Raw genomic sequence first — 125,454 nt, forward strand, 5'->3', positions numbered from 1 at the left:
GGACAGACTCCAGCTGTGTAGCCTTTGAAAAGGTGTGGTTAAAAAAGTTAATCATACTTTTTCTTATCAGATTAATTTAAACCAATTGCAGAAACTTTTCAGTTACCACAGCTGCTCAAAGCATTTCTAATATTAGCAGGTAAATACAAGAAAATAACTGAAATACTTGTGATACTTGAAAAAGGCCAGGAAATACAGATTCTCAGAAATGAAAGCAAATGCATGCTGATAAAGCCAGCTCTCATTGTGGAGACTTTGTATGGAATGTGACAATAGCAGAGAAAATAACTGCTCATCCGTCTACTGCAACACTGCTCTAACCAGCCACCCTCAGAGGTAACAGTTTCTATATGAGTTTTCTTTATTAAATGTCTGTGCCAGTTGATTTTTCCAACCATGAGATAACAAGTGTGCTTCCAGCTAGGCTAAGTGAAAGTGGACTTTTCAAAAGCTGAAACAGCTCAAAAGCACTTGGACTAATTACCTGAAACTTGGCACTGGTCAACATAATAACCTGGTTGGTGATCACAGCAGCTCCTCAGCAATGCCATGGCCTCTTTGTTGTGCACAGGACACAAGGAAGAAGCCTCAGTATTCACTCAAGGATCAGTGGCTGCAAACTGGCACTTATTAAAGTCTGGCCAAGCCCAGAATTGCAAATTAATCCCTGAAAGTCACTGTGACACTGAGCAGACGCTTTGAATTTGGCCATGTTGTTCAGTGGAGCTATCAAAAACTCTGTCAGGATTACACCAGCTGCGATCTTGAATCCCAAGCCATGACCTGTACCCACCAGGTAGGCATGGGGAATGATAATGTTCCACTTATAGCTAAAAGCCAGATTTTTCTGCACCCTGATTGTCACTAAAAAAATTACCACACTAACTTCTGCTGCTGACTTATGCCATTTCACTTCTAGCAATAATAGGGAGACCATAAATAACCATCACCCAACCATTGTGGAAAAACAGAGCCTCAAAAGAAGCTCCTTGCTGAAGATGACATTCTAGGAATGGACTTGAAGCAAAGATCCCAAACAAGAAGCTTCTCAAAAATAGGCAAATTCAGCTCTAGGTACACCTGCATCTGGGACTGTGCCACAGAGGTGCTCACCATTAATAACACAATTTGTGTTCCTGCAATCTCAGCTGCCTGAGAAAAAGTGTAGGCATTTCTGGTATTTTTTTTTGTAGGCCAGCTCATGGGACACCAGGTCACTGGACAAGGATTAACAGAATAGTTTGGGTTGTAAGGGACCTTTAAAGCTTGTCTAGCCCAAGGCAACCTAGTCCATCTATTAAGCCTCAATAATAGATACAGCGGGAATATTTGTTCCCAACCTTACAGTGCACTTTTCCTAGGCAAAGAGCTAAAGAAGTGCTGAAGCTACTTGACCAGATTAGCCTGGGGTGCACAGGCTGGTGCAGTGTAGATGACTCACCCGGGCTTTGCACACAGGAAGGTGTTTGGCTGTGCTCGCAGCACCTGCCATTTCTCACCGTGCCAGTGGGTGCTGGGTGTGCTGCCACTGCGAGGTGCTGTGACAGAGCCCATCACTGTGCCTCTGGCTGTGCTTATCCAGGGTTAGTAAGGACGCAGGAGGAGCACACAAAAAACACATTCCTGCGGCCTGGCATGTGGGGCCAGGTTACGCAACGTGGGAGAGCACAGTTAAAGCAAGTAACAGACAAGCCAGGGATATTTCCCTCTCCTGTTCCCCCCACGTTTGGGAGCTGCTGTTTTCCTTTTAGCTACAGGATCGGTATTGGAGGCAGCACCAAACAGTTCCTGAATTTTCCCTGCTCAGTGGGATCAGTTGCCCACCATGGTGAGCATGGCTGCTCCAGCTGCCTCCAGCCCACTCACCTCGAGCTGCAAGAGCAGAGGTGGAGGAGCCCAGCAGGTCCCACCAGGACTGAGACCAGCACCAACATTCAGCAGCAGAGGGGCTGAAAGTGCATTTTCTTCCAAGCTAGTTTGGCAAGTAACTAGGACACATCCCATTTTGTCAGCTAACACTGCTGCCACCAAACCCAGAACCCTTCTGGACCTGCCTCTTAATGACACAGGCCAGAGAGGATTATTGTCACCTGTCACTTCACCACAGAGCAGGGAATGGAGTAAAGGCAACATAAACTGGCCAAGTGACAAGCAATGCCAACCTCCTTTTACTGGGCAGACCAAAAAAGCAGAATCCAAGCCTGCAGCACAGCCTTGGGTTGATCACATAGATTACAGCCTCCTATGGAGGTGGGAAGGAAATTAAAGCCAAGAGGGAGCTCCGGTGATTTGGCAGCTTCATTTCCAAGATCTGCTGTACCCATTACTTACATTGCAAGCACCAGCTGTTACCTGCTGAGCCACCAAAGGCTCACACCTCAGTATGTTTTCTTTAGAGGTTGTTATTACTGCTTCAGCATTTTTGTCCAGCACTGGTTTGCTTTGAAGTTTCCCTCCTCACAAAGGTGCAGGAGGCAGATGCCTTCAGCCAGGCAATGCTTCTCTGAGGTACTGCAGGAGCAAAGACTCCTGAGCCAAGGCCCCACAAAGCAGGACAAACAGTGAGACTGAACAGCTGGAGTCTGGTGCAAACAGTATCCAGGATTTCTGGCAACAAAGATTTACTACCTGGATTTTAGATAAATGCGACGTCCATAATCAGTAAAATAAAGTGTGCAAGTCCTGAGCACAAACACAAATACAGAGGAGTGCGAGGCAGCAAACTGGGTGCTCCAGCTCTCCAGCAATTGCACACTGAGGGGAAGTGTGTTGAGAGCAGCACAAAATCCCAGCAAAATGTTTCCATCTGTGGATTCTCTACCAGCTGGAGTTTGACTAAACCCAGTCTAAGTGTGTGAGAGTTGAAGTATTCAGTATTTAAGCTCCCCTCAATGATCTTTCCAGTACAGCTGCATGGCGTGTGTATTTTTTATTCCAAGTTCCAATTTTCATGGATTTTTTTTTCCATTATGTGACTGCAACACAGCCCACATCTGACTCTAGCTGCTCACCGTTTTACAGATGTCTCTTTAGAATGTCAAAGCAGAACAATAATTAGGGGAATGAAACAGGAAGGAAAACATTTCCAAAAATAACCAGAACAAGAGACTGAATGAACAGTGTTCTCCACTAATTCATTTTGATGGTAGGAAACATTTGGGAATTGTGGTATGTTGAATAGCAACACAGAAACAACAACATTTTCACCCATTTTCATCCAAGGTGAAGTATGCCAAGGAAATATCCATAAAAAGGGGCGGCTGGTGAAGGATATTGACATATTTCACCTCACTGAAAAAGCCATAAATGGCTCTTGCAGCAGCACCACACAGCAGAAAACCACCACCTGCAGCCACAATGCACTGAACTCCCTAACTCTGGCCAGTGAATAGACTGGACAACTGAATATCTAAACCCAAGTCACAAACCCTCTCCCAGCCTGCAGGCATTTCAGTTTGACATTTTTATTTATGCTATTGCTCACCAGTGTGTGTGTCATTAATTGGACAAGGACAATGCAAAGGATCTCAAGCTGATAGTTACTGACTTCTGTACTTGTGATTCTACATTACTCCATTCTGTGTGGCCACATTAAAAAAAACAAACAAACAAACCACAGCATAGAACAAATCTGGAATAAGGTAACACTGGGAAAAAAGTGAGCAGTTGCTTCTCTCCAGTGTATTTTTTCTTTTAAAGTCTATAGCAACTATGCTACAAATGGACACTTAAAACAGATGAAGAGCTGGTCTTCATTCAGGGTTTTTTGGTTGGGCGATTGGGTTTTTTTACTATTCTTTTTTCTCCTGCACATTCTCCTGCATTAATTGTTCTATTACTCTTGGACACCTCCACCGAAACCTCTCAGCATTCCCAGCAGCTGACGACAGAGAGCCCTTCCCCCAGTCTTGGCTGGGCTCACAAAACCTGAGGAGGGCACAATGAGCCCGTGAGCAGAATGGGTGCCACAGAAATACAGCAACAGCTCCCTCTGAGCAGTGTCACTCTGTGGACATTTATCCTGGACATCTTTTTTGATGTACATATTTACAACCGCCAAGGTGATTTCGTGTGGCACCTATTGAGTGCAGACTACACATTCCAGTCGTCCAAAACACATTATTCCCACCTCTCTGATGATTTTGGCAGAGACTTTCCAGGGCTCCTCACCAGCTGCTGGAACCTCACCCCAGCCCAGGAGTGATGCTGAAGCAACGCAGGTGTGTGGGCCAAAGCTTCAGGCTTCATCCCTTTTTCCATATGCAAATGTTCCATAAGCTTCTGGGTGCTTTGCATATACACTTGGATCTTCATTACTGTACCACAGTGTAGCTTTACTTTTGAACTCCCATAGTGTATTACACCAGTAAGTCTTGCAGGTCTCTCCAATTCCAAAGTCTTCTTGTGTGCTGTAAATTTATAGTAAACCATGAATTCCTAACTACTGCTGTGGCAAAACTGCCTTCCCTAAAGGAGGCTTGATGTAATCCATTATCCAGCTCAGGTTTAAAACAAAACAAAGCAACCAGGTAATTACTCACCTGTTGTTCCTGTGGATAAGATGTGTGTGGGAGCTCTGCAGAGGTGGGGCAGCAACAGAAATGCCCAGCTGCAGAGCTGGAAGAGAAGCCACACAAATGCAATTTGGGATAAAAGGCAGTTCATGGAGTTCCCATTTAAGCACAAAGCAATCATAAATCCAAATCACACAAGAAAAAAGTTTATTGAAAAATAAATTCTCCCTAGTTTTTTTCTACAACAGTGAAAACAAAGCATTTTTTCTATGCCATTAAAGTACAGACATTTACTGTTCTAAAAAAAAAAAAAAAGAAAAAAAAATCCCATCCTATTGAACCCCAGTGACTTGGCAGTATCTGAACCACTGCGTTCTGTTCTGTTTGAATCCAGCTGCTTGAACGTAATATAGTGGAACACAACCATTGAAATAAAACAAAGGATCAACCTGTTAGGGGAGAATTCAAACCAAACACTCCATAGTACGAGCCTGACCCTGAAGTTCTCATGTACATTTAAAAACCCTAATTGACTCCAAATTATTGTCTGCAAAAAGCAGTATTTTACTTTCAATGATTTCAGTAGGGATTTTTGTTAATTTACAGTGCTACAAGGCTTATTCAGACACCGACCCCCTTCACCAGTGGAGAGGGAGACTCCTCCAGGAAATGATGCAGATCAGAACCCAAAGAGCTGCCCAAAATTGCCCTCTGGAGGATCTTCCCTCAGCAGTCAGCCCAGCAAGCTCAGGGGGATCAAATTCCCCAAGCCCAAATTAGCTTTGTAAAGATTCCCTTATACTTTTCTTTTAGCTCTCTTAGAATTTTCAGGGTACCTTTCCTCATAAAACTTACTCATTTTTCCTTTGGTAAAAACTGCCATTTCCTCCTCCTCTGCTGCATTCCTTGCAAAAAAACCAAATAAACCCATGACTCCTTAAAAATGGTTTTCACTGTCACTGTACTGCAACAGATCTGTTAATGAACATAACAAATAAGTTCTGGGTATAACCCTCTTAAAATTAACTTCCCTCAGACAGCAATTTAACTTATCAGGTACCTATTTGATACTTCAGACTACTCTGCAGCTGCTGGAATCAGAGCCAGGCTGCATTGCATGCGCTTTGCCGAGTGCCTGCATGGCTCCAGGAAAACGCCAGGGCCTTATTTACATGCTCTCCTTAAAGCCAAGGACTTTGGGGGGCTCCTGCAGGACGCAGGCACTGACCCAGGGCTGGTATTTGCAGTGACAGCTCAGCTCAGACCGACGCGTTCTCCTGCGCAAGAAGCAGCCGCGCGTTTTGGTGGCTGTGAAATGTGGGGACAGCAGGTCCTCAGCGCTCCAGTCCTGCGAGCCCTTACGTGAGGTGACAAATTCTGGTCCCATGCACAGCCCACCTAAGTAAATGGCACCTGCACTGATCTTGCCAGCAGAGAGAAGGGTTTCACTCACTTGAATACAGCTAATGCTTTTTAATGCAGTTTCTGTGTGTTGATGGTGGAGTTATTACTGATTCTATCAAAACTTTGAGGATCTGGTTTTATTTCCCATTTAATAAACAGGTGGTTTAATGCTGTTGAGAGAGGTCTGCTGAAATAAGACATACCACTGTATGTTCACACTTAACGGATATGAAAAGGATTACACCTACAAAAATGGGTGAGTCCCAATGTGCAAGGCACATCAGCAATGGTTGCACTTTGTTGCTTTTCCCTGGAAGAAAGAACACAAATGATGCTGCACATCTGAGGCACTCTGGGGTTCAGCCTCTGGTATTTTCAACACATTCCTACAGTAAACATTTTACACTTGATACATGGAGTTGCTGTTTACACATTCAATTTAAATATAATATTTGGAAATTACAAACTAATTTAAAAAAAAAACCTATAGAGCTGCTTAAAAATATGAAGATAAGATTTAAAGTCACTGCCCATAAAACAGTATGTTTTGATGTTACCTTTACAGCAATATTATTAAAGCAAATCTCAATGAAATTTTATCTGTCCCTGGGCTTTTCAGCCTGAATGAAAACATACATCTGTCAGTGCATTATTCTCCTGGACTTTACAGTGATCCCTAAAATGATGAGACCAAAGGAGAACTACAAATGGAAAGAGATCACAAGTCAGAAGCTGAAGGCATAGCAGCTGTAGGGCAAACACCACAAAGAAACAGCCATGCCAAATGTTAGCACCCCTGGAAAAAAGACTGAAACTGGAAACTGATAACTCCTGATCTCTTTAAAAATAAACAAACAACAAACAGGCCATTCCTCTGACTCCTAACTGCAGCCTGAACAGTGATTTAACCAAATTTTCAAATGACGCTTTACTGATAAACTAAATTGATACTTTAATAATCAGTAACATCAACTTAGCCAGAGCTGATATGCTGTGACAGTGAGCAAAACTGGCTGCTGATATGTGTGTAATATACCCTGCAAGTGTTTGGTCTTTATCATGTAAGATACAGTGCTGTATCTTTATTAAAAAGAGAGGGCTGCTTTTTTAATTTTAAGAAATGTTAATGGAGGAGTTGTGCTATCACTGAAGCAGTGGGAGTCACAAAGTTAATTAGACTTGGATGAGATTGTATGCAGCCTGATTCATCCCATTTAATTTAATTTACTAGCAAAATCTGGTCCTGAAATGCACTGTGAGCAAAAGACATACCTGAGAAAGCAATTTGGATTTTGTTTACGTGAAAAGTGCTACAAACTCATAAATCACCTTTGCAATTTAGATGGGCCACTTGTTCCTGAGAGGGGAGGGCATGTCTTCATATCAAGGACAAACTGGAGATGATGACTAGGATTTTAGAGGACAGGAGAACAACGTGACTAAGTGAGAAGACATCAGCTCACAACCTGATTGGGGCTGATGCTATCAAGAGGAAACCTTCAACAAGTCTGAACCTTGGCAATCAGCAAGTTGCAAAAGCTGGCACAAGTAGCTGGGAGCAGAGTGCAGCTGGGAATACACAGAGTCCTGTCTCTGGCTACAACTCCATTCCAACTGAAACCTGATCAGCAGCTATTTTGCAAACTACTGTTGCAGAAAAGTAGTAGCATTAAAAAGAAAAGACATCTGCAATAAGCTGAATAGCCAGAGTTTCCTCCCCGCTGAGAGCTGTAAATTCAGGTATGATAAAAGGACTGTATTCTCTGGTAGCATCAGGAATCACTCCTTGCACGTGCATGCTGAGCCATCTTTATCTGAAAAACCAACACCTCACAGACTTCAATGTGGATTTTCAATTTTCCTGCTCATCAAATCAGCTGTGGCTGTTTCTGGAGGTTTTCTGTTAGCATTGTCTCCTTGGGGAATGTTAAGGGCTTTCTTTTGCTCCCTGGTCATTGAACAGACATCCCGTCCCAGCAGGAGCTCTCATGCCAAATCACAGATACTCAGTAAATTGCATTCTGCTTGTAGAAACAATGTTTTGCAAGAATTATTATAATATCTTTTATCTTGTTAACCCTTAACAGTTTTAGAATAGATTTCTCCACTACTTAAAAATACTCAAAATTCACACCTCTAACTTGTAGATTCATTAGCACTATTTACCTGGAATTAGTGTTCCATTATACTTGTTCAGACAGTGTCCATATTCCAAACACACATCCAAACCCCAAAGAAAGTAAAAAAAAGGCACATAAACATTAAATATTTGTAGAAACATAATCTGATATAAACAAGCAAACACACTGCTGCAACTATAACTTACAAAAAGAAACATAGAAACTAAGCAAAAAATGCAAAAAGCAACTCTATACATGTGCAAATCAACTTGCATATATGAAATAAATGAGGTTTTTATTGGCATTTTTAAACAGTGTGTATTTACCAACTTTACCTTTCAAAGGCAAGCCTTTTATGTTAATTTTAATAAATATGTAAATGCTTCTCTCAAGTTTTCTAATCCCGTAGGAACAAGATTTTTGAAAAAAAACTAGGTCACATACAAAAATACAAAATTTTAAAACAAAGAATGTCTTGATATGAGAGATATGTTTAAAAGCTTGTAAAATGGTTTTGTATTCAACTTTTGACATTTTTTTCCCCATCAATCACAGATCAATATATTCAAATGCAGTCATGCAAAAACCTGGCTTCTGAGCAAAGGAAGCTGCAAGCTTTACTCTCAGTCTGACAACAGCAGCACAGTCCCATCTCTAACTTCCTTGGTTAAGTGCAAGAATTGGACTACACCTTTATTCTTTAATTAGGAAAGAAAATACTTATGGAACCTGGACAGAAGGCTGCCCGCTATCCTGAAATGTGGATATATATTATAGGTTTTTGTAAATTACTCAGACTTTTAAATAGTCCCACATGGATTTGCCTGAGTGCTTATCTGCAGAAGGATTCACTTATCTACCACTGCATGAAGGAACACGCTGTGCGATGGGAGTGCTGAACAGAGTTGAGTGAGCAATGCTTGCAAAGTTTATGCACTTACAGTTCTCACATGATAGGCTCCTTTTACAGAAATTTAGACTGAAGCTGTAGGTCTTGATTCTTTTTTCTTTAAGATTAATGAATCTTCTCTATAGGTTTCAGTGGAAATCAGATCAGAGACAAGTGACTCTGAAGCCAATTCGGATGTTGTGTCCCTGGCTGAAATGCAAGCGGCATCGGTGCTGCTGTTTCATTTTTGCCAGAATGCAGTAATTCAGTTCAGCAGACTAGAAACAGTGCTACAGCATGGAAAAACAGAGCTTAGAATAAACTCTCCCTTCTGTGGTAAAGGCAAACTTAGCATTGAGCAAAGCACTAGACCAGAAAATCTTATAATAACAAATACCAAACCCCTCCCATCTTTGAAGGTTTAGAGGCAAAATCAAATGCAGTGTGTCATGGGGGGCCATACAGCAAGGGGGAAACAAGCAAATATGTATTTACAGCAAAGAATTACACTACAGCAAAACCCACATGTTTTGCATTCTTCAGGTGCACACGCACAAATCTTTGTTTCCGACATAGTTCTGTGATATCTCAGTCCAAACTAAATTCCTGCCTGAAGAACCTCAGGCTGAACTGGCAAAGACAAGTCCTACTATTGCCTTTACTTTTGGCACCAGCTGGAAGTACATACACTTGGATACTCAGGCTTTTCTAGTTGCACAGATATGCACAGGTAGGCAGGGGATATTTCGTATAAATACAGAATTCATTGTTGCGCCTGCTCAGACCCATTTCCAATCATCCTCCCCCAGCTTTGCCACGGTAGTAAAACTATTGCAAACTTTTGCAATATACATTTGTGCTGACTGAAGCAAATGCTGAGCTATGGCAGCAGGAAGGATTTTCACACTGGTTTGCATTTGTTTTCTTTTCATATAAAAACTTTGCCTCCCATTAAAGAACCCAGTTGTTCTGTTTCTGAAAAATTGATCTAAAATACAGCAGATTTTCCCACCATCAAACCCAGATCCTGGTGGCCCTGCTGTTCAACAGCTCCCACAGACCCTTTTTGGATATTCAACAATCCCCCAGGATTAGGCTCCTGTGTAGTCCAGAGAGATGTTATGGAGTGTTACAGGGTAACACTGTCAGGAGTGCTGAGGCAGGAAACCAGAGGCTTGAAAAGGCTCATTCATTGCTTTCAAATTGAAACTTTAAATGTATATTGGTCTGGAGAATTTGTCCAAGGTGAAATAGCATCTGCCTTGCTTGGTCTTTGGTAGGTCACTAGACCCATCAATATTCCCACACTGATAATGAATGCCACTTACAAAAACAATCTGAACCAATCAGATATATCCAAGAAAGGAAAATGTGAAGTATCTATGCTTTTCATGATTACCTGGTGACGCTGGTTAATCTTTATGAAAAAAATGTTTGTCTTGATTTGAGGTTTTTTTCCAGCATAGTGAGAGCATGTCCCAGTTGCAAACCTGCAGACACTGCAGATTCGTTTCTCACTAATCTTAGCACATAATTTCCTGACTACAAATGGTGCTGTCAAGTACGTCACCTTCTGCTGAAAATAACAAAAATTACCTCTATAAAAAGAAGGCAGTTAAGAAGAGATAACTTGCTGCTCTAAAAAACTGAAGTTTGATTTGAATTCTGAACTCTTGAATTGTTTTTTTTCCCTAAATTTGTAATTGGTGTGCTTGCTAAAAAAACAAAAAAGAAAAAGGAAACAAACAAGCCCCTAAAACTAGAAAACCAATCAAGGAACCCACGAGACTGATCAATGCTTTTCTTCGTAGTACTTTGTTTCCTCTTACTTATTCTTCAGAAAAAATTTCTCTTTAAAAACCGAGCTAGTTATGAAGACATTTTACATTTCTACCATACAATAATTATAGTTAGCTTAGTTTTACCTTTCTATGTCATTCAGCAACACTTTAACTACTGGAAGCCGTAGCAAAATGAGGTTCTAACGATAATATTGCTCCAATATGCTGAATACTTTTTGCTTCACACAGTATTTCTAGTAGACAGACTACAACAGAAGCATGGGCAAATTCCGAGGATTACTCTCTAAATGGGACCAGTAAACTGTGATGAGTCCATTCCAAAAATGGCAGTATGTTTTTGTAGCTTTTCCACACTGAAGCCACAGCCCTTGCAGTTATCCAGTCACCAAGATGTGTCACATGCTGTCAACTGCCTGTTTGCTCATTTGTGACACTCTGTTTAGACTGCTCTGATGCAGCAGCTGTGATGCAGACAATACCTTGTTGTATACAAAGATTCAATAAAAAAAAACAGAAGGAAAAAAAACAGAACTGGGCCCAAATAACCCAATAATAGGGTACAGACCTCTCTTGTGATTCCAAGTTTTTGTGAAGTAAACCACTTTGTAGCCATTCAAGCCAAAGTTGTACCCAAACCAGTGCACCTAGAATAAAATGTTAGTCCTTCCTCCCTGGCACCCCCCTCCCTCAAGCACACTTTTTTCAATTTTCTACTGGAATGAAGTTTAAATACTTCAGCTAATCATGATGAGGGATGTCCTAACTCATTAAAAAATAGAAAACACTTCACCCAAACAACAAAACCAGAAATTTGATGGGTCTGGAAATTTTCTACAAACTATTCTGCGCCGTCATCTTCAAATCACTGTCGAACATGAAACTTGTTTCTCTTTGCAAACAGGTGAAGGAGTCTGAAGAGTTACACTGCAAACGTCCTTACAGGAAAAACAGATCAGTGAGCTGTCTATTATGAATCCCTCCTCTCTTAGAAGACAATTCTGCCCAGCAATGATAGCTCTGCCTGCAGCGAAAAAACCTGGACAAAAGTGCAGGAAGTAATAAGTAGCTCCTCTCCAAACTACTTACATTTTGTCCCATACTCAAAGCAGCCCTGCTGCTGCTATAGGCAGTCTTTGCAAAGAGCAACCTGCCCCTTGATATAGTCTCTGCAGGGGCAGATCCTTCTGTGGGTGGGGTGGGATCCAGCACAGCTGAACAGTAGCAGGTCACCTTGGAAAACACAGTGCTTCCTTCTTGCATCAAAAGAGGGGACCAGAATATCATTTGCAGACTCCGTGGTGAGACATTCGATGTTATGCCTGAAAAGCAAAGCACATGATCTAAATCACATTGGAGTTTATAGGAGTTTGGTACAGTTTTCATCCTTTCCTTCCTTGCTAAAAATAAAAGAAAATGCTATATTATATCCTAGATCAAGTACATTTACAGCTGCAGCTTTCCAGAACGTGACTTTCTTTTCTCCTGTGCAGATTCTCTCTGCAGAGGGCAGTGCTGCCTTTTCAGCTTCACTGAACTTCATCAAAGAAGTTAAAAAGGAAAAAAATGCTTTTGACTATTCCCCAAAACCTAATATTTAAATACACCATGGATTTTTAGTAAGACAAACCCAGAGAATGCTAAAATCGGGAGATAATTCTCTCTAATTTCAGCAGGGCTTTCTCCCAGGGAAGCCACACAGTGCCATGCAGCCCTGGGCAGCTCCAGGTGGGTGAGCTGGACTGTGAGGATGAGGGATGCTGCTGGACTACAGTGGGAGCTGGGCAGAACAAGGTCTGTCACTCCCAGGAACCTGCCAGAAACAGCAAGCTGGAAAATGAAATGAAATGCCATTTTCTGACCACAAAGCTTAAGCAGGAGGGTAGCAATTCCAGCAGAGCCTTGTTTTTCACTTATTCTGGAAACATTGGTAGCTCTCAGCATTTAACAGATTTTTTTTTTCCCACAGAACTATGATTTTGTCTAGACAGCTAGAAAAGAAGCCTGACCAGGTTTTTATATGAGCTGCTTCTGAACTCCACTGGAAATTATAACTTTTCAAACAAAATACAAATTGAATTTAGCAAAAAGTGGGGATAGAAAACCTGGAAAGCAGATTCCCTAGCAGCCATTTGTGGGAGCTTAGCTTTGAGAGCTTTGTTTTCATTCTGAAAGGAACACAGACATATTCCCAAAGAGATAGCACCTGAAAGCAACATTCATTTCTTTATTGCATAGCTGGTGAGCTTTATAGATCAGCACCATACCTCTAATGTACAAGGGTTTACAATTCTTTACCCTGGACAATAGTGACAAAAGGTTTGCAGGAAGAGCATTGCTAATTGCCAATGAATACAGTGTTTCAATGGGGATGTTAAGTGTGACCAAAGAGGCAGATCAAAAAACAAAAGCAAGACTTTATAGAAGCTATTTTTAAAATAATGGTGCACACACAGAGGAGACAGAGGGGGAAAGGCAGAGATGTGAATTTTTGCTTTGGTGCTGTACTCCTCCCTGTAAACACTCTCAGCACAGCAGTCACCACTGCCATGCACTGCCAAAAAGCACTGCCAGCACCCTCACAGCTGCTGCAGCCAAACAGTGCTTTTCTCCTCACCTTCCCTTCTCACACAACTCGTGCACCAAATTTTATGTGTGGCAAAGACCAGTGCAATAAAAAGAGACCAAACAACATGCCTGTGCTTTTAAGCACTTACCTAAGCAGAGCTTTGTCCTTGTTAAGATGCTGGAAGAAGGAAGGCTCACAGATGAGCTGGCTTTCCTGACAAACCTGTTTACAGGATTTTCCGGGTTCAGCAATTTTTACTTGAAGGGCACTTAAAGGGGGCCACATCACCTGCCCATGACAGAAATCCTGCAGTGACAGAGGAGATTTTATTATGATGTGTTCGGTCCCTTGACAGCAATTTTCCCCATAAGTAAAATAAGTGGTTATCACTCAAGTAATCATTTTGCAGCTCACTTTAGTTGTATTAAAATCAATAATTTAAGCACATTTAAAAAGAATATTTAATCTTTAGCAGGAGGAAATGACCACCTTTGATTTTTACTTGAAATGTAGTATCATTCTTCCCAAAGAAGCTTTTTTCCTTCCCTTACCTTTTAAAATTTATCATAAGCAACTCTACCAGTCCCTTTCCTTCCACACACCCAACCATTTTGGATTTATCTCAGGGATTCCTGTTTCACTAACTTACTGCAGGCAGAACTATTTTCATAACAGCACAAATATCAGGAGGACGTTCTCGTGGGAGAAGAATTCCAGAGGCCAGTTAGGAGAGAAATGTCTCAAGTTGCCCATGGGAAGAGACATGTGGGAATGATCTGGGGACTCAGTGCTATGGAGAGAGCTGAACTCATAAAAAACTGAAGATTTCTGTAAAGCAACCAGGAGTTTGTTTGTTCTTTATGGTTGAACTGCTGCTAATTCAAAGTGCTTTCCCAACACTGAGAAAAACCTGGCTATAAATAATATCTGCAGTCAGGTGTCACCACAGCGGGAAGAGGGAGGGAAGAAATGACACCCGAACACACCCGCTTGAAAAACTATTCAAAGACAAGTTCTTACGGTCTTGACATTTAAAATGAGAAAAAGCAAAGAAAATTTTAATCACTGGTTTTATATAACATTCCATAGTACCCAGACTGTATTTTAACATTTGGCAACTCTCATCAAAAGGTGATAAAACAATTTGGGCCTGGTCCATCAAGGTTTGCTTTCTCTGGATAACGACAAAACTTGTATGAACAGGTCCCTCACTGTGACCCAAAGCCTCAAGTGATCTCGCAGTTCTCAATATCAGTTTGCAGTTCTTTTACTCCATTTAGATTTCTTCTGTTGAAAGAGGAAGTTTTCATACCTCCAGGTCTAACCATAAATTTAGTATTATACAACCATGAAACAAAGAATATCCTGAGTTGGAAGGGACCCATGAATTTCAAGGTGAGACAGGCCTAGCCCTGCTGTCACAGGAGGTGTCCTCCTTCCTCTGTCATTTCTTGCTCTTGGATGAATGGCCTCACTGCCTTTGCCAAGCTCTGGTGCTCAGCTGACCCTTTGCTGAGCCAAGTCAGTTTTCTAACCTAGTAGAGCCCTGCCAAAAACATTTTCTGCTGGGTTACCAAGTACTCTTCTTGACCACATCTTTCAAAGTCAGCCTGTGTGTTCCACCAGCCCAGTCTGCCCCATCCAACAGCTCCCAGATTTTCAGCAGGGAATCCCTGCTGCTTCGGCTGCAGTTGTCTGGCTGCTCCTTTGATGGCAGTGCCAAAATTTAAACAGTCCCACCCTTTGGTTCCCACCCTGTGCTGCTGCTTTGCAGAGCAGACACAACTGTCTGTGCAACCACAGAGCAAAAAGGATGGATTTAGCAGATGGCCTGGATGCACCTCACAGCCACGCTGGGCTGCTGGTAGGGGCAGTGGAGTAGCTTGGAGTGAAAGTTGGTTTAATTCAACTGATGTTGGCACTGCTAAATGTGAAACCACAACTCACAATAGTTCTCTTACCTCACACCATAAAGACCTTTAGCCCAGCTGTTGGATCTGAAGGTTCAGGGCATTCACCAAACCTTTCTTGTGAACACTGTCCTCCCTCCTGGCCCTGAGCTAAGGCCCCAGAAGGGGAACTCCAAACACCTCCTTTAATCCTACAGTTTCACTGTTCCACAGAGTGACTCATGGGTGAGCGTATCTGGCCCCATCCTCTTCACACTCAAACATCCCTTGAAGACCACAGGGGGTCAATGTACCCCACAGCCTCTGAACCTGACCAGCTCTAGGCATCTTTATTCCTGTTTCTAGCTCGTGCTGTTTTCTCTGTTCTGCCTGCCTCCCACCACAAACTCCTCAAAATAAGGTCTCAGCTTTTATTTTTGCTTCATCTGACACATTAATCAGGTGCAGTGCTAAGCACATGCAGCTAATAATGATGCTTGAGCATCTTGGGGGCTCTGAAACACTGACTTTTGACAACTAGTCAAAGCAATGGTCAAAATTGCAATGATCTACTGATTTCTGAGAAGCACAAAGCAGGGCTTAGCCCTTGGAGGAGGGCCAGAGGGGAGAAACAGGTTTCCCCCACAGGTGCTATCTCTAGACTGCCTCTTTTTCTCCCTTGCACTGAGTTCTGTTTCCTCTTGTATTGACAAAAACTCTCAATTATAGCTCACTTGGGTAGAAGAACCAAAAGCAGAAGAGATACTTTTACAGGTTATGTCATCAATACAGCAGAAAAAAGTTTTAAGTGTTTATTGGTAGGAAACTGGAAATAGCTGTGCCATGTTAACTACACTTCTGACCTGGAACTGTGTTATTCTTTATGACTGCTTTTAGTACCACACTTACAGAAATACAGGTACAGAGAAGCGTGTCCAGTGCTTTTGAAAGGAAAACTGGCAATTAAATGACATATCAGAGATAAAAGTTATTCCTATCTCTCTTCTGCAGCAGCCAGAACAAGGCAGAGCTGGCTCCTGCAACAGATCTGGCTTGGGCAGAAGTCCAAGCAAACATACAGTCTCTAGAAACCAGGATCCCATGTAAATCTCTGCAGTTTATTACTCCAACTCAACATCTTCAGCTGCTCTCAGCTGGCAGTATGCACAGGGAGCAAAAGTCCTTTAAGTAACTGGTTTCCAAACCATTTAAAGCTTTATCGATTGAAACTAAATACTTGAAAAATCTGCCCAGAGGCTGTAGCCCAACTGCAATTCTACCAAAGAGTATCAGTATTTACCTGATCCTTTGTGATACAAAGCTTTTTTTTGTGTACACAGTTAAAGAAGTCACATACACACTGAAAAATTACTTTGCCTTTCTGCTTTCACGTAACACCAAGGTCTGCACAACTATTATTTCTACTTGGACAGCAACAACACTGAGAAGCTTTAAAATGGAGAGGGTCCTTCCTTTCCAACATAAACCAAGATTGTAATCCCACAATAAAAGCTCATACCTGTTTTTCAATAAATGCATTCATCCTCTGAAGCATTCCCTCACATGTAAATTCATAGGGCAAATAAGGGTCAATCTGTGGAAACAGAGTGTGTTAAGATTAGAGGGTTTTTTGTTTCAATCAACTTTGTGTGTTTCAAATACTCCATTACAGCTCAAGTAGCAACAATAAATACAAATAAACTCATTAACAAATCACAATTTTACTAAACCATCAGCAGTTTAAGCTGAGTTTTGCTCATTTTTAAAGGTTGTAAAAGTTGCTCCATGAGTAACTTTAAGGAAACCCAAGGTGTATTGCAAAGTGGCAGATGTAAAGCCTGCCTGAGATCCTATGGGATTCCAGAGCTCCTGTTTTAACTAAGTTTCAGTTCTGAAGCTGAAGTGACAAAAAAGAATGTGATACCTTTGAAAATTACTTCAAACTTTTTTTTTTCCCCCCACCTTGAAGTGCCCTCATTACCATTCCACACCAAAAGTGCACAAGCACCTCTGTGGTAGTTATGTCAAGGCTACAAAATCAGTCAACAGAGTTGAGTAGCATTTGAAGAATTTGCAATGCTCTAAGGATCAACAACGAAACTTCCTCACTGAATGCACAGAAAATATAAACTGCTGTACAATTCACATATGAAATTCACATTTCTATACGAATTCACCCACGCTTATATTTTTTCAAGAAAAAACCTGACATATCCAGTACAAAAACATGATAATTTAGAAACCACAGATACGTAATAATAATTTTTTCCTCCAATATCCTACCAAAGTGCAGTCATCAGACTAACATTAGGAAGCACTCTACATGCAGCACACACTACACCCTCAAGCGTTGATGGCAAATTGAGGACACATTTCTCACCTTTTGATTCAAAATTAATTTCACAGCCTTCTCAACTTCAGAAAGATCATTGATGTCCACAGTCCAGACATGGGGCTTCCCAATGTAAACTTCAGCATAGGGATGCTGAGATGTCAACTGAAATAAAGAAATGATAATGATAAAAACTAATGTATCGAGATATTCTTACCTCTCACTCTTAATCACACTTTTTGGATGAAATGCAGTAGGATAATGAGAGCATTCAGTTAGAATCTAACAGTCAGCATCACACCTTCTGAGTTATCTTTCAGATTTTCTCTTATTTAGAGAGTGAATTTAGTTGGAAAACTGAAAATCAGATAGTGCAGATCACAAGATACATATGTGCAACCTCCAGTTTGAGGCTTTGATCCTCACAATGACCCATGTCACAGAAGACTTGAAATTACACCATGACCCTGCTTCCCCACAGCTCATCCACAGAGCCACCCTCCTTTTTCACAGCCCATCTCTGCCACCAGTCCTGGTCAGACCTGCATGACTGGCTCCCAGAGATGTCACCCTCACCCTGTCTCTCTCTCCTTCAGATAATGTCCTCATCCTGTTTTTCCTTCAGATTTCAAGCATTTCCAAAGTTCTGTGAGCAACAGTATATAGAGAATAATTTCTATCACACAGGATGAATTCACTGCTGGTAGTACAAGAGTTATTTGACCTCAGGAAGGGTGTTCACTGAATTTGTTTTCTGACAAAGTGGTGAGGAACATATCACTTAAGGTAACTAAGAAGAGCTGTATTAGAGTTGCTTTCAGAACTTGCAGGACAGCACTAAAAGTAATTTTTGTAACAGGCTGCCCAGGAGTGAAAAGGAACATGCAAATGAACACACTGAAAGGGAGCAAAAGCTACAGAAGAGGGGAGTGGTTCACACCAGCCTCAGAAGACAATTGTTTTTTAAATAAATACCAAAAAAACCCCACAGGATAGATTATTTATAGACATTGTTTATACAGCTGCCTCTTTATGCTATCTTTATTCAAATTGCAGAAAATCTGAAGCAGGAAACCATGTCTGTTGGGCAGAACCTTCTCCTGCACTAGGCATTCACTGTACTTGAGCTCTTCCTCAAGTGAATGCAGGAAACTATTGCATTCACTACTAAAATTATTAAAAAAACTATTTTTTTTTCTTAAATTTGCCTATTGCATTTTGCTTGTGGATGAGGCAAGCCAGTCTTACAGTTACACAGCAGAAATCTGTGCTGTGAGAGCAGTGCTCCAGGGGACTCTCCACGGGCTCCCACCTCATGGCTCAGGCAGCCGGATGGAGAAGAAGACTGACATATTCTAACCTTTTTTTTTTCAGCAGTATTTCTACTGCAACTAGAACTGTATGTACTTAAAAATTTGGGTTTCCAAGACTGATTTTCCAGGGTGTTTTATGTCTGCACTTCATAGGCAGAAGCTACATTCCTACTGCTTTCTGTAACAACAAAGAACTTTCTATTGCTCCTTTAAAAATATGAATATAACCCAGTGTTTTAAATTCCACAAAGCTTTAGGAATATTCTTTAGACTCTTTCTCTACCATCTCAGACAGACAGATGGCAACATTAAAGCCAGATCTGATCTGGAAGATGAACCACTAAACTTCTCAGACTAGTACCTGGTTTAAGTATTAAGAGTAACCAGCAACACACTTTTATTGTACGAGTTTTTCTGTATCTATACTATTAAAAACATTAAGACTATTTATTTCCTAGTACTGAGATACTTTGGCTAGCTGAGGCTTATTGTTTTTTAGACATGTTCCCTCTGTATATAACTAAAATATATAAGAATTCCTATAAATAAATTCGGAATTAATTTCTAATTTCAGGTTTGGGTTTTTTTCCTTCATAAAGGGAACAAATGAAAGAAACCACATCCATCAATTACACATTTCAAACAGATTAAGCATACAATGTTTTCTTTCTTTGGTAGGAGGTGGGCTGGAATGGAGAAGAAATATTGATACAAATACTGGTATAAAACAAGATGCTTGAGGACGATTTTTCTTTTTTCTTTTTTTTTCCCTGTCTCTCTCCTTCAGCAAAATCCTGTCCCAAGATAAAACAGCTGCTGATCTAAAAAAAAAAATTATAATTTCCAGGTTTTTTACAGTTTACAGTACCCCATCATGGGGGCAGAGGGGACACCTCCTCCCCAAAATTCTACCTAGAAAAATAGAGAAACAGTAAATTGCAAAAGTTACTTTACAAAAGCACTAAACACAGACTTTATCTTCATATTCGTGTATGGATAACCATGTCACAGAATTGTACAATCTCTTTTTGTTCTCCTTTAACACTTGAAAAAACTGAGAGAAGCATTTAAGGACTTTCTTAATCCCAAAGAACCAGTACATGGATTACTGGCAATCAGATCAAAATGCAGTTGTGAAAACCAGTTAGAGAAAAGGTTACTGTCAAGACAGGTCAGCAGGGCATGTAAACACAGCAATATTCCTGATGGATATACATTATGTTACTTTGGACTAGGGCAGTCAATAGGGATTATTTTTCTGTACAAATCAGGTGCATGGCATTTCTGTTAGTGCTGACACATGCCATCGGGATTTACCATGGTATTCCAAGCACTGAAATTCCTACTAAGGAGTTAGGTGGGTTTGGATTATTTACTGAGCACGACCAATTGTAGTGTCTGGGCACAGAACAACTGGAAACGCGACAAACAGTCAAGGAACCCACCACAAGAAAAGGTTTGAGAGGTGCCAAGACCAAGGAGAAGGTTAAACAGGCTTTTGTTTCCTTATTTCTGTCTCCTTTATTAGCAACACGAACTGTGAGAAGGGGCAAGTTTCAGCTTGTACAGGACATGAATTCAATGTATAACAAGCTAAAAGGCGATTACAGTCCTGGATCATAAAAACCATAATTTATGTTACTGGTTTAAAATGGGAAACTGTCTTTTGTTCAACCAGCTGATGCTGATCAGAATGCAAGTTATATGGCCCAAGAGTAACCTGAATTGGGAAATAAGGCTGTACAAAGTTCTCATCATCTACATATTACCTGAGAGCTTTCCCTTCAGGTAAATATGTAAAGGAAATATGTATATACACCCATGAACAAGCCATGGTCACAGACAAAAGTGCTAATGTCAGAAACGTTTATGTGACTGTTAAATGCTTGCAAGTGGTGTAGGCTGAATTTTACCTACACTGAAGACAAAAAATATTCCGAAGTCAGTGCCAGGATGAGAGGTTAGTTTACTTAGCCTCATTTTTTTCTTACAAGAGTCTAAACACACTGCCTGTTTTGAAAGTCTGAAGTTTGGTTTTCCCGTTCTCTTCAAGAGTCAGTTCTCCAAAAGTCTCCAGTGTTTAACCACAAACACGATGGGCTGTGAACATTAATACCTCAGCTCAACAGTGCCTTGAACAGGTCTTTTCTGGAGAAAAAAATAAATCCCAAAACACACACAACCACCCACAAATGCCATTTTCATAATTTACTTCAGTGCCTATTTACTTCCTGCACAGCACACTGCAATGTCTGTTTCTTTCACAAAATAAAACCACTTTCAAATGACACATCATGTGTCAGATGATGATCTGTTCCCGGGCAGAACATCAGATTTTCAAATGAAACTTCAGTTCTATCAATAAGAAGTAACAAAATGTACATATAGGCAAATCTAGAGGTAAAGCTTAACAATATATTATAACAGTATATTAACAAAAACATTTTGATTATCCTATAAAATAAGGACTCATAATCCCATCAATGGCTAAAGAAAAAAGCAGTTGCACACCTTTGGCAATAAACCATGAACACTTATGCAATTTTCCCTACACTGTGTTGCTAAAAAGAAATCCACAATCACTTTCAAAAAAAGAAGTTACCAAGACTGATAAAGCTTACCTCTCGGAGTGTAGGTTTGCCTTTGAAAAAATCTGTGTTTTTGCTACTTTTTGGTGGGTTAAATCTTAAATTTAGAAAAGCACATCCATTAGCAATAGCCTCTAAGGGAGCTGGCCCTTCATATGGAAATCCAAGACCAACAAACAGCTGAAAAACAGAAAAAAAGGGCTGTCTTAATTTTTGTTATTTACAAGAACACAAAGCTGAGTGCTAGTTTAAAATAAACAATAAACCATTCTAAATGTACCAGCCTAAAAAAAAAAAGTAATGTTAAGAATAAAATGGGATAAATTCAACAGCTCACCCCCTCCCACCCAAGCGGTAATGGAATGTCCTGTAAAACACATTTGACAATAATCTTCTGTAATATGCTGAGGTGGTTTTTCATGGAGCTGAGGCAACAACAGACCCTTTCACTTATTTTTTTGAAGAAAAACCAAAGTTAGTGGTTTGACTGGGGTTGAAATGAAACTGCTCGTGCTTTCCTACAGGTACAGGCTCTACTGCAGCAGACTCAGGGAACAGCTACACTAGTGTTTTTCCCCTCTTCCAAACCTGCTGGGTTTGCCAACATGAACTTGCTCCTGGCACACTAATTAAGGCTCCTAATTAAAACGGTAGGTGGCAGCAAACATCAGCTCACGGCGCTGTACCGAGGCAGCAAGAGCCTGCACAGGCTTCAGAGGGTTCAGTGCCTCAAGGGGAAACTAGAGGAAAAAAGCATCCTAAAGCTTTTCCTACATCACCTGAGATTACAGGTGCTCTGGAAAATGAAAAGACATTAAATGTTTTTTTCAGAGTTGCCTGAAAAAATCTTGACCCCTTTCCTGGCCAAACATAATTAACTCCCCTGAATTAAATATAGGATTCTTCATCTTCATTTGACTGTCCAGATATAATGGGAGAAATACAACCTCTGATTTGTAAGAGCAATTTCTTGGCACTGTTGCATAACTTAATGTATGTATAGAGAGAGCTACTGCCTTTTACAAGAAAATAAAGCACAACCTTCATAACTATTAGGATCATGTATTCAGGATGTATGTATTCAAAGAGGTCAAAATATACTACTCTGCATTAAATCTTCTGCAACATGGAAATGAATCCTGCTAAAAGAACATTCACAGCTGGAGGCTCTTCCCAGGAGCTGGTGCATAAACCTGTAGTCAGTCTTGTCGTGCACAGGCATTGCAGCATCAATCCTCTCCAACCCATGGCAACAACAGTATAAATTCAGAATTGGCTCATTTAAAAAAATGCATGTTAACACTTCTCAGCATAGTTGAGGACATACAATTTGCACTGCATGGAGCTGAATATTGTTATTTCAGTTTTCAATATTCAGGTTTAAAAAGTTGCCTGCTTGCAAAAAGTTTCCCAGCTATCTTGCTGATTTAAATCTTATAGCAACTCTCCCGTGGCTGATAAGAAAAAGATCCGGAAGACTATCTCCATTAAAGACAGATTATCTAAATTCAGGTTTCATATATGGCATAAGACATCTGACCTGTAAGTCAGATGAGATGCATATTAAATTTCATCTAAAAAGAGGCTGAATTTACAGAAAGGTATGTCTTGAAAATAATGACTTATGGATATGGAACCATTTCATGCAATCTGCACATAAAATATTATTTATTTAAACTACTCCTTAGTTCAAGCAGAAAACCAGCTGAGAACCAGCAATTAAACCCATCTGAAGTATCAATTCTCCTATGATCCTGTGTTTGTCTGTTAGGTAGGGAATGCTGAGTTGTTTGCTTAGTTTTGCACTTTTTTTAATAAACTGCTGCTGTGCACTGCTGAGTTCTGTGTCTGACTGGTCCATTTATTTAGGAGGAAGCTCCACGGGGAAAGAAACATGGGTTTATGTTTTGACAGCACAGAGCACACTGTCATCACTTAATCTATAATAAATAGCTTACCACCTGTTTCTCATCCATTTTCCAACCTCACCTCTAAGCAGCACTGCACCTTTGAAAGAAGAAAGAAGGATGTGTCTGATCACTAGAACAGTGTGTGTGGGCTGCCTGTTGGCCCAAGGTTGCAACAGCTGCCTGCAGCTCCCCTAAGTCCTTTTTTCAGCCCTCCAAGATCTATCAGTCTCCATTCTCATCGTCATCAAGTCAGCTGAAATTCCCAAACTCAATCTAGACCCTGCCCCTGAAAATTGTCCTTTATGAAGTGGAAGGTGTCCTTGCCTGTGGCAGGGGGGTTGGAACTAGATGATCTTTAAGATTCCTTCCAACCCAGCCATTCTGTGAGTCTCTATGATTAATGTTCCTTGGTCAGCCAGTATTTTTGTACAGTATATAGAGCAAAGCTGAGAAATATCTTAAATGCCTTTGAGAGAGTTTTGCTCATTCTGATTAAAAGAGCAGGTATTAGAGAACACAGGCCATTTTTGTAACTCGCAATGCTCTCATTTGCTAATCATTTGAATTACATGGACCTTGTTATTTCCAGAAAGGCTAAACCAATCTGTCAAGGTACTTCCTAAGAGAATGCAACAAATCCTGCAAGTCACTAATTGAAAAACAAGTAAAAAAAGAAAAAAGCAGAAATAACAGTCAGCAGTTTTCAGGTACCATCCATCCTCAGTACAGCTGACGTTGTGAGGAAGACAAGGCTCTGTCCCACAAAGAGTAAAGATTTAGAACAGACTGTTTTTCCACTATTTTTTGATATAGATGTACACTGTTGCCTCCACCACACTATGGTTTTTAGGATACTTTCTTACCAGTCACTATATCTGGTAACCCATTCCACCAGGGAGAGGCACCTCAGCTGAAGATCTACATTGCAAAACTCCAGATGTGAGTGACCATGTTGGTAACATCACAGTGGGTATATGTGGCTAAAAATATTAGCCCTGATCTGACTTTGTTAGCTGCAGCAGAATTGCTACGCAGGATAGAATTCCTTTATGCTCTGCTAGTTGATTAGTGCTTGAAACCATTTCATGTTCTGTATGTGAGCATTTTGCTCACCTTTCAAATATTTCTTAAAAGCAAGAACCATTATTTTTCCTACAGTGCTTTAAGTGGGCACATGGCACAACCCACTCTGTAGGCTGATGCTTCATGCAATGTGATGATTGCCAGGAGGAGATTACAGTATAAAAGTATATCTAAAAGAGATAACAGCAAATAAATGCAGATGTAAAATCATCATGGTAACAGCAGTGTGGGTTTTTTAGGAAAACATTCCTTTTTAGTAAGGTCTGCTACCCAGATGTGTCTGTGCCTGTAGGTCTGCGTGAATCAAAAAAGGGGATTTGTATCTGCAATCTCACTTGCCCACTTGAGTAAAGCAGGTATTGGAACCTTCAAGCAGGAATACTTAGGTTTTCATAAAAAAAGGTTCTTCGGGAACCTTTCTGCCTTTGCAATGAACTGAGTCCCTCGTTTGGAATTTCAGAATTTTGAGTTGGCCACCCAGCATCACAGCAGTCGACACCACTCTTTTCTGATTATAATGTAGGCAGTCCTCTCACAGTGCAGTATTTAAGTGGAGATTTTCTGGCACAAAAAGTGACTCACAACCACTCCTGTGAAAAAACAGTGTGCTTCTATTTTTTTCGGAAACCACTGACTTTCAGTTGATGCTAAGCAATTTGCGGAGTTTACAGGACCATATCAAACTATTATTAAAATGAGTAGGCAAACAAACAGGCTTTCTAAATTATAGTCAAAAGTATAAAATAAGGAGTGAATGCTTTACTTCACTGACTGTAATTACGAGTAGCTGAATATTTAAGAAAAAATTTCATATTCCAGAGGCTAAATGCTATAGTTCCATGAACAGGAGTGTTTATCTTCTCCTCTCCCCCTTCTGACATCACCGCACTTTATCTAATTTATTCTGTCAGGTTGGTAGGTTTATCACCACTTTTATATGTCTCCTTACTGAACTTATATATTATCTTCTGAACTACAGAAAGAGGAATATAGCAAAGGTTAACTATCTTGCTATATTTTCCTCATGAATATAAAATACTTTCTGGAAAAGTCAATTCTTTTGTGATTGAAACAACTTGAGAATAGAATCACTAGTTAAATGTCCTTTCAGCTGATTCTGTGAAGCGTGTGGAAGTAAAAATAGATAGTCCTTCATAAAAGGCAATATGAAAAACAGCTTGTTTTCCTGCTTCTGTCTAAGCAGGGTGTTGCTCCTGCTTTTATTAATCACCATTCAGAAATCATAAATCCCACTTAGTAAAAGAATTTGAGCTCCCTCAAAAATGTACAGTGACATGAAGTAAAAAGTTGCATCTGAAACTTTCTTGAAAGGAGAAATATTTCTCAAGATTTCAATACTGGTTCTTCCAAGAGAGTCTAGTCCAACTCCTCCAGCTGCCCACTTGGCAAGGAGCCATGGAAGTTGGCAGGAAGGCTGCCAGCTCGCCTACCCTATTTTCCTCAGACGTGATGAATGGCTTTACATCTTCTCATTAGAAACTGTAGACATGTCTCGTTTTTGTCATGCACTACACAGCTGAACTAGCCATGATGAGGCTCAAACAGCCCCCTCCTGACTGGAAAACTCACTTATTCTGAAATGTGCTGCTTTATAACACACACCAGAATGAAATGGCAGCTGCATGCTTGAGAGAATAACTGTGTCCTACAGAGACCAAACACATTTTGGGAATGCAAAGTTCTGACTAAGAATCATAGGACTGAGCCACTACCTATTGGTATTTTGCTGTCTAAAGGCAAAATGAAGCAGTTCAAAAAAACTGATGCTTCTGAGTACACTGAACCATCTAATTTGTTGAAGTATTATTTAGCTCTCACTCTGTGAAAACCAGAACATTTGTCAGCTGACCTAACAAAAACTTGCTAACACAGTGTTGACATCACAAGCAATGACAGAGAATTCTTGCCCTTGGTCTCAAAACATCTGAAAGCTTCTGGAAGCCTAAAGACAAAGGTTGCTGCTGGGAGACAGCAACAGCAGCCCTTGATGGTCCTGGCCAGCATTGTACCCACAGATGTTCCCAGCCCAGAGTTATGGCTCTGATTATTCACACACTTGCAGCACACGGATAGTCCAGTGACAAAACCTCCTTAACTAAATTCATTAGGGAACTCTGGCCATGTTGCCTAGTGAATAAAGTGATTATGGTAAAAAAGCGTCCTTGTACATCACTGTATGCATGTGCACACAAACACTGGGCTCCTCAGGGCACAAAGCTCCCATTTAAGTCAGCCTGATTTTTGTGGAAAACCTGCACTTGTTTTAGAAATTCAAGCCATGATCCATTTGATATAAACACAACTGACCCACATAGACAGCAGATGGCCACTAGTGACAGGTGAGTGGTGTTTTATAACCAGCTACATTCAAGTATTGTCTCTTAAAGGGTATCAGAATCTGAAACTGAACATACAAGCAACAAGAAGACTTAGAACAAGTACATGTGTTGATCAACACTGACAGGTAACCATATGCTAGGGCAGAACAGCCAGAATACCTATGGGGTACGAAGCATCAGCCAGCAAAAAAACATAAACCCCACAACTCCCTGCACACCCTCCCCAATCCACCTTCAGCTAAAAATGTCCAAACAAATTCGATGGTAATCTCAGTTTCCACTTTCAAACCCCGGATGCTGCTGTTTCACTTCTTCTGTTCAATTAGATATATTGAAACAGTATCAGACAGGAATAATAAGCAAAATTCCTGATGCAGTAAGCCATATTTAATTTCATTTCAGTGCAACATTAGAAATACATCACACACCCATTTCCCTGACAATAATAACTATGAGGAGAAGCAGATGGACTATTAATGGCTTATTATCAAGGCAAAGTTTTGTTAGCCTGGTTGCATCATAAATAAATAATTTCCTTAAAAGGAAAACAGCTTTTGTCATTTGCAAACCTGCTAACAAACGTTCAGAAAAGCCACATGAAAATACTATTTGCAGATGTAATTTTTAAAAAAAGCTTATTAAGAAAGATTGTATAAAAAAGATAACTGAGGATAACTGGTAAAAATATGAATTCCTTATACAGGGTTCTGAAACACACTGATGTGTTTCTCAGTGTCATCTACAAAGAAATGCAGCAAATTCTCAGACGATTTTCCCCAACATTATGAAGGAAAAACCCGACCATAACCAATGCTCAACAATAGTATAGAAAATCGTGAAAACCTAAAGTGCTTGTAGGACTCTGATAACAGTACATTGCAGATCCACGCTTTTCACCAAATACTTCTTGTGGAAAATAAGCAACTTGCTGTCTCGGGAGCACTTCAAAATCACAAGACAGTCTCTTCCATCTGATATTCCAATTACTAGTCAAAATTGAGTGAAGCTACTCTGCTACTTCCTGTGTCACAGAATCCATGCAACTAAGCTGCATAATATGTAGGTATCAACTTGAATTTGTCCTAAATTGAATGTGTCTTTACATTGCATCTTAGAACACAACAAATATAACCAATAACAACTAGATGAGCTTTCTAGTTAATATTGAAAAGCAAGTCTTTTATTGTGATACATGTAAGATGGCTGATAAAGAACTAGAGGAAGACACAGGCAAACATAACTATTATTATGAACCGCTACTTGTAAATTATAAGGACTGAATAATTCTACAGGAATTCCATTAGCTTCTTTTACTATTTCAGTGAATAGAAGACATGTTTTTTTTCAGGAGGCACTGTTCGTGCTTGGTGTTATTACAAGGTCAATATTCTTCCCACATTATGATTAACACAGGGATTTCCTACTCCACACAGGCAAAAGCTGTGTAATCTCAGATTATCTATGACGAAAGTAAATGTTGACTTTTTAATATGCAACATTATGTGTATCTGTATGCATCAAGTACATACACACAGTGGTTGCCTTTAAAAACTCATAATTTACCAACAGCTGTCACACAGAGATGTCAAATTACCAACATTTTCCAGAGTACTTAAAGACGGAGATCTCTACATTTGTGTGGGAAGCCTGGGAGTTGCTTGCTTTTTAGTTTCCTTTTTTTTTTTTTTAATAGATTTTTCTGTAGAAGTGCACAGCAAGAAACTATCAACAGGGACGCAGTTCCACAGATTTTGCTAATTTTAAACATACAACCCTCTTCTTTCACCAACTTGAAGTTAAACATCCTATTTAAATGTAAACTACTGAAGTGTTTTAATGTTGTAAAGTGCCATAAAGATTATGGGAATGGCACAGAATCCCAACAAAGCATTTTAACTACGGGGACAGAAGTCATTTATTTTGATGTATATATTGTCCCTTATCTTGAGTTCCCTTGACTCTGGAGCCACAGGCAAAGCACACCACAAAAAGCATGCTCTTTTGCTCACTCTCTCTGCACAGCTGAAGCAGAGGAAGGACATGAATGGCAAATGAAGTGCTTGCTTTTCTTTTCTCCTTGAGAGAGCAGGGTCGCTCTGGGTTAAAGTCATTGCTAGGGCAGAGCAAGCATGCCACTGCACAGCTCTCGGCTGTTACCTAACTTTGACCTCAGGGATGGGAAACAAAGCACACTCTCAGCTGATAATCTCCTTGAGCTGAATATCACACTGAAGAAAATGAAAAATGCATTTATCCCTGTTTCCCAAGCTGGTTGTTAAATGTGCCTATAGGTTGTCACGCCAATTTTCTAATAAGAGCTGTCAGTCCAAAAAACACGGACATGATGAGAAACGTATTCTTAGCACACAGAAGACGACTTAAGATCTTTTATATTTGATAATTTTTTCCCAATGCTTTTAAATTAGGAGCTTATTCATAGGAGGTGAAATGCATGCACTCCAGACACTGCCTATCTGGAGCTATTTTTGCCACCACTCCCACTTGACAAACTTACTTTGGTTTCTCTCAGTAGAAACTGCAAATCCCTCCCGCTGAGTATCCCATGGTTTTTTACATAGCCAGGAATATACATGGTGCTTGTCCCATGAACAGTTCCATGGACCTCCATATAGGTGTGGATGACATCCAGATAAGCCTTCTTATCCTGTAATGGCAATGATAAAATATTTTCAGTCTTTACAAATTTGAAGCAGCAATATTCAAAAGCCAGCAAGAGAAGTTCACTCATTCTTATCTGATCTCTATATTTGATCTTTCATTACATTATTAGTTTTGTTTTCTTCTAGACTGGAAGTAAACTGCAGCTTTTTCATTCATAGTCTAGGTATAAATAAATCGATACCAAGGTCCTCTTAATTTCTAACTGGACAAAAACCAGGTCACCACCAGACAGCTGCAATCTCAGCATGCCTAAACAATACTTGGCCTAAAAATACTAAAACCTCATTTTGAAATAGCAACTTTTCACCGTTTTTGTCAGAGACGCACAAGAATTAGTTTACCTTCTTTGTGAAGAAAACTGTGAATGTCACCTTAGTAAGATGCAGTCTTGCCAACTGAAGAACTGAACACACACCTTTATCTAAATACCCATTATCTGAGTCCCATAAGATGCCTACAAATATTCCACTTACCTTAAGTTTCAAAGGTATTTTGGAAAAAATGCAGAGAAGAGTAAAGGCTTTAGTGTTGCATTTAAAAAAAATTATGAAAAAACTGTACACCATCCTAATTTGCAAACAAGATTTACTTTAATTTTCAATGCCATATGTTTTTTGAGTTTTAAAGACTACTGGCATTCCAAAGGCAATTAGCTAAAGACAGTATTTACACGCAGTACACAGCATAGATCAGAAGACTCTCCCTCAATATTTGCACATAGTCTTAGTAATAGCTCTAAAATCAGGCAACAAGTTTCTACACTTCTTGGCAGAGAGTTTTTAAGAATTCTACTTTCACTCACTATTTTTGTCATGTAAATTCTGTTCCTCCACAGCTCTGGAGGAGCTGGCCAAAAATTTTACTGAAGTTCATTCAAAGGGCAAGTAGACTGGTGAAAATCCTGTCTTTTCAGATCCTGGAGGAGCAGTAAAGTATCAGGCCAAGGTGAATGAATGCTATCACTTTTTACAGCTTCCTTGCTAAATGAATTGTTGGGATGCATTTGAATGTACAGGGTATTTAATGTACATAATGATGGCCTCCTTGCTTTAGCCCGATCTGTTCGGGAACCTGGTTGTGCTGAAGTGGAGGACCTGCCTCATCAGTAAATCTCCTTACTCTGGCAGCTATGCCAAGGCTGCACTGGCCAGAAAATGTCCTGGGCTAAGTATTACATAAAATGGACAAAAGATGAAGACAAAGATGCTTTTTTGTTCAATGTGGTTGTTGGTATTATTAATTAACACAAATTATTCAAAAAACTAAAAGCTTGCTCCATTTTTTATTTTTCCCTTTACTTCAGATTTGAATTGAACATTAACTGTCCATAACATTAACTGGGAACATTACTTAAACATATGACTAACTTCTTTCATGATTCAGAGTCTAAAACCACAGATAAAACATTTAGAATCCCAAAGAGAATCAAAGTCCAAGCAAAGCCTCACTCCTTTATTTCCTTACTTACTTCAAGTCAAAAGCAACTGCTTTTATAACCATCTACCAAGCACCATAAAAATATTATCAGCACCTTATACCTTGCCTAAATCTCACATTTCTCTCCTTTTGCAATTAAGTAGTCCTGAATTTCCACATTCCTTGCAGAGTGTTATTTTTGATCATAAAGGTATATATTGTAAGAAGCCAAAATAATTCACAAAAATAATCAGGATACTGATTCTGAACACTAAAAACACTGACGTGGAAAATGAGAGAGCGTAAATATGACATTTATAAATAGAAAGGCTACATGTAAATAAATCAAGAAATTTGACTTGCAAATGAAATATCAACATTCCTTCTACTATTTATGCACTTCTTGAGTTTGCCTGCTAGGGAGCAGGTATAATTATTCTTTTATCTTAAATCACTTGACAGTAAACTCCAGATTTTTACTTTCTCCAAAATTAATGCAAAGAAGAATTACTGTTGGCTAGTAATGCAAACCCAGCATTCTCTGCAGTGTGCACCTAACTGCGCTTATCATCCTGCTGTCCACACTGCAAACCAAGACTTGGAGCATGGGAGATAATCACATTAAAAAAAAGCAAATTATTTCTCCTCAGAATCAAAATGGAAGCGTAACAGTGAGTGAGTGAAGTGAGTAACAGCTATACAGACCTTTTCTGAAACAATTTTTCAGCAGCTAAAATAAACATGCCATTCAGGAAAGTACTTTTTGTTGATCACTGACTGCAGAACTGTTATTACTGTTCATCAGTCATTTCCACCTACTTTTAAAAGCACCATGATAAGGCCTTTCTCATCAAGTGACAACTATTTGATAAGTCTTTACCTAGAACAATATTGACAAGAAGGCACAGTATAAAGAGGTGAAATTTTAAGTTTGGTGGGTGAAAAATTTAAATATAAAAGCTAAAAAAACTCATCAAGAACTAAACTCTGCGCTTAGTTTTCTTGAGGTAGTAGATGGTGGTAATTAACAACTCTGCTTTACTAACAGTTTGTCAGTCCAAGGTAATGACAGTGTTTTGCAATTTTGGACCATTTGGGTGCCTTCACAGAACACCAAAAATTCAGCACTGAATGAAACTAAGAAGCACATATGCAGAACTACAGGCCAACTGGATTACAGAAGGGCTTGATTCAGAGTTCTAAACTGCTTTATGGGTTGAAAGTTCAGACTGTAAAATGTATGTAAAAGAGCCCATATATCCAGCCTCACTTTCTTATATTGAAAAATTCAGGGGGCAATGGTTTCATAAAGCATGACAAATGTAATTCAGAAAAGTTAGTACTGGGATACATCTTTGTATATATCCTAAATGCATACTGTTGAGTCTTGAAGTCCTAACATCTTGCAGCTTATCTGTCGAAGTGTCAAGTCAAAAATAAGCCAAAATGCAGTGTACCTGCAATGTTTGACAATTGAGATTGTGATGCAAACATAATCTCTGTTCAAGAACTGTCATCAAAAGCTTTTCAAGACATCCTCGAATAATGAAAATCCTGTCTGTGAGGGAGCTAGAAGAGAGTACAAGGGCTGGGGAGTATTAAGAGAGTTAAATACATAGTGTTTAACTGTAAGAGTTTTACAGTGCTAAATCACAAAGAGTAGCTGATGTCCCTGGGAGCTCAAATATGAAATTTTCAAACTGCTAACCACTGAATTTAACAATAGATGTGGAGAAGATTTAGTGATTCATGACTAACAAGTGTGAATTCTACACTGAACAAATTGTCTGAAATTTCAATAAAGTGTTAACGACGTGACCATGTAAACCCATCAAAATTACAATAGTCAATTCTTCCTCTCCAAGGAAATCCTCTCTCTCTGGTAGTGTTCTCTAAAGAAGCCAAGCAGCATGTTGGAAATCTTTAAGAATCTTAAAGGGACTAAATCTCTTTGGGAGAGATTGGGAATCGCTCTTGTGAATGAATAGTCATCATGAGAAAGAGAACAGAGAAGTGACAAAAGTGTGCTGTCAATACACACTATTCAGAGGTGCAAAACTGAAACTAACTTCAAAATGTTGCAGGAAAACATCGTAATATTGAACACTTGAAGTTTTGAAGCTTTTTGAAAAAGCCCCCTCAGTAATCTCAGTAAGGGACACAGTGACAAGAAAACAGACTATCCAATAAATTCAACATAACTAAAGAGACACACATGTTGAAAACCAGTCCTCACTTCATGCATGAAAAAAAACCTGAGCTACCCAGAGTCACTCAAGAATGAAGGCTTTGCATTACAATAATATATGATCATGGTCCATGAAAAAAAACAGTCCATTGCTCAGTAGCAGTCAGTCCATCCACCAACCAAGTAAAATGATAGGAATTATTTGGAAAGGAATTGAAAAATAAAGGGAATATTATTGAACTGTTCTATAAAAAGTTCTTTTCTCCCTCCTCAGATATCACTGCACTTCTGGTCCCTTTTCTCAAAAAGAAGCTGAAAACACAGAACACAGGATCCAAGATACAGGATGGTTTCCACTGTTACATACAGAAATCTGTAACAAAGTCATTAACAATTCTCCAGTTTGAAAGGGACAACCTGACAGAACATGATAGAGGTTTACAAACCCATAATTGGCATAAAAAACTGATGGGGGCAGGTTTAGAAAAATCCCAAAGTTAACAACTCCTTCTGCAACAGGTCAGAGATTTGAGGGACTCCACGACAGAGAAAGTTGCAAAGGCAAAAATGTTTGCATAGGTTCATGATCAAACAAGTACTTTGAAGTCACCTCTTACTGAGACCTCAAAAATGTGCCAACAGACAGTTTATCAACAGAGAAACAGATTTAGAAAATACACTGAATTAGAAAAGCTGGAAAGAGAGAGAATATGCAAAAGAAAGTATTATGCAAGTTTGTCATGCTCTTGCTCTTCCCTGAATGTCCATTTATGGTTTCTTTTTTAGGCATCTCTTCATAAAACACACATTGGCACATACATAATTTTTGCACAAAGAATGAATAAAACATCTCAGCAAAGACTTCGGTTCTTCAATCTTTGCCAGAAATCCTTATTCAGCTCCTTATCCTCATCTTTATTTATTTCATCTATGAAGGTTTGAGTTTTTTTAAACACTAAAATTTTTATAAGAGTTGACAATTTCATTGTCATGCAATGCACACTAACACCTAGGCAGGAATTTCCTGCCCTTTGAATGGAAATTTCCACAACTAACAATGAGACATCGTTGTGCATTCTAAGTGGTGAAGCAGAAAAGTTCAGGGGTACAGAAGAAAATAGAGTGGGGTCACAGGAAGAAAAGGTTGTGTTGGTTTTTTGCTAACCAAATACTCGTAGATGACTGTGTTGATCAGTACTGTAAGGTTTCACTAATTCATTTTGCAGCTCAAGAGTTCTGTAAAATGAGAAGCTGATCACTGATCTGTTTGAAAGTTAAATATTCATAAAAAACAGTTTTCTTTCTTTCTTCATACTAAATTAAATTCTGATTTTCATAATAAATATTCAAGAATAAGCCTTTAAAAGTGTACATGCATGCATGCTTATTTACTGCACCTATAACTGCTAGTATGCTTTGATTTACTTGGCTTTTTGATCCATACTTCTTTCAGAAGGAAATGGTGAATTTCAGAAATGTTGCTGAAGTAAAGTGTCTGGCTCATTTCAATTTGTTATGTGACATAAAGCAGGACAGTGCTCCTGGTGTCTGATGACAGTAACTAAAGAGTTTAGATCAACTGATAGGCACAAAGTGCTGATGTACATTTGGAGGAACACAGAATACAAAGATGACAAGACAACTTTTTGAATGCACTGACCACATAGGAGAGAAAAGATGCAAAGGAACTTTTGTCCCTTTCCTTATGTTTCTTTTAGTTAAAAAGTAGAAACGAAATGTTCATTCAAAGTACATTGCTAAATATGAGGTACAAAAACCAATCAGAAGGAAGGGAAGGCAATACTGCAAGCAGTAAGACACTGATTTCTGCCTGTAACAGAACTATTCCTACAAGTATAATTTTTCCTCTCTAACTTTCCTCCTACTTCATGCATATGATGGGAATATTATATGTCACCTGGAGTTCTAAAGGGGAGACATTAGTAAGAACAGCCTCGTTGATGTACTTTGCCATTGAGAACAAGCTAAAGATAACCATTTCCAATCTCCAATGCTTCTAAACTTGTTATGCAGACAGTATATATATTTAAGAAGAATGCCCATCTTGTCGAGTGGCATTAGTAACAAATTCACATGTTATTTTGCCTCTAAATATACAAATATTTTCAAGACAGCTCCAATACTCTATAATAAATACTAAAGCAATCATCATACACTTATGTTATGTGTTAATGACTATTTTCTGATACAAGCAACACTCTGACTTCTCTCACAGCACCCCACAAAAGAGAAATAGCAAATAGCTCAAAATGAACCTCGACTCTTTCTTCTTTCTAGGATTAAAGGTAAAATTAGTGGAATATAATGACAGGAAGTTGCAGGAAGAAGACCAAAGAAAAGACAGACCAAAACAGGAGTTAAGGCAACATAAAAGGCTTCAAACATTCCTTTTTAATTGAAATGTTCTGTAATTAAAGCCAGTTTTGATAATGGAGAGCATTATGGGTTTCACTCACATTTTACTCATTCCTTTTTTTTTTTTCCCATTTTGGCAGGAATAGGACTCTCTTTACTCCTTAGTACTGCCAGAAATGCCAGACAAAACCCCAAACCTTTATAGCAAACACATCCAAAACTTGGCAAATGTTGCCCTTGACAGCTTACCTCTAAATATAACCCTTAGGAATGTGGCAAAATTCTTTAGAGTCTCCTATTTGTAATCCTCAACCCACTTAAGACTGATTTAGTTATTAGAGGAAAATAAACAAGATTTCTCTTATGCTCTCTGCAGCACAAATCCTTCCTGACCTCTAGCAAGGCGTACCCAGACTTGCTCACTATAATATGGGATGAATGTTACTGAGTCAGGCATAGCCACACAAGAAAAGAACCCATGTCCATGGCTATATAAAACCATGACAGCAGTTGGCTATACCAGCCCTGCCCCCAGGGAGAAATGGTCCTATGCATACTTCAGTTCCACTTCAACCTGCTTGGTTAAAAATTAAACAATTTAGTCACAACTGCTGTTCCCCAAAAACACCACAGTCTGTGGAAGTGGGACGCTTTCCCCTCCACACTGTGCTTCTCTAATGACTGATCAGACCCAGCAGTGACACGTGTATTCTGTGGAGATTACACTTCTTGTTAATTGGCCATGTTCAATATAAAGAACAGGAGCAGGATAAATAGATTAGTCTGGCTCCTTACAAGACATGGTGGCAGATGAAAAGAGCACTGAACAGGGAAAATGAAGGAAACGTGAAATAAGCAAATTACACAGACACAAGATTAGTTCAGGCTTTCTCTTGATCACAAGAATTGGATTTTATCACTCCAGATAAGACAAGCCACACTGTAACTGATTCAAAGTCTGTCTGCAGTGATTTGCACTTTATATACGAGTGCATATGTGCATGACTGCAGTTACAATCTGCAAGTTACAGTTTTAATGTGCTTGATGTTACAAGCATACAGTACCCATTTTAATATGGTCAGATATCCAATCACCTATCTCAGAAAAAACAAGACAGGCAATACCAAGAGGAACAGAGCACTGACTTGAAAAGCAGCGCTTCTAAAACATCATACAAGGGGCTTGGCAGAGAAGTCGTCTCAACATGAGTTCCCAGTGGTGAAAAGGGGATCTGCCTAACAATGCACATAGTATTTCCTTCTGGATTTGGTGCTGGTATGGCCCACGTGCCCTTTGTTAACATTCACATTTCAAGAGGAATGTGAATAATCCCGAGAAGGTTCAGAGAAAACAGACATGTGAGATCACTTAAGGATTAGGAAGTACAAAGCTCTCAGGGGTTCAGCATATACAGGCTTTTCAGGAGATGACTCCAGGTTACTTTGACCTCAACCTATATATTCCTACAGGGAAACAGAACAGAAACATCAGAAGGCCAGTAGAGAAAGTCTAACTCCTACTAGGACTGGAAATTACTATATGTAAACTTGTACCAGAAACAATGCAAAGTCTTAAGGGAGAAGGCAATTATTTGACAACTTTACCAGAGGAAACAGTGGGGTTTAAACTGTGTGCTATTTAAAAGTCAAAATTGGATGTTCTTTTCCAAAAAGCCATGTTTTTGTCTTAATGAGTCCATGAATAAGTGTGCCATACAGAATCTGAGACTAGGTTGTCACAAATCTCCCCTCTGGGCATATCAACTATTAATACATATTTCTGAATTCATGCAGACTAAATAAACTGAGAAAGATATATATGTCAGTGAAAAAAAAAACCCTGGTGACTAAGCAACTATCTTATTCCTTAAATCCAACTAGGATTCAACAGGTTGTTCTGCTGATGTGCACTACAAATCAGGTCAGCAAGTTTAGATGCTTATGGCAAGCAACTGTTCCTGAGAGACTGATAATGAGATCAGGAACTAAAAGTACAAGAGCCTAAGCTAGAAAAAGACTTGAAGAGAGGATCCCAGCTCTGCTCCAGCACTCTGCAGACAGAAGAGACTGCAGATGGGCATTATAACTTGTTCTATACCATGAGCCAAATAGAATAACAGTCACAGTATTAATTACATATTTTTCTCAGCACAGAAGCCAAGCATTCAGCTCTACCTTTTCTGCTACCACTGGCAACATTTTACTGCTTGTCTTCAATTTTAGGTTTGTTTTACCTCACAGATTGATCATTTACTTGTAGGTATCACTTTTCAAGAATTTACTCTGTATAATCTCAGTCAGACTAGATGTGGTTCAGAAAACCGTGCAAGACCAATATTCTCATGCCAAGGAAGAGAAAAGAAAAGAAAATATAAGACATGGGTGCTCTCACACTCTCATATTGTTTGGTCTTATGTATGGCACATGTCCTGATCAGTTCCTTTTTCAGTTGACAAGAGGCTTAAAATAAGGTCTTTTTAGGCAAGAGGGAAGGCACACAGAGGACACAGGCATGCAGAGCATGTGGACACACAGAAATAGAGGTAACTTGGAAGAAATTCAGTTATTAGTAAGCAATCTCTTTGGAAACTGCATGAGAGAGACACTCCCAGGGGTGTCAGCCTGGAAGAAGGAGCCACACAAAAGGACTGTGGACAAAAGAAAAGGACCACTGTGACTTAATAACACAATATACTTTAACTTGGTGAAAATATGACCCAATCTCAGTGTTGTTTTTCTGCTGCTCTGGTCTGCAGGTGGGAGACAATACAGTAACTGCAATATTAAAGAAACAAAACTCTGGTATTATTACAGGAGAGAAAATGAGATTGCTCACTTCTAAGACTTTTAGTGAAATGTAATTTCCAGTTCAAAATGCAGCATATTTTTGGTTGCAGATATAAGAAAAGAAATAATTGAAATACACATTTTCTTATGACTGATTAAAGGTCACAAAGACTCCAACACCTTTAATTTCCCATTATGTTTACCAGCTTCTGCATTTTCCAAAATTATTGTCATATCAAGACTAGATTTTTCATTCTGTCAGGAAGGTATACATAAATAGCGAAGGATCCACATCATTCTAGTCAGAAGTTTCCTATCAAAAAGACTTCAAAATGTTCAACTGAATTATTTAAATATATTAATTTTCAGGAAAATGGGTTTAGACAGAAGAGATACTTTTAAATTAAAAGTCATGCTTTATTCTACTGATCAAAATAAATTTGCTCAGGCATATGAGTATAGAAAACTCACCTTCCAGAAATTATCTACTTTGCCATAGACGAGAGATTGATTCTGCCTTTTGATGTCATTAATATGCTTAATGTCACTGGAATTCAGGTGCTGCTCAACCACAAATCCAAGGAAGCTGTTATCTGGAGTGTGAGCTGTAAGAAACAGAGCATATTCAACACCTTTGAAAGTACCAGCTAATGTTACAATAGAGTGAATGTTGTCAGAAAGGAAGTTATAAGGAACATATTATTCAACAGATCATCTCCTTCATATTAATACTGAAAGATAAATTTGCTTGCTTTATTATCAAAACCAGTTCTTATATTTCTGCCCATGTGCCTACTGAAGTAAGCAGCTATTTTCTGCCTTGTTTCTGATAATAAAAATTCTGCAGCTGGGCCGATTCCAGCGATAATGATTTTTTCTGTGTGTGCTAAGCTTTATTTTATTATTAGAGATAAAAGAAACAGAAGAAATCTAGCCTGACAACCTCAGAAATGCAATACCAACAATTTGAAAACCCCCTGGATTTATGCTTGTTATCAAAGCTGTTTGTTGCTCAATGGCATAAATAATTTTTACTGAATTTCTTACACCAGAATTGCTAACACCAACCACCCAACTCATTGTGTATTATGTATCCATGCTAATTACTGGCTGACAAAGTCACACTATGTAAATCAGAATATGAATTTTATTGCCTAATTCACCCAGATATAGCAATCATAAAATATTGAAAGGTAGCAAGTGAAGTTGGCAAAACTGTTCTTAATCCAACGCCCAGACAACAAAAGTGCACACAAATGATAAGTAATTTACTCATAGTTTTTTCTATATTATTTCTAGCTTCTGTTGGTCTTTTTCCAGCAGTGACTTCCAGCAACACTGGCCACTGTTCTCCTTCTACAGAGACATGGGCATTTAGGCTCATTAAAACTGTTGTTTTGTTTTGGGGTTTTTTTGTGGACAGGGTGTTTAATTCCAGGGATGGACTCCAACATTCAAGGCTTCAGGCAAACATCCATGCCTACTATATAAGTTACTCCAATATGTGGGTTTTTTTGGCCTCTCTGAAAAGTATCATAACCTCACACAAAAAGGCTGCAATAAACACAGGATCTCCCCTATAAGTCTCCCTTGTAATTCTGGCACACAAGCTGACAATTATTAAGTACATTTTGCAAAGTTAAAGAATCCAAACCAAAAACAAACAAACAACCCCAAAGACAAAACCCTAGGCACTCACGCTACATGCCACGTTAAATTTATAGTCAGAGTTATTAAAAAAACCAATTTTATTGCAATTATGAGGTTTAGCTTTTTGATTCCTGAAAATTAGCCAACTGGATAACGCAGTAGAAGACAGAACCCATACACTGTGTACACATCCCTCTGCATTACATTTAGTCTTTCAAATGACACTGTTTTTCACAAAAAATGCCTCAGCAACTGTTCTGCACTCACTCAGACCCAAGGACTTTTTAGAATTTTGCATAGGAAATGGCACACAGCAAATATGCCTGAAAAGGGGCATTTTTCCATCCTTTCATATTTTTGGATAAGAGACTGCATTCAAAGGAGAGGCAAGGCAGTACACTCTCAAAAGAAAAATAAACCTTTGTTAAAGTTAGATTTAGAACTGGTGGAATTCAGTGCCTCAAACATCACTGACAGGAAGCACTCAGATGGTTTTTTAAGCAAGGTCATGCAGTTTTAAAAGTACCACTGCCAGTATTTTGCGTAAAAGTATTTGAACTTAAAAAAAAAAAAAAAGAAACCAAAAACATAAAAAAACCCTCAGAGAACAGTCAAGCACTTGGTAATATGCCACAGGTTTGAATATGACATTCTTGTTGCTCAGTAATAATTTTCTGCCCTTATAATCAGAGTTCTCAAAACATAATAGAGTCTGGGGTTCTTGGGAAGCTGTCCAGGGTTCCAATCCGCCATAAAATCTTTACTGAAGCATAATATGCACTTTTAATCACAACCTCATAAAGATGGTGTTATCTCTGCAGCAGAGAACAAACAACAAATATAAACTTTAAATATTAAAAAACACGCCAACTCTTCTGCACCTAGTAAAAAAAAAAGTAAGATCCTTGAACAATCTACAGCACTGGAACCACTCAGGTTTCAGAATGAGTTTGCCTGCAATCTGTTTACCACTTTTCCTGCAAAGGAAAACCCACAGTCATTTCCAGTAGCAAAAACTGGAAATGGTTATTTATTAAGATTCCAATATAGTCATATGCTTTGGAAAATTCATTATGAAGTGATTTTCTCTGAACAAGAGGCTGTAACAGCAGTCTGTACTGCCACAAAAGAGATCTCTAGAGAGATTTACTTTCTTCTGCATTTCATGGAGTGGGACCGAGTGGTGCACGCACACAGCTGTACCACAAGTATTCATCCAACTGTTTTCCTCAAGTGCATCACCACCCTTGGTGTTATCTTGAACAGGACCTCACATACAAATTTCCCAACAGCTGGACTACTTAAATAAAGCACGACTGAGCTCCTTTTCTGTTTAGGACATACACCAATAAATATTAGCAAATGTGGATATGGAACAAGCTCTGCTTACTAATGTCCAGAGACAAACTCTGCAACCACTTCCAAGTCACATTTCACCACCACATGTTCTGTTACTTGTTTCCAAACAACTGTGAATGCAGTCTTTTATCTTTCGAACAACCTTCACTTATATTTCTCCTGAAAAACTTGCGGAGCGAATGTTGACAGACAAAATATGCCTCTCTCAAGAATTTTACAGGGCAACTGAAATCAAAAGCGTGTCAAGCAGACAGCAGCATGTATAATTCTGCTGTGAAAAGCAGAAAAGTTTGAAAGAAGTCTGATGAGAGGGAACAGTGCGTGCCCTGGCCTGAGTTTCAGACGAGGACCAGCACCAAACTGTGGAGGTTGGCTGGTCATTACCAAGTGTTTCCTTACAGATTTGGGCTGAGCAGCTGCTGCACACAACATACACTGCCCTAAGCCTCACTTACCCTCCAGCCAGCTGGCAGTAGTGACTTTCTGCACCTTTCAGAGATAACACACTTAAACTACTACTACCATGTGCAAGAGAAAGACCCTTTGATTCTAGAACCTAGTGCCTTAAGGACTAGGTCTAGAGCAGGTCACAGTAATCATTTAATCTGACCCAATTTATAGAGAATTTATATTATTTTTTGTTTGTTTTGTTTCTTTTTTAGGTTTGGTTGTGGGATTTTTTAGAAGATATTTATTGATGCTTGGAAGATCTACAGCAATGCTGAAATCTACCACTTATTTTTCAACAGCTTTGTACATTGCTAGCAATTAAATGTTAATCAGCTCCCCTCAGGATAAATATTCACAACATGAAGACCCATTAGGTGAAAATTTTGAGAAAGCCACAAAAAAGTAGAGGCAAAAATTTTTTTTTGCTGAGCATTTATCAATCCTGAATGCAAAGAAATTGCAAAGGAATGGCGATTCTCACTTGCTGAGGGACAGAAGCAGAAATAGAAGACTATAGCTAACATAGTTACAAACTTCTGTTCAACATGATGAAATGCAGGAGGGCAGTTTATAAAAATGTAATCAAGCAAGTCTGTCAAAAATCTATTGCTCCATTGTGAGATTAGAGAAGTCAAAACTAACAAAAGCTCACTGACACTTGAGAGAAAAGCCAAGCACTGCTTTCCACAGGTATCCAGAGAATAAAGTTCCTTACCACTCTTTATATTAGGTTGATATTCTTATTTTCTGATTGCTGGATAAAAGCATGACTGAGCTTTAGCACAGCCCACAGACACTTACCTACATGATTCTGCCCATTTAGCAGTTGCATTTTATTAAACTGTGAATTCGTCTTTCATGATAAACAGATTCTTCTTAAGGCCAGCACTCCTTTTTTTAAAGTTCTAAATTACTTATGGAGAGGTACTTACGGAACATTGTATAAAACTGCTGCGGATTAAGGTTCCACTTTCCCCATGGTGTCTTGTGGCCTTTAGACTGGGCATAGTGGGCATGGTTAAACTCTGGTTCAGTTCCAAAGGAATCCAGAACTCTTAGCATACACCTAAAAGAGAAAAACAAATTTACTGTAGGTACACACACATATGTATATTTAAGAAAATATATATATATAGCTATGATAATTAACATGTGTTTTGTCTTTGCGACTGCGGATGGTGTAAAAACTGAAGGTACATTTTAATTTCAAACGTTTCTGTTCATATTACATTCACAAAGACATCATGAACAGAAAATTCAAGGATATATCAGACATTCAAATAACAACCCTGGAGCTTATTTTGGGTTTCTTTGTTCTTACAGAATGAAGTTATGCTTTGGCATCCAAGTAGAGCTTATTGGAATGCTACAGTGGTCACCTGCATTTCCTAAGGCTCTGAAGTAGAATTTAGGCAGAAGAAGAGAGGATTCTTCATCTATTTTCTGAAGTTCTCAACCATTACCACAAAATCAAGTGCAGCAGCTGAGGGCCACATGCCAAGAAGATCAGAGCAGAACACTACATTGTCTTTGGACAACTGTATTTAGGCTCCAGGTTCTGCTCTTAGACCTACTGAAGAAGCATTGAAAACAGTTTAATTTGCTGAGCTCTTGCAGTCAGACAGACCATTTATTTGTTTATGAAACATTTTATCACAGGCTTTTGAAGAAACAATATAGTAGTCAAATGCCTGCAAAAATCAGCATACAACAGAGAGAAACTCTGGCACTGGATCACAAAGAGCCTGGGATGAGAGAATCACACTCACTCTTTATTTAAACTCCTATTAATGACTTGAAAAAGAAATCACTTCGTTTACAAGCGTCTCCTTTCAAAAAAAAGGCCCATAGTAGAGAACAGGCAGAAAAAGTCTCAGTGTGAAGAAGACAGCACGTTATAGCATGTACATCCTAGAAGTTACATTTCCAAAATGCAGCCTGACAGACCTTTTACATGGCCTGGGCAGGAACTTTATGGCCATCACACTGGCCACTGGCTCCACTGCAAATGAACTGGATTATATGGCTCCAAAGCTGCTGACCCTGACATTCTTCTACCCCCCAGAAACAATATTTCAGAAAAGATTTATACAGGATGTGCTTCCACACCATGTGCAATTGTGTTATAAACACATGAACTCTTATCACTGCATATTGTATCACCAGGCTTGTACATGCTGAGGAAAAAACACAACCCCATGGGTGGCAGAGAAGGGAGTTGGCTGCAAAAGTTAATGTTAATAATGGCTTTATTTTCCCCAGTTTTCAACATTTCCCACGTGAAAGAATTTAGCCCTCAAAAGGCTAAAGAACTTAGCTCCAATCACTTTTTGGTTTTAAAAGATGAAAGAATTTAGTCCCCAAAATACATTTACATATTTCTTATATATTGCTCATTTCTCTGAAGTATTCATTAATTTGGGAACTAGAAAAAAGACCCAGCAACATTTAAACTCTCATATGAAATGCTACCTTTGTATTTCCAAGTACAAATTGATCAAAATTACATTTTTTTAAACCTTCACAGAGATCTTTCAAGCAAAAAGAAAGTCAAAATATACAACACATTATGATTCACCAAACAACAAAGCTGACAGATCAGTTTCTGTACAGTGTTTTATGTCAACTGTTCTCAATGAAAATATTTTACAACAGTGGCAATTATCTCTGCATCATACAAAATACTCCAGTAGGACCAAAACGACTTCTGCACTGATGAATCATTCAGTAATAAAAACCCTCTTATTTCTTGGCAGGCCTTAAAACAAAATTCCTCTCAAATATACAGCTTTTGGCCAGGTACTTGAGTAGAGGGAAATGAAAAATGGGATAAAGCTACTGAAAAACTTCAACATTACTGGAGTTTGTCAAATCATATAAGTAAGGAGCACTACGTTGCTCAAAGTGCTTTGTTTCCTCTTTTTTCCTGTATCCAGATTTAAGATATGTAGCACTAATGGTTCACAGGGATACATGGAACTATGTCCAGTACACACAGGGTCTCTGAATCAGGGCAGGAAATGTGATGCATCAGAAAGCTAAACCAGAAAGCAGGGAAAACAAAAAATATTTATGTGATTCAGGAATAAAATAAGTCAGAAAAAAGATGGTAGCAAAGGCTGCAAATGTGTGCAGAAATGGTATGAGAGATCAAAGCTTCGAGTGGTGAAATTAATCCCTGAAATGCAGCAGAAAAGAATTGCTAAAGATTTAAAACCTAGAAATGAATGCAATTAATACCAGTTATGCTGAACTGACATTTTAATATATGTAGGAATACCTCAGTTGTTTACCCTACCATATTCTCCATTTGTTTCACTTCATGGTTTAAATGTCTTTCAATATTTTTTTTATTTATTTTTGCATACAATGCCTTAGTATTTCTAAAGTGAAATAATTACTTTTGAAAATGACAAAACTTTTTTTTAAAATTAAACCAGGGATATATTTTAAATAAAAATCTTAATTTGGTGTACTTTTAAATTCAGTTTTTCACTCTGTTACCCCCTTCCTTCCTAAAATGTCACCTAGCTTTAGCAGTGAAGCTGCAGAGAATTACAGCATGCCCTGAAATTGGTGTCAGACTGATAAGTCTATTCTCTGCCTAATTAAAAAGATGACTGGTGGGTAGCAAACTGCTTTAGAAACATCCATATTAAACTCTCTTTTTTGTGTAACGCATTAGAAGTTACCATTTTGGCGCTTATAAAAAAAATCAGACAAAAGTAACCCAGGATTATTTAAAGGGAGTTTTTTTCCATAAATATTGGGTAGAAGCACAATCTTAACTGGGGTGTCCTAGTGGAAGTATTTTACACATTTATTCATACACTTCTCCCATCTGATGTTATAATTTTTCTCTAGTTCCATCTACTTCAGCTCTGTTTAAACAAGTAACCCAGTGCAGCACAAACTGGTAAATACAGAGTACATAAAAGCAGTGGCTGCAGACACCTTCCTGGGAGCAGGGTGGTTGAAATCCAACCAGTGCTGCTTTGGAAGCTCTGTAGGTGCCCTGAGCTCTGGCACTGCAATGTGCCAGCACAGACACACGGATTCCAGTCTGTTCTGACATATGTCCAGCCAGCTCAGACCAGGAGCAGCTCCTATCTGCCCATGGAAATCCTCAGAGACAGACACACATGAACTTTCAGGCCACAGAGTACTTGCATTTAAAATGCAAAAACTTAAGTTAGAAAATAACACTCCTAAAACAGATGTATTCTAGAGAACATACATGAAGCAAGAACTCTGCTCATTTTTCAGGATAGCTGTCATGTTAATTTATTTCGAGAAAAAAGTCAGTTGGATTTTTGGCATATGGGAATGAGTCATTGCTAGAGAGACTGTATAAAAAAAATGAAAAAATACCAGATTCTTACATGCTGTATGGAGGATGTGGGTGCTAAGAAAGGCAATGGGCTGCACTTCTCTAACTATATTAAGCTACTAATTTTATGTTGTTTCATTGCACATAAACTGCATTAAAATATCCCAACTTCAGAGCTGAAAAACCCAGCATGTCCAGGCATTCTTCTGTTTGAAAATAAGGTGCACTCGAAAATGAGATCTGTTTTGCTATATTCATGCTATTTACAGCACCAATTATACCAGAGATAAAGCAACTACTACCAAAAGTCACTGGTGCTACAGAGCTCAGCTGTACAAAGCAGTATTTCAGAAATACTCCCTGCCCAAAGCAGCAGGGTCATCCTTTCTGGATAACAGTTCTAGAAACCTGATTTGCAATTACCAAAAATTACCTCAGGGTTCAAGTTCACCCAGAAAGATTATATAAAGCACTCTTACCAAGAGACTGTTCTGAAGGCAGAGGGTTATTCTACTACTCTATTCCGAACTGAAGTGAATAAAAACATTTTAAATCATTTGTATTTGAGTGTGGTCTGCATAAACCAGACTGAGCTGACCTGCACATGTCTAATAAGAAACACTTCTTTAAAGACAAACAAATATTTCTACTGACATTAAATACAACTGAGAGAGAAAACAAAGTTTGTAAAGAACACGGGCTATACAGCAGCTTTATTTTTGATAGAGTTTTTTTACTGGAATTAATTAAACAGAAACACACATTTATACTGTTATACTACACTTAGTGTTTTCTAGTTAAAAATATTTTAATGACAAAACTTATGAGGTAACTCAGGATGCTGAGAGAAAAAAAAAATGATTGCAAGAGGATCCTGAAATAGGAGACAGCATGCATGAAGCTATGAATTAATTCTCCTGCTTTAATCAATTTTGTAGTCTCTGCTAGACTCTGGACCCTGTTTTGGACACTGAACTTTAAACAAAGGATCAAGTAATTAGAGAGATTCACAGCAAATGCAAGAAGTTTGATGAAAGGTGTACAAAACCTGAATTTTGTATGTAATGATTCAAACTCCTAAATTTATTTTTTAAAAAACAAATTGAAGTAAAAGCAGTATATAAGACATCCTAGAGTCTGGTAGAGAGGAGAAGAAAGTAATTTGTTCCCCAGAACCATACTAGATAAGCAATAATGGGCACTTTGCAAGAAACTAGGCCAAGAAAAACACTTTAAAGAAAATCTTAGCTACATAAAACAATATGCTGGGGCATCTTCTGCAGTCTTCAGTTAAAGACTGGGCAAAAGTCTCTCATGAAGGACAAATGCACCCTATATATTTTTCAGCAAGGCCATGGACTTGATGAGGTTCCTTTCCATTCCATCAAATCCAGTATTGTAGAAGAAAGGCAATAAAATATTCTTAATTCAAAAGCCTGACAAAAACTACTACTCTACCTAAGGTATTTAGAATTAAATCCAGTTCTGCTCTCCTAATCCAGAAAACATCAGCTGTTACCACAAAACAGGAATCAATGAAAAGTGGATTGATAATTCGAGATTTAATGATTCTATGAAATAGAAAAGAAAAATTGAACAGCTAATCTAATAATCTCAGTATCATGGTATATTTCCTTATCTTTGTTATAGAATATACCAAGTAGGAAATTGAAAGCAAACAGGAAGAAACATTTAAAATTTATAAGAAAGTTTCATATGCTGACCACAGTACTGGATGTGATTGCCTAGTGACAATTACCTCTGGCAGACAGACAACCAACTGTAGCTCAGTGGAAAATGGGATTATCTTTATTAGCAGGCTGCTAAAAACTAGAATATCCATTTACTCCCCTGCTTCAAAAAAGAGATTAAGAGTAATCTAATCTGCAATGTTGATCACAGTACTCCCACTTAAAATCACACTGGAAAGATCCAATGCTCTAGAAAATCCTGGGGTTGTAAGAACACACTTTTTCTGCCTGCAGTGAACACCTTTCAACATCTTCCTTCAAGTAGGATTTACTGGATTTATGGATCATAAAACACAGCTAATTCGACAAGGCATAGAAGAATCAAAGTCAGTAATTTAGATTTCGTTTTCTTTTGTGCTGATAGGTATTTGTACAACACAGGGGAGGCTTGCTGATCTAAAGTTATTGACAAAAAAAACGAGGTTCTAAAACTGCAGACACTAAGAAGACTGTACAAAGTAATTTCTTGTGACCCTCATCTTCTGTTTTTAATGGAAGGATGTTTATAGACTAAAGAAGCAACAATAACTGCTGTTATTCTTCGGGCCTGCCCCTAAAGACAACTCTCAGTATCTTAAGGAATGGAACAGAGAAAATTGCATTGGGCAATACAATCAGAATAGATAAATCTCCAGGATCATCGATCCAGTACAGTTACAAACACCAACAAGCAAAACATGCCTTTGGTATTCCAACTAAACAACAAAATCCAATAATCTCTCAGCTCATCTACTGATTTACAGAACATAGCAGTGGTGGAGGCTCGGTAAAGAAGGGAGGGAAAGAGGGGCAAAGATGATGGCTGAAGAAGATAATATAATTCATTAAGATTAAAAATGCTTGAATTCAAGAATCTCAAGCTTGCTGGAGGAGATAATGATGGTGTGCAAGAAACACGTAATAAATAGCTCCTTTATTCCTCAGAGCTAAAGACAACAGAGAACCACATTTTCACTTTAAAATCAATTCAAATTCAGATGAGTGGACTCACTTCAGTATTTTTACACGTGTTATTCAACAAAAGCTCTTTTAAAAAGCAGTTTAGAGGTCAAATAAGTGTTATACTTACTGGTAATGAACCCATGATGGACCAAGGGTTTTCTTAAACTGAGTGAGTCCCACGATATCAATGTAAATGAGTTCTACAATTTTATCTCCCTGGGTAGGGCAGCCAGATCTGTTACCTACAACCTTCTTCATAATCCTAAACAAAAAAAGAAGGAATATGAAAAACATTACTTTCAAATACCTTGAGTTGATGCTGTAATACTACTTATTCCAATAATTCCAGTTTCCAAAAAAGGGTTACTCTTTTATTGTTTCCAAATCTCAAACCATATAAGAACACTCAAATGCAAGAGATGCTCAGAACTTATCAAAGAATGTTTATATCTCACTAAAGTGATAATTTTCATGAAAAACCTCACCTAGTTTAAACAAGAGAGTAATATGGTTGGAACGTTTAAAAACAGTGTGCTTTAAATTACTGAAGTTATATTTAAATTATAAAAGTTATTTAAAACAATTTCTGACTTCCATTGACAGCTTTATAGTACAAGAGTTCTCTATGAAACAGTGCTCTCATGTTTGTTAATAAAAAATGAAAGCTACAGAAAAAGTGTATCTGCTCATGTTTAAAACAGATGTTTTATGTCTAATGCTGAACTAGTAGGAAAAGCAGGACAACCAAGAGTGAGGTAGCAATTTGAGCTGACATAAGCAATTAACTACATCAAAAGTAATATGTTTAAAGGATTTAAACCTTTATTTTAAAGTGAGATACTGAGTGAAGAAGAGAAACTGAAGAAGAGGACACAGAATTAGGCTAGTCTGTAACATTTCCTAGTGCAGCTGGTTAAAGCACCTGGAATGTTAAAGTCTAAGCTGCTTAGTTTGAATTTTACAACATTCATTTATGAAGTCCCAGGAGCCTGGAGCTACAATGAAAACACATTATCCTTTCCATGGCACATATACTTAGCTCCTGAAAATAATCTTATCGTCTGTTTAGTGAATTATCACTTTCATTTTACGCTTCAAGAAATTATATACTGCTAATAGAAGCTTCAAGAGTTTACAATTCTTTTCTTTTAATGCCAGTTTCAAAAGTGAAAGTAATCTCCTTACTCCTTGAGCTCTGCCAGTGAAGCTGAAATCCTGATGTCATGGCCCAGTAAGTAGAGAGATGTAATTAAATCACTCCACTGGACTAATTCACCAAGTGGGCCACCACTAAACGCATTTTCTGCAATCTTGAATCCAGATTCTTTTGTCAAAAGCCCCAAATGAACAAGGATCTGAAAAGGAAAGTCACATGTTAGAGTTATCGACATTAAACATGCAACTGTTATACCTTAGGGCATTTTTTCTTTCTATTAAATTCCAACCATGGCCAAAAATAACCCCCAAAAAACCAAGGAAAATGACCCAATACTTCCACCCCAATAATTTAATTTTGTAATGAAGGCAAAGACTAAGAATCTCAAGCAAGGAGCTCAGCTGCAGCCAGCCAGGCTTAAGAGAGGGTAGAAACATTCCTGTGCCTGGCCTGCTGCCATAAAGAACTGGCTCCAGTAAGAACAAGGAAGGAAGGGAAACCTGTTGTTGTGTTTACAACTTTTGGCTTTATCTTAATTAGTTGAGATAATTAAAAAAAAATTAAATCAAATGAAATAGACCTTTTTCAAGAATCTCATGGTTTTAAAATGGAACTCATTACAGGAGGTCTAAACTGATCCAATCCAAAGCTGTAGACCACTTTCAGTCTACTCAAATCCAAACCTGATGTACATCATTTAAAGTCTGAATTTTGGACAACAAAGATGTACAGTTCCTATGACTACATAAAAACTCCAGCGTCATCAGCTTGCAGTAAATTTGCAGCTTCTCCCATTAGAAACTTCTACATAGTCTCTGTTTTATCCAAAACTAAAGAGGTCAGAAAATTTACTCCCAGACTGACTTATGGAAAGCATGTAAAACTTCTGTAAAGCAAACACCCATTGTAACATAATATCAAGCAGCAAAATATTTCTTGAAAAGAGGCACAAGCACAAACAGGAGCCTTTAAGACGTGTTTGGTATTTCCACTCTGAAATAAGAAGCTTGAAAGAGCCTATATAACTGCAAGTGACAGGAATAAAAATGTCCTCATTTACCTTTTTTCGTTTTCTTTTCTCCAGATTTTGTTTTTCTGCAAGTGATTTGATTGCTTCAATCCAGGTATCAGCCATTCGTCTGATGCGCAACATCATCCACCTGAACTCCTCATGTCTCGACATCATTTTGTAGAGATTATCAAAGTTGATGCGAATTTCAGCCTTCAATTAAAGCATTAATGAAAAACCTCAAACATCAGTTATCCTTCAGTGAACTTTCCAGAAGTGGCAAAAATGCTCAGATGTGAACTTTGTGCTTTATATTCCTCTTTTATAAAAGGAAATAGAAAAAAAGGATGCACTCCTAGCACAAGTTGAGATTTTAGTCCAAATATTAAAGACATATTTAAACAGACATTTCTAAGCTACATAAATTACTGCTATTTTTACTAGTGGCATTTGGCAACTCAGAATATGTTTACAATGTTTCACAATGTGTTTCTTTCTGTTTATTTTTGCTCATGTGCTTCAAAAGGAGATTAAAGTACGTCTAAAACACAATACAGAACAGTATGCTGAAGAGTCATGTGTACCATGAATCTTCCAAATACAAGGATGTCTCCAAGCATCCCATAAAGGAAGAAACATTACTAGGGTATAATTTTTAAAGGAAATACTCATTTTAAAGCTGATCTAAGAACAATTGGTTTTGCAAAATGAGACCGCCTATATCTATGTTATGTAAGCAATGTTCATACACAGCCCAGCAATTATCTTAAATTATCCTAAAATACCTAAGTGCTACATAATTAGGCTGTAACAATTTAGAAACAACTCTATGTGCTGTGGAGTTTTTAAAGGGAAAAAAATTAGGAGTAATCAAAATGTTACTACAAATCTGAAATGGATATAAGCCTTTTCCAGTAAGACACTTTTATAAAAAAGGTCCAGATTTATGGGACAATAAAAATGGACAGTTTCACATATAGTTAATACTGATGAGCAGTCTATGGATTTGTAATTTTTCTCACTATTTGTGCACACTATTTCATAAATTTAAACACAAAAATGTTTTTAATGGAAATCTACCACAATACAATGACTGGAGAAGATACATGAGCTTCATATATACAGTCCAAGAGGAATAAAAATTATAAATTCTAGTCTTATTAGCATTTATGTGGCACAGGATTCCAGGATATTTTGCATGAATCACAATTACTGAACTACTTCTCATGTTTGTTCTTATTAAGAACATGGTTGTTCTTACCACTGTTTTTTGATCAGTCTCTTCATTAGGATTTTTAGCTCTCCAAGGTAAACGAGGACACCAATTTTCAACCTGTAAAATAATCATACAAAATAAATCATCCTATTCTACTTTCAGCTGATCTACCAAAGCTTCTCACTGCCTTTACGTTACACCTTTCTGTGGTTTAAACAGGACATCAGCTGATAATACAGTAATCACTTCAAGGTAGAACTGCTTTTTGCAAGAAAAAGACTTTTTGCAATTCAATACTGTTTTAACCTTGCAGATTTGCAACCAAAAGTTGCATTTAGATATTCATTCATGATAATGAAAACAGAAGATCAAATCCTTTCAAGACAGAAGTCAATTGTTAAATGCTCAAAATACAGTTTCTCTGAGCAGTTCTTACATGTTTTCAAGAAGTTTTTGATGCTTCTAGACCTTACAACAATATGCATTTTGGAACATTTCCTATCTTTATAAAAAGACAAAGACTGATAAACCCAGGGATCAAAGTTCTACCTTGTAACAATCTAGACAAAAAAAAGAAGAATCATAGAATCAAAGCCACCAAGTTTGAGGGGTATGAACAATGTAATTATAACATAAGTAACAATATTCGAAAGTATGAACAGCTGTAATGCCTAAAGAAACATGATCAATGCAAATGCAATACTTCTACTACTGGCCACTAGAAAAGTACAACAGTGAGTTAGGGAAGAAACAGCAAATGGATGCAAGTCACTGAAAGCTCCTGTGCTCTCCTCAGGGATCTTGCTTGTCCCGTAGAATCCTTATTATTCATGTGCCTTAGGAAATGAGACCATTTGCTTTGGGAAGCAGGAATCTCACGGCTGGAGGCAAATCCATGAAAGCTGAAACATGACTGTACTGTGAAAAAGGAGAAATGCAAAAAGCTATTGGCCAGCTAAGATACCCCATCACTACTCATTAAGTTCACAGCTCCCAGAGAATTAGAAGTCAGACTTGCTCTTACGGTTCTCCCAAATGCAGACCTGTCAAAACACAATTTTAGCTTAATCATGCTGCAGTAAGCCTGAAGCATTACAGATTAAAGACTTAAGATCATACCATATGATTGCCTAGAAGACCAATCACATGAAAATAAATGAATAGCCATCATAACCTCATTAAAGAGAAGAAATGTATCAAACTTAGGTTCCTCAGAGAAATTATAAAAAGCTAAATTTGAATGTTCTTATTTAATCTACTCAGTGTGTTTAATACAGCGTTTGAAAGTAGTGACTTATCAACCTCCTCTGAAAACATCTGATTCTTCAGTGGTCTCCAACTCTGGAACCATACTAGAAATTGTAGCTATCAACAGTCCTAACTTCTACAACCATAAACTTGTAGAATCATTGGCAGAAAAGAGTTGCAAGCTCCATGTCACAAATCATGCACAGTCACAAACTCTCTCTTTTTGTTTTAATAGTACAAATTTTGCATTATTCTTAGCATTAACACTGATCTAAATTAAGATATGACACTTCAAGGACTACCGTACGTGCCCCTTTTCTGGCTTCATGTATTTCACATTGCACCACCAGGCATCCTAAAGGAATTGTAGATTTTTCAGAGCTGCCAAGGACAGTTAGCTGCATGCCTCACTGACTGAAAAACAAATACAGTTATTTTGTGCTTTTAGAAACAGTCCCTCTAGTCTAAATTACATTATGGTAATTCTCATCATAGATAAACACTTGAGGAGTAGATTCAAAGTACTATCAGGGTCTGCAGTTGGTCTGCCTCTCATTTTTCCCTACTGACATTCAGTCAATTCCTCTCTCATTGGAAGGACCAACTTAACTCATCAGAAGATTTTTTTGCAACTCTTCAAAGTATGTCAGTTGTTTTGTTGCTTTCAGGACTGATAAACGCACTGGGAAGCAGCATAGGTATTTTCTTATAGAAATAGGAAAATTCTCTTCATTATTATCAGCCAGTGGTTCACACAGAGCTGTTAGATGGGGGATAATAATTCGCAAGTGCACCAAGAAAGCAAAGATGAAGCCAACCAGTCTGACATACTATGAGAAGGGGAAAGAAGAAACAACATTATTAATTCATTCAGTGTACTGACACAAGGGAAAGTGGACATGGAGAGGTAAAATACTGACTGACAAACCAGCCAAACCAGGATTACCTTAGTGGTGAACTTCAGGTATTCTTGGTCAAAAAAGATGAGAGATACACATGCCCCCGTGGAAGCAATGTTAAGGCACATGCAAGAAAAGGAGGTGATCCAAGACAGCTAGCATGGTTTCCATAAAGGAAAATTATGCCTGACCAATCTGGTGGCCTTCTGTAGTAGGCCAGGGCAATTCCAGCCAGGAGCTGAACCTGGGAGATGAAGTCATTGAGAGCAGCCCTATGGAGAAGGACTTGGGGGTTCCTGTGGATGAAAAGCTGGACATGAGCCAAGAGTGTGTGCTTGCAGCCCAAAAGGCCAAACACATCCTAGAGAAGCTGTGGATTCCTCAGCCCTGGAAATATTCAATATCAGGCTGGACAGGGCCCTGAGCAATCTGATCTAGTGGGTGACATCCCTGTCCATGAAAGGGAGGTTGGAACTAGATGAGCTTTAAGGTCACTTCCAGCTCAAGCCTTTCTATGATTGTGTGCCCATCTGATGTAAACATCAGGATGCAAACCCATATGATAGTAAAACCAGCCAAAATGCTAATACAAATTCTGTTGTTCAGAACAAGAGTTAATTTTGCAGATAATTAAAGAATCAACTGGAAGTGATAAGTGACAAATAGGTATCAGCAGCGATGCAAGCTCTGTGAAAACACCTGGTGCCCCGAACTTGCTTTTCTCCCCTTGCTTCCAAATTACCTAAAGAAAGCCTATTGGCTTTCACTGAAACTACCAGGGACAAGAGAGACATAGAGTATAGAATATTATATGAAGAATTAGGGACTTTGATTTGCAACACATCTTGTGGAAGCTCCTAATACAGAACAGGGCAGGGACAGGGGGACGGACTCACAACACCTGCTTTGGCTGAAAACTCAAAACAAAAGTTTTGCAGAAAATGCAACAGCATGCAAGTGCGACTTGTCCTGGGCCAGAAATAACTATGATTAAAAACTATGTACAGTGGGGAGAAAAAAGTGTGTGTGAGTGTGTGTATAGATGTGTATATATATGATTATAAACAGGAAGATAATGTAGTATGTATTAATGCTGCAGGATGCAGTTACAAATTTGGCATCATTCCATTCATATACACCTTTTCCCTGTCATTGGCAATGATGACAGAAAGGACTGCGATATCACTAAAGTGGGTCCAGATGAAAACTCCATTACAAATACAGAAATACTTCATTTTTGTATTTGTTTAGGTACAGAATATCTTTGTGCAACAAATATGAGCAAGGTGAAGGTGGGCAGTGGTGTTCATTTAGATCCTGCTCTTCGAATTGTTAGTTTAATCATTTAAGACCAAACACTGAAGTTGTCTCCAAAGAAGGAACCAGGACTTCTCTTCTACCTTTCCAGGACAACCTTCCTCTTACTGGGTTACCATCAGTTCTTTCTCTATGGTTGGTCTCCACAGCCACCAACTGTTGTACTGTCATTTAATAGGAAGGATGTGACACCAGATGGATTAGCAGTCAAAGATGACTGTTGGGAAGCAGCAATTGCAGATCTGAAGACAGATAATTTTTTGGATGAGTGATATAAATGCTAAGCCATTATTCAGAACACACTATATTTATCTTTGTGCTGTCGTATTTTCGAATCAGACCAGCTGTGCCTCCTGTAGCTGGTACTGAATTCTATGCCAATCGAATGCATTAGGTAGCCTTTGATCATGCTCAGGAAGTCATGTGCACCTGAGAAGTCAAGTGTTCCCTACTTGGTTTTGAATCACATTAGTCACAGCCCTGCCTGGAGTATATACAGCCAGCTCCTTAAGGTTAAGCTGCATGGCACTTTAGAAGTTCAAAATTTAAGTGCTACATGATTGCAGGTATTAGCGAAAAGCTGGTGTTCTGAATTGCTTTGAGGTGTAAATGGCTACATTTATGACAAAAAAACCCAAACAAGAAAACCCAAGAAATTTGCCGAGTATGTTTTATAGAAGCTTTGCAGGTATTCCAGTAACTCTTCTTCAAAAACTCACTGAAACTGAGGCAGAGATTGCAGCACTTGACTCTATTACAGAGCAAGTACTTCAAGTACAGTTATAAGAACCTGGCAAACATCTGTAGCACTGGAGTAGTCTGAGCATCTTCCACATTAAATCAAAGTATACTCTGCCAGCAGCTCTCCAAATCCAAAATTTCAGAAAGTCCTTTATGCTTTTAAAGAGTCACAGTGGGAGTTGAATAAAGCAGAGGCTGAAGGGTACACTCTCTGAGCACCTCGGATAATCTTAATTTTGGATTCTTCTAAAGGGCAGGTGCAGCCCATCTATGGGGAAGGTAAAGCAACTTTCTTTGCAGACCAGGTGAACACACTACTGCTCAGTGTACTCCTATCCATGGTACAGTGCTGATCTTAAGTATCTTACGTCAGTCCCAGAGTGAAAAATACACACACACACCCCCCAGCAGTGCAATATCTGGTGAAAGAAGGTTCATCTTTAAAGTTATTAGGCAGCATGAAGGCAGGCAGAGAAGAGAGCATGTAACATTCACTTACAAATCCCTTTGAGAATTTAATGTGAAAGAACTGCTTCCATTAGGAAGGTGACTTTCTCAACTCCTATATTTTGTTTAGCATTTCCTCAATGACAAGTAGTCATTTCGAAGGTGTTACAGAATCTGCAGCGTGCAAGATGACTGACAGCCTGTTTAGTGAAATGGAGGAGTGTACAGGTAACTTAAGATTTGGTTGTTTCCAAAGGCAGTCTCAAACATTGGGTGTTGGGTACCCACAGCCCCAGTGACATTGCAACACAACATTTTATACTTAATCAAGTTGCATTGATTGATTTCATCAATCAACAAATGGTCTCTCATCTAACTTCAGTAATGTCCACTAAATTTGATAAGTCTTTTACACTTGCATTTATGCCTTTTCCAACAAGACATAAAAAGACTAGTCCTAGTTTAAGGTGACAGAAGCAGAAAAGGTAACTGAGAACAAATCACTCAAATTCAGGCCAATACACTAACAGACAATTCGGGGACAAAGTGCTGACTATCATCAGTATTTTACTTTCTTAGGGACATTTGTAAGATGACTAAATAAGTCTGAACTTTTCCTGCTTTACATTTCAGAAGACAACATAGTTTTTGTCAAATTTCTGAGTATTTGCACAGAATTCAAAGAAGGTGGTTTGATGTTACATTACACTGAAGAAATGCAAACCATTAACTCCATGTCACGGATTAGCTTACACATGGAGCCAAAGTTGTGGACAGGGGACTTCCACATAATGTGAGCAAACTGTAGTAAAACAGAAAACCCACAAGGATTTAAAGAACCTCTATAATTATGATTCTCAGGAGTTTTCACTAAAGTGTGCCTCAGCCTAAAACTTTCATTCTGGAAACAAACTGATGTTCAAAATCACCTTTGGTTTGTATTTTTCTGTTTTATCCCTCAAAGCAGAAATAACAGTGTAAAGAAAAATACTCCCACAACCAAACCATATGTTCTGTTTCCACCAAGTCCGAAGGACTGAAAACAAGAATTCTCTGCAGCAGTGTATTAGCAAATGTCCAAAAGCTACAGGAGTCTCAAAGACTAGAATTCAAAACAGTTTTAAGTCTTTTGAAGCACTGGATTCCAAGATGGATACCAAAAATTACACTTGCACCTGAAAGGGGAGTTGGAGACCCAAAGTCTAGGATTTTAGAGAGACCTGCCTGGTTCCAGCAAGTAAACACCAGTGTCATGATCCCTGGGAGGTAGTAACTTGCATCACAGCTCCCTGCTGACCACCAGGCACAGCACAAGCCCCACTCCTGTGTGCAAGGCAGTCCTCTCAGAGAAAGCAAATATGCAGATAAAGAAAAAAAAAAAAGAACTATAAGCCCCCTTCATTTTTTTTTAAAAGCTGGAAAACAGTGTGAAAAATTCATTTTCTAGAAGATATTTTTAAAAACTTCCTTCTTCAGTTGCAAACTGACATTTTGCAGTGAAATATATTTTGGTACTGCCTAGAAATTAATTTTTTCACGTTTTTCCCCAGAGGCAATGACATCCGTGAAAATTATAACTGTGCCAATATCATTACAGTGTAAAAAAACTGCCTGTTTCATAACTAAATTAAAAGAAAGTAACTTCTCTATGGGCAAGTTTGCATCGTGGTTAAAAGGAAGCAAGTTCAACCATCCAGATAGTTTAGCAATAATTTAACTTCCTTTTTAATTTGTGCTGTTTCTAATCCCTGTTTTGCTCTGTTCAAGACTCTGTTCGAATCTGGTTTTGCTATTCAGACCATTTGTGTGCCTCCAGTCTTCAAAGGCTCCAGCACAATTAGTGTTTTGAAGACCAGAGGGTGGTGAAGCCCTGGTACAGGTTGCCCAGACAGGTCGTAGATGCCCCATCCCTGGAAGTGTCCAAGGTCAGGCTGGATGGAGCTTGGAGCAACATGGACTAATGGAAGGTGTCCTTGCCCATGGCAGTGCGTTGGTAAGTTTTAAGGTCCCTTCCAACCCAAGCCATTCTGTGATTCTATGACCACACAGTTAGTTGCCTGTCAGGCATCAGGAATGATCCAGTGCCTGCAGCAAAACAGCAAGACAGAAGTGCAAAATTTCTTGCAGCTTCATCTGCCAGTTTGTATAGGGGACAGCTTTAAATCAGAAACATAAGCCTGAACGTGCTGGATTGCTTCTTCCTTTCCTTGGTTCACCACACTTGCCACATTCTGCTACAGCAGGCAGGACACAAGAGCACTGGAGAAGAGCTGTTCCTGTTTCTGCAGGAGTGCCATCCAAAACAAGGCAGAGGAGGCAGAGCTGCTAATACCTGCACTTGTGCAGGCTCTTCAGAAGAGAACACTTGGGACAGCCTGAACTTTCACAATGCTATTTCTATTTTGCAAACACACATGGTAGAAACTTAACAAGGGCACATGACTGATACCCGAAGGCTGGGTTTTATTCCCACCATTTGTTTCTAAAGCTTAACATAAACTGTGGGCAAGTTACTTTGTGCCTCTGTGGTTCTGACCCATATTACACACCAAAATACCATATTTTGGGCTCCATTGTTTACAAGTTTAAAATTGCATAACAAAGAGTACTAGATGAGCATAATGTAATACCCTAACTGAACTGCTTCAGAAGGAAAAGGTAGATCCAAAAGAGTATGACAGAGCACAGACACTTGTCACACTAGATGGTAGAGCAAAAGTAGACATATGCACGATTTGATGTACGTTTTGTCTTTTCAAACTGAGGTTGTGCAGAATTTGATGCATAGATTGCCTTTTCAAACTCAGCATGCACACACACAACCATCTCACTCCTGTACTGTAACCCTGAAGTAAAAAAAGAAAAATCTTAAGAGTAATATCCTTTCCAGTACCCTAATGCATTTTAATATTTTAAATCAGCAGTTTTGACTTGAGAGCTCTGTAGACACATTTATCATTCAGCTCTGCAACCATACTATAAACTGTCAACTCTTCATCACTGTCCACTTTGACAAATTACTCTAGCAACAGCATTTCCAAGTTATCCCTAGCAGCCAACACACCTCATAAATCCATATCATTGTGGTGTTATTAGAATTTCATTTCACGCTTGCATTCGCAAACATTTAAGCTTTCAACCTCTGCTGCTGGGCATTAATCATTAAATTAATCATAGGATTAAGAATGCCAAATTTAAACTCAAGGTTAATAACATGCTCACCCAATATTAGTTTTACATTCTGTCATAAGAAAACACTTTACAAAAAAAAAGGACAGGACCTTTGTCTGGAGTTGCCAAATATGCACAGACTAATTGCACTGTTGTTCCTTCACGAAATGAAAAGTTGCCCAAATTTAATATTGCTGCTAACGAAAAAATTCAAATCCCGAGACCCTGGAAAAAACAACCATTTGGCCTCTGTAAGTCTGCTCACATTTGGCCATGAAAGATCAATTATGAAAAAGCTAACAGCATTGACTGAGTTTTCAAAACTGATGATCAGAGAAGATTGTTGTGTAAAAAACTGTGGTTTAACAGAAATACAAATAATAAATGTCATTGAAGAATGTTAGATTCTCTCATTCAGTTGAAATATATCTTCATTTTTAAGATATATCTGCATTAAAAACATGAAGCACCTGCTGGTTGACAGAATACTAATGACCAAACATAACTCTGCTAATGCAAAAACAAGACCTTCTAGCAGAAGACTTAGATGAACCTCAGATGATTATGAAACCATATCTCTAACTTCTATGATAAATAACAAGATAAATAATATAGTCATCCTGTATCTTTTCCTTCTCTAGCTTCACAGCCCATGAATAAATCAACACTTGGTACTGGAAATGCAATGAGTCAAAACTGTGATTCAACCCAGCCTTTTTCATGTCTTCAGATACATGTTTTGGAAATGCATTTAACTATTGCAGCTGCAAGCAATGCCATCAAAAGTTCAATGACAGTCAACTGAGTAAATTAACAGCAACTGCTTTCATTACAACTGAGTTACTTATTATAATAGACTTACTGTTTTAATCTCAGATATATAATTTAAAAAACCAGCCTCACACTGCCAATCCTGCAGAAACTAGGAAATTAATATTAGTTTTCAATTCTGCAGCCACATTGGCTCTTGCAGTTCTTTACAAGCAGTAATCCACTAGATATCAATACTAGCCATAAGATCAGTTGCTGTAAGTTATTGAAATTTTACTAATAAGAAAGAGGAGGCCAAGCGATCAAATACACTTCACTGCTTCCGGCACACACACTCCAAGACAGTAATAGAGCAAGTAACAATTAACAAAATTCATTCTTGGAAAACAAGTGTTGCTCAGGAAATAGAGAGAAACCCAGCAGGATAAGCACCCTACTCCACTGTGGACACGACAGCTTTGGTTCTGATAGATACTTCAGCCAATATACTGCAACTTCACTCAAAAACTCGATGTTCAGGGGTTTTTGTTTTCTCCTAACAGATCCTGCAATTCACAGTCTCCAAGCAGGAAGAGGCCATGCTGCTTAGGACAATTTACCAACTAGTTCCACTTTCCAAATTTTACATTCCAAATGCCTTCCCTAAAATGCCTCCCTATTAGTACCTCAGAAGCTACATTGAAATCAACAGAAAAAGTGTTCAAAGGCAAAGATCTAAGACTGAGCTTCATATTTGGGTTTAACAGAACACCTAGTGGGGACTCCCTGGAGAGTTGCTGCTTACATCACTTCAGTTACAAACATTAGAATTCTCCAGGCTAGAAACCCCTGGAGAGCTTATGAATAATAGCAATGCATGTCATAATAATTCTGTTTTAATAAGTTTTTCCTCTTCATAGAGTTTTTCTGAAGAAAATTAAGATTTCGTTTGAGAAAAGTACAGTTACCAAAACTTTGAAGGCAATATGATGTTCCCCTTCTGCAGATTAAAAGACTACTGACCTCACTGAGGTAAATAAAAAAGGAGCACGTGGACCCATCTACACCATAACTTGCATAACAGGGATCAGATCGCCACATATCTTTCATCCACTGCAACAGAACAAAAAACACAGTCTGTTAGGTTTAAGTACAATGAAATAACTTTCACACCAAACTCAGGAATAACAGAGGAAGTTGAAAGCGACTATAAACAACCAGATAAAAATTAAAAAATTACAAAATAACGAAAAAGGGATTTTATTAATATTTTGTAGCATGCTGCATCTCTGCTTTCAGTTACACTGGGGAAGCAACAGCATAGCAGATGTGAGCACAGTTTATACAAACTGATAACCAGGCAAGCAGAGACAAATATCAAAAGGAGAATATAATCGAGATCCAGGCACATGACTGTGGTTGCATTGTGAGTGTTCCCCATGATACACTCACTCTAGAATTTAACAGATCATTTTAGTTACCAAGATCGAAATCTGCCCGATTCTGCCAGGAATATGCCATTTCAGCAGAAGCAAGTCATTAATTGCAATTCATATTTTTATATTCAAATAATGCAAGACATAGCCACTATGTGGCCAGTTTGTCAAAACAGATTGAAACACAGACCAGAGATTCAAAACATACAGATTTTTTTAAAAATATCACAGTCAAAGAATTTTATTTAGAGAAATAAAGGTAACATAATTTCACAAATACTTTGGTAGTTAAGTAATTTTACTATTGTACCTCACTAGGCATAGAATCACAAAATGGTTTGGGTTGGAAGGGACCTTAAAGACCACCTTGTTCCAACCCCCCCCTGCCAGGGGTAAGGACACCTTCCACTAGACCAGGTTGCTCCAAGTCCCATCCAACCTGGCCTTGGACACTTCCAGGGATGTGACACCCACAACAATAAAGCAGTATCCTTACATTTGAAATGTATCTTGGGGAAAAAAACTCCAAACACTCCATCTCTGCAAGTTTGGTGGGGGTTGGTTGTTTGTTTTTCTTGGGGGGGGTGGTGCGTTTTTTGGTTGTTTGGGTTTTTTTCTCTTTCCAACCAAAGTCTGATGGCTTTGGATATTTAGCCTTTCCAAACACATTATTACTAAAATATAGGATTTATGTAGAACCCACTGTGAATCCCAGAGTTCTGGCTGCACAGTTAGGGCAAAGAGAGGAAAGAAGTGTAAACCTACGTCTTACTGAAACAGAGAAAGGGTTGGAGTGAGAGACCCACAGAATCACAATCCTGGGGTGGGGGAATGTCAAATTACTCATCATGGGGAAAAAAACAGGGCTTGTAAAAAAGGAGAAGTTTCTGAATGACAAGATATAATTCAAATAATAAGGCATTTCAATAAATAATATAGCATTTTATTATGATATGGCAACTTTTTCCTGTCTTAGGAGGATGTCATTTTATTTCTCTGCAGTAGTAGTATCAAAGGCTTGAGGTAAGCAATGCTGTAGTGACATATACTCCTAAAGATCCTGTTTTTAGACTCAGTTGTTCTTGCTTTATGTCACCAAGTAGTGATCTCTTGCAGCATATGTTCAATTTTTAACAGAAGACATATAAGATTCAAACCAGTTCACTTACCCTTATTTTCCCTTCACAGTGAGGAAAACCATCCATAGGAGGCAATTCACACTGCTCTTGGGCTCCATTTATGAGATCTAAAAAAAACACAGACCATAACTGAATTTCATTTTACAGTTCTGACAGATAGCCTAATGAATCCTGCCTTTTATTTTCACCAATCCACAATCCAGACTGACTGAAGGGTCCTACTGTGTAATATTTGTTATAACATTAAATTTGTGCTTCTTTTTGACTATAGAAGAAAATGGTTGCGCACATTTCAACTCTAACTTGAAGTAAAAGTGCTGAATTACAAAAACTGATCTATGAAAACTTAAAAATTAAGCTAATCCATACTGAGAATAACAAGAAGAAAATATCTTTCTAATCAAAGTGTGCTTAAAACTACTAATTGCAACAATTTGTTTTGAATTGTCAAATACTTATAAGATGTATATTGTTCTTAAATATAAAAACTAGTTTTTCAAGTTCTGTTATCATTTTATCAAATACCAATGATCCAAAACTTGGATCATTGATATGATATATATATGACCCAATTAATAAATGTTGCAATATGATCTAATTTTACAACTGAGTAGCACTACATCACATCTCATAAGAAATATTTCCTATGGTCTCCCATGATTTTTTTCATTCTAGATCACTGCCAAACATTAAAGAGTATAATATACAGCAACACTTCTAGCTCATGAGCCAAGGAAAAAACAGCAGTTTTAAAGGACATTACTACATTAACTCCAGGAAGGGACTTTCTTCTTAGAAGAACCCTATAATTCAGGTCTTTAAGGCAAGAAAAACTATTACCACAGTGGAGAGATTCTTGCCAAAGGCAGTGGAGTATAAGGTTTTCAATTTAGGTAGTTCATCCCACAGTTATCTATATTATACCTGCATAATTTCTTGCTTTTCCCATGGGCAAGAATCAAGATCATTAAAGCCAGACAGCCATCAATCTAAGAACACTTCATGCTATGGTAAAAGTGCATGATTTTATGCACAATATGCTAATTAGAAAGCCCAGAAGAAAATAAAAAAAAAGCTGCAGTATTAGAACGGAGTAGCAGCAAGAGCAGTGGATAAAAGTTAGAATGTTGCATTATAGTATTATACACAAAAAACCACCACCTGGTCTAGCAGCACATAGGTTTTTCTGCATAGAGTTTTGCACATAGTTTCTTTTTTTTTTTTTGTACACAATTTCTTTTAAAGATAAAACTTGAAATGTGAGTTGCAAAATTGAGTTGATGAGAAAAAGAAGAATCATGCCAGGAAGGTGACACTTCCTTGGCAGTCTCTGCAGCAGGAGCAGTTTCACAAACTGAGCTGTACTGCCAATGACAATAGCACTGAAGGAAAGTAGTCTGTATGATGACTTTGTAATTTCAAATCAATAAGCACTTTCAAAATATTTTCTCTGTCTTCTTATCCTTGTGGGATTCTTGCAGACTAGACCATTGACATCTAAGGCTCTGATTTCTGCTCTGAGTAAGAACATACAGAGCATGCATACAGATAGCAGCAATTTAAAAGTATGCTCTCAAGTCAGTCAGTGCAGCTACATAAGAATGGGACTTTTTGTGGATTTTTTCTTTCTTAATATTTTTTTAATACAAACTCATTGGCCTGAATGCAAAGTAAGAGCTTTATGTAAGGCATGTCAAATTCAAAATTTCCAAAATAAAAAAAGACATCTGAAATCTATGATACATCAGAGATGCAGCTCAACTACAGGGAAAGTTCAACTTTCAGCATCATATTGAATTTAGGGCTGAAAATGCTGAACGGCTGGGTACAGCTTGCCAACAGGAATGATCCATCAATTTTGCCATTTAAAATAAAAAAAATTCTTCTGTCTCAAGCTAATTATGCTATCATAAGATGGCTTTCTACTTCAAAAGGTTACTCAAGGAAACTCTCTCTTCTTCTGAAGTCCTTTTAAGTATAACTTTTTATTTTACAGCATTCAGTGCCAAGTACCATGTTGCATTTAAATGGTATCCCCTGGTCTGTCAAAGAAAGAAAGGACAGAGAAAAAAATACAATCCCTCATTTTTGGTAGATGCACAACTGTAGTCTACCTGTTTGCTTTTGTCCTGCATAAACAGGTTTTCTGCATCCAAGTGTGTTTTTGTAGATGGGGAGTGATCTGTGCTACTGTTTATTGCTCACGAGGGATCACTGTATGTGCAAGATCTACTTGCAAGAACAAAAACTGCCCTCTTCCAACAGTCACATATTGCAGGAGCCACATACTTCCAACAGCTCCCATCAGCTGCTGTATCTGTATGTACCACATACAGATACTTTTCAAGCAGAAAGCCAACCCTCCCAGTTCCTGTCCATTCCAAGAGGTAAAAAAGAAGAGACAGACATTTTTGTCAGCACAAGCTGCAGATTTTTCCAGGTTTCTGGTCTCCCCTGTGGCCAGCAGTACTAAGTCTTTTCAACAGCAGCCCCACTCTTGCTCTTCCATTGGGATGACTTACAGACAAACAGCATATTGATCTCTCTGTGATAATCTGTATGTACAGATTGTACAGAACACTAATGCCCACCTCTATCACTTCTAACCATGTTGAAATACTAATGTCTCCAATAGTACTATCAAGAGTACCTGACAGATTTCCCCTCCTTGCCAGCAAAAGTAAACACTGCTAGGATTCACCTTCCTCAAAAATGTTAGTCTTTTTTCCAACATAGTCCACAGAGTATGAAGATGCTTTACACGCTCACCAGCTCCCCACTCCATCTTCCCATTCAGCCTTACTACGGATCTATATCCCAAACACCTACATCAACTTTCACTTGCTTCATTCACAGCTACTAATCAGATAATAGCATAGTGAAGGCAATTCTATAAAGCTTAAATATAAACTGTAACATGAAACAATTTACATAAAGTATTATCCAGAGCAGAACAAAATGTAGCAATATATGCATACAAGAGGAAACGAATGTGAAAGAACAGGAGAAGGAACAGAGAAATGCAACTCTGTTCCATCTGACTACTCCCTAGAGAAGCAGCCTTTCCTTTGTATCTCTTCACAGGAAGCCAGCTGATGCAATCAGACTGGAAACACATCTACATCAAGGACTGCTGTCCAAAGCAACCGCTGCCTGCAGAAATGGGCAAGTCAGAACTGGTTTCCACACATAAGACTTAGAATTCAATGCAGAACTCTGAATTCACTAGTGAATAATTTTGATGGTTCCAGTCAACTACTACTTGCACTGAAGTCGTACCCTTTCTTCTTGAACACAGTTAGTGACAGTTCCAGGTTGAGAAACACCCCTCCCAACTTTTCTTTTCTTTTTAATGATCAGAACCTGCACGAAGAATTACATTTCTGCTCCTCTTGCTGCTCACTACTAACTAGGCAATAAGTGTGTGCTGGAGCCTGTTGGTAACAGGCTACCAAGCCTGTGGGCAACAAAAAGGCTCTTTTTCCATCCTCACTAAGCTAACTGATCTGAATTGTAGTTATAAACAAAGGAACCATCCTTTTAAAATTTCTGAAGTCAAGGACACTGTGACCAGTCTCTTAAAATACAAACTCATAGCTACAAACCAACAACCAAGTCCAGCTTACCCTCATCAAACCCTGCTGCACAGCTGGAGCAGCAGAAGCAGCGATGGTTGGACAGCACTGCCTGGCATGTCTTGAGCTTAGTGTGGGACCACACCGACACATCAGCTCACTCCCTTTTTCATGCACAGGTTTCAGCCATCCACACTAACTAGTAGTTGGCTCTTCTTAAACAGGAATCCAGGAGATGAACAAATCTTGCATATCTCACAGACAGCTAGGACCAAGCTCAACCAGATATCAGCAATTTATACTTCTAAATGGATTACAAAGACAAGAGAGATGAAGAGTGGAACCCTGGAGATGCAGATCTACACACCAGGATCTTTCAAAACATGAAAAGCCAAGTATTAAAATACAAGTCAAGACTTCAGAGTTTTTCATCATTTGGACATAACAAAAACCTCAAACACTAATAATTTCTAAAAATTCTTATTTAAAGGTCTGGATAGATGTATTATGCTGTTAGCAAATTCATGTTGGATAGTCTTTTCCTGAAGGGGAAAAATACATTATTAAGCCAGACATTAAAGTGACTTTTGTTGGAAAAGAGTATTTGAGAAACCACAAGGATTTTTATCCTTAATTAGGATTTATGTAATTTAAAATGCAAGTTCTGAGATCTCTTTTCCCAGCCAAAACTTAGAACTTACAGCCAAAAATGTTAGATATATAGCAACTATCAAGTCAGTACAAAGCAACAGCAGTTAATACACACACATTTTTCTCTTTAAACTTCATGTGAGCCACGATATTAATTTCTATTTTACAGACACCTGTTTTCGAAGTCATGAGCAGCTTATCTCCTCTTGACTGCTGTTATGCAAAGACATAATTATTAGACATTTATCTCATACGATGTTACATTAAAAAACAACGCACTGATAAATTGAAAACACTAATGTATGTTATAAGTCTAAGAGCATGCAGTTGTTACAGATAATGCTGGAAAAACTGAAAAATATTAATAAAACACCAACCTACCGCAGATTTAAAACAACCTCTTTAAATACTGTGCACTGTTTGTGAGGTTCTGGGATGTTTAAAATATAACTAACAAACTCAATCCCCATGTTTAGAAGGGAGCCATATGTTCACTTCACAAATGATGTACAGCTTTGCATCAGACATTGTTAGTGCACAGCAGGTGAACCTGAACTTGTGAACAATCATCAGTTATTTCAGTGCAAAGTCTGGCACGTCAGCATGAACAACACAGCAGATTTCAGCTAAGCCACCTAACCCTGCATGGGAAAAGATGCTTCTTCCTTGTTGCTCAATATGAGCAACTACACCTGCTAGAGCCCCAGCCCTTTGACATTGCTCTCTCTAAACACCAGTTCACAGGTACAGGTCTTCATTGTCTCTTGTAATTAAACTCCATGTCCATAGGGGGTTTTTTTAGTGAAGGTCTACAACACCCAGATGAGAATTATGTGGTTAAAAGCACAGTACGTGACAAGGAATTGATTTTTTGTTTGCTTCCAAGTTACTCTTTAACAAAACAATAAAAATGAGCAGTAGTGAGTGCTGCACACATATTTTATCCCTTTCCTATATTGCACATTCTTCAAATAAAGTGCTTTGTAGCAGGCTAAAAAATTCTGCCTCAATTTTCTCCATCAGACAGTTAGGAAGTCTAGAAATATTCCACTAAGACAGTAAGCTGAATAAGAGTTATAATTAGTCACTCAGCAATGACTGCTGTTTGATAGGTACTCCGTTTGTCATAAAAGTTTTAAAATAGTGATATTAGTTAAAACAAATGAAAAGGCTGCAATACTGCTGAAGCTGCAGGTTGTGACACCAGAAGCCCACCTACTCTGCTAAGGCCCAACCAGCATTCTTTAAAGAATGGAAATATATTAAGAATATAACATGAAACAAAAATTGATATACTTCAGAACTTTGAGGCTAAAACTCAGATTTTTGGACTAGTGGAAAAAAGCACATTAGAGTATCTTTTGATGACACATAGCACAGGTTATAGATCAAATCAAAAGTGTTGCCATCAGCAGATCTCACAAAAATCAGGAACCTCCTTAGTATTACAAGGTCAGAGTAATCATATCCATTCAAACCTATTTGAAAAATTTTATCTCTGTTCTTCTTCTGGGTTTTGATCATTACACGTAAGTACTACTCTTACTTTAATTAATGAAATGCTTCTCTTGCTTCTATCTCAGTTCTTAAATCTTGTATCTATGGTTAGACATAGACTGTAGTTAAGGCTAGTTTAGTTTGTGTAAGGTCTCCTTTCCCTTTTCCCACTAATTAACACATTCTCAATTCAATTCACATTTTTTATCTCCAGCTGGTAAGATTTCTTTTAAGAGAGAATTTGCAGTGTGAGCTGAAAGCACTAACAACATATTCAATGAAATGAGCTAAAGGTTTCAAGACTTTTAAATGCAGAGCACAAAATGCTTTCTACTAACATTTTAGAAACTTCAGTAGCAAAGCATTGGTATGATTTAAAGAAAATTAACTTTTCTACTGCTAGTCCATCCTCACACTTGCTGTGCTCCATTAACGCCACTGAAATCAATGCAGTGTTAGGAGAATTCAAGTTGTAGTCAAGTGGTTAATCAAAATGCAGCCCAGGGGACCACTAACAGCCCCCTCCAGCATCAGTAATACAGCTTTGCACTGCAGTGGAAAACATTCACGTGTGGTCTTCTGCACAGCCACTACACTGTGCTGTGACAGCCAGGTTTGAAAGCACACAAATCTCTCCACCTCCACACTACTGCTTTTGTGGGAGGCAGACAGCACAATGGGAAAAACTTCTTAGTATTATATACAGTGGGGGAAAAGAATATAAGGCATAAGGCACAATAAACATGAGTCAAAGCAAAGCATCACCTTGAGAAAGCTGCAATTTTGGCTACTAGAGCCAGTGCAGCCCCACACCCTCTTACACCTGGTACACACTGATACTCTGTGGGGACAGCCAGTTTGTTTTCTAAGGCACAACACACCATGTTAACTAAAAGCCTACTGTAGTCCTCAAGATAGGAGGGTAGCTTTGAAAATTAAAATAGTATGCAGTATCTTAGCTCTTTTTAGTCTAGTGTGTCTCTGCAAGTACAGGACTATGTTGTAAGTGTGGTTGCAGACTGTTAAAACTAACAAGGCTGTTATATATGTAACAAAATTCATCACAGACCATGGAAACAAATCCTCTCATCATGAGGTTACCCAAGTCTTCCCCCCAAAACCTAAAAGGCTTCAGTGGGGCAGCTCCAAGTTTTTAAGAATAAGGACATGGAAACACCACAACAAAGGTCCTTCTCACCATATAACGTTAAATAAAAACCCCCTTCTTGCAGCACTGCCAAAGCTGTCTTGTCAGCCTGCCTTGCCACATATTCACGAAGGATGCCAGATATCTGACAGACATCCAAGCCATCATGTCTTAAATGACAAGTATATACTGAAGTCTGCATCCTAATGAGTGACTTTAAAGATGTTAAGACTAAAGTTGTTAAAAGAGAACTCAACAGCCAACATAGCAGAAGAAGTTAATGTGTAAGGCGAAAAAGCTGTGGGAACTTTGAACAGATATAGCAAAAAAATTCTCCCTCACTGAGCAGTGCTACACACAGGAACTTGACACTGAACTGCTGTTAGTTTTAGCAAGAGCTTTCCAAGCACCAGCTATATACAAGGGGAGGATTTAACCTGAACCTCCACTTGCTCATTTTTATGGGATCAGAGACACAATTAAAATCCTTCGAAGTGACCCTTTTCCAGGCAAATGAACACTTTGTAAACAACCTGTCTGGCACAGTTTTCAGTGCAATTATACTATCTGAGGCATTAGATGGTCATGCTTATAAAAAATTTAGCTTTTCACTGAACAAGCACAGTAGAGTGATGACAGCGCCCTCAGAGCACCTTGGCCCCTGCTTTAAATCAATATTTGTATTTTTAAAAAACTATTTTGCAAAATGTACTTTAAGAATTAATACCACTATTATTTAGCAATGTTTTAAAGCCTGAGGAATAGAAACAGTTTCTTTTAGTTTGCTTAAATGAAGTTTTTCCATAGCTGCTGGAACATAGCAAGAGTTCACAATTCAGAAAAACACTCCACCAACCACCTAAAACAAACCTAACCCACAACACACAAACCCCATACCTCCTGTTTACCAAAGAAATTCTCATGAAGAAAACAGAGGGCTGATTCTCTGACCATGTTTGTGCAAGCAGATTGCCCCATCTGATGAAATACATGAAATATGCTAGTGCAATTCTGTCCCACAAATATCAAGGATTTCTTTCATAGTTGAATAGCACAACTGTTATAACCCAAGTTGCCAAAACCAAACTGATCTTGTGCCTGTCACAGGGAACCAAAGATGCAGCTACAACAGTAGCAGCTGTGTAGCCAAGCTCTGCTTGAAAGTGCAATGGTTTCACATTTCCTCATTTCCATTTAATCATCTCCACAACAGCAACTCTGAGGGTGTCAAATGTGGCTGTGCCTCAAAGCTTCCTGTTCTAAAGGCTGATGAAAACTCTTATCTGCTAGACACCCAAGGTTTAGATTAATACTTTCCTGTGTGGTATGGGAATATATTACCTCCCACAAATGCAAGAAGGATGGCTATCAAATATCTCAGAAGCTTTTCAGATGTAACTGGGATAAATAGAGAAAAGAGTGAAGGAAAGAAGATTTTATTGCTTTCAAAACAAATCAGCCGATGCCTCATAAGCGCCTTCACAATTCACTCTTTCATAAACGAAATGGAGGTTCTGAAAAAGCAGTTGAAAATTGTCAGTATCAAAACCACCATATTGTTTGATCTTTTTGCCGAGGGAAGAAGAAAAAGCAAAATACGGTTATGATTTTACATATGGATCTAAAGAGGAAAAAACAAAAAGTAACACCTAACCTCCCACTCAAGCTACCCAAATGCTCACAGCTTTGCTTTTGAACATAATCTATGCAGCCTCACCCTCTAGCACAGGTCCCATTCTCAGCTCCTTTAGGACTAGGATTAAAGACACTTATGATACTCAGGGCTCATGCTGTATTATCCTTTCATACAACCCAAAAGAGAAGAGAAGCTGTTTTGCTCTTGGGCTTCCCTTAATGAAAGATTCCACAAAACTAACTTCAGAGGAAGAACTAGGTGCAGTACTACACTAAAAAAACATTGAACCTAAACACAGTGAGGATATGAATGCACACTACAGTCTACATATACATAGCCATTAGATTGAGAGTCACAAAATCATAGAGTGGTTTGGGTTGGAAGGGACCTTAGAGATCATCTAGTTCCAATCCCCCTGCCATGGGTGGGGACATCTTCCACCAGGCCAGGTTGCTTCAATCCCCTTCCTCCAGGGATGGGGTGTTCACAGTCTCCTGCGCAACCTGTGCCTGTGCCTCCCTACTCAAAGAATTTCTTCCTAATATCTAACCTAAACCCACCCTCCTCTTGTCCTGTCACTCCATGCCCTTGCGAGAAGTCCCTCTCCATCTCTCTTGTAAGCCCCCTCTAGGTACTGGAAGGGGCTCTAAGGTCTCCCCAGAGCCTCTTCTTCTCCAGGTTGGACAGCCCCAGTCTCTCAGCCTGTCTTCATTAGGAGAGCTGTTCCAGCCTTGTGATCAAAACTCAAAAATGAATCAAAAGAAAGTTCGAGTTCCCCTACTTCAGAGACAGTTAAGTTACAGTCTTTGCTAAATCCTCAGCAATTCCTCCTACCAACTGTTATCACCTTCTTATCATGAATGAGCTAATCCAGATGGATTTTCTGCAGATCCTTTTATCTGCCAAAAACTCTCCACACCACCACAGAGTGGTATTTTCCATGGCAGATTTCACCACTACTGTCTCAGTTTCTACATCACACTTGATAGCTAGAGGTGGAACAATTTAAAAAAAAAAAAAAACAAACTCAAACCACTTTTCTCCATGTCTCACCAAAAAAGGAGTATAACTGTTGAAGAGACCTTTGTAAAGTAATGAATACCTTGATTTCCAAGCAGCCGTTAAATTTTAAATAATCATATTCTTAAAATGCCTGCATGTCTGCCTGAAGTACAATTATAAATCTTGGTCAAATAATATATTTTTCTTATGGTAGGTAATCTCTAAATACTAACATATCTCAAGTTTCAGTATAGTAATGAAGAGGCTACTCTACTGAAAGAAAATTTCATGGGCTCTGTAGCAAGTAATACCTATCCCATAAATTGCTCATTCAGGCTACAGTGGTCAAAGCACAGGCTAAAAACTATCAAAACTGTTTTAAAGAAGTCAAAATATTTCTATTAGGCTGTTACAAGGCACAAATAACCATGATGGCTACTGTTTGGCCAGAGATTCTGGCCAACTTCTGGCTATATGAATAATTCAAAACAAAGACATTTTTTCCAAACTGCTAAATAGTTTGATTATTTCCCATGCCACTGCCAGTGCCTCCTTTTTCTTTTGCTGTCAGGCTCTTTCAGAGAAGTTATTGCTCGTTCCTTCAAGAAGTAATTTATAATGGATTATAAACTCCAGGTAAGAACATGTCCCAGACTAACACTGGATCTCCCTAAATTTCGTGGCTCCCATTGCCTTATACAGTGAAGACTACACCCTCTTTTGTTGAATGAACAGCATTAAAAAAAAAAAGTAAATCTTTGCTGGTTTATTAACTTCTATACTTGCAGAGAGGCTTTGGAAGGAGAAATGTTGACTAATCATCATAATCTCTGTTCTTTCCTAGTTTGCAGATGAGGACTACTTTTTCTTTTGTAAAAGTGTTATTAACACTGAAAATACACAATGAAGAAAAGCTCATGGTATATTCAGATTGAGCAGGCTGGCCTGCCACCGTAATATTTTTCTTATAATTTAAAACTATGTTTTGCTCTTGGGTTTGTCATAATCAGCAGCGAGGAAAAATACTTACACCATAACCACCTTCTTATTTTATCACTTTTATCTACTCGGGTAGTATGTAACACAGTAAACTTTACACAAGGTCAGTGAGGACAAAATGCAGATCTTTGGAGGATTTGTGACTCCAGTATTTACTACCAAGGTTTACAAGCAGTGTCAATAGATTTTAGAGTGAGTTCAAGCCTGCATGAAGCTCCATTTATTTCAGAAAGGCTTTCCATAGGTAAAGGGACATGCTTATACAGATTATATAATCAGAGGTCTCAGTCTACTGTGACAGCTCAATCAAAAAAAAAAATAAATGCATGAAGTAGCTCTGCTGGAAGCAGGACTCTTGTAGGAAAGTCTGCTAATGACACTGCACTGTTGCACTGATGAATGAGGCTATTAAATGCTTAATTTACTTCAGAGGTTAAAGAAAAAAAGAGAAAAGATTTGCAAAAAATATAAACTCAAGAAGTCTTTAAAAAGTTACCAGAATTATCAAACATGATGCTACTAGGATGCTTCATAAATTCTACTGTTGTCCAGAGAAGAAGAGCAAAATTATTAACAATAGCTACCATGAATCTGTCTAAAGTCGGCATTAAAGTACTACAGCTGGTAAAGAGAGGAAGGGTAATCCTTACATGCCTGATTTCTGTGATCACAGCATAACAGCTGAATGCTACAAAGAAAACAATGGAAGTATGGTGTATTTGTATACATACATGTTTCAGATCCAGGAAAATTACAAACTGTTGGGTAACAAAATGCCTTTACTACAATTTTCAGACTACCTCAATTGCTCTAGCACAAGGAAAAAAAGGATGTTTTCGAAATATTACAGACAAAACCAACACTGCAACTGGTATTGTAATCACAATATACTCATCTAGCTTATTTTCTGAAAAATTCCTTCCTAAGAGAGAAGATATTTATATTATGATTATACTGGGATCATATGGCTTCTAGAGTTTGCTGTCAGGAAACTACTATCAAGGCAGAAGTAGAAACAAGTCTTTCATTTCCTTTTGGCTGCCTCTGGTCAGAGTAATTGCAACTGATTGCTTCAAATGGATGAAGAGTAGGCACTTGACACAAGATTAGATTCAAGCTCTACTCTAACCATTGGTACTATCCAGCCTGGAGATACCTGAACAGTAACATCATCTAGTCATCAGAACAATACGCTAACTGAAACTTAAGAAACTGTTACCTAAAGGTTTTTCTGTTGTTGCTGTTTAATATTTTCTTCAGACACTTTAAACTCAGTGTACCAAGAATCAAAGGTAAAAACCTGAACCTCTAATAAGACGAATCGTGTTCTTTGTCACAGAGCAAGCCTCAGGCAGCAAAAAGCTATGCAAACACTGCAAACTGAAAACTCCTAGCAGGCTCCAGAACTGTGAATCTAGCCAACTCCAAGAAAAACAAACAAAATTAAAATCACCCTAAGAACTGATGAAAGATGTTTCCTCTAGTCAGACAAGAACAATGAACCTTTGCCTACAAATGTTAAAGCAACAATATGAGTATGTATCTTCCAATTATCTGCAAATCTGTTGAAATAACAGCATCAAGGCTCTCTTTTGTCCAGCTACAAAAAGAAAACATACAGGGATGTTTCTCATTTTATATATAGCCCAGAAACTATAACAATGCTGTACTCCCTCACCTTCCATCATAGTGGAATATTTTCCAGCAAAGACTTTGTGCTCTATGTCTTGTGGCAGCAACATGGCTCAGCCTATTAGTAACCTGCAGGTGCTACACCTCTTCAGCTACTTCTTCCTAATCTGCCCTCACTTTAACTAAGACAAGAGAGACGGGGCAGAAGGAAAGGTACCACAAGGCAAGCTGTAGTAAAACACACGTGCAAAGGGCTGTTGCAAATTCCTATAAGCATATTTTTACTACATGGCAAGAGAGACACAAAGGGCAGGGCATTACCCTACCAAAAGGTACCATTTGTTTCTCTGTTTTGGCAGATTTAAGTAGGTAACATCCTCTTAACAGAAACATATATTTTTACAGGAAAACCAAGCACGGGCATGACTTAGGAGCACAGTTATCAACCTATTTACCAAGTCGCCCTAACTCTTGTGCTCTGTTCCCTTTTTGGGACTGCAAAGTCATTAGCAGAGCAGACTCAGACCTTCCTACTAGTCAGGATTCTCAGAATCTGTTTAGACTTGGTGGCAAAACAAAACAGTCCATTCACTGAAGACAAAATTAGTGACTTCAAATGACATGTCAAAACATGTTTTTATTTAAGATGAAGGTACCAGGTAGGCAGTCTCTCTGTATCAAATCCTAAGAGCCATTAAGCACTGTAGGGAAGTACATTTTTAAATCATGACCAGTAACAAATATAATTAATGTTTTCTTTCAGTTAATAACCAACAAAGTGCATGTGGTAGAATTTCACAGCAGATTCATACCAACTCAAATAGTTGGGCTTAGAGAGAAAACATCTGCCCATTTTCATCGTTCTAAAGTGAAACCACTTAAAGCACGAAACATCTACTATAAACAGGTGGACTGTACCCCTATGGCAGAGAATTTGATTTTCTTCATGTGTTCAAGTTACCACAGAAGAAAGTCTTCCTCTGAGCTTGGACTTTAGATTGATGTTGATAAAGGCTAGACTTCGAATTTCGTTTTCTAAGACATTCCACGTACTTAACACTGAAAAATCATGTTATGGACAAGAGAGAAAAATATAGATTAAATAGACCATAAATACTTTTAGTAATTGTCATACCCACCTGCTACATTAAGCTTTTCAACTGCTCCTAAGCTGGGAGCAGAAGTAGTAGTATTGTTGGTAGAGTTTGCTCCTGTTCCATTAAGGACAAGATTTTCCACCTTGGACTCCAGCTTCCCAATGCGCTGCAAGATATTATCCAACAGGACAGCAAGAGTCTTCTTCAAATCTGCAAAGGAAAATGAAAAGTTAAATTGCTTAATAATGCAATGCACACTTGTCAGACAGGATCAAAAAACAGATACAAGAACGAGACTAGATTATATATAAACTCTTCCTCAGTGCAAATCTTTGCCCTTAGCAGTTCTGTGCACTCACGTTCCTTACCTTGTTCAGCTTCACATACAAGTTTCCCTGGATGTGGAACTTGCTGTCCATTTTATAAAGCACATTGGAACTCATATGGATATCTGTGTTCAAGGTGAAGTGTGCTCCCTCATGGAGACACACATAGGAACAGAAAAATGCATGTTTTGTAATAGCTCAAGCAATAAGAAGCTGCTTAAATAATAACGAGTCTACACCTAAATCCATATTCAAGCACTATCAGAGGAACAGTCAGTTCTTCAGTCACCTGGGAACTAAAATCTCTGTTCCAAAAGGGATAGCTTTGAGCCCCAGTTCAAAAACCTTCTCCTGCATCTCCTCCACATAACCAGCTTCTGCACTGGCAAAACATCCAAACACAGTTAAGTTCAACCTTTCTGTCCTATTCACAAAACAAAAACCAGTTGTTTCTTTTCTTCAGTCTCTTGGTGATAGCCTCTATTTGGTCTGACAGCACTTCCTTGGTGTGCAAAGCAATAAACAATAACAGGAGTTTGCACATCAAACAACAACACAGAAAGAGCTCTCTGATATTTTTTCTTTTGCTTTTATTTTGTTCAGATTCCTTGAAGGAACACAGAGAGTTTGGCAAGCTAAAAGAACTGTGGGCAAGAGGAGAAAACTAGACCACTATCAGAGTAAACTGTATAATTATAATGGCAACAAGCCAAGATGCTGAAAGTATTGTTCTTTTTTCATTTACCCTTGTAAAGATTAAAGAATTTGGCATGAGGAATTTACATTAGTTTCCCATTTAATTACATAAAATAATTACATGTGTATACATATAATACATTTTCTGGTTTCCAGAACTTTAGAATCAAATAACTTTCTGATCTGTAACAGAAAATTTCTCCATACACATGAAGAGATTCCATTGTTTCTACATCAGTTGTATTTTTGCCACATTTATTTTGTGCTTCTTCTTTTTTTTAATTTTTCCCATGACTATCTCAACTCTTGTGCAAAAGACAGAGTAAATAACAAAACACTATTACTTTCAGAAAGCTTATAATTCTTTTTTCCTAATGAAAGGAGAGTTATATTTATTCCAGGGAACTATAAAGTAGGTCTTTTTCTTTATAACTCTGTGCTTTCCTTTGTCCTGTAAAGATCAGGAGGGGGAATCTGAAGCATTAGTCATCTGGACTGTTTTAAAGGGGGTTCAGAAGTCATTTCATGGCATAGTGTGCAGAAGAAAAGGAAAGAATGGACTTAACATGAATAAAACCAGAGTACAGAAGGATGGAAAAAAGTCTAGGAAAAAAAGTGGTAAAAATAATTCAGGAAACGGAGAGGAAGAAACATAGCATACATAAAGGCAGATACAGATCATAGAGACAAAAATGGCTAAAAATTATTATTTTTTAACTCTTAATACCAAAAAACTGATATGAGAGACTGCTTGGCAGAACAAAAAGGCAAGTGGAGGCTAGTTTGAGGAGAGGTGGGCAGAAGCACAGATTCACAAAAATTTTTGTAAAAAAAAAATGTTTAACTGCTATAAAAAAGAATCTAATTTTCACTGTGTATATCTGGACTATAAATTTTAAAAGAAAAGTGTTTCATCCACCTACCTGACAGGTGAATATATGGTAGAATGAAAAAGTGAGAAAGTAAACAAGCTGTGCAACCACAATTAAGGAATGGCTAAAAAACCTTTTGGGTAGGTAAAAGCAGCCAAATCAAGTAAACATTAAACTTATTCTTGAACATGGAAATCACAGCTGTGCTTACTTAAAGAAACCAGAGGATAATATTAAAAGAAATAAAAAGGCTAATTTAGCAAGAGCATTAATTTTTATAAAACAGTAAAGCAATCTCTACCAATTTTTATTAACATCAGTCATTAATGTGTTTATTCCTGAACAGCTAACCTGATCATTTGCTAGCAACAAACTATTTGGTATGCCAAACAGGAAAAAATAACTTACTTATTAAGTAATTACCTTACTCAGATTCATAAAGTATTATTTAATACGGTGTTATTGACTCACCACAGTGAGCCTGTAATATTTTAAATAAATACATTACCATTATTTTGCATCTTTCCAAACTACTTTGTTGAAAATGTTAAGTTTGGCCAGGTGTTGAAGTCTTTAGTCTTGGCCACGGACTTGAAATTTCTACACAAAACTTAGCTTTACCTTCACAGAAGTGTTACAAAGTTATTTTACCTGCTTTCAAATGCAGTTTAACTTCTCCTGGGGAACTTGACCACTGTCTGGCAGCAAATCAACTTATTCTTTAGTGGGATTTGGAACAGGAAATGAGTGCCTCAGGCAACGAGCTGCAGGGGGAACTTAGCTTAAGGATATCCTGAACCCTCAGACCTCACTCAGGCACATATTAATGCAGTTACCTTTCAACACCTGGAGCCAGATTGTTTGGGGTTTGTTGCTGCCTTTTTTCTTCTTCAATTCACCTACCATCCAGCAGCCTTACACAATAACAGGACACTGGTGATGGCTATAAAGCAGTCAGAGTTTTGTTTTAAACCCATGCACACAATCCCCTAGGGACCTCTACTTGCTTGCAGGTCTTCAATCCAAATATTGATCTAGTACCACTCTATTTTGCTTGTGTTGCTTTGTAAGACTACAATGCCAGCATAGTTCAACTTGCAGTCACAAATCAGGAGTTACAGAGCAAGGCTGTTATTCAAGCGATGAAGCAACACAATTGTTAGCAATGTTTGGGATAATAATCTCAGCCTTACAGGTAACCAAATGCACACAAACTCCAAAAACTCACTTTTTAGAAGAAAAAAAGAGGTAACAGAAACAAGATATGGAGAGAACTTCCCAGCAAGATATTTTCACTGCATGCACCAAAAGGTAAAGAGCATTAAGAGAAAACTAGAGAAAAATGTGCAGCTATTATCTGTTGCACCCTAGTCTATATTCTTTGTCCAAGCATACAAAAACATCTATCCAATTTCTTCAGAGCTGAATATTAAGGCAACTATAAAAGGAAACAAACCTAGATCATTAATTAACCTAGATCAAACAAACCTAGATCATTAGCTTTCCCCACAGAAAGAACATAGGTAAGTAGGAAAGAAAGTGAGTCTAAAAAATGTTAAACCTGTAAGGTGCATGATGTGATCTTATCAGATTGAAAAAGGGGCTACATCTAACCTGAAATTGGATTATATTTTTATTTTGATAATATTTTCTGGTAATATGCTTTGTTCTTTTCTACTTGCTTTATCTCACACGTGCAAACTTAACTCTCGTGTACAAACTGGAAGAGAATAAGCATTAAAATCTACTGCTGAACAAAGCACTCAAAGTTCTCTGTCCTGAGGCAAATAGGATATCTTTAAGCCTAATTTAAGATTATACCAGATATAAACTTAAACATTAAGTAAATTGACTGAACACAAAAGTGAAATAGGGAAGAAGAAATAAACATAGCAGGTCTCTATCCACAGGGAATTTCTTAGATCACTGACACGAAAACTGAAAAGCCTTGCAAGTTTCTCAAGAACATCAAAAAAGTTTTTTAAAATGAAGTTCTAACAAATAACCTAAGGCATACTGGATATAGCTACTAGATAGATGTAAAAAAAATTAGCAGACAGCTTCATTTCCAAGTGACTAGAAATGTAAAATTTGTCCTATTTCATACTTGTAAGGGAAGACCACTTTCTCCATCTGTACAGAAAATCCACAGGGCAAAGAACTGTCAATTGAGCAGCATTATGAAGTAAAATATGTGGACAACTTAGGAAAAAAGCCTTAATCAGATTATCATGTCATTTAGAGAACACACTTACCGTATGCTGTCACTGTCCCCACGTAAGGTCCATCAACCACATTTTTATTTTCTTCAGCTAATGCTTTGATATATCTTTTGCTGAGATCCAAAATTTGCTCACGCAGGACTGAACTGCTTTCATGTTGTGTTTGCTGCTGAATAGTAAAATGCAGAAGCATCATTCCCCAAATAAAACCAAAAGTCACCAGAAAAAAGCCGAGTTTCTGAGAGGATAGCTTCCATGGAGAGAATGCCATGATTCCCAACAGCTTCACACAGTTACTACAAAGGTTCCTAAATCATGAAGCCAAACAGCAAGTTCATGGTCCAGGTATATAAATATCACAGAGCAGGACTCGAGTCTTATTCCAACTCCTTTGTCAATGCATATCCGTGTTTCAGATCCATCCTGTCGCAAGGAGAAAGAAAAGAAGCATAGTTACCACAACTGAAGTTTTCACTAGCCATACGAGGTCCTCCCTGTAACTGGTAGAAAACAGGAGCAGACAATATGCTGGCTTTGTAAATGTTTAATTTGCATGTCTCATCATTGTAGTGTACTAGCCAGAGCACAAAGAGGATGAGAAAAGCCCTGGAAAGACAACAAAGCAGGAGGGATGTGCCTGAGCAGGTGTGGAACACGCCACAGGATCTGGATCAAATTCAGTGCTTGAAGCAGTCTCTAAGCTGAATTCCAAGGTAAGGCTGCTATTACATACTTAGTTTTGTGTGTGTATGCAAAACTCTGTGATGGTGCCAGTGCAGCAATTTAAGACAATTCTCAATGTAATTCAGTTCTCAGAAAACAAGTAATTTTAGCTGGCAGTGACACTGCTCGGAGTTCCTGGCAAGGGCTATGGCATATGGCTAGATAGGTGATCAGGAAATCAGACTCCCTCAGGGGTAAAGAGGAAAAAAGAAATCTACATTATTTAAGCCAATACGCTCTCCTGGTTTACACTGCAAGCAGGCAGAAGGCTGGAATAATCTCTTGCTCCTGTGTGGCCCCTGCCATGCATTGTTACTCCTTATTCATAAAACATAGTCCAATGACTCTGCCCTTTGCAATTAGACTGAAAACACAAACGTCCGAATGCTACAACACATCTTGTGTACGTAAACTAATATTCTCAGAGCTCTTCACACACTAGGTAAAAAGAATTGTAGTAAGAGCCTTCAAGACACAGTAGGACCATCTTTTCATGGGAAACTCAAATTTAAAGCCTGGCAGAAACAACCCAAAGGCAAGGAAAGGTCTGTGATAAGGGCTAGAGGCAGGGTCCTTAGCTGAAAGCCACGAGAAGAAAGGTAATTAAAAGGCAATTAAGTGTAACCTATCATGTTAGAACACAGATTTGGTAAAATGTTATCCTTTTAACTTCATAATGCTCCCAGACAGGATTAGAGAACATAATGTTCCCTTCCATTCTGCACTTGCATAGATAATGCAGATGCTGCTCTGTTTTAATAGGATAATTACACAGATGCCTGCTAGCAGTGCTCCCTGTTTGTTAAAATTCCCTTCGGATCTTCTGCTTCCAGTTGAACCAGGAGTTCTGCAGAGGGACAGGAACACTTTTGGAGCACTTATCTTCCAACATGTCCTGTGTGTGCCCGTTTCACACACCCGATGGATGGTAGAAGTGAATGTACATTACCCAGTAGACTAAAAGCAGGCAAGGGAGAGACTGTCCCATGCATTTACATTGCTAAAAGAACAATCTGCAGCTGTCTTTTGCTTAAGGAGGAATGGTGCAGAGAAATTAATTCCAAGTACAGTGAAAACTGTTATAAAGCCCTCAAGTTGACTTTTTCCACACTTAGAATATCTCAACAAAGAAAATGAACGGTCTCAAGAGAGAAAATGAAGGACTCCATTAATGCTGCTCTCCATAAACCAGTTAATTTTCCAAGAAATGGCAGAGGGAAGTTTTACTTCTTTATGTTTTATTTAACCATAGCTTTGGGATATTCTTGGGTTGACTGAATAGTTATGTCATTAAAAACTGAATGTTTTACTATTCTTTTGCAATATCTGGTGTGATAAAATATAGAAAATTCCATAGTTTAAAACAACATCAAAACTTTAAAAATAAATCCAAAATATTCAAGACAAACTCCCACAATTACTTAATTTCAAGTAAGAACTGACAGCATCCTCTATGGCAATAAGATCTGTGGTTAAACAGTCAATATTTCTTCCCCAGTTATGAGTTGTTTGTGAAGTGGAAAACACTGAATAAGAAAGTAAACCTATCACCACCACATTTTAACAGACAAATGCTAATGACTTTTTATGACTAGTTGTTTAGGGGAAAAAACCTCTGAACATAATTAACATTAAAAACAGAAATTAAAAAATGCAAGTATTTCACAGTCTTCTTTTTAAAGTTTTAGAACAGAAACAAGGATGGTATAAGGAACAGTGTATATAACACTGAACTATGAGAATGATCTACTTAAATAGAGCTGCTGACTTTTTTATTCCATTTATTGACAGAAACATACATTTTAAATCCACTCAAAAACTGTAACAAGGTCGACAGCAAACGTTAAAGTACTGCTCTAAGAAAAGACTTTAATTAATTAATAGATGGAAGACTGGCCCCCAGTATTTCAACAAACAAACAAATCCCCAAAAAACCAAACCCAAACACCACCAACCAGCTTTACTTTTTCCTTAAGCAATTCCAGTGGTCAGCAACTCAATGAATGCCCAACGACATGTACTTAACTAATTAAGTTTACAGCACTGCTGGTGGTCAAGGTGATTTGTGAAGTGCACAGCAGAATCTCTGTGCTTCCCAGAGCTTCCATGGCCGGCTGCACTGACTTGGGTATATGTTTAACCCTAGGTTTGACAGCTGTCAAGGTCTGCAACACAACTATTCCACAGCTAATGATTACCACATACTTCTAATGACTCATTATTTGGTACCTAAGTGGACAGTGGACAGAAGATATCAAGGGGTTATGTGGAATTCTAGAAGACAGCAGCACAGAAATGTCTCTTTTTATTTCTGTTTTGACAGGAAATTAATAACTGAGCTGACCAAGAGTTGAAGCAATAAGCACATCTTTGTCTACTACAATCACTGATAGATTTTGACTGACAAGTTATCTCTCTGCTCATACCAAGCAAGCCATTCCCAACTTAAGGCAGTAGAGTATTTCCCTCATTCTCCCTCTTGCCTTATAAATGTTCCCAAAGGAGCCAATCCTGTTAACTACTAAGGCCTTTTCCTAGTCTAGTCTCCAAAATGCACAATCGGAGTCATATTTAAAGAGAATATGGAAGCACATATTTCTTCATTCCTCTAAATAATGAAAGGTGCTCTTTTTTGCCACCCCCACTCCCTTTGTCTTAAGCTTTGGAAAGATGTGGTCTCACTCTAAGTATATCTCTTGACATAATTCCAGCACCCTCTGGAAACTGGATGTTATAGTTGGGAGGTTGGTTGTGAAACCGTTAGGAAGATAACTGCTCCTGACTTAATCAGAGCAGCTAAATGTACCAAAACCAAACACCAAGCGTGAAAAACACAAACACACCAAAGTTAAAAGATATATAAGGCAAGAATATCTTTAATAAACATGTCTGTTATGTCCTCAAATTCAACTCTAACCACCAAAATCTCACCACAACTGAAACAACATGATGGCATGATGGGGAGAGAGGGCAAGGTTGTTGTTTGGGCTTTTTGGGGGTTGTTTTGGTGTTTTGTTTTCAACACAGACTAACTACATCTTCTGCGAAAAACATACAACAATTTAAAACACAACTGCCCCTGCCCTGGACAAAAATGATTAGCAGATTTCCTTGGAAAGGGGCTAAACTTACACCCATTTACATAGGCATAAAAATGTTAAAGTACTAAAAGTACTATTAGAGTGCTTCATTAAAAACACATTTTTTCCTGTTCTATGTTTAATGAAACGCTGTTCAACAGCTGGTCATTTCATTAGTTAGAGAGGATAACATTACCATGCTGATGTCATCACAACAAAAGAACCCTCACACTATTTAAAAATCAACTCAGATAAGTATCCCAATGCTAAAGTAATCCATACATGAGGGATGCAAACCACACATTTCTCGGCATTTTAAGACTTTGCTATTTAATTTTTTTAACGCTTAAAATAGAGTACAAACAGTTAATCTTCATGTGAACAGATTTTGGTGACATATATCCATGTATTCCTCTTCACTTTTAAAAAAGGAAAATTAATCATCTACAAGAGATTAAGCAAAGTCTCTTTTTAAGTATGTACATATACACAGCTTGATGCTCTCTGTCCAATCTGTACCTATATTAGAAACGGTACTTACTCAGGGTAAGCTCAGAACACCACTATCCTCAGGATTAAATTGTTCATCAGTTGAATGCAGTGCTCATGACTAGCTACATAGTTATAAAACCTTAATTGTCTGCAGCCAAAACAGAAGCTTTTGCACCCATAAAAGCAACAGCTTGAATCATACTTAATTATTAGTTTGTTATGAACTCAAACATAAGCAACCTTACACAGCATGACTAGCAAACTAAGTATAAGCACTTTTGTACCAAGTAGCTCAGTATAAATAGTATTGCCACTGCTAGGAACAGGTCTGTGTTCCAATGCCAAATGTGCAAGGACCAAATTCTGGTCTCTGATGCTTAAAAAATTATTCAGAGAACTTGTCGGCGAGCTAGAGCTGGGTAGCAGATGCCTCTTGTTACAGCTTACACAGGGGATAAGAACAAAGACCTGGAAAATAAGAGTACAGGTTTGAAAGAAGAGTGGCCCGCCACTGTAAGCTACTCAATGATGGTCAATTATCAGTCACTGATGAACCTTGAGTTTTGGGGAAAAAAACCCCTGCTTTTCTTTTAGTGGCAGCAAAAGCTGAAAAGGAGGCATAAAACTGCTAAGCAATAAGAAAACCCATCTTCTAGAGAGGCACCAGCCTCACACATCTGGCCATCAAGGACCATAACCATCAGCGCTAAACACAGGCACCAGCTCTGTGGTACCCTGGGCTCCTTATGGGACTGTTACAGACTAATTACTTTGACTACGGAATGAGTAAAACCTAGCCATTAGCAACATGTATTGTTAATGAATATCACCCTACCCAAGTTTTGTTATAAAGCTGATTTAAAGCTGCTTTGTTTTATCAGCCTTCTAAGCCCTCAGTCACAGCAGTCTCTCATTCTCCTCTTGCATACATCCATCCACACACAAACGCCGTGTGTTCAGTTGCAACACTGTGCCACCCTGCCTGACTCTGAAGTTTGTTAATGTATTACAAACAGCTCCAGGAGGTGCTCTTAACCACCCCCTTCCCCCAGGATCATAATGCAAATCCTGATCTATTTTCCAGACTGTTTCCAGAGGAGGGCAAGCTGCACTTCTGTTTGCAACTGTTTGATTCTGTGGAACAAGTTGTTACATACCAGCCAAGGCCAAACATCAAGATGTGAATGTCCTCTATTCTCTTGAAGGGTGTGCTAACCTAAAAGCTACAATAATTCAAGTGTCAAACCAGTGGGCTGCCAGAGCTACAGCCAGAAATCTCAGTGGTGAGTGAAAACACCTGCCATATCCCAGCACTTCTCTGCTGAGGGATGACAGGAGTCATGCTTCATGTGGAACCTGACGTAGTGCATCTTAAAAGGGGTAGGCAATCCTCTAAAACCTCCTTTCTAGGAGTGATATGAGTCCAAACTGGGACTACTATGTTTTGAGAATTTAAACCAGACAAGCTTCCAATATACATAAACTAGAATCCCAGGCTGATGTTAACCACTGTCTCCTACTGCAGCTGCATTGCCTAAACAGATGTGCACTATACCCCAACCGAATGCAAATTAATGGATTTCCTGGTACTGCAGTTGTTTATTTCTGCGGGAATACGGGAATATCTCAGCAGATGTCCCACCACAGCTGGCCAATCTGTGTCCTGAAACAGTGCAAGCTGTGATGTGTTGCCCTCCTCCCCCCCTCTCCTTCACTTATTGTAAGATGTTGGCTTCCATTAGTTATTTTGGAGGATGAACCTACCTTTCCTTCTTTCAAAATACAGCTTAAACAACGGGATAAGCTACAGCTTTCTACTTAATGCAGGCAAGTGAAATCAAAGAGCAATCACATGATCTGTTGGTAGAAGATAAGAAAGGATCAGAGAAGAAAAAAGAAGCCTGATTTCTGATAAGATTACTTGCATTTCAACACTATGTGTGCTCATACCATTGTCAAGTATCTCCATACCACACACATTTTGACTTCAGTACTGACATGGCAATTAAATAATCACTAAACTTAGGAAGTATATTGTACTAGCATACAACCATGCACACATCTAAACAAAACTTCAGACCCTCTAAATAATGATTGTTTAGAAGCACTTTAGCTGCTGTTTAGCCACTCACCATGTCAAATGCATAAAGCAGAGGGCAGACAGCAGGACAACCAAAGGCTGAACCCACACCTGCTCAGGGTGCCAAGGGCTGTATCCTGCCCGACTGGGTCACAGCAACAAAGGAAGAAAATTTATTTTAATAGTTCAAGTCATAAATGTGACGGCACCTCAGAACATTTTTGTTTACATTAAAACAAGCTTTCTTCAGTTGTGATCAGTCCAATAAAAGACAAAATCCATGACAGAATGTTCTGGAAGGAGCAGAAACACAGCAGAAAAGCTGATAATATTAACCCACACCTGCAAGTCCTGGGTCTAGGGGAGGGCTTCCAGCTGGTTGAAGGTGTACATAGTGCCTACATATCTCACAAGTGGGCTCCTCAGGAAGAAGAGGCAGCTGAAAAATCATGCAACTATACCAGACTCATCTGGTAATCAATATTTATGTACACCTTTGCTAACTACACATTTTATAATTTAAGTTCCTTAATACATAAAATGCATAACCCCACTTCCTTAACTGTATTATGGAGTCTTAGTTTTGCTCTTCCTTTTGCTGCTCAATTTTATTTTCAGCAATGTTTCTGCCAACCCATTCTTTCCTTCTAGCTGACAGATATCACTGTGTCTTCTCGCTCACCACCCATTTACAGTTGATGTGGCACCATGTACTGTGCCTGAAGTGGCAATTTGGGATGCAATCCCATGAAGTGAGAAAAGCAAAGCAACACTGGGTCTCAACAGATGCAGCAGGACAGATGGACTGAGGGAGAGTAAGAGTATAAATACTCCAGTTTGGGGTTTTTTTAGGTTGGGGAGGCATGTTTGCTTTTGTGCATGTGCATGTAGTAGAAATTGGCAGGAGGTGGTGGGATGAAAGTTAAAAGAAGGAAAAGCAGCCTTTTGATAAGGTGACATAAAAACAAGTAAATTTTCATCCTGAGCAAGCAGCTTGCCTTCACTTTCAAAAATAAATTTCTCCAATTAGAAACAATTTGGGTGGCATCCCACCTTAATTCCCCCATGTGTGTTCATGGTTTTACAGAGCACTCTGAAATGTTTCCAGTTTTCTACCTAGCACATCACTTTCCGTAGCCAAGTCCTACAGAAATTAAACCATCAGATGTTGTTCCTTTCATGTTGTTTGCTTACCATGATATTTCAGGGAGGAAAGAGTAAAGAAGGGAGGAAGGTTTACACAACAGATAAAGAAAAAAGGGATTATGAGAAAATCCATGAGGAAAAATCCTTATGTATTGAAACCCTTACGGCACAAATAGTGCTTATTGATTAGAAAGACTCCAGGCAATGTATTTAAAGACATAATCACAAACTAACCCGATCTTCTTTCAATAAAGTGCTTAGAGATCAAAAAACTGAATCAATGTTAGGACTAGGATTAGGACTTCAATAAACTTCAGAAAAATCAGAAATGTTATTGACCTTGAACAAACAAAAGAAATGTACATTTTTACAGCCATTTACAGTCAAAGTACCAGGAATATTAATAACCTTCATCTTGCTACTCCATTAAAACCATATGCCCAAAATAGCATTTTCTCACTTAAAAAGAACATTTTGGGATGTCAGCATGCTGATCAAGAGAATAATAGTTTTTGTGTTTTTTGGTTTTTGGTTGAGTTTTTTTTGAAAGAAATTACCTTACATAGGCTGAGAGCCCCAGTCATCATCTACAAAATCCCCTAAACCCAGGGGGAAAAAAAGCATCCATGAGTCATGCTTTCATGCCTTCAAGAGTCCCTGAAGTCCACTGAACAAACAAGCCTTCAAGTTACTTCATTAATTTTAATGAATTTTAAAAATAGGACTCATGACTAGTAAGTTTTATCATCTTTCTAGCATGGATCAAGCACATTTTTCTCTTCCCCTCCTTGCAATTCCCCTCAGTCAAAGGCTAATATATGACATCCTCTTGTGTCATTCTGAATTTTACATTTGGCATTTGTCCTCTGAAGGGCACGTGCTGAGAAGTATGGCCTCCTATTTTTCAGATCACCTGGATGTTCTCCAAAGTTAAGAGCAAAAAGTCCTTGGTTCTTACACAGCAATCCCATGAGTGCAACTTGGTTTCTGGTAATTCTCCCCAATTTCTTCAGGACACAGTATAACTGTGGTAGCAAGAGTTACAAGCATTGCTATGAATTTATTCATAAAACTATTTTTAATGAATAATAAAATTACCTTCAGCTTTATAATCAAAGCAACCGAATTATGTTCGGTTTATTAACATAAGTTAATAAACCAAGTTTATTATATAGAAATTACTAAGTTTAACTTAGTTTATACTAAGTTTATTATATAGAAATTGGATCCATTAGCTCATTGCTTACATCAAGCAGATACTCCAGGCTCCAATCTCACCCACTGCTATTAACCACAAATCAGCCTGTTACATCACATCTTGCAGTCTGTCCAAGAGAAAAAACAAGTAACACTCAACAGGAGCTCTGTCCAACTCACAGAGCAAAGTCAAAACCTTCTTTGTATTCAGCAAGAAAGCTCTCATCGATGTGGATGCCCAGCTATCAACCCTTCTAAAATCGATGGTCAACACACTAAACATCGTCTTCAGCAATTGTGCTGGACCCCAGACAGCCAGCCAAAAATAAAGTACAAGTTTTAAGGAAAGATCCAAACACATTCATGCTCAAAATACTCACTACACTGTACTGAAAAAGTTTTTCAAAAATAGAAGACAAAATATATAAGTATATCCCTGAAAAAAAATTAACTTTCTTGGATATTTTACCACTTGTTGGGGGTGGTATATAATCAAAGCAAAACCAAACTCTCATTAAATTTGCTTTTAATTAATTGTTGCTAGAGGATTCTACACACAAACTTTTTGCAAAGGACAAATGATGAGGAAAAAGAAGAGTCAAGTCAAAATAGAGGAAAGTAGAAATAAATATATAGAAAATTCTTATGTGCATGCTATTAAGCAAGTGTGTATCAGATCACAAGGAGGAAAAAAAGCCCAACTATCTCAGCTCAACGTTAAATAAGTCTTCAGAAATATTTATCTCTTGTTGCTTTAGAATGTCTTGAACTTGGGTCAAAGTATAACATTTCTTCCAATGGATTTGTTCTTGGCAGGCACTTTGAACACATTCCAGCTTATGTGGCTAGACAAATGGCTGGAAGTACAAGCTGCATCTCCAAAGTACAAAATTTAATGGAATTAAAATTTCAGCACTGTCACCTGTTTGGAAGCAACAGTGGTGCTGATTATTCCATTGCTCTAGTTTCTGCATTTAAAGACCTTTATTATTGAAAGGCTGAAGTTGCAATTTGTTTCATATCTAATTTGAAAGTTAGCAGGACAGCAAAATATTTTAACCAATTTCCTGCATCACCTGTATATACCCTGCTGCTCAACGTTGGTATTTGTCAACAGATGATACCACTCAAGATTAGAGATCATTAAAATGAAAGCTGTTAATGTTTCTTGTTTCTCTTTGCAAGTAGCAACAATTTGTCAGACAGAGATGTCAAAATGTTTAAAGGGACAAACATGGAGTTCTGCACATGTCCCATAAAGCCTGGTTAGAAACCTACAGTCACACAGGACAGAACTTTAAAGCAAAGGGCTTGAAAGGATTGTTAAAGGAAGTAGACTGAAGTTTTGATACCTACACTGTTCCGATCCATCCAGCCATAAGAAAACAAATATTATGAGCCTTCACATAAAACCTCTCTGCACATGATTTTCACAATGTTGATACGAATTTTAAAGCTTTACCATAAACCACAACAAATACTGAACGACACTGGCCACGACCACAACGGCATTTTCTAAGGAGAGCCAGTATGAGGCCAAGCATGACCACATTCCAGCCTGTCACCACTGTACTGCTGGGAAGCCATCAGCTTTCCAGTCATCTGCAAGATCTAATAAACTATATGAGCCTCCTTTGCAAACAAATGAGCTGTACTTAGTATAGTGTAGGGCACAACTTGGGAACTATTTTGAGTAGGTGGAAAACAGCCTCCCCTCTTTCGCCATCCCTAGACAGCTGTAGAACAACTTGTACTGGCAAACTCTGAGGAATAGCTCTGTTTCAGCTGTAGCTAAATAGGGGGGGAAAAAAAGAAAAAAAGTGATGTGTAGAAAACAGCCAGCACAGGCAGCATAAGGAAAATCAATCAGTAATATGACTTTGTAGTTTCTCTCTAGACCATTGCGAGGCAGGGAGAGGTGGGAGGACACACGACGCCACCAGCACAATTCAGAAATAATGTGAAAGTGTCCTAGCAAACAACTCAGGTTTCTGAGCTGATGTTCAGCACAACACAGCACTAAAGGGTGGATGCAGAACCCCATAAGCTCTCCTCATTGCATATACCCCATCATTAACAGCAGTGTTCCTCTTTTTAGCTTCTCTCACTCCCAGGTTTTCAGGTCCCCTAGACAGCGATGGTCTACTATTACTTGAAAAAGCTATTTCATCTGCTGGTTCTGGTCCACGGTGCAGTAATGGTTTGGGTAATGAACTTTCTTTAATGCCTCGGTGCTTTTTATAAATAATCCAAATTACTGGAGAGACCTCCTTTCCAAAGCATGCTTTGTTGAGGCTATCATCAATACTCCCATTCAAGGTTTGGTAGCAGAAGTAGCTTCATTTTCAGTGCTGAAAGCAAACCTTTATTCCCCCCTGCACAGCAGTTCCAAAGTAAATGTAAATGTTAGCATTTTGGAAAATTTAATTATTTACAATATTGAATGCTTCAGTGGTCACGAATTTCCTCTTTCTTCTCAAAGGTTCTAGTTAGAATTCAAGCAAGAAATAAATGAGAAAATGAAGCTTGAAGTCTGTCTTCAATAGACATAAAAATCACACCTTAGGTCTCAAAATCTCTATTTATGTTAGCAAGTACCACAGCAGAACAGAAACACATCTGCAAAAAAACCTGATAGGTTTTGAGAATGTGACATTCACACCATTGGTATTTAAGCTCAGGGCTGTGGGTGTTAGTACCGAAGGACAGGGCCATGGATTGTATCTAGTCTGGTCTTCAAGACCAAATACCAACAGTTCAAGGACATCATTTGCATTCCTGGAATATTTTCATTAAAGAGGAATTCAGTTTGTGATTTCTATTAGTACTCCCCTATATAAATCAAAGTATTATTAGCAGGGTTATCGATTCACTTCAAAAAGCACATCTCATTCAAACCTATGTTTGAGAACATGCTAAGCTACTCTGAGTCACCAAACTCATTCATACCACAGATACTCATCACGGAAACGGCCAAGGAAATAAATTCATAAATCAACTGCCTGCAATTATTCTCTCAAGTAACAATTTATAATGTTAATGGCCAAAAAGGTTTATAAAAGCCCTATCCCTTTGTTTACATGTATTTTGGTTAGAGACCGGCACACAACCGCAGACTGACTAGGAGAGAACACACTTGGAACCAGACTTTGGCTTCTGCCTGAACGAGCGGTAACTGTATCAAACAGGATTTCTCGAGTTCCTGCAGCAGGAAACCTGCTAAGGCTGCCCGTGCCACGTACAGCCTTCTGACCACTGCAACAAAATGCAAATACTTCAAAGAACAGCAACAATTCAGTTTTCTGCATTTTATTTTTTTCCACCAACTTAGTTCTGATTCCATGTCTTTCCTTACTGTACTAGCAGGGGCTTTCTGAGCCAGCTACTGATTCACAGAAAGCTTGCAAAAATTTCACAACCAGTTTAACTGAAAGTTCAACAGGAATTGAAAGTATGAAGGACAAAACTGGATGATTGAAAGAGCCCTCTTTCATTGGGAAATTAGAAGAGAACAAGATTAAAGAGACCGAAATTTTGTATTCACACATTCTGTGAGTAATAGATTACAGATAAATAATATTATCAATAGGAAAACAAAGCTCAGGTCTTCCTTTTAATTATGAGCAAGAACTTGCAAATGTCATCAGCATTTCATTGATGCAATTATAGATGAAATTGCAGAACAGACAGGAGAAGAAAGTTGTAAAGAAAACAAAAGGTAATAAGAAGGGGGAAAACCAACTTGAAAATCTGAGGAGTGGGGAGGTGGAAATCACTGCAAGACTAAGAGAGACTAAACTGAAATATGAGGAAGGAGGAAAAAAACCAAATACCCAGAGCGAGGAGATGAGGTAAGAAAACATTTCAATGCAAGTCTAAGAGAGAGTAAACAAAATGAAAAGGTACCAGAAAGAGCAGCTGACAGACAAACTGATCAGCTGAATACACTGGGTCAGGCAAGACCAAGAAAACACAGAACATTAAACAATACTAAATCAGTATTATGAGTGATATGCCGACAGACACAAAGGGGACTACAAGTGCAACTGATAAAGCATAACTAATCATTTTCCATACACAAATAGGGCTGTGACCACTGATAGAGGAAACAGTTTGCTTGTCAAAAGAGTTATTGCTATCTTCTGATACACTTAAACTGCTAAAACTTTCACCTTGAGCAAGAAATAGGTGGAGTTTCTAGTTTAGGAGAAAGCCACAAACAGTGAACAGAACTTCCTATTTCAAGACCTTCCTTAAATAACATATTCAAGGGAATGGGAAACTCCTTCAGAACTCCTATTCCTCAATATTACCATTAGTCTTACCAAAATATCAACTTCACTAAAAACTTAACTTCTCATAGAGTCAGCTCTCTATGCACTTTATCTTCCAAACACTTGCATCGACACACAGCATAAGGATCTGGACATTAGTAAATAGGGTATGTTCCACTACATGTATACACATTCACAAGTGTGATATTTTCTACAGCTGTCAGGAGTCAGCAGGGACAAAATGTAACATTATCTTTGCATGAGACATTATAGGTTTATGTTAAGGTTGCTGCACAGGCAGTAAGAGGATGCTGGAGACAGACAGTAACAGGAAATAAAACCACAGACGCTGCAAGAACATATTCAAGATCTACATTCATGATTAGGAATATATTTGGTATAAATTACATATTAAGCATTTACAACTCGAGAACTCCAAGGTCGAGGGTCACATTAATTACTTAAATAAACTGATGAACATCTTTCCACGTGATCAGTGAAAATTTAGAGTAATACTTTCAAATGTTCTAGAATAACCACCCTCTTTAACACATTTTACAGTCACATAAGCAGCAATACTAAGAAACACTGTAAACCCACAGAGCTAACCACAGGTGACGGAAGAGCTAGAACTAACAATCTTTTAGAGACTTTGGTAATTTCCATTAGTTCCTCCACATTTATTTTGAGAATAAATTCCCCTCAACGGTCTGACAATGCATAATTAATTACATTCATTGACACTGAGGTTAGAACATTAGTCAAGTGTTGTCACATTACATATTGCACAAGAGTGTCATGAGGCATTTTTCTGATACTATTAAATCTGAAGATGTCAAAAAAGATGTTTTTAAAGCCACCCTTGTCCACAGTTGTATTTTAACAAGTATAGAGTTAAGTGCAGTTTTCTCCAGGAGTCAGCTGGCTGCTCTGTCTCTGTTACTAGCACGACACTACCTTCCAGCCCATTTTCAAAGTTTGTATGCATTCACTTTGTGTCAGGCTTTCAAATTCCACTTTGCTAACAACAAAATCTGCTTTCAGAAGGTTAGTAAACATACTTCATCACAGGCAGCAACGCTTTCACATCTTGCACTGGGAATCATCCACACCGTTATGCTTTAACAGGTGGCTGCGTAGTGAGTGTCAAGCAAAGAAACACTTACTTGCATAACATCCTCTTTGCATTTTTATGTAAGCACATACCAAGAAGCACAAACTGCTAGAGAACAGAATGATTTTGGTGCATATCAGATTTTTCACATTTCTTTATCAATTATGACTTAAATATCTCATGTTTGCTCTTCCCCTTTGCTTATATGACATCCAAACTTCAAACTCAAAATCCAGCAAAGAATAACCCACCAAATACTTGGTACTTGGCATATTTTTATAGAAGCAGGAATAGTCATTATTCAGTTTCTGAGTAGTATAATGTATTAGAGGCAAAACTTAATTAAAAAAAAGTCTCATTCTTCACTGAAGGCCAAGACATCTCTGAGGCAACCCTCAACAATCAAAAAGGAACAGTTTCATCACTTCATAATAACTAGTGGGGGAAAAAATAAAAAATTAAATCAATAAATGTATTTTTGACAAACACACACAACTATTGCACATGAGATTTAAAACAAAAAACTAAACAAGACTTTCATAAAATCTGCTATACCAAAATACAGAAGTAAACAACCCTTCAGACTGCAAAATAATGAAAAGATAACCTGGTAGGTTGGCATTTAAGATTTCAGTCTTTTTAGGGGATAAGGAAAAGGAAGGAGTTTGAAGCACTAAGAAGGAACCAAAAATAACAAAGATCTAACATTAGTAGTGGGTGAAAGATAAACGTCCAAGAAGTTTTATGAGCAAAACTGAAGTGACACTGTAAACACTGCAAGCAAATAACCATAAGGCAGATTAAAAATGCAAGTTAGCAAGCCTTAAGGAAGTGTCAGCAAAACCACTAAAAAAAACCCTCCCCACACTACAGCCAACTCCAAGAAACCCATTTCCAAAGAACAAGAGCAGATAGTTTTTCCCTTTCAAAAAGAGAAAGGCGCCAAGACATCCCACAATTTTTATTCAAGAACCTTGACAAGATTTCTAAACTTAGCGTTGCATAACTACAAAAAAACCCAGTCATCCACAGAATTCAATTTATCTAAAATAAAAATATATTCCCTAACATTTCCTATTCTTCCTCCTCTGCTCAAGTCTTTTTATTGCAATATGGCAAGAAAGTTTCAGAAGATCAGGTTTGGAACAAATATTAAATTAAATACCTGTTATGCAATTTTTCAAGAAATCAAAACCCAAAATAAAAAGGAGTGAATTGAAGCAAGGAAGAAAAGCAGCAACCTCTAGTTTTCAACAGATTGCATCATCTTATGCACCACTTAAACAAAAAACAGAACTAAAAGAAACTGAAAAAATAAGGCTGGTTACAAATTCCAGTGACAGATAATACATTCATCTCCACCTGACCTAAACTCCCAGTTAAAGCAAGAGGGAGAAACTAGCTCATCCAGCAGAATTGTTAAAGGCTAAATAGTTAAGAGGTTTTGAGTCAATATATAAAATGAAAGGACAAAAGAACACAGTGCAGCTCAAGTAAAACGTATACACAAAATAAGATAAACATATAAATGCAATTCCTGTGAATCACAAAAACCCCACAATCCTGACCATATTTTTTGCAAGTCAAGTTGCAATCCCTACATGCATTTTTCTGTCTTGAAAGTTAAAATGCCAGGTATCTAAATGTATCAAACTGGACAATATGGTACAGGCTGAAGAACAGCAACAGAATTATTTAAAAAAAGAAAGGAATAGAAATTACCACAGTTGCTACCTCCTAACCAAGTGGTTGGATTTCACTGGAGTACAAAATGAATATGTCAGAATTTTTAAAGCTAGACCTCCCTTTTCAGACTAGTATTTGCATTACAGTAAATCCTACATATGGATTAGGAGACCTTGGTTTCTCCAGTACCAAGGACAAAGATCTGCCCAGCAATGAAACCAGGCAAACAGATGATAAGAACGACTGGACAAACACAAAGAAACCAACCTCAGGAAGTAATGCTAATGAGATTGAGAGTCTCATTTCATTTTTTATCCTCTAGTCATCACAGCAGAGTTTTCAGGAGAGATCTGAGGACGGTGTAGTTTTATGGAGATTAAAGGGAGAATTCTTAACTGTGGTAGGGAGGAATGAAGGAGAAAGCAAAAAGATGTCTTTTCACAGTCTCTATCTATAGGAAAGCCTCATGTGGGCAGCACATGGCCCAGGGGGAGGTAGGAAGCAACCCCTTATGGCTGAGTAGGATGGGGAGTCTGAATGTAAAGAGAAGATGATAATGTTTCAGTGGGGGAACAGAAGTGGAAGGATGGGTAAGGGGAACACAGTCAGACCAATATGTACAGGAAAATACAGAACTTGAGAGCTGTCAGCACAGCCAGCCTAGAGAAAAATCCTATTACACTAAATTGAGATTAGAAAGGGGGAAGGTGCGTTCGCCTGTTAAAACATTTATGTTACGTGACAGGATGAAAATGGCCATATATCACAGAAAGTATGTCAAAACTGCAAGATTCAGGCTCTTCTTTTTTCTCTTTCTTTTTTTTAATATTCTTACATTCGCAACTTGGAAAGAGAGGCTGATACTGTGGCTAGAAAAGACTGGGAATGGAGATGAAAATGGTTTCAAGAACATGAAGTTTGATTTATTAGCTTAATGGAGCCTTACTGTGCAATACAGGAATTACATGTAAGAAGAGTATGTCATTGCAAAAATAACGGTCATTTACAGTTTTTATTATTAAATAAAAAAGCTCTGTTACTTCCCACGTTTAATCACTATGTCTGTTAAGGAACAAGAACAAATTCTGAATCTCTGCCAATACCAACATTGTCCTTTAGTACAGAAGTGTGCCTTAAATGGAGGTAACACACAAAGAAAAATAAGGGGGATTTTGTCAGTCATGCCAGATGACTGTCAATAAAAAAAAAGCTCAGAATTCATTAACAGTTTCTAAAATATTTTCCTTCTAAATTTCAAAGAATAGATGTCTTAGAGGTGTAACTACAGAAGTGTTGTTTTTATTTTAAAAAGGCTTCTTTTTGCATTTATCATTAAAAACTTTTAAAGTACAAAAGGTCCTGTTCCTGAATTTTAATGTATCCAATAGGTTAAAGAGTCCTACAGAAATCCTTCATGTTATGCAAAGTACTGCCCTTGGAAGTTTTTGTTGTTTCTACCCTTGAGCCCACAACATCAGGATTTCTTTTAATTAACTGAGAACTATAAGGCAAGCTCTGGAAAAAAAAAAAAAAAGTCCCTTTAATTATAGCAACTGTCAACAGCACAGCAAAAATTTTAAAGAAATCTCAATAAATATGCAAAGAGGCGCCTAAGAGATTTATGAACGTGCCCAAATACACAACTCCCACAGCACTTAATGAGACACTCCTGAGTACTCCTGTAGGTGTCTGAACACCTTCTGCAAAGCAGACTCAAGGATATGTCTGAGCTACTTCACACCTGTAGTCCCCATCAATGTCAGCTTGGTATTGTGGGCTTTTGGCACCTCTACGAAAGCCTACACACTTAAGTAATTTCTGATTATCTCCATCTGTGCACATTTATTCTTGTATAAAAGCATCTCATCTCTGTTTATAGTTTAAACCTCAAGCCTGGACCTCGGGCTCACACATGGAGACAGGAATACTAACAGCAATTTATAAAAGAGTAGGAGTGAGGTCTGAATTTTTCAGCACCAGCTTATTCCTTCCCTCTCTCAACCATCTTTCTTAATGTGCTAAAGGGGGAGGGAAATAAAAAAAAAAAAAAGGGAAAATTTCTTTAGGGTTTGGCATATAATACTTGCTACATTTGGAAAGTCAATTTAAATCACAGCTGTAACAAGAATTCATGAGAATAAGAAAGCTTTTACTGATACTTGAAAACTGTTACTGGAAGTTAGTTTTCAACTGCTTCTTGGGATTTGCCTAAACACTGAAAAAAATGAAGAGACCCACATTTTAAGCCTTACATGCTCCCAATTATCCTCATAACAAGAAATCATAGTTCAATGCTCTGCTTTTTATATTGTATCAGTTTATCACCTGAATTTAGGATATTTTTATAGTAATGTATTTTATATTTTACATGTCGTGAGTATACATTCATAATATATACTGTATATTAAAAAAATGAATGCAAAAATAGTTCTGATACAGAGTAACATCATGACCTAAGAAGAATCTGAAGAGAAAGGAAGTATATATATATATATGTGATAAAAGCCACAGGAAGTAATTTTCCCGCTTGTCTTTTGAGAGGGTAGTCAAAACCTGTTTAATTTTGGTATTCAGGAAAATTTGATCAGTTCAAGGACTATCTCTTCCCACATAAGTGTATATATTTAGTAAACTCTTTGTTGGCAATATCTTCAGAACATTCATATTAACAGATGGAATAAAAATGTAGCTCATAGGCAAGACAGACTGACCTTCCAGCACAGGACTCATTTAACCCACGGGCAGATGGGTCAGCACACTTTAGAAACACGGCACCAGTTAGTTCAGGAAAAGTTTGTCTGGGTTAGTCACTCAAATCTGAAGACCTACAGTGTTACAACTTCTTTGAGTCCTGCAGACTCCTAATAAATTCAATAAAACATAGATATTACAGCCAGGACTTCTGCACCAAAATGCTGACCAGCTGCCCTTGCATGAGAATTTGTTGCTGTTCCTACAGTTAACATTACAAAGAAACGTGGCCTTCTTGAAAACAGGACAAGACTGACAACAACCCTGCAGAGGCTGCACCAGGCAGAGATGCTGCTGTGCTTTCCTGAAGCTCATTAGAATTGCACAGCTGATGCCACACAGCAACAGCCCCAAGGGATCCGGCACAGGTTGCAGTCAAGGTAAGGAAAAAAACATGAGAAGACAAACCTTGGAAATCCTTTTATCCTTTGCAAACTGAAGTAGATTCAGTTAACAGTGGAAGCAGGTGAATGGGTTATCACTGACAAGGTGGTCAAGCACTGGCACAGGCTGCCCAGGGAAGTGGGGGAGTCACCATCCTTACAGGGATGTATAAGTCACGTAGATACGGCTCTTAGGGACGTGGTTTAGAGGTGAACTTGGCAGTGCTACATTAATTAGAAGCTGGTCTAAGGAAAAGGATTATACTATTTACAGAAAAAAAAAATAAATCATGGTTTGCAGCAATTTAAGAAGGTATAATTTCTATCATTCAGAAATCCACCTCAATGATGTTACTCTAAGTGAAAGTGCACTTGTTTACATTACTGAGATAATGAGGACTACTACAAAATCATCTCCACTCAAGCATTTTGTTTCTTTTTTTTTGTCAAACAGTGAAAGTAGCAGATAGTTTCAGTTAGGAAAATGAAATATAACCACTGAGAGTGGTTACACTGACAACACTTGAGAACTCACCATTTAATGCATTTCAGCACCTTTTTATAAAAAATCATTAACAATGTACTCCTTTGCAGAAGTACAAGAAAAAGAGTGATCCAAAATCAGCATTCCTCTCTTTATATTTATGTTTTCAGCATTACACCTGATTTCTCTACCATCTTAACTCTTACTGCAGTGCCTAGCAAGGCCCCATTGTGACAGCCTTGCAAAGTGACTGAGCAGTCTTTGAATTTCTTATTTTGAAAAATAAGATTAGGAAAAAAAGTAAATTAACTCTTTTCAACTTCTTTAAAATTTATTTGGTTGAACAAGAACATTGTGTGTCTCACCACAAAAAGCGTGCTTGTTTTCAAACACCTGTTAAGTGTTAATTTACATAAAAGCACGATCACTTTTGACAATGAAGGATTTCGTATCCAGTTTTTAAAATGGCAGTTAAATTCCCCTTACCCCGTCTAAGTATTTAATTGCCTTAGTCTACTGATACACTGAGCCACCACTACAAAAATCCCATGCAACTCATATTCATACATAAAAATTAATAAGGTTTCTCCAAAGCTTCTCTTCTCCAGGCTGGACAGTCCCAGCTCTCTCAGCCTCTCCTCCCATGCCAGATTATCCAGTCCCTTCACAGGCATAACTTCTCCACTCAAAAGTTAAGTAGGTAAGGCAACTCATTTTGACAGACTTGAAACCCACTCAAACCTGAACGCTTCAAACCAGACACACCTCCCAAAATGGTGTACATTAACATGGGAATTCTAGAAGTATCCATAAATATTGTGGAAGGAATTTAGTTAATATTCCTGTTTAGCATGGTATCAATACTATTCTTCACAGAGAAATGGTACTGAGATACACCATAATGCCAGGCATAAAATGACTCGGGGTTTAAGGACAATTTACAGTTTCAACTGTGTTGTTAAATGTGAAGGTGTTTTAAAAAACAATAGGAATTTTAATGCTTCTCACACTTATTTGAAGAATTATACTGTTACAACCATAAGCCTGTATTTGCTCATCTCGGAAGCCTTGATTTGGTGTAAGTGAAACATTTTCAACACAATTGTAAATACCAAAGAACAGCACCAATATTAGTCTATATGTAACTAAACTCAAACTTAGTAACACCAGCAGGAGTCAACATCAACCAAGTGAGAACACACACACTGGAGACACAGTCCAAGGTTCCAAGCTGGCATATTGTACAGGCTTTTAAAGGCTTACTAAAGCTTCAAAGAATAAATTAATAAGTTTCACGCTTCAAATATCTATTCCAAGAATCTTACTTGATTTCCACGCAGTTGGATTTTACTAACAACCCATACAGATTAAGAATCTTGGAGCCAATACCAAAATTCTTGCAAACATTCACTAGAAAAAGACATTACAATCTTGTAAAACATTTTTGTTTGTTTGTTTGTTTTTTCCCTAAGCAATAAGCATACCTTCGTTAACACAATTTCTAATAAGCATCACATGCAAGTAAATGTATTTTGGCCACAAACCTTGGCTGCCTGTAACCAAGTAAATGGCACAAGTCTTTTGAAATTGCTTTGAGAACACTGTATCTCCACTATGAAAGAAAGGATAGCTATAGATATTACTTCACTAAACAGCTTTTCATAATTATGGTATTTTATCAACGAAATTTTATGCAGGTTACTACAGAGACCATTCTGTTTTCCAGACAGTCCTGGAATACACTGCACAGTATCTGTAAGCAAGTGTGTGAAAAGGATCTACTTTAATCCTTATCAAATAAGGACTAGTTTGATAAGTTCTCATATTTAAGTTTAGGTGTACTGTATTCTAGTGTTGTCTTATTTCAGGTCCCTTTCTAAACAGCAATCTTCCCACTGACTCTTTTCAATAGTACCTTACTTTATCCTCAGAAAAGGATTCTGGCTTTGATAAGCTGCATTATGAATAAGACTTCAAATTCTGCTTTAAAATATCTGTTCCCAAGCATACACATATGCACTCCTCAGGAATATGCTGAAAGTGAGCAAGAACTTCACTAGGACCTCTTAAAACATATACAAATATTCCCTAGTATAATGGATGTGCTTAAACCCATGCAAACACATACAAATTAAGTGAAAACTATTCCCATAAATACCCTGCTTTTGATACCTCACAATCTGAGTTGTGTGATAAAAAATAAAAATTATCCAAACAACTTGAGTGTCTAGGCAGCATTGTCTCTTCCACATGACTACTGCCAGTATATATATCTAAACCAGGTAAGTAAAGAGCAGAAAGCTGAAGCTCCATGTGATTTATACAATATTCAGATCAGCTGCATATAGATGATTAAATAAGTTTACCAAATCTCTACAACTTCAACTTTTTCAGATTTAAAACCCACAAATCAAGTTCTGCAGGTATTTGATATTATTTATTTCTATATTGTGGGAACAAATAAAAACCACAAGTCCACAAGTGATATATAGAAACTCAAGAGGAAAGAGGAGGGAAAAGGAAGATAAGGAAGTAGATGTGGACAGTTGTTAAGGCAGTTCTGAAGTACCAAAGAGGCACAGAAAGCCTCAGTGAGAGATAATGCTCCATCTACCCCAAGAGCTGATTGATGATGGTAGTTTCAGTTTCTTCACTGAACACACCCTCAATAACTCTCTAGAGTTGGTGTGGAAGGCAACATGGGGAAAAAAAGAAAAAAAAAAAAGAGATAAGAACCACTCTTCTCTGCAGATCTGCAAAATTTGTCTCGACTTGCGTGGGAGAACTCCTGGGACTCGGTTGCTGCCTTTCACTGCTAACAGTGCCCACAGACCTGCAGCCTTTTCTGCTTTCAGGAGACAAGAGCATGACTGTAACTGTGGGTTCCAGGATGCAGGGATGTCACATAAGGCATGACACCACCCATGTGAACCTACTCCCCTCCCTTTCACTTCAGCCCCCACTACCAATGACACTAGGAAGATCTCACCAAGCCATTCTGAGAATTCTCTGTGTAATGGCAATAGAAGAGGTTTCAGTCTACAGAATGTGTATTGCAAGGGCTCTTTTGAGGCAGTAAAACTTGGGACGGGGCAGACCCATAGCAGTTTACAGCAAGCTCAGTCCAATACATGTCCTTTCCCTGAAAAAGGCAAAACCTATTAATATTAGTAGGCCAAAGCTGCAACAAAACCCACACAGTTCAAGCAACATTGTCAATACAACATGGTATTACTTATAAACTTTATACTCTCAGTGTAAGTTCTCATTTCTCCACCTCAATTTTCCCATCATAGAGGGCATAGAAAAAGGAACCAAAACAGCTACAGGAGCTACAATCCTACATATAACATTCCATTAAAGCTACAATGGCCTTTATTTTTCTGCTGCCTTACACTTTTCACAAAGTTTAATAAAAAATCACAAAGGTAACCTCATAAATAGGACTGGTAAGCAGTATGGTCTCAATCTGCAGGAACAGGTGACAAAATGCTTACCTTCCAAATTAACACACAAAGCAGATGGCAACTCCTCACCAAGCGTGGAATTGAAGAACAAGGCTCTCTCTGCCATACGCTACAAGCACATGAAAGCTACTGCTAACAAGGAGAAAACATCTGGAAGATAGTGTTTATATATGGAACACAGTTGTTGAGTAAGCAAATGGAAGTGTGAATTTGCATTTGTTAGCTTATCTATAGTCTGGCTGCTAGGCAAAGTAGGAAAAATCCAGAATGAAAGACTCAAAACATTCTTGGGGCAATGTGTACACAATGCTTTCCCACACCTGTTTTAGATAGTGTGCAAAATTAACAACTTCAATGGAAGATTTTACTTTTGTTTAAGCATTAAAGAAAAATAGCTTTTTTTAAACCTATGCACACAGAAAATAATTATGTAGCAGAAAGTCACTGCACGAGACAGTGTGAAATAAGCAAACTATCCACTGCATTTTCTGTACACTTTCCAGTTGTAATTCTAAAGTAAAACAGGAAGAATTTAAGGGCCTGTTGGTTTTCAGATGAAAATCCTATTCCTAAACAGGATTAGCTGGTAACCTAAAAATATCAGTCAGTAATCTCCAAAAGTCATAAGCTCAAGTACCCCACAAAGTCTTATACCAATCACTAACTAAAAGAAATTAGGTCAGAATCCCAATCAGATCACACTAGAGTAGCATCAATCTTCTTATTTCAGAGCTGTCACATTTTAAATCTTTCATACAGTTTCCACATAAATTATTAAAAACAGAGATCTGCCTCTGAACAGAGATGAACCCAACATGACAATCTAGTTTAATGTTACAGTTTAAAAAAAGACATATTAAAATGTTTATTTTTAGTCACTTAAGACATACATTTCTAAATGCACCCTGTGAAGCAAACAAAAAAGGCTATCTGACAGACTGCTTTAGTTTCCTTAAAATGATCTGGGGTCAGGTAGCAGTACTTCTGACACTGCAATGGTCTACTATCCCTGTACCTTCCCATACCTTATTTTCTCTATATAAAATAGAATAAACAGCATATAATATCTGCAAATCTTTGAAATCTATTGCTGTAAAGCCATATCAAAAAATCACTCTCTCTACTATATCCTGGTTTCTTTTTCACAATGACAATAGTCTTCTAAGATGCAGACTCCGGGATCCTACCTACTATGTGAACTATTTGAGCATATTACAATAATTTGCATCTGGAAATCATTAGCTGTACTGTTAAAGAAGTGGCCACTTCAGCTCACATTAAGTTCCACATCTTGACTGACTGTCATTTGGGCAAGGAACTCAAAGATTCAATGAAAGCATCTCACTGGAACTGTGTTCCCAGAAGTGGCATCACTGACTTACTGACAACTGTCACAATTTTTAGTGGCTTTTAAAGTTGGTGCAGTGCACTGGTTAACACAGCTGATAAGGAGAGGCAATAAGTAGCTATGCTATGACCAGAGAACAAGTTTCAGCTACATCTTTTAGACATAGGTTGTCTCTTTCCATAATGAGAAGCTGCATGCTATCCAAGTCCTATGACATCTTCAACTCTAAAATTCACACTTTATCTACAAACTTGTCAACAAAACCAAACCAACTGGGTAACTAATGGCAGCAAGTCACTTTAACACTCTTATTTTGACTAATTTTATGGTGACATTTATGAGCTGTAATAAGCTACATGAATCAGTGGCATAAACCTACATAACACATAACAAACTAGAGGTGACTGCTAATTAAACAATAGTTTAAATTTGTGCCATGCAGAATAGACCTCTTATTAAGTATCACCATTTTTGACTTCTTATATAACAAGTTTCTGTCTATCCCTGGCTGAGTTACAATGATTATCACAAGTCTACAGACTGGAAACTCCTTTGGGAAGGGACATTTATCGACTGCAGTTTGAGAAAATACAGAAAATGTCATGAGAAAAGCCAAACAAAGTATTCACTCCTCACACACAACCACCAAAAACCACCCCCCAAAGAAAACTCCAATCAAAACCCAACAAAAACAAATCCAAGGACCAAACCCTGGCCACTGATTTAACCAGTGGCCACTGCTTCATCTTTGCTAGAAAACTCAAGCTCCCCTTCCTCATGTGCTCTGAGCCCATCAGAAACTAAAGTATTCTCAGCATAACCTGGCATATAAACAGTGCTCTGTAGACATGGGGTGCAACAAGAAGACAGCTGTATCACAATATCAGTTGTACAAATGGTACTGAATAAGCATTTGTTTTGTTTGACTTCCTTCTGGTTTTCTCTGCCTTGGATCAGTTTGCTTGCAATGGACCATCTCTGCTAATTTTAGCTGCAGTCCTCAGTCATTATGGATCAAGGGAAATCCAAATACTTTCTCAGGAACCCATACTCACAGGCATATAACATCACACTGCTTAACTCTAAGCATGCTGACAAACCAAGTTTGCATATTCTTGCTACAGGCAACGTAGAGAAATCTGAGTTCTCTTCATACCACAGTCTAGCAGTGATGCATAAAAAACAATCAAACCCTGAAGTGAAGAAACATTAACTTCAAGCTCCCTTGTGATACAGCATTATAGATAAGGGAGAATAAAGCAAAAACAGCCAACACAATGCATGGCCCGAGGAAGAGCTGTGCGACCCAACTTCCACAGCCTGTCGTGGAAAACAGAAATGTGAGGCCTTCTTTCTGGCAAAGTGGGCTGACAAAAAGGTTTGCCAAGACAGTTAAATTTTCTTGCTGCCACAGCTGTCAGAGAGCACTCCTGCCTGGCTTCTCACTTGTCTTCAAAAACTAAAGGAGAAGTTCCACAAAAAAAAGTTAATCTCTTTTCCTCTTTTCTCCCCACCTCCCCCAGAGCTAAAAATTATTAAAAAATGCATAGGCAACTATAAAAGCCATCAACAAGAGAGAGGAGTGAGTACAATTAAATAAAGACAGTAATGTAACCCCCAAATTTCAGGCAGACAATTGAACACAGTATCCCGGGGTTGATTTCAGTATAAGCAAGGTTGCAAGAGCATCATGTTACAATCTAAGCCTTAAGAGCAAGTTTCTTTAGACAGTCATATCAAAATATTAATTTCCTAATGCAGGAAAGAAAGCAGTTCAAAGCTCCAGCTGAACCATGTCTGTCTGAGTAATCATCTAACCTTTGTTCACTATTAAAAGCTCGGTGGACTTTGTTAATGTTTATAACACTACAAAGCACTAGGCCTCCATGAATTGCTTGCCTCCTCATTTGGAAATGGGTACAAAGACTGATGTTGCTTTTCAATGAAAGAAGAAACTTCTAAAATATCTTGTCAGCTCTAGCCAAAGAAATATTCTTCAGAAGAACTACAGAGCTCTTCAGTTCCAGAACAGTTCAGATCCCATGATCTTAGAGCTACTGCTCATGGGTTTATCCCTTGATGAAAGTACTGTCAGTGACAGAGCACCTGAGTGGGACAACTCTAGAACAACCCTAACATTTCTCAGTAGTTACATCATGTCTTTTATGAATCAAAACAATTTTACTAATGTTAATGTCAGAATTATCTTCTGACACAAAATCCACAGAACTTTGTTACAACTGTAAAGAATTAATTAGACCTTCACCAGCCTAACACTTTCTTTATAGATGATATTTTAACAAAATCGTACTGCTTTGACAAAGCACAGAGGTCAAATGAATCGGCTTATACAGGCCAGCTAATCAAGTGCGTGCCAGTGTACTGTGGACACATTATCCTGAAAATATATTAATAGCTGCATGCCAGTTCTACTTCAAAGAAAGTTATGACTTGCACAGTAGCTAAGTCTTCGTAATCACAAACACACAACTTCCTTAACTCCTGGAAATGCGTATTCAGAGTTTAAGAGGGAAAGTGTGGAGACAAAGCCACATATGTGACTTATTGTCTGCCAAGGGCAAAAGACATCAGGCATTCTCAAAAGGACTGAGATGACTCTGAACATTTTAGAGGAGGATATTCTGAGCACATTCAGCAAAAATCCACTAAGAACTCAGGAGTCAGAGAGAGCTTCCACAGAAATGATAACAGCTCCTTTCAAAAAAAAAATAATCAGGGCAATTATAGAGGAAAAAGTGCATACACATAAGGAAATAGGACAGGACAGAAGAAAATAGTTGGCAGAACATCAAGATTTTTAGATTCAAATTGGGAAATACATTGCCTTCATTTTCCTCATTTCTCTCGAGCTGTTAGCAATCCATAATGTACTTTGCATCTTTGTAATATTGTTCCTAAATTAAGTAGGATTTACCAAATGCTTTAAGTAGATATTCTAATATTAGATACTTACTCCAAAACAAGTTAGTGGGTAGTTAACATTAGTGGGTAGTTTTGCTATCATCATAATTAAGACCTGAGGGGAAAAAAAAAGGCTTTTTTGGAACTATATCAAACAGTAGTGAGGTCTATTGTCTACATACTTCTTTGAAGGTCGTCATAATGGGCCATAACAAAGGAATTGTGATCACCTTGGTTAAAATCTGATGAATTGTAAATAAAGATCACAACTGCTTATATTTGAGCTGAAGTACTTAAGTTGGAAAAAAGTATACATCCACCATCTGGTGCACAGTAATTACAGAAATTAAAACCACATTTCTGTGGCCCGCCTTTAACAATTTTTACTGATACAGTAATACTTGATCTTCTTAGGGAACGTAATCTAAAGTCATGCTGTTAAATGAACATAAGACTATCCACTGTATGGCGTAAGCAGTTCATTAAGCTGGAATCTTTAAAAACACTTGCTTGCTCCCTAGTAATAACAGAAACAATTTCTGTAGGTTTACGTCATGCCGTTAAATTTAATCCACAGCCAAGGCAAGTTAATTTCACACCTGCTGAGCGATATCATGATGGATGGCACCACAGCAGGTCATTAATTTTCTTTCCTTTTGATTAATTTCACACCATACACTGGACACACTCTTTTGCGTTACGATGTCTGAGTGCAGTGCTTAATTCTTGCAAAGGGCTAAATCAGTTTTTGACTGCTTGCCAAAGTGCAAAGAACCCAGATGTGATACAAGTGAAAGGAAGCTTCACTAGGCTTGGCACTGAACTCTGACGTGGCTACAGGTGTGCCATCTGTAGTGCAAATAGCAGTGAAACTACTAAAACAATCAAGAAGTTAAATTTAGCACCTTTTTGCCCCAGAAACCCTCCCATCAGTTGGTTACTGACTTTACACCTAACAAGGCATAAAGATTTACTAAGACTACCATATCTCTTGTTTAAGAAAAAAAAAAAATCAAAATTACACAAGGTGAAAGAAGTGAAAGAAGAGGAAGGAAAAGTTAACATTCAAAGATGACAACAGCAGCCTCTGTCGCCACCAGAGCAGAAGGGGAAGCTGCAGGTCATTTTGTCCCTCAGTAGTCAGTGAAGACATCTGGGGCCTTTGGAGGCCTTGATACCCACAGGAGAGGGTCCAGCCACAGCAGACTGCTGAGCTGAGCCAAGAGCTCACAGCAGAGAACAGGCTAATCTCTCTCCACTTATCCTGCTGCTCCAAGCCGCTCACTCTCACACCCGCCTTTGTGCTAGATGTGCCAAATCCACAGATCCCTCGATGAGCTGATTCAGATCATGAAAACAAAAGAAGCCTTTTTCTTACATTAGCTTTCTGCTTGTTTTGCAAACCAAGCTGTCTAACAGATGGGTCAGGTGTGTATCGGAGCTTGTGAAAATGAAAAGGAGAAATTGTATCTTTTGGTAGCAAGGAACTGTTTAGCTTAGCCCTTCTCCCCCTTTTAGGGAGCAATTAAAAGCAGCAGCCCCAAAAGCCTCATCCTCTCTATTGACTATGGAAGGACCTGAGCTTCTTAGACTCAGATTAAGATGTGCTTTTGTCCTTTCTTTTCCCTTTCTCCATGCACCCCAACAATCTACAGCACAGCTAATATCAGGGAACCGTTATTGCTCGTAACTCCTCCAAAGCTTTCTCTCCTTTGTTCTTACTTTCTGATCATGAAGAATAATATTTAGGAAACACAAAAGCCCTCATACTTACCAGCAGCCATTTCTGGTAACAGCAAATATTGCAATGAAGTCAAAATAGTGGAGAGAGTGACATGGAAAATAATTCTGTGATTTGACAAATGTAAATCACGTAGGACACGTGATTCAGTATGCATGGCTTAAATCTCTCAGTGTGACAGGCTGAGGAGAGGAAGGCACAAGCTATTCTGGATCCATCTGTGCTAGCAGACTTCTCCAACCAGAAGTCACTGCCCCCTCACATCTGCCCATGGAATTAACCTGAGTGTTCCTTAGACATTTCAGTCAAAACAAGTTGGGCAATAATTAATTTGCTATTTCATCTACCAAGCTGGTCTGGCTATTTTGATTAGCATAGTTCAAGCTGTATAGACTGGCCCTTCCATAAAGATTGCAGGAATCTTTCCTAAAATCATTCTGTTGTCCTCTTCTGGTTCAGCATACTGACTGACATTACCACTCACTGCCAATTACTTGATCAAAGGCTCCGCATAAAGCTTGAATAAATGCTCATTTCATGTGTTATAATGGTACCTGTTTATTTGCCAACATGCAGTTTTCAGCACAAACTGTAAAATTTTACTGTCAACTCCTGTAAAGAACCGAAACACAGGATGAACTCGAAGCTGGATTAGTAGGACTTAGTTGCTGAATGGAAATTCAAAGTAAATTATCTCAATCATCACAAGCTACAAGCAACTCCCATTGCTGGCAACCAACTATGCCAATGCTGGCAGTCAGGAGTATCAAAGGAAGGGTTACAGCTCCAACATCATTTGCAGCAGTCTGTACCTCTTCCTCATCATCACATGGTTCCTGCAATGAATGGGAAACTGAACATTTCAGTCCTTTCCCCAATTACCCAAAACACAGTATAAAAAAAGTCTGAGAGAGAACCAGGTTTTTGATGTCTACATTTTTGGATGTCTAGAGGACACCTAAGTGTACTTCCCTTTGTATCTCTCGGTGCTGAAGGTCTGCAGAGTAAACAACTCCCTTTCTACCTAAGGTAGCTGTTATCTACCTTTGTAGCTGTTATCTCTCTGGCCTCCTTCTCCCTACAGAAACATGCAATCATTCTCCTCTTTCCTCAGTTTGGCCTTTTTCACGTGCTTCAGGAAACTGAAAACCCAACAAACACACAGGTCATGCTGCTTAAACTATCAGCTTCCTCTCCTTCCCTGAAAAGGGTGGTACTTTCAATGAAGAGACACTTAACCTGCCTGCATATCATCTGAAATTAGGAAACAAAAGAAGCCCAACTGTCAAGCCAGGTCTTAAAATGTGGGGTTTTTTTCCATCTCACAAAGATAATAAATAATTAAGGTGAAATTTCCCCTAAGTGCATAGATTAATGCTTACCAAATCCCTTTAATTATTACAGCAATTTGTGAACTAAAACCTAAGTGCAATAAAGAATGAATTTTAAATTGCTATATGTTTGCATATATTCATTATGCACATCACCATATGTCAGGCAGAATCTCTGAAGGTAAATCTCAAACAAGTGATTACCACTGAAGCAACATGATGGAGAATAAAGTAGACAAGTGATATATTTAGCTTCATCCTATCTGGGTCCCTAGAGAAAAGTGTTCCTTCTAGTGTGGGAAGTGGAGGGGGGAAAAAAAAAAAAAAGGCTAGAAAATTAAAACATGTTTTTCCCCAATACTAATGACCCACTTTAAATAGTCTTATGCAACTATAAAATGAGATTATATTTGCCTTGTCATGGATTTAATCTTATGTTTTCTAGTCTGAACCATCTCAGAAGGTTATTTACCTCACTTGCCTACCACAGTTTTCTGAACTTTCTCAGTTAAAGAAATACAATCCCTCTCCATCTTTTCAAACCAATTAAATAAAAAAAGACAAACCTGGTGAGGTAATTTTGCACTTGGCTGAACTGTACAAGGATTATATAATCTGAAGCTATATAATTATGTTAAATACCTGTTACTCTCTTCTTAAGTTTTCATCAGCCCTGGAATTCCCCCATGTGTGCTCTTCAGCGTGTTCTCAAGCATGAATATTGAGCTTTTCTCCCTCCAATGCTGGGAACACAAGTCAGTTCTTAGAACACTTGCTATAAACTGAAGCACTGTCATTAAATGAAATGGTTTTCCAAAAACAAGCAGAAACAGATCCACTTTGGTAAGTATTTTCTAAAAAGGGCACAGAAAACTTAGCATTTACAAATCTCTGCCACTGCAACAGAAGTCATTCTAGATGTTGTTTGTAATTGTATGAATGGAAGAGAAAAAAGTGTACCTTCTAGCAGAAATTCTTGCTGTGTACCAACTAAAAGCTCCTTCACACACTAGATAGACATTAATATAATTTGAAAACACCTCACATGTACAACAAAATATCCACATATTTGTCAAACATTATATGAATAAGAGGGACAAGATTTACAAGGCAGTTAAGTCAGAATTCCAAGGTCCATTGAAACACATTAGGTCAGTATTTCACTTAGTTCTCTTGTGTTTCAACAATACAGATGCATTATAAGAATATAAATGTAAGCATGAAGGCTTTCTTCCTCCTTCTCCACAACACTAAAAAAAAATTAAAAAATATTTCCTAAATAGCATCCTAAAGCCATATGGTTTCCAGAATCAGAAAGGAAATTCAATAGATAATATTGTCCATCTCTAGAATGGTGACAGTGAAAAACTGTGTATTTTGATCTAACAAGATCCAAATTTTCTTCCTAGAACCAAATTCATATTAGCTAGGTAAATGCACATGACACGAAATAAACCTACAACCCTGAGACATGAATACTCATCTATAAATTCACTTTCAGACAATGCATTTGAAAATTATTACAATCCAGCAGTTAATGTAAATGCACAAGGCTGCCAAAAAGATCACTTACAGCTCCAAACAGAATTTAAATGGTCTTGAAACAGTACCACAGTAGTAGCAGAGAGTAAATCAGAGACCACTACGCTGACACTACCACAGATGAATGGATTTCTTTACTGTTTAGTCAAACCTAATGAAGAGAAAAGGATAGGTAGAGATAGAGAAATAGATTTTCTAATATTATGAAAATACTCTTCTCTTTCCACTCACTGGGGAAACTTGCTGGCAAATATATCTTTAAAATTTGATACAAAAAGCCTTCCTCTTTTAAGCCCTGTATCACTGGGCTTCATTGATATATCTCTGCAACAGCCAGGATTTGACACATAACCTGCAAATAACTATTCAAGGCATTATCTTGGCACATTTCAACACACAGAGCAGACCATTTGCTTTGTAAGCTACAACCACCAGGATCCAACACAGACCATCCTACCACTGCATCATACCTTAACCCATGGCTTAGACCTGGGTTCCACTGCCTGAAGCAGATAAATGTGCACTTGAGCCACGTGTGTGCAGAGGACAACAGTACCTCTAACTCTGGGGGTACACACTGAAACCCAACAGGGCCACTCAAGTGACTCAGTGGCTGCAAGAGTTCAAGGCCAGGTTGGTTGGGGCTTGGAGCAACCTGGCATAGTGGAAGGTGTTCCTCTCCACGGCAGGGGGTTGGAATGAGATGAGCTTTAAGGTCCCTTCCAACCCAAACCATTCTGTGATTCATTCTATTCTGAGGTCTGGTCTTAAAGAGAAGAACTGTTCAAGCTACTAGTCTGACAGAATAAAGAAAACATTTTTTTCAGTAACATTTTCCTCTGTATTTCAGAGGAATATGATATTTTTTTCTACAGTTTTTATCAATAGCTTCCAGACTTTACTCCAATTTAGGCTGCTGTTTTAATGCTGAGAAAGGTCATATCCTGTAGTTTGGACTCAACACAGGTTTAGGTCTGAAAAGTGCTTTGGAAGTCGTCTCTTATGTTCTTATAATAACTATTTTGATCCAAAATTATTATTGCATAAAGTAATTTTGGTATATGAATTTTTAACTATTTTATTTTCCAAATCTCAGAAAGTATCTGACCTTCAAGACAGCTAAGCAAGTAAGTTGGTTTTCCCACAGTTAAAGGTTTAATTTAACTCCTAACCTCTCTCTAATTAACTGCATTCTTCCTGCTCTTCATTCTCAATTTTGCTTTATGTAAAAGAGAGTAGTACCTGACCAGTTAATTTAATGACTCCTTAAGAACAACACCTTGTAAAATTCTTTAAAATTGGAAGAATTTTTCCTTCATTTAGTTTAAAAAATAAAAAGCAAAACCAATTATTGCTTCATGGCTTTAAGTATCTAGCTGCTATGACATTCACAATTCCACATTAGACACCTAAAATATGTTTACAATGAAAGTTCAAGGAGAGACTCAAAATAGCCAGCTAACGAAAGAAGCAGCTTAATTATGAAATTAAAAGTTAGCATAGATTTAGCAGACATTTCAGAAGATAGTATTTGAAAGGTTGTTTAAATTCAGATTTATTTGATGCCTTGTTCTGCTCAGCTTTCCTACATTCTAACAGATCATTGAGACAATATAAAGTGTCAAACTTACATTTTCTCCATAATACTTTCATTTGTTTATCCTGGTTGGCTTTTTTGGGAGGTATAATGATAGCCTTAGATGAGTTTCCTATACATATGTTTAGAATAATCAAGCCAAATAAATTATTGCAATAACATACTGAATATATTGGAAAAATATGAAAGTTAATTCTGGTGCAAATAACCCCCAAGGGAAAAAAAAATCTGTAGATCTGGACAAACTCAGGATACTCATGGATTACCCACTTCTTCAATGTGCTCCTTTCATTATCTGGAGATTCAGAGCTTGTTGAACAAGGGCAGCAAGTCAGACCTTCAATAAAAATGGCCTCAGTCATTAGAGACAGCTCCTGAGGTCAGCTGAAAAAGCCCCATCAGAAAAAAAGAAAAGAGAAACAGAATTTGTGTGTAAGTATAAGAAAAAGATGCAAGATCAAATGGCCCTTTGAAGGCATGCAATCAATGCTTGAAATCACCTGTTTTCATAAATAGGCAGTGAACAATCCAACAGAAAGGTTTGAGTTCATCTTGTGTCTATTATTAGCTGATTATAACAAAGATTCAGCACAACTGCCCATACACCATTCAGAGACTTCATCAAGTTTGACTTAATTGTACAGAAAAAAAAAATCCATCCAGGTTTGGTGGGTGGGTGGGGCAGGATGAGGGGTTCTATTTTAGTCCAACACTTGAAGTCAAGGAGTTCAGTAAATAAAGACATTTCCTAACTGGTTTAATAAAGAATCAGGTTACACTAACTGAAAAAGAATTTCAGAAGTACACTTTCAGGGATGGGAAGGAATGCATGCATGCATGCGATAAAGCTTATGTGTGTTAAAAAATTTTAAGTCATGTGGTGAAATCTCATCCTTGAAGATGAGATGTTTGAATTAAAAAGGCAAAAGTCACTCAAGAGTCTGGACTGAGATGGAAACCATGGGGTTTTTTACACACACAGCATAGAATACAGAAAGCCTTCCTCACACACAACTGAAATTCAGCTTGACCAACAGCTAAAAACAACACAACACCAAAGCCAAAATAAGAAAATTAATTGAGAAATAGGTGAATTGTAACACACCTTCTGAATAAGAGATTACATACACTGAAATCTTCACAGCCTAATAGAAGGCTACTTCCAGGGCTGAACAGAACAGAAAATACATCTGTTGCCTGCATAGCTCCTGAAGACCAAATGAAAAGAGAGCACAACATGATTAGCCCTTCAGTCTTGTAGGGTGTGGAACAGCGGAGGCAGTGGGAAAAGCAATAAATAGGTAGCAGTGACAAAGAAACATGCTTCAAATGTGTGATTCTGTGATATTACACCAAGTAGGGAAGGAAGGCAACAGACACAAGCTGAGATGGAAAGAAAGGGTAGGACCAAAACCCTGAAACCTGTTACACAGTATTCTGGTACATTTCTAACACTCCTCATTTTTAATTATTTTTTTTTTAACCAGCTTTACAGCTCAAACACTGTTGTACTTTCCCTGACAGTCTAAATAAATCTTATTAAGGAAATAAAGACCTTAACATCATAATAAACTGGACAACTATTAGCACTGCACTCCAACTATTAGCCACACATCCAAGATACTGAGACTATATTAGAAAAAAAAAAAAAAAGGACAGTAACAACATTTGACAGATTTCTTCCTCCATTTGTCAAATGCAAGGACGGCAGACCCTGTCAGTAAAAAATAAACAATGAAAAGGTTTTAATTCTGCATTTTTGTGGCCTGGACAAACATCTTTATCCTGAGCAATAGGCTTGATCCCCATAGTACAGGCAAGGTAGACACTGCAAGGTTCCTGGAGTAATTTCTGCCAAACTACAATGCTGCATCAGCAGCCTTTTTAATTAAATGTCAAATTTTAGTTATTTAAAGAATAAAGTGGGTGGCATATTTAAAAATACTCTGTAGCTTGTCAAAGGGGAAGAGTACACCTTCATTAAAAAACTATTTTCATAATACACACCCAAAATCAATAGTGTGAAATCTTAGTTGTATATTAGGAATTTATACAGTGAGAAGGATTTTTTTTTTTACTTTGAATAAACAAACATAAAAATGTATATTGGAAATACTTACATAGACTAAGTCTTCTGGCAAAAAAACCCAAACAAAACAACAAACATCACATTAATTTGCTACATAAAACTGGGGCCATTTGACCCGCTGGACAGAGCATTAACCAATATTAACCCTCTGCTAAACTAACATTTTAAGAAGTAATAAGAACACAATCTTCTAAATTAGACCAATGTTCAAACACGCCAAGCCAGTACTGTCACTGAAAGCTGCATCATTATCCTCCTCCAACCTCCTTGGCCAGCCTGTATGGCTGGAAGGTGAGGACAGGAGAGGAATGGTGTTGTTTTGAAACATGAACAGTCAAATGCCAGAAAGCCATTTACAGGTACAATACTTTGTCAGCCAGGTCACTCCACTGGCATGTAAATGCATTGATAAGAAATGGGGAGGGATTGGTGTGAGGAAACAAATTTCATCTAACTGCAGTTTGGTGAAGATCAGGAAGACTAATGACATTCCCATATAAAAGCACCACCAAGTGCTGGTGTTAATTCTCCTGCATTAGAGGAACAGAATATTTGATTAGCATAAGGTAGTACAAATTATAAAAGAGTGTTATAATATTACTGAGTTACACAGAGTATTCTGAACACCATATCCTGAAGTAATAAGCATTCAGCTGGGCAACTGAATTCAAGATTGCCATATCCTCTGGGAACAATACTCAAGGGTAGAACAGACCTGAGGTACAAACAACAGTCTGACTGGAGACCAAGACAATTCTAACAAAACTGAATACTAACAGTGGATGGGGAAAAAAATGCATACTTCACGTACAAGGGATGCAGAAAACTTGCACTTCAAGTGTAGGGGGGAAAAAATGCCCCTGCTAATTTATATTTTTTAAACCCCAAACAATGAGCAAGTAGATTCTTCAGATCTCCATCTAAACTCCCTTTTTAAGCCTAAGTAACACAAAATTTATGTAGAACAATTTTCCTCATATATATAAATGACAATACTATTTTTCAAGTACAGTTCTTTTAAAATTAATCTTTTTTTTTTCATTTATAAGACTCACTGTTTTCTTTGCTCTAGATGTGACCACTTACATGCCAATATCTCAGTAAGTAAGAAAGTGTTCTCAGACATGTTTTAAGTAACTTAACAGTGGCATTCTTCTGTAACATTACACAGTGCACAAGCTATGCAACTGGTACATATGGAAACTACGATGCCAGGAAATGAATCAAGGTACAAGGACTTTAATAGAAGCTGAACAGAAGTTAAACCTGTTACAAGCATTTGCTGTGCATCAGCCAGTACAGCCCTCAAAGGAAAGTTTAAATGTACACTTGGGCCTCATTGTACTAGTTTCAACATACAGAGCCAGAGGTTTAAATAGCATCAGCTCCAAAAGAGCTTAAGTAAACTGCAATATGCCTTTTACACCAGTACAGAACTTTACCCACTGCAGTTAAACTCTCGTTACATCATTGTAAAAATCCAATCCTTTCACCATAGGCTGGTGGCAAACTGAATCCCTGCTGGTAATTAATCAACAGTGTTGAAACAACTGCTCACTTATTGGACATTCAGGAGCCAGCCTGGATCAGCTACTGAACTGAAATTCCAAACTTCCCGTGGGCAGGTACTATTTTCAAAGAACTTCATCTCAGATGCAAGTATGCAGCCATCTGTAATGGACTCCAGCAGAGGCACCAAGTCCTCATGCATCCTCCAGCCTGAAGCTCTTCTTCCTCCCTCAAATATTTTTTAACTTACCTTGGTGAGAATTTCCGTACGGCAGGTCAGGTGGAAGTTACTGTAACCTTTTCCCCAAAGGAATCATGGGTAGCCCTATCAGGTTATCAATCCAGAACTCAAGGAGAGTCACTTCAGAGACTCAAAGACTTCAGAAAGATTAACAACTGGAGCCAAAAAAATGAGACCTGCCCAAGAGGTCTCACACCACCGAGATCCAGATTCAGTCATACGTCAAATCCTTTAGTCAAACTAAAAATTCACGCAACCCGGTTTCATTTATCACACCACTAAAAAATTCGAAAGTATTTATTTTATTGATTATTCAATTTCTTGAACACATGAATGCTAAGCTACTGAAAAAAAGTAGGGAAAGTATTCTAACAAGAAATTCAGGTTACTAACCTACCTATAAGGAGCAGAACTTATCTTTCAAGATAAGTTATGCTAACGAAACAAAGAATTTTTTTCCTATAAATAAACTCTATTGGTATTTAACAAAATGCCTATTAGAAATAACAATCTAATATTTTAATTTAAAGTATTACCATAAACATATTTAAAGTATAACCATAACATATGGTAACTTGATTACAGGCTCTTAAAATTAGGTTAACTGTTCAAAACTGGCTGATTTTATCTATAAGTAAAATAGCTGTTAGTTTGAGCAGAAAAGACACTGGAAGTATTCTCCTCCTGAATGTTTTTTTTTTGCAGTCTAGTAAATGAAAAGCAGCTGTATAACACAAATAGATATGAAGTGTAAACAGAATGATACTGCATTTCACCATGCTCTTGGAGGATCAATAATACTGATTGAGAAACTGCATTTCATGAAAAGAAACACAGGGAAGTAAACTGCTCACTTTTACAAGGACTTAGAAAACCAAATCAATGTGCTAAGGGACTGATTGTAATAATGTAATTTTAATAATGTGGTCAAATAAGCTGTAAAACCTAGACTGAAGTCTGAGTGGCAAAATTGATAAATCTTTTTTTAACACTCCACAGAGTGTTCCCCATCCTTTTGCTATTCTGTCAGATCAGGAAACACAAATACCGATTTTGCTGACTAAATCTTGCCAAAATACAGGAGTGACAATACTTAATTAAATCTAAGAAGAAATAAAGCATCAAATATTCTAATTTGGCTACATGTCTATTCAAATTTAACGCCCAAGATCTAAATTAGTTTGACTTACAGACAAACAGTTTGGGTGCTTTAAAAGCCTTTCTCAAACAACTCAATTTGTTCAGTACTCCAAATATTTTTTTCAGATTTTTCCTGATCTCTCTGGAACTTTTTTCCATGACCCCTGCAACAGAAATAAGTATTTTAACATTACCTACTTTCTCTTCCATCAACACACAGAAACTGAGAAATATTCATTTTTCTGCTCCTTCTCACTGCTTGCAATGGTGCTTTATTTGGACTGCTCTCCTACTTGTTTCTTAAGCATCTTATTGCTAGCCAAGGAATAGCCCCATTCATTTTGCAGCCCCTCTTTCTGCCAAAATCAACTGTGAATGCGCTATATGTCTACCATTGGCCAAATGCATTTTTGTCAGGGTTGTGAGAGTGTTTCAAAAGCTGAGGGGCTGGAGGTTTTGGAAGTGTGCCTTATTTTGTGTGTGTGTATGCCTTCGTGTCTGAAGTAGATAGGAAAGTTTGTATTCAATATAATGTATTAGAATCTACAGAGAACACTGAGGTCAAGCTCCTTCATCTTTACAGCAGGAGTTTGCCAAATAGGTGTGGAAGTCCCTCTGTCAAGAATATTTCATGTATTTCCTAGGCCTGAAATACATCTGTCTACTTAGTTTCTCTTTTTTTTTTTTTTCCCAGGGAGAAAGCTCTTTTGCCAGGTGGCTCAGAAATTCCAAGATCAGGTAAAAAAAACCCCAACCAAACAAATAAACACAGAGTAAGATAATACTCTATATTCCTTCTAAGAAAAGGGGGCCCATTTTTATGCACAACTCATAGTAAACACAAGACAGAAAGAAAACTCATCCTGAGAATCTGAGGTGATGAATATCTGGTTGCTGCTGTCTGATGAATGTATCTAGACATATTCTATGTTTTCTGTATATATTGCTATTTTAATTATTAAAACCAGCAAGCTTCAATTACATGAAGACAGAAATGAGCATATCAAATCCACATCGTGAGAAGCAAACTATTTCATGTTCATGTTACTTGGAGTAATATTTTAGGGCCATTAGTACTGGAAGCATTTCTTATGGGCAGAAAGAGCCTTCACACTACAGTGCACTGAAACAGTGTGGGACTTTCATTCTACAGTTAGGTCATGCAAACACTTTCCCTCAGCATTCAGTACAATCTTATTACAGTGCCTCGGTATGGAATGAATAAACAATGTCAAACCTGGATAACCACCAGGTTAGAAACGTTCCCCACATTTATTCCAGGTGGTTTTTTTTTTTAAAACTTCCAGAAAAAAAGTAACGAATTGATATGACTGAATTGGATACAAAGGTGTAGTGGTACAGCATAAAACTTTCTTGAGCAACTTAGAACTAATATTTTCATTCTTCTTAATCTACAATATAGAAAATTAAGTCACTGCACAAACTGTGCTTGAACAGGGCCTATCAAGAAAGACTCATGGAAGTTACTTAAAAAGCTTGTTAGGAGGTAGATAATCTGTTCAAATATTTTTGTTACGAATACCATACCAATGTTCAAATTCACTGAATGAAGGAGTTACGTATATTTTTAACTCATGTATCCCATGCAGACAAGTTTTATGTGACCAATGAAATATTTCTGATAGTCTGCACATTTTACACTTCATTTTAGCAAAAAATAAAAAAAAAAGGAATAGGTCAAAATAACAGAGTAAATACAAGTTTAGTTATGTAGGTCCTTGATATTTGAAATTATGTTCCAAGTAGATTACATGCATTCTGCAGAGTTCAAGGGAAACTTCCAAAAACTGCACTGAACTGTATTATTTCTCAGCAGAAAAGGAACAGACAGAGAAAGGGAGGGGATAGAAAAAAAAAAAAAGAGAGGGATAAGACACAGCATTTTAAACTCCAGAGAACTACTGCCTAAGTGAATATAAGCAGATGCCTTTGTATTAACAAGGATCTCCTATAAGAGTGTGTTAATCCACTCTGGTTACACATATTGCAGACAAGAGGACTATCACATAATATGGCAGAGTCCAAAGGTTCAGAATCTTGAAGTGGGAAATGGCTAAAAAGCTTCCAGCTCACAAAATATAATCTTAGGCAGGCATGATAATTCACTGCACCTTGTACCTTTTATGACAACTTAAAATCATAAAATCATTTAAGGTGGGCAAGGTACTTGAGATTATCGAGTCCAAAGTCTTTTTGAATACTTCCAGGAATGCTGACTCAACCAGTCTCCTGGGCAGCCTGTTCAGGTGCCTGACAACCCTTTTGGTGAAGAGATCTTCCGAGCATGCAATCTACTACTTGATTAGTAGCTTTCTGAGAATGTTTTGCTAGAACCTCAATATAGGCTATATAAAAAGCTGAACCAGTCATGGTGCATTTATGAAGAGAGGAACACAACCTTAACAGGTAATGGAAAACAAGCAGCAATAAACTTCATTACCTAACTCTACCAAGAGTGAAAAAAAAGGTTTTAATTGTAAACTATTCTAGGGAAACATAAAGGAGCACATTACATGTCAAAAATTATATATATAAATAAATGTAACAAACTACATGACCCGTGAGCAACTACCAATAAAAATAAAATCAGGTTCAGCCTGCTACTTACAATCTAGGAAAATCCCTTTGTCTCAAGGACAAGGTCAAAAGAGGTGGTTCATAGCTTTGAAAGATTAGAGGCTTTTATTAGGATATAAAAATCAGTAAGACAAACGTCAGTAGGTTAGATTAATAACCAAGGTTAAACAGTTTGGAATGCCTGTGGGATGTATGAAGAAATACAGTTAGCTAACAGGAATAAGAGGTCCTTGTGAGACTCAAAGGGCCAGGATCACAGGATTCTTAACTCATATAAACCATAAATAATAAATCAAATGAATCACACCATTGACTTAAGCTTTCCTCAGGAAAATGATTTCTCTACTTAAGAGTACTCTAAGAGGGAATCCCTGTCCCCCAAATTAATTTCCTCTTCTCTGTTCACTGCAGTGTCTCCCTAGTACACAAGCCGACACGGATGCACTATTACACCATCGCTTTAGCAGAAGTTTCTCAAAGGAGCTACACCCTGGTCTGAGTGCATAGACAGATCTTGGGATTGAAGGATTGACCTGATTAAAGCAGACTAGACTTCTCCTTGTGGGAAGATAAGAACAAAACCCCACAAATTCATCTCAAGAGAGCTGAACCATTCCAGCTTAAATAAAAGAATAAGGCCATCCGCTCCGATAAAAGTTTGCGTTGTCACAAAAAGCCACTGCCTCTTACCTGGGAGGCTGTGTCAGCACTTGTGTCACCAATTCTTCATCATTATGGTGGCTCCTCCTCAAATGCCACCCATTAAGAGAGCCTATGTCAGTATCCAAAACCCTTCAACTGAATTAGTCTAAGTTTCTACAAAACTCTTTGTAGCCACGAATTACAATATGTAAATTATCGATTCACATGAACAAATCAGAAATAGTAAAAAAAAAATAGAAGTGATGGAAATCAAACCCCTATACTAAAACACAATCTGAACGAGATTTATTCCTCACAGAAGTTATACTTCCTTACATTACAGGTCTGGGCTCTTCAAGAAATGAAAGTGAAACAGATAAGGAACTTCAGAAGTGAAACTTCAGTATTCTATGCCAATAATAGGAGGCTTAAAAAGGAAAACAAGGGGGTTTTGAGTGTGCATGCATACATTCAGAGGCAAATACAAAGGTCCACTTTTTCTTCTGAAGTATGGAAGATGAGATTTGTTAGGTTTTGGTGGGGGGTTTTTTGTTTAAGTTCATGTGCATATGTGGTATATGAAACACAGAGATGCACAAATATTAACTTTGCCAAAGTAGAGAGGAATAAAGAATGACCTTATTCCATTCCAGTTGAGAATTTTTTGAAATTGAGGATGCAGTAATTGCAAAACTGCCTGATTCCTGAAAAAGTTTCCACTCATCAGATTCCCAGCTGATTAGCAGCATGCAGCATATTCATTTCCTTCAGCAGATGCTTCCGATGTTCGTTACCAAGAATTGCTGCTGGAGTACTGCTCTGGTTCCAAAAGAGGCTAAGCAGAAGAGTTCAGCAGACACTTTGGGAATAATATAACTGAAAATACTATCAGCACCTAGCACTCTGATATTCATCAGTGTATTTCTTTCCACCCTCTATTTAAGAGGCTACACAAACACTAAGTCAGACAATCTGTTGGCAAACAACCATAATGTTTGCCACTGGATCTCCCTAATGACTGCTCTTCCTATCAAAAAAACTGAACTAATTCTCCCATCCTCTCATGAAACACTAAGACAGTCTCCTTTAGATCTCAATCTGCTCAAAACATGAACACTGTATTCACATAAGCCTTCAAAACACCTACCACATAGCTACTAATCAAGTTACAATATCAGTGAAGGACAACGACTCCTGAAGTTCTAATAAAATTACAAAGCCAAGATGAGGAAGAAAACTGCATACTAAGCTATTTTATTCAACAAAAGCAAAACCAGAGTGAACTTGTTGGATGATGGCAGCATACAACACCAAAAATGTAACCCCGTAAATGAATTTTAAAAAAATTAATTTCAAAGTTGAAGGGAAACGAGCACTAATAAAATCCCACATATTATTTCAAGCATAGATGTTAACAATATAAAGCTTTCTTTTTTATACAAGGGAACAGAACAGAATCTGGTTGGAGGGAGATGACTTAAAACTGGAGAGCAATTGTCTTTATTCAAAGTCATTTAAAGAATTCAGAACACTTCATTATTTTGCCAGATTCTATTTCATGAAGCAGATTAAGGATTTTACATGATTTCCACCCAGTGTTGCTGGCTGCTTCCCAAGTTTTAGGCAGTTCAGTTTGGGGAGCTTAAACAACCTGATCTTCTTATATTCAGCATTCAGTCACTTTGTCTTTCAGCATCTTTTCAGTCCAGGCTGTATAAGCTGCCTTCCTCCGGGACAGCAAGATGGATTTATCACCCAGAAAAGAAGAAGCATATGTTCTTATTTAATCCTTATTCTGTTCGTACAAAATAAATCCATATTCTACAGAAGAGCAACAGAAAACAGTGTGCACACATTAAATCATGAAGCATAGACATTCTTTTCACTAAACATACTGTTCCATGGCTATTTTAAGAGTAAACTACTCCCTACATCATCTCATACAGGTAAAGATCAGGAAGCAGTAGTGAAATTTACCTTGTATGCAACAAAACCACCAGAAAAAAAAAGGTGAAGGTTTTTCTTCACCTACTAATATGCTTGGTACAACCAGCACTAATTATGTGAACTGTGGGTGCTGCAGCAAGGAGAGTTTCTCATGAAGTACAGTCAGAGTCATTACAGAGAGATGAAGAAAGAAAAAGGTAAATCACCCATTCAGACTAAATTGAACTTCGTGTCCCCAGGCAAAATGGTTTCAATAATAAAAAACAAGAACGAACCGGTTCCTCCTTTTCTGAAAGCTTTTTATGAAACTGCGAGAAAGTATTTTGAAAGAACCGAGATCACCTCATTGATTTAGGAGCAAAGACATACCCACAGCCTGCAAACGACTTTAAACGCTGTCCTCCTGAGGACAAAGATTAGCAGACTGAGTACCAGTGATTCCCTCCACCCTACTTGCATTTTCTACACACAAAGCTGTTTGTTGAGATAAAGCATTTGCACAGCACTGAGTCTAAATTCATTCCTGTATTTAGGATTATGAGTCATGCTGGAAAAGCTATCATACTATTTCATGGGGACAAGGTGACAGAGCTTTTCAGACAAATAAGACTGTATAATAACAAGAATTTTAAAAGTGAGCCTTCATTTAAAGAGTATTCTATCATTGCTGCAATTATCAAGAGAAATTGATGTAACAAGACCTAATGCAAGAATGGAGAATTCATTTTCTCAGGTTTGCTGACCACAATACCAGAAAGAAAAAAATATTCTCAAAAGATGAGATGATTTTGTACCACATCTGAAAAAGATGGAACTTACAGTCCTTGTGTTAACAGGGAGAAAAGCCTCTACCAAGATTTACTTCCTCAAAACTAAATGATATTTATTCTCCCCTAAATATATTAAAAAGTAAGTCTACCTTAAACAGCTGCTAAAACTCAAGGGAGACAATAAAACAGACCCCACAAATACTTGTTTAATGTACGTCCGCACACCTAGACAATCACATCAGGTCACTCCCTGCTTCTCAGAGACAAATCCCTGCGATCAAACCACAATATGATGTTGATGTGTAAGAAATAACGAACCTGGCAAATGAAAAGCACTGTTATTTCCAGCTCAATGAATCTCTGGTAAAAAAAAAAAAAAAAAAAAAAAAAAAAAAGAAAGTAGCAGACATGGCAGCCCAAGGCAAATTTGGCAAAGAGATGACAGCTTTCAGGAACCTTTTTCTCAAATTCACTTCCTAGAGGTTCACAAAGCACTGGAGAGGGAACAAAACCAGCAACCGGGTGGAACCGAGAGCTGGTAAATGGCATCGTCAGGGGGAGAGATTTCAACAGACTCT

The 125,454-nt window shown here is 38.1% G+C and overlaps 1 protein-coding gene across 2 annotated transcripts; it reads right to left on the reverse strand.

The window, feature by feature from the left end:
- Nucleotides 1-4,698: 4,698 nt before the first annotated feature.
- Nucleotides 4,699-81,007, reverse strand: MGAT5 (alpha-1,6-mannosylglycoprotein 6-beta-N-acetylglucosaminyltransferase). Of its 2 annotated transcripts, XM_018078900.3 has the most exons (17): nt 80,616-81,007; nt 76,509-76,676; nt 63,261-63,337; nt 61,679-61,768; nt 52,128-52,199; nt 50,918-51,079; nt 49,887-50,056; nt 48,829-48,963; nt 42,611-42,744; nt 38,691-38,824; nt 29,286-29,435; nt 21,451-21,597; nt 17,565-17,681; nt 16,704-16,778; nt 13,444-13,601; nt 11,816-12,048; nt 4,699-10,503 (listed from the first exon to the last, which is right to left on the reverse strand). In XM_018078900.3, the coding sequence occupies exons 1-16, from the start codon at nt 80,851-80,853 to the stop codon at nt 11,850-11,852; spliced, it is 2,226 nt and encodes a 741-aa protein (XP_017934389.1). In that variant the 5' UTR covers nt 80,854-81,007; the 3' UTR covers nt 4,699-10,503; nt 11,816-11,849. The 2 variants fall into 2 exon arrangements, with proteins under 2 accessions (XP_017934389.1, XP_008920254.1); XM_008922006.4 differs by having other exon boundaries at nt 4,699-12,048.
- Between the last annotated feature and the right edge of the window lie 44,447 nt (nt 81,008-125,454).

The sequence above is a fragment of the Manacus vitellinus genome, unplaced genomic scaffold (genome assembly GCF_001715985.3).
Source record: "Manacus vitellinus isolate BGI_N305 unplaced genomic scaffold, ASM171598v3 scaffold_43_pilon, whole genome shotgun sequence".
NCBI classification, from domain to species: domain Eukaryota; kingdom Metazoa; phylum Chordata; class Aves; order Passeriformes; family Pipridae; genus Manacus; species Manacus vitellinus.

Excerpts from the sequence above, each read along its gene's own strand:
- MGAT5 (XM_018078900.3), bottom strand. The coding sequence starts at position 80,853 with ATGGCATTCTCTCCATGGAAGCTATCCTCTCAGAAACTCGGCTTTTTT. Across the intron at positions 50,057-50,917 it reads AGAAAAGAAAACGAAAAAAG|ATCCTTGTTCATTTGGGGCT; the intron begins GTAAATGAGGAC and ends TTTCCTTTTCAG. Across the intron at positions 29,436-38,690 it reads AAGTAGATAATTTCTGGAAG|GATAAGAAGGCTTATCTGGA; the intron begins GTGAGTTTTCTA and ends TTGCCATTACAG.